This window comes from Symphalangus syndactylus, chromosome 19 (genome assembly GCF_028878055.3).
Source record: "Symphalangus syndactylus isolate Jambi chromosome 19, NHGRI_mSymSyn1-v2.1_pri, whole genome shotgun sequence".
Taxonomy (NCBI): domain Eukaryota; kingdom Metazoa; phylum Chordata; class Mammalia; order Primates; family Hylobatidae; genus Symphalangus; species Symphalangus syndactylus.
The window spans coordinates 68,527,173-68,670,935 of record NC_072434.2 but is presented as its reverse complement, the minus strand read 5'-3'; the positions used below and the strand labels follow the sequence as shown (position 1 = coordinate 68,670,935).

The 143,763-nt window shown below is 46.8% G+C and overlaps 1 protein-coding gene and 1 pseudogene across 1 annotated transcript; both read left to right on the top strand.

The window, feature by feature from the left end:
• Positions 1-23,008: 23,008 nt before the first annotated feature.
• CAPN8 (calpain 8) lies at positions 23,009-94,647 on the top strand. The gene is made up of 21 exons (XM_055234076.2): positions 23,009-23,300; positions 32,225-32,294; positions 56,701-56,819; positions 57,336-57,469; positions 58,316-58,484; positions 59,587-59,670; positions 62,549-62,634; positions 65,174-65,248; positions 65,996-66,156; positions 69,284-69,459; positions 73,179-73,190; positions 76,065-76,276; positions 78,163-78,199; positions 82,377-82,445; positions 85,259-85,316; positions 86,891-86,955; positions 90,936-91,004; positions 91,386-91,464; positions 92,053-92,169; positions 93,074-93,132; positions 94,374-94,647. The coding sequence occupies exons 1-21, from the start codon at positions 23,064-23,066 to the stop codon at positions 94,395-94,397; spliced, it is 2,112 nt and encodes a 703-aa protein (XP_055090051.1). The 5' UTR covers positions 23,009-23,063; the 3' UTR covers positions 94,398-94,647.
• Positions 33,805-42,614, top strand: LOC129458796 (small nuclear ribonucleoprotein E-like; annotated as a pseudogene).
• Positions 94,648-143,763: the final 49,116 nt, after the last annotated feature.

Below are 143,763 nucleotides of genomic sequence, written 5' to 3'. Positions count from 1 at the left end.
GCCTGTAATCCCAGCTACTCAGGAGGCTGAGGTGGGAGGATCACTTGAGCCTGGGATGTTGAGGCTGCAGTGAGACATGATCATGCCACTGCACTCCAGCCTGGGTGACAGAGAAAGACCCTGTCTCAAAAAAAAAAAAAAAAAGGAAATTGCTTTAACATTAGAGAATCAGAGAATCAGTCACTGATTGATTGATATATATTAACAGAATGATGCATAAAGATACAGATATAGAAAGGTTGAAAATAAAATGATGGAAAAAGATATACTATGTAAACATTGATGAGAAGGAAGCTGGCATAACTATATTAATATCAGACATAATATTTTAAGGCAAAAATCATTACTGGAGATAGAATGGGGTTGTTTGTGATGATAGAGGCTCAAATCATGAGGAATGTTAAAAAGGAAGAAGGATGACTCAAGGGAAGAGCAGCAAAGACTGTGGAGGAAATTGTGTGTGGCCAGGAAGCTCCAGGCTCCTCACATTTCTCCCACCAGCCAACAGATAGATATTCCATAGTTTAATTTCTTTAGCTTAGTGCTTTATTGTATAGTTAAAATTAAAAAAAAAGAAAGCAAGAAAGGAAGGAGCTATCAAGTTATGAAAGGACATTGAAGAAACTTAAATGCATAGTACTAAGTGAAGAAGTTGTATTAGTCCATTTTCATGCTTCTGAAAAAGACATGTCTGAGACTGGGTAATTTATAAAGAAAAAGAGGTTTAATGGACTCACAGTTTCACATGGCTGGGGAGGCCTCACAATCATTGCGGAAGGTGGAAGGCATGTCTTACATGGCGGCAGACAAGAGAGACCTTGTGTGGGGAAACTCCCGTTTTTAAAACCATTAGATCTTGTGAGACTGATTCACTATCGCGAGAACAGCACTGCAAAGACCCGTGAAAATCATTATTAGAGATAGAATGGGGTTGTTTGTGATGATAGGGGCTCAAATCATTTTTCCCCATGATTCAATTACCTCCCACTGGGTCCCTCCCACAACGTGGGAATTGTGGGAGCTACAATTCAAGTAGAGATTTGGGTGGAGACACAGCCAAACCATATCACTAGTCCATCTGAAAAGGCTACATAACATATAATTCCAAATATACGACATTCTGGAAAAGGCAGAGCAAAGGAGACAGTAAAAAAAAAAAAAAAAAAGATTTCTGGGTGTTCGGTGAGGGGTAGATGAACAGGCAGAGCACAGAGGATTTTTAGGGCAGTGAAACTACTCTGTCTGATACTATAATGGTGGATACATATTATCATATATTTGTCAAAACCCATAAAATATACCATACTAAGAGGGAACCCTGATGTAAACTACAGTGATAATGACATGTCAACATAGGTTCACTGATTTTAACAAATGTACCTCACTAGTGTGAGACGTTAATAATTGGGAACGTGTGTGTGTGTGAACATCTTACTTCTCAGTTTTTTGTAAAGCTAAAACTGCTCTGAAAAATAAAACTATTAATAAAAAAAATTAGTAGGAGTCTGCATACAGAGATTCTTTTTGTACAAGGAAAAAAACCAACTCAAATTAAGCTGAAAACAGAAGTAAATGCATGATAGGTCTTGGTCCTGCTGCTTGATGACTTAAATCTAAGGTTATGGCAAAACATCTGAAGCTCATTGCCAGGCTGTGATGGTGCAGGACCCTAAACAGAATGCTCACAATGGAGGGGCTCATGACATTAAGCCACAGAGGCACTATGAGAAGCTTGCCACAGGTGACAGTGGCAGAGCTGTGAAACTTGCCTGTGGATCTATAGTTTGGAAGTGGCCCACAAGATGAACTCCATGGGAAAGAGTTGGGCAGATAGATCCATGGCAGGGCTGCTGAGTCCTGTGCATAGGACACCCAACGCAAAAACCTCATCCATTTTGTGCTGTCGCCTCTTTTCTTCCTCCAAAAATCCATATGATGTATATTTCTCTTACCTTTTTCCCCTACAATAAACCTAATCCTATAGATGCAAGAAGGCCTATGTATACAGAAGCAATCCCTGCAGTCAGCAATGGAGCCTCTCTTCTATTAAGTGAGAGAAAAACTGAGTCACAAAATAGTCTAGGAGTAGAATGATGGTTGCTAGAGGATACAAGGAGTGGGAAATGTGGAGTTGGTGTTCAATGGAGATAAAGCTGCAGTCTTGGAAGATGAAAAGATGAAAGCTGCGGTTTTGGAGATGGATGGTGTGATGGTTGCATAATAATGCGAATGTACTTAGTGCCACTGAACTGTACACTTAAATGCTAAAGCTAGTACATTTTATGTTATATATATATTTTAAAAACTCCAAAGTAGATGCATGCTAAAGATTCTGGAATGTCATTGTAAAACCAAAGTAGAATAGGCATGCCTCAGGAATAACCTAAACAGAGACTCAGATAACATTGGGATCCCCTTTTCAAGGTGGGAGGAAAAGTGCCCAAGCTTTATTTTTCACAGCTTCAACCATCAGATCCAAGTCCAAAAATCTAGGGAAAAAAACTCATTGACCCGTGTTGGGTCAGGTACAGTCTGCCATATCAATCAACTATGCACAAAAGGTGCCCATGCCACCAGGACTGTGGGGTGTGTGGTGGCCAGATTTGGTAAATACTCCATGTGCATTTGAAAAGAACATGGACTTCGCTGCTGTTTGGTGCAGTATTCTACATATGCTAAGGAGGCTAAGTTTGTTAATTGTGTTATTCAAATCTTCTATATCCTTATTGGTATTTTTGTCTGCTTGTTCTATCCATTACTAAGAGTATTGTATTAAAATCTCATACTAAGATTGCATATTTTCCTTTTTGTCTTGCCAATTTTTATTGTACATATTTCATGGCTATGTTGTTATAAGTATACAGTTTTACTACATCTTCCCAATGAATTGATCTTTCATGATTATGAAATGTTTTTATCTGTAATAATGCTTTTTGCCTCAGGGTGTTCTTTTTCTGATATTATATAGCTAGATCAGCTTTCTTTTGGTGTTTGCATGCATTTCTTTCTGTACTTTTATTTTTAAGCTTTCTATGTCTTTATAGTTAAGCTATATCACTTTGTTGCTTTTAACTAGGCTGAGAATTTTGTTTTTGTTTTTTTAATGTAGTCCTTTAGATTTAATGGAATTACTAATATATTTGTATCTAAACCTACTTTCTTCTTTTTACTTTTTGTTTGTCCCATCAAGTCTATGTTTTCCTTCCTCTCCTTTTTTTTTTTTTGCTTTCTTTTGGATTAACTATTTTTTATTATTTCGTTTCACTGTTAGACCGGTTTTTACTATCCTTTTGGTGATTATCGAAAATGTCAATAATGCAGAGGCTAAGAAACCCTGACTAACCTCTTGTTTTCTCTAAACTGGCAGTAAAATCTAGAGGTTTGATTGGATTCAGTTTATTTTTTGGGGGGTGGACAGAGGTCTTCACAGATGAACCTATATTGTACACCGTATTATATGAGAAGGCAATAATGTCCCATGCAAAGATGCACAGATTGATAAGCAGGCTTAGGTGTTTCAGTCAGATCCATCTATTATAAAGTTCTCCATTAGTCTTTCATCTAATTGTGTTAGCATCCATTGGTGATGGCTACCTAGACTCATTATTTCATTAAGGGTTGCAAGACGGTGACTCCTCTATCCCTTGTTCTCCTATTCGCCGCGGTTCTTTTTTTTTTTTTTTTTTTTTTTTTTTGAGACGGAGTCTCGCTCTTTCACCCAGGCTGGAGTGCAGTGGCGCAATCTCGGCTCACTGCAGGCTCCGCCCCCCAGGGTTCCGCCATTCTCCTGCCTCAGCCTCCCGCGTAGCTGGGACTACAGGCGCCCGCCACCTCGCCCGGCTAATTTTTTGTATTTTTAGTAGAGACGGGGTTTCACCATGTTAGCCAGGATGGTCTCAATCTCCTGACCTCGTGATCCGCCCGCCTCGGCCTCCCAAAGTGCTGGGATTACAGGCGTGAGCCACCGCGCCCGGCCTCGCCGCGGTTCTTAAGAAGAGCATTGCCTTACCAACTGCTTGCAGTCCACACAGGAAAGGTAGGATAAATGCATGATTGATGAAGCAGGGAAAGAGTGTTACTATGCAATATTACACCAAGCACTTGGTTTTAAATTAATCTGAGGCCTGTTGGAGGAAACAGACGTCTAGGGGGCAGCAGAGACCACCAGTTGCTGGAGCCATCATTGATACCTTTAACGTGCGTTACCTCTGACTGTTGTCGCTGCGCAGTTTAATTTCAGCTGGTTAGAATCCCAGCTGCTCTGAGAGGCCATATTCCCTTGCTGGCTGCAGTGAGGAGCTGGGGTTGTCTCTGGTGCCTCCTGGTCCTTGTTACCTGCTGCTGGAAGGTGAGGGAGTATCTCACCTGGGACTAGCAGAGGAACCCAGCAGTCCTGTGTTGGGGCTAAGGGGGAGATGTGGAGGGGAGAGTGGACTCTGTCTGTGACAAGAATGCAGATTCCACCAGTTCAACTCCCTGGGGGCATTCTACATAAAGTGATCGTTTGTCACTTTAAACAGCGTCAATATGGTATCTTGGATAAACGTGTGGGCTTTTAGCTAACACACTTGGGTTCCAATCCTACTCCTGCTACTGAGGAACTGTGGATGAAGCTCAGCTTTCTCACCTGTAGAATGTGGCTGGTGATAGTTGCTATTGCACGGCATTGTTGCAGAAGCAGGAGACAGTGTGTGTAAAGGGGTCGGCCGGGGACCTGATGAGCAGGCAAGTGTGTGCACCTGTGTGGTGTCGGAGCAGGGAGCCCCTCACTGTTCCCTGGTGAGGCTTGGCCCAGCTCCCAAGCTGATGGCTGTGTTCAATGCCCAGCAGCCTTTCGCATCCAGATAAGTGTAGCTAGACAGGGTACACGGAAGGGCTGGGCTCTGGGCTCCCATGCCCAGTGTTAAAGTGACTTCTCTGGGTCACTTAAGAATGTGGTAGAGCAGAGGCTGGAATCTAGATTTGCAGACTCTCAGTCTTGAGCTTGTATTGGCTGCATCTAAGTTACTGTTTTCTCTGGATACTTCTAGTGCTTCTCAAAATCCTTAGGTTGTCTTGGTTTAAGTTGTAGTCGCAAACATTTTCAGAGACTCACACATGAAATGAGCCCTCAGTATACATGTGTACTTTAATTCATACAATTATACTCATCACGGGCTTAACTATACTCTGTCTCTTACCAGTCCAAGAGTGTGAAATACAAAGTTTGAATATAACTTATATATTTAGCTAACTATTAATTCATCAAGCATGTATTGAACTCATATTATGTGCCAGGTACTAAGTCACAGAAAGAAATTTGAGATAGGCTGGGTGCAGTGGCTCATGCCTATAATCCTAGCACTTTGGGAGGCCGAGGAGGGTGGATGACCTGAGGTCAGGAGTTTGAGAACAGCCTTGCCCACATGGTGAAAACCCATTTCTACTAAAAATATGAAAATTAGCTGAGTGTGGTGGTGTGCACCTGTAATCCCTACCCGGGAGGCTGAGGTAGGAGAATGGCTCGCACCCGGGAGGTGGAGGTTGCAGTGAGCCAAGATTGTGCCATGCCACTGCACTCCAACCTGGGAAATGGAGCGAGACTGCATCTCAAAAAAAAAGAAAAGAAATTTGAGATAAAGGGAATAGAGACATAAGGATGAAAAATACAGTCCCTGCACGCAAGGAATTTCAACTTTAATCGGAGTAGTGGAGAAGATATGGAATGGAGAAGCCAACCATTGATTACAATTCAGTGAGATACACGGGCTAGCCTTTACCTTGAGAGACGTTCTGGAGGAGTGATATTTGAACTTAATCTAGAAAGGTGAGTCATGCCTAAGCAGGGAGAGACCAGAGTGACTGTCCTTGCAGCCAGAAAGAGCATAGAGGTGTGAAAAGGCATTGCGAGTTTGGGGGGCATTTCCAATGTTAGTGCTGCATGGAGGAGATATGGGCAGATAGGGTTGTGATGGTGACAGGGCTGGGACAGCCAGACGCTGAGGGTCACAGTGCTGTACCAAGGAGTTGGGCTATCATCTTTAAGGCAAGGTGAGGAGCATTGAAGTACCTTAAGTGACAGGATCAGACTGTGGAGATTGGAGGGATTTGAGAAATTTGGAAGGCTATTGCTGTGCTGCAGGCTAGAAGGAATAAAGAATTGTACTTAAGTCATGGCTTTGGGGATGGAGAGGAAAGAAATGACTCAAGGGATGGTTACGAGAAAGATTGGACAGGACATGTGTTTAAACAGTGACCATGGGAAGGATCTGCAGCAGTGTTTTGGAACGAACCTTGAGAAATTGCTACCATCTGCCCAAGTTCCCACCTGGCTATTACAGGTTCAGCTTGAGGCATTTCTCTAAAATTCCTTGTAAATTGAAAGTCTAACAAGAACCTGTTAACGTTTTATCTTCCTTTGCCTTCCCTTTGAAAACCCAGTGGAGAACTCAGTGTTCTCTTTGGACCAGTGACTGGGGAGCTGGGGACGGGAAATGAGGCTCTTTCCAAGTGCAGCCTAGACCCTAACTGCAAGGGAGAGTGACTGAGGGGCTGCAGATACCACCTTCCTAGCTGATTTCACCGCCAGGCCTGCTGTGGGAACAGGCTTGTTAGATTTGAGGCTCCTTGGGCAGGATTCTTAACTTGTAAATATCTCCCTCTCTACCTGTTGTGGGGATTTCTTTTTTTACTGTCCATGTTCAAAATTGGATTAATTGTAATCCTTGATTCATAATACTCTCATTATTATTAGTCAACACATGGCTTTCTTTACTTTTCTTTTCTTTTTTTTTTTGAGACAGAGTCTCACTCTGTCACCAGACTGGAGTGCAGTGGTGCGATCTCAGTTCACTGCAATCTCCGCCTCCCAGGTTCAAGCGATTCTCCTGCTTCAGCCTCCCGAGTAGCTGGGATTACAGGCACGTGCCACCACGTCTGGCTAATTTTGTATTTTTTTTTTTTTTTGAGACGGAGTCTCGCTCTGTCGCCCAGGCTGACGTGCAGTGGCGCAATCTCAGCTCACTGCAAGCTCTGCCTCCCGGGTTCACGCCATTCTCTTGCCTCAGCCTCCTGAGTAGCTGGGGCTACAGGCGCCCGCCACCACGCCCGGCTAATTTTTTGTATTTTTAGTAGAGACGGGGTTTCACCGTGGTCTCGATCTCCTGATCTCGTGATCCGCCCGCCTCGGCCTCCCAAAGTGCTGGGATTACAAGCGTGAGCCACCACGCCCGGCCCTTGTATTTTTAGTAGAGATGGGCTTTCACCATGTTAGCCAGGATGGTCTCGGTCTCTTGACCTCATGATCCGCCCACCTTGGCCTCCCAAAGTACGGGGATTACAGGTGTGAGCCACTGTGCCTGGCCAACACATGGCTTTCTTTAATTTCTTTAAGTTATTATTAGTAGTATGACAAACTGGGCACAATAGCTCATGCCTGTAGTTCCAGCTCTTTGGGAGGCCAAGGTGGGAGGATCGCTTGAGCCCAGGAGTTTGAGATCAGCTTGGGCAACGTAGGGAGAGCCCCATCTCTATAAAAAATACAAAAAATTAGCCAGGCATGGTGGTGTGTGCCTATGGTTCCAGCTATGTGGGAGGCTGAGATGGGAGGATCAGTTGAGCTCAAGAGGTCAAGGCTGCAGTGAGCCATGATCACACCACCACACTCCAGCCTAGGCAACACTGTGAGACTGTCTCATAAACAAAACAAAAAGTATGATGAATTCCTACGTATTCACCACCCCACCCGATAATTAAAAAATTACCTAAAACTTACATCTCTCTGTATGCTCCTCCCTCACTTCGTTTCCCACTCTTCAGGGTGAAAGAGACCACTATTCTGATCTTTGTGTATATATTTTCTTTTTTTCATGAGTTTTATTTCATATGTTTGTATGCATATGTTATATTTTCCACATTCAAAATTTCTCCACTAAACAGGGAAAAGAGAAAGACCCTTTACATGGAGAAGAGCTAATATGTACTCCTTGAAAATAGAGCCTGGCGGCTTCCTATATATAATTCTTATTAAAAATATTAAAAATTGGCTGAGTGAAGTGGTTCACGCCTATAATCCCAGCATTTTGGGAGGCTGAGGCGAGCAGATCGCTTGAGGTCAGGAGTTCATCAGCCTGACCGACACGGTGAACACTCCCAATCTCTACTAAAAGTACAAAAATTAGGCAGGCCTGGTGGCGGGTGCCTGTAATCCGACCTATTCGGGAGGCTGAGACAGGAGAATCACTTGAACTTGGGCAGTGGAGGATGCAGTGAGCCAGGATCACGCCACTACACTCCAGCCTGGGTGACAGAGTGAGACTCCATCTCAAAAAAAAGAAAAAAGAAAAAACAAAGTTAAAAATTCCTCTTTCAAAAAAAAAAAAAAAACTTTGAATAAAGTGAATAGTCCAAGAAAACATGTCATGTTGATGCTCCAGCATGTTACCAAGCACCCCAGGGGGCATATGTCCCCAGTTAGAGAGCCACTTCTGGCAAGGTGGCTCTGATAGGCTGAGAGAGGTACAGCCCTCTGGCCAAGGAAGTCAGGGGCTAGCTGCTGGGGGTGCAAGCACACCAGAGCTTGTGAGTTTGCAAACATACAGGGCTCCGAGGGGTGTGGGCATTGATGTTATGTGCCACAGCAACCAGTCCCCTATCTTGGTCAGTGTCATGGGACCTGTGTGATCTGGCTTAAGAAGGTACCAGGGCCAATTAGATTTTCTCTTTTGGCAATTCAGACAGAGAAACACAAAGGGATGACTTGCTAGTAAGTTGTGAGAGCTGTATTAGGCAAGTCATAAGACAGAGTTGGAGCTGGAGAGGCTGTGATAGGCCATGGGGAAGTCCAAGTTGTGCTGGAGCAAAAACAATGAGTAATCAGCTGGATGCGGTGGTTCACGCCTGTGATCCCAGCACTTTGGAAGCCAGGTGGGCAGATCACTTGAGGTCAGGAGTTCGAGACCAGCCTGACCAACATTGTGGAACCTTGTCTCTACCAAAAATACAAAAATTAGCTGGACGTGGTGGCGGGTGCCTATAATCCCAGCTACTTGGGAGGCTGAGGCAGGAGAATCAGATGAACCCTGGAGGTGGAGGTTGCAGTGAGCTGAGATCATGCAACTGCACTCCAGCCTGGGCGACAGAGTGAGACTTCAATTCAAAACAAACAAACAAAAAACAATGAGTAGTCCAACGAGGCCAGTGGACAGCAGGACTGAATTAGATGGGTGATCAGAGCCAAAGCTTGCTAATGGGGGTGCAGCAGCGTAAAGACCCACCGTTCTGGTGCTGAGCCTGCTGGAGCCATGTGCAGCTGACATTCAGCAGAATTCACCTGCTGATTTTGGGAGGCCTGGCACCATCAAGGCTCTGGTTCTTAGATTTCTTGCTCTCACATATTCATGACCTTACTTAATCCAACTTTCCATCTACCCCATGCCTGACCTGCGCCTGTACAGCTCAGTGTGACTGGAGTAAAGCACACAATCAAGGTATGGTAGTTAAAAAAATGCCCATAAATTATTTGGTATTCTTTACTTTAAGAGGTGGAGGTAAATTCCTCTTTTGAGAGTGGGCTGGACAGCAATTTGCTTCTAATGAGTAGAATAAACCTGAAGTGAGTAGACAACTTCAGAGGTGAGATTGTAAAAAGCAGTTCCCTCTCTGATTTTTGTATCATTTGTTCTGGAGGAAGTCAGCTGCCGTGTCATGATGACAATGAAACAGCCTAAGGAGAGACCTATGTAATGAAGAACCGGGGTCTCCTGCCCAAGGCCATGCGAGTGAGCCATCCTGATAGGAGATCCTTCCACCACAGCTGAGCCATCAGTTGACTATAGCTGCAGTCAGTATCTCATGAAAGTCTTAGAGGTCAGAACCACACAGCTAAATTCCCAAATTCCCTATGCACCGAAATTGTAAGATAATAAATATTCAATGTTCTAGACCATTGAATTTGGGAAAATTTGTCATCTGCAAAAAATAAATAATATAAGTGTTGATCTGTCTTACATTAAATTGGTAGTCCCTAACTCAACTGGCCCTTAATGCCACCTGGCAGCATCATGTCTCTTATCCAGTTTTCAAGATCACTTATTTTATTTTATTTTAAAAATCTTTTAAGACAGAGTTTCGCTCTTGTTGCCCAGGCTGGAGTGCAATGGCATGATCTTGGCTCACTGCAACCTCCACCTCTCATGTTCAAGTGATTCTCCTGCCTCAGCCTCCCAAGTAGCTGGGATTACAGGCGTGCACTGTCATGCCTGGCTAATTTTGTATTTTTAGTAGAGATGGGGTTTCACCATGTTGGTCAGGCTGGTCTCAAACTCTTGACCTCAGGTTATCCACCTGCCTTGGCCTCTCAAAGTCCTGGGATTACAGGCGTGAGCCACCGTGCCCAGCCAGATCACTTACTTTATACTTCCTCTCTCTCTCTCAAATCTCCAACACATCTGCCCCATTCTCACTCTCAGCTAATGACCTTCACTCCTATTTCCATGAGAAAGGTCAAAGTGCTGAAAACAGAACTTCCCAAGGTCCAACTGTGACATCTATCCTCACACTGTATGTGCCATCTCTCTGTGACAAGGGATGAACTATCTGTGTCCTAAGGCCAATCTCTCCTCTTGGGCTCTAGATTTGATTTCCTCTTGGCCACTCAAAAACATCCCTCCTGAAATTCATCCCCCTCTCTATTTCTAGGTGGAAACAGCATTGACCTGAGTCCAATTAGCTACTTACAGGTCAACTAAGAAGAGGACTGAGAGTTAACCATTGGATTGAGCAACATCAAGACCACCTGGATATTGGCCAATGGTTTTACCCTGAACATCTGCCTAGAGGGATGGTAAGAGAGAAAGGTGGGACAGAAATGAAGAGACAGTGAGAATACACACCACTTTCATGAAATTTTGTTGTGAAAATAAAGGAAGAGGCCTGGCGTGGTGGCTCACACCTGTAATCCCAGCACAATAGGAGGCTAAGGCGGGTGGATCACCTGAGGTCAGGAGTTTGAGACCAGCCTGGCCAACATGGCAAAACCCCGTTTCTACTAAAATACAAAAATTAGCCAGTCATGGTGGTGTGGGCCTGTAATCCCAGCTACTCAGGAGGCTGAGGCAGGAGAATGGCTGGAACCTGGGGGGCAGAGGCTGCAGTGAGCCGAGATCGTGCCACTGCACTCCAGCCTGGGTGACAGAGCAAGACTCCGTCTCAAGAAAAAAAAAAAAAAGAAAAGAAGAAACAGGACAAGGGCATGGAGTCAAGAGAGATTAAACACTTTCTTTTTTTTAAGGCAGAAGAAACTATAGCAAACTTGTATGGGAAAGAAAACGATCCAGTAGAGACGGAGAAAACTGATGATGCAGGTGTATCTGTGGCCGCTTGGCAGCAGGAACTGAGGTCAGGGAAGCATGTGATATATTGATCTGCCCAGCAAGAACAACTTCAAAGTACACTCGTAAGTCCCCATATTGCATGTGGAGCTCTGTGAAAGGTTGCATGATGAACTTGAGATAGACACAGTTCCTACCTTCATGGCCTTGTTTTCTAAGACTAGGTCAGAGGACTCTGCACCTTTATGCCCTCTCTTTTCTATTGTATTTATTTATTTATTTGAGACAGGGTCTCACTCGGTCACCTAGGCTGGAACGCAGTGCCTATTTATGGGCATGATCATAGCTCACTACAGTCTTGACCTCCTGGGCTCAAGCAGTCCTTCCAAGTCAGCTTCGCAAGTAGCTGGGACTACAGGCGTGTACCACTACACCCAGTGAATTTCTTATGTTTTGTAGAGACAGCAGTTTTGCCACGTTGCCATGGCTGGTCTTGAACTCCTGGGCTGAAGCTATCGTCCCACCTTGGCCTCCCAAAGTGCTGGGATTATAGGCATGAGCCACTGTGCCCAGCCTGTCCCTTTTCTAGCCAGTAGTTTTCTTTTGGAGGAAATCAAAATATCTCCCTATTTACGCTGAATATGAGTCCTGAACTGTTTCAGCTTCTGGGTTAGGGGAGGTTAGGGTCTCTGTCAAATGCCAGCATTCAGAGGCATATAAGAAGCACTCACTGTTTTCCTCCATTCACAACACATTTTTCTGACACCAGATGTGTGGGTTTTTCCCCCACACTGAACAATTTTCCACCACCAGCTGGGTGTCCTACAATTTAACTTGATTCTGACACTAATTGCCTGGAGTTAGAACAAGTTAATGGCTCAGTCCTACAAGACCATCCCCACTTCAGAGTCCAATCATAAGTGGTGGGTCACCAGGTCACCCACAACTTCTGTCTGACTTGGTTACAAATTGGAGGTTCCCACGACCTCCTCCTCATGTTCACTAATTTGCTAGAATAGTTCACAGAAAGCAGAAAGAAAAGTTACTAAGTTACAGGTTTATCATAAAATGATGCAACTTAGGAACAGCCAGATGGGAGAGATGCATAGGGCAATGACATGGCTTGGCTGTGTCCCCACTCAAACCTCATCTTGAATTGTGGCTCCCACAATTCCCACATGTTGTGGGAAGTAATTGAATCATAAGGGTGGGTCTTTCCCATGCTATCCTCTTAATAGTGAGTAAGTCTCATGAGATCTGATGGTTTTATAACGAGGAGTTCCCCTGCACATGTCCTATTCTTGCCTGCCACCATGTAAGATGTTCTTTGCTCTTCTGCCACGATTGTGAGGCCTCCCCAGCCACGTAGAACTGTGAGTCCATTTAACCTCTTTCCTTTATAAATTATGCAGTCTCAGATATGCCTTTATTAGCAGCATGAGAACAGATGAATACAGGCAAGGTATGGGGAAAGGGGTGCAGAGCTTCCATGCCCTCTCTGGGCACACCACCCTCCCAGCACCTCCATGAGTTCAGCAACCTGGAAGCTCTCTGAATTCTGTAGCTCAGGGATTTTTTTTTTTTTTAGCTGTGACCTTGCCTTTCTCTCTCTCTTTCTTTCTCTCTCTCTCTCTCTCTCTGTGTGTGTGTGTAGATTTCTTTTTTTATTATTATTTTTTAAACTTTTATTTTAGGTTCAGGGGTACATGTGCAAGTGCTGTGGTTTGGAGTTGTGTCTCCACCCAAATCTCACGTTGAACTGGAATTGCCAGTGTTGGAGGAGGGGCCTGGTGGGAGGTGACTGGATCATACGAAGAGTTTAATGGTTTAGCACCATCCCTCTAGTGCTGTTTTAAAAGTGTGTGGCACCCCCCCTTCCTCTTCCTCCCACTATGTAAGATGTGCTTGCTTCCCCTTTGCCTTCTGCAGTGATTATAAGTTTCCTGAGGCCTTGACAGAAGCAGAAGCCTATACAGCCTGCAGAAATGTGAGCCAATGAAACATCCTTTCTTTAAACATTACCCAGTTCCAGGTACTTCTTTATAGCAGTGTGAGAATGGACTAATAAAAAAAATTGGTACCAGATAAATGGGGCATTGCTATAAAGATACTTGAAAACGTGGAAGTGACTTTGAAACTGGGTAATAGGCAGAGGTTGGAAAAGTTTGGAGGGCTCAGAAGAAGACAGGAAAATGAGGGAAACTTTGGAGCTTCCTACAAACTTGTTGAATTGTTGTTACCAAAATGCTGATAGTGATATGGACAATGAAGTCCAGGTTGAGGAAGTCTCAGATGGAGACCTCTCAGATGGAACTTATTGGAAACTGGGGTAAGATTACTCTTGCTATGTGTTAGCAAAGAGGCTGGCAGCATTATGCCCCTGCTCTAGACATCTGTGGAACTTGAACTTGAGAGAGATGACTTAGGGTATCTGGTGGGAGAAATTTCTAAGCAGCAAAACATTCAAGATGTGACTTGGCTGCTTGTAAAAACCTACAGTCATATGCATAAGGAAATAAATGATCTAAAACTAGAACTTTTATTTAAGAGGGAAGCAAAGCATGAAAGTTTGGAGAATTTGCAGCCTGGCCATGTGGTAGAGAAAAAAACCATTTTCATTAGAGGAATTCAAACCAGCTGCAGAAATTTGCATAAGTAAAGAGGAACTGAATGTTAATAGCTGAGACAATGGGGAAAATGCCTGGAAGGCATTTCAGCAAGCTTCATGGCAGCCTCTCCCTCCACAGGCCCAGAGGCCTAGGATAGAAGAATGGTTTTGTGGTCTGGACCCAGAGCCCCACTGCCCTGCACAACCTCGGGACAGTGCTCCCTGTGTCCTGGCAGCTCAAGCTCCAGATATGCCTCAGGCAGCTGCTCCAGAGGGTGCAAGCTGCAAGTGTTGGTGGCCTCCACATGGCATTAAGCCTGTGGGTGTGCAGAGGACAAGAGTTAAGACTTGGGAGCCTCTGCCTAGATTTCAGAAGATGTATGGAAATGGCTGAATGTCTAGGCAGAAGTCTGCTGCAGGAGTGGAGGCCTCATGGAAAACCTCTACTAGGGTAGTGCAGAGGGGAAATGTGGGGTTGAAACTCCCATGCAGAGTTTCCAGTGGGGCACTGCCTAGTGGAGCTGTGAGACGAGGACCGCCATCCTCCAGACCCCAGAATGGTAGATCCACAAACAGATTGCACTGTGCACCTGGAAAAGCCACAGGCACTCAACGCCCTTGAGAACAGCCATGGGAGCTAAGCCCTGCAGAGCCACAGGGACAGAGCTGCCCAAGGCCTTGGGAGCCCAGCCCTTGCATCAGTGTGGCCTGGATGTGAGACACAGAGTCAAAGGAGATTATTTCAGAGCTTTAAGATTTAATGACTGCCCTGCTGGGTTTTGGACCTAAATGGGGCCTATAGCTCCTTTGTTTTGGCCAATTTCCCCCTTCTGGAAAGGGAGTAATTATCCAATGCCTATATCCCTATTGTATTTTGGAAGTAACTAACTTGTTTTTGATTTTACAGGCTCATGGGTGGAAGGGACTTGTCTTGTCTCAGATGAGACTTTGGACTGGACTTTTGAGTTAATGCTGAAATGAGTTAAAACTTGGGGGACTGTTGAGATGGGATAATTGTATTTTGCAATGTGAGAAGGACACGAAATTTGGGATGGGCCGAGGACAGAATATGGTTTGGATTTGTGTCTTCATCCAAATCTCATGTCAATTTGTAATCCCCAGTGTTGGAGAACGGGCCTGATGGGAAGTGATCAGATCATGGGGGTGGTTTAATGGTTTAGCACCATCCCCCTAGTGCTATCTTAAAAGTGTGTAGCACCTCCCCTCCGCTTCCTCCTGCTTCCACCATGTAACATGTGCTTGCTTCACCTTTGTCTTCCACCATGATTGTAAGTTTTCTGAGGCCTCCTTAGAAGCAGAAGCCTGTATAGCCTGCAGAACCATAAGCCAATTAAACAACTTTTCTTTATAAATTACTCAGTTTTAGGTATTTCTTTATAGCAGTGTGAGAATGGACTAATACAGCAAGTCTGTTATATAGCTAAGCTCCTGTCATGGGGATTTGTTGTACAGATTATTTCATCACCCAAGTACTAAGCCTAGAACCAAGTAGTTATTTTTTTTTGTTCCTCTCCCTCCTCCCACCCTCTACCTGCAAGTAGCTCCAGTGTCTGTTGCTCCCTTCTTTGTGTTCATGAGTTCTCATCCCTTAGCTCCCACTTACAAGTGAGAACATGTGGTATTTGGTATTCTTGCCTTAGTTTGCTAAGGACAATAGCCTCTAGCTCCATCCATGTTTCAGTAAAAGACATAATCTTGTTCTTTTTTATGGCTGCATAGTATTTCAGGGTGTATATGCACCACGTTTTCTTTATCCAATCTGTCATTGATGGGCATTTTGGTTGATTCCATGTCTTTGCTATTGTGAATAGTGCTGCAAGAAACACTTGCATGCATGTATCTTTATTGCAGAATGATTTATATTCCTCTGGGTATATACCCAGTCACGGGATTGCTGGATCAAATGATAGCTCTGTTGTTAGCTCTTTGTAGCTCAGGGATTTTTATGGAGGCTTTATCTCATAGGCATGATGGATTATTAACCTACTCACCAGCTCCTCTCCCCTGCCTAGAGGATGGGGAGTAGGGCTGAAAGTTCCAAATCCTTCCTTCCTTCCTTCCTTCCTTCCTTCCTTCCTTCCTTCCTTCCTTCCTTCCTTCCTTCTTTCCTTCTTTCTTTCTTTCTCTTTCTTTCTTTCTTTCTTTCTTTCTTTCTTTCTTTCTTTCTCTCTTTCTTTCTCTCTTTCTCTCTTTCTTCTTTCTTTCTTTCTTCTTTCTTTCTTTCTTTCTTTCTTTCTTTCTTTCTTTCTTTCTTTCTTTCTCTTTCTTGTTTCTGAGACAGGGTCTCTCTCTGTTGCCTAGGCTGGAGTACAGTGGCATGAACATGGCCCACTACAGCCTCAATCTCCTGGGCCCAAGTGATCCTTTTGCCTTGGTTTCCTGAGTAGCTGGGACTACAGGTGTGTACCACTATGTCCAGCTAGTTTATTATTTTTTATTTTTAGTACAGATGTCATCTCACTATTTTGCCTGGGCTGGCCCTGAACTCCTGGGCTGAAGCGATCCTTTTGCCTTGGTCTCTCAAAGTCCTGGGATTACAGTTGTGAGGCACCTTGCCTGGCTTTTTCCAAGCTTCTAATCATGGCTTGGTCTTTCTGGTGACTAGACCTCATTCAGGAGCCCACAAGAGTCACCTTATTAGAACAAAAGACTCTTCTATTCCCAGGAAATTCCAGGGATTTAGGAGCTCTGTGTCAGGAACTGGAGTCAAAGACCAAATATTACAACAAAAGATGCTCCTAGCACATTTATCACCCAGGAAATTACAAAGATTTTAGAAGCTTTGTGCCAGGAACTGAGGACAAAGACCAAAATACATATTTCTTATTATATCACAAGATCACAAGAGGTATCCTGGCTATGTCTTCCCTTCCTCCACACTCATCCCCAGCCTCTGGGACTCACAGAGGAGGGAAACTCCTCATCTACCCAGCCCCAGTGCCACTACCTGAATTAAGCCATCATCGATTCTTGCCTGTTTCACAGCAACTGCACCCTAACTATAGAGAAGAAGTCCCTACTCATTTAGGATGGCATTCAAGGCCCCCAGTGTCTTTTCCTCTTGTTGTTTGCCTCTTGCCTAACTCCAGGAGTGAGTGATCTAGATCTCATTCTAGATAATTAATATTCTCTTGGCACTGTGTGCAGAGCTGTTCCTTCTTGCCATTTTCTTGCTGTTCCCCTTGCCTCCAATGCCCTTTTTACACTGCCTTCTTTCAAAATCCTCATCATCCTTCGAGCACCTTATCCTACAGATCTAACTGGAAGGCCACCTCCTCCATGAAGCCTTCCTTATCACTCATCATCCTCAGAATCAACCACTTTTTCTTTGAGCATTGCCTGGTCTTTCCATTGCATGGAAGTTCTTTGTGGGCAGGCATGGTGTCTATTTGTCTTTTGGTTTTTTCTTTTCTTTTTTATTTTTCTCGAGACAAGGTCTTGCTCTGTCACCTAGGCTGGAGTGCAGTGGCGCAATCTCAGCTCTCTGAAACCTCCACCTCCTGGGTTCAAGCGATTCTCCTGCCTCAGCCTCTTGAGTAGCTGGTATTACAGGTGCCTGCCACCAAGCCTGGCTCATTTTTTGAATTTTTTTATAGAGATGGGGTTTCACCACGTTGCTCAGGCTGGTCTGGAACTCCTGGGCTCAAGTCATCTGCCTGCCTTGTCCTCCCAAAGTGCTGGGATTACAGGCCTGAGCAAATGCATCTGGCCTCTATTTGTCCTTTTATCCTCCTACCAGCATCGACCCCTGCCCAGTGGAGTGTTGGCACAGAGATGGCTTGCAGATGGAGGGCTGAGTGAATCATTGGATTTCTTCCTTTTAGGCATCACGTCTCACAGCCTACTGCCCAGATCGGGTCTCCCTGTTGGTGTGTGTGGGTAGCGTGCCTTAAAAAGAGCATGGGAATTAAAATCAGAAGACTTGGGCTCAAGTTTGCTACTTGAATGACCTTGGGGTAGCCTGACAATATGATCTTTCTTACAGACTTGTCGTGAATCTCTAGGCAGCCATGGCAGGAAAGTGCTATGTAGACCTTACATTCTATTCAAATGTGAATTTTTGCAGCATTACTTAGTCATACCAGGTCAACAGGATCTGTAGCCCTCTAGGGGGCAGTCTCAGCTGGCCTCCCAACTGGCCTTGACTGAGCCCTTTCCTGCCAGGATGAAGGCCTGAGGTGTGACCCCTAAGATGCCATGAGCGATCCTGCAGACCTGGAAAGAGAATGAGCCCACACATCTCAACTCATCCAGCCTTCTGGTTAGGTAGGGTTTGCTCTTACAGCTCTAGAACTGTTTGCATGTGCTGGGCACTTGATATCCTGGGCAGATGGGAAGCCAGTCTCTTCCTTAGAGACCACCTACCAATGCTTGTATCATAGCCAGCCTTCCCCTCTGTAATACCTTTTTTTTCTCCTTTTCAATGTTAAAATTGAGATATAACTCACATAACATAAACATCGCCAAAGTGTACATTTAAAGTGTGATATTTATTTATTTATTTGAGACAGGTCTCACTTGCTCGTCCAGATGAGATTACAGTGGTACAGTCATCGCTCACGGCAGCCTCAACCTCCTGGGCTCAAGCGATGCTCCCAGCTCAGCTTGACAAAGTGCTGGGATTGCAGGTGTAAGCCACTGTGCCTGGCCTAAAGTGTGATTTTTAGTTGTGCAACCATCACCACCATCTCATTCCGTAATAGTTTCATCACCCCAAAAATGAAACCTTGTAACTATTAGAGTCAGCCCCACTTCCCAATCCCTGGCAGCCATGACTCTGCTTTCTTTCCCTGTGGCTTTGCAATTCTAGGCATTTCATAAAACTGGAATCATACAATGTATGGCCTTTTGTCATTAGCTTCTTTTACTTTGCATGTCTCTAAGGTCCATCTATGTTGTAGCATGTAACAGTATTTCGCTCCTTTTATGGACTCCTTTTATGGCTGAATAATATTCCATCATATGCATATACCACATTTTGTTTATCCATTTGTCCATTGATGGGTGTTTAGGTTGTTTCCACTTTTTGGCTATTATGAATAATGCTCCTATGGGCATTTATATACACGTTTTTGTGTAGACATATGTTTTCAATTCTCTTTCAATTCTTAAAGTGGGATGTTACCCAGAGTTACTGTGTAATTCTATGCTTAGCATTTTGAGGAACTGCTGGACTGCTTTCCAAAACAGCTGCACCATTTTACATTCCCACCAGCCATGTATGAGAACTCTGTAATCCTCTTGACACTGGATTCAACCCCTGCTTGCCTTAGCATTCTGAAACTGTCAGGCCCAGGAGAGAGAATTCGGCGGTTAGCTTGTGCCCATCTTTTCCCTGAAGTTATAGTTACGCAAGACAACAAGCTTTGCAAACTTTAATCATCTGAAAAGAACACTTGGACCCCTGGGTGCAACCAGGGTGATTTATCTTCCTTTCTAAGGGGATAATACAGCCTTGATCCTTTTGACTGAGAGGAGCCCTGTATAGATACAGCTCAGCATCCCCACTTGGCTGGTGTGCACAGAGAAGAGGCAGCATTCACCTGAGCTGTTTGCTGAGAAGAGTTCTTATTAAGGAGGTGCTGCCAGGCGTGTGTCAGGTGTGTCTGCACACCCTCATCAGCCTCTTAGTGGATCCTCAGGCTGCCTGGCAAGGAGCTGGCACTGGTTCCTGTGGTGCCTGGGGTGTGAGGCTGGAGAGACATCTGTCCAGGTGGACAGAGACAGTGGGTGCAGGCTGCTTCCTCCTGGGTACCTGGCTGGAGAACACGTAGACGTTTGCTGTCTGCTCATGAGGCTCTGGGGGAGCAGAGACTTCTCAACTCCACTTGTTCTTTTCGTGCCTGGATACACGAAGGCTCTATTTTCAGTGGCTCAGACCTGCCAGCCTCGATGAGGAAGGGCTTGTTTGCACAGCATCTGGATGTGGGAGCGAGGTAATTCAGGCAGGTGGGGTAGGAAGGAGATTGCTAACCTCGAAAGAGTTCCCTTGTGCAGAAGGAAAATTACCAGCTGTGCTTACTCTGCTATTGGATGGAGGAAGGGCTTGTTCATTTTAGTCAGTCTAAGAGGAATGTTTCTGGGAGGTGTAGGGGAGAAAGAGGCAAGAAAAACAATCCCATAAGATCCTTGATAATGAACTAATGACCCTGCCGGAAGGTGTCAGGTCCATTATACTTGGTGCACGTTTATCCACAGCACATCTCCTACCTGTAGCTGTATATTCATGCAACAAATATTTATTGAGTCCCTACTATGTTCCAGGAGCTTTCTAGGGTTCAGGAATACAACAATGAATAAAACAAACAGGGCTAATTGTCCTCGTGGAGATCAGAGCCTTGGGGTGGAGAGGCATTAATTAAATGATTGCAGGAATTGGTGCGGGGCAGGGTCTTGCAGGTTGCTATGAGAGCGTATAAGAGGGGAAAATGGCTTAGTATGATTGTGGAGTTGTCCAGAAAACCTTTCCTGGGGCACCCAGGTCTACTGGATGAACAGGGCTGGGGTGGGGAGAAGAACATTTCAGGTGGAGGGCACAGCAGGTGTCAAGCCCTGAAGCGGGACAGAACACGACATTCCAGGAATGGAAAGAAAGCCAGGAGGGGAGGATGGAGCAGGAGGAAAGGTAGGCAGGGCCAGCTGCTCAAGGTCTAATGGGCTGTGCAAAACCCCCCTTACTCTTCTCCCAGGAGTGGTGGGCAGCCATTGGGGGTTTTAAGCTTGGCAGTGACACGGCCAAGATTTGCAGTGACCATTCTGTGTTGACTGAATGGAGTTGTGGTTCTGTTTTTAGGGGTGGTTGGGGCCACCCAAGTGAGACAGGGTCAACTGTGTGGGCTGGTGAAAATGTAACTGTGAACACTAGATGAGCTTAATAGTGGGAAGATGTGGAATCAAGGGGAAAGTGATGGTGAGGGAAGGAAGACGGGGTCCCCAAGAGGGCATGGACCACAGTTTTTCTGAGGCTAGCTTTAGCCTCTGAAGGCCATTTTGGCCTTGAATTTCTTTTTCTTTATTTCTTTGTTTTTTTTTTCAGACAGGGTTTCATCACTCTGTCACCCAGGCTGGAGTGAGTGACTCACTGCAGCCTTGACCTGACCTCCTGGGCTCAAGCAATCCTCCTACCTCAGCCTCTTGAGTAGCTGGGACTACAGGCATGCACCACCATGCCCAGCTAATTTTTTCATTTTTTTTTTTTTTTTTTTAGAGACTGGGTCTTGTTATGTTGCCCAGGCTGGTCTTGAACTCCTGGGCTCAGGCGATCCTCCTGCCTCAGCCTCCCAAAGTGCTGAGATTACAGATCTGAACCACCATGCTTGGCCTGGCCTTGAGTTTCTGATGAAACCTGGGAAACCGTATGTTTTTCTGAACACCTGGGAACAACCCTTCTTTCTACTTGCTCAGACCTACCCACCTAGCTAAGTGCTTAACACATGGACTATCACTGGCTTAGGTCAGAGTTGGAGGCCTCAGAGGTCGGCTGGTCCAGAGCTTCTCAGAGGGCATTCCTGGATCCTTGTATTAGCATCATCTCTGGGGTACTGGTTTAAAAACTGCAGATTCCTGGGTCTTACTTCAGATCTCCTGAATTAGAACTCTTTTTTGGGAGGGAAGGGGGTGGAGGATTTGTGGTAGCACCTATTAGGGAATCAGCATTTTGAGCGAGTGCTCCGGGGGATTCTTCTTCACACTGTATTTGTTTCCTGTGTCTTCTGTAACAAATGACCACAAATGTGGTGGCTTAGAACAACATACATGTATTCTCTCACTGTTCTGGAGGCCAGAAGTCCCAAGGCTGTGAAGTCGAGGTGTCGGCAGGCCCACACCCCTCCAGCGGCTCTAGGGGAGAATCCATTCTTGCCCCTTCCAGCTCCTGTGGCTGCTGGTGTTCCCTGGAGTGGGGCAGGATCTCGCTAACCTCTGCCTTCCTCATCTCATCACCTCTCCTTTTTGTCTATTGTCAAATCTTCCTCTGCCTCCCTCTTATGAGGACACTTGTGTATTTAGGGTCAGGATAATCTTCCCATCTCGAGATCCTTAACTTAGTCATAGCAGCAAAAACACTTTTCCCAGATAAGGGACTATTTACAGGTTCTCAAGATGAGGACCTGGTATCCTTGGGGGACCATTTTCTAGTGTGCCACAAACACTGAAATTCAAAAAGCACTGGTGTGGTTGACATCCTTTGGGTAGACCAGATGTAGGAAACTGGAGCCAAGAGAGAAGTGACTAATCCAATGTCAGCTTGTAACTCAGTTCTGGGATTAGAATCAAGGCTCCTGATTCCAAGGCCTTTCTGGGAATCCTGGCTTCAAGGAATAGTGATACCTGACATTCACTGAATGTTACTTCCATACTGTTCTAAGCAGATGACATGTACTATCTCATCACTCTTCCGAACAACCCTTTGAGGTAGGCTCTCCTATGACCTTCCAGTTTACAGATAAAAAAACTTAGGAGAAAAGAGGTTAAATAACTTGCCCAACCTGACAGAGCAAATTACTGGGGGAGCTGGGATAGAAACAGAGGCAGTCAGAGGCCAAAGCCTTCACTCACAGGTGGAACCTCCTCCAGTCAGGCTTATTCCAAATCTGGCCTGTGAATCACCACTTTCTGATATTTTTTGCCTTCCTAAGAAATACACACCCAAACTTTTGTGGCAGGAAAGGAGGCCCCTGTAACTACTTGCCTTCTTCCTGCTCAGAGCATGCCTCCAATTCTTTGATGAATATTTGCTTCAAGCTGCACAATAAGCCTTCTCATCTCAGTCAATGGGCTTGATGCAAGGCAAGCAGGTCTGGCAAAGAGGTGTGTGGAGGGAATGCTGAGGTGGGGTCAAGATCCTAATGGATTTCTTAGGCTAATGGCCTGGGATGGGCCCTGGAAGGTTCCCAGACCCCAAATTATTTGCAAAAGGCAGAAGAAGAAGGTGGGGCAGATTGGCCTGGACCTTGGGTACATATTTGTCCCTGGCCATGACTCACTTCCTTCTGGAACAGGGCCTCAGGTGAAATGTTTGTCTGCTCCACCTCCCTTAGTGCCTTATAGCTCCCCTCCCAGTGGAGCAGGTGTCTGAGAGTACAGTGCAGCCCTGCCCTTCTGTCCACCTTACAGAGCCCACGGCCATGGCAGCCCAGGCAGCTCGTGTATCTAGGCAGCGGGCAGCCACTCAAGGTCTTGGCTCCAACCAAAATGCTTTGAAGTACTTGGGCCAGGATTTCAAGACCCTGAGGCAACAGTGCTTGGACTCAGGGGTCCTATTTAAGGACCCCGAGTTCCCAGCATGTCCATCAGCTTTGGGTTACAAGGATCTTGGACCAGGCTCTCCACAAACTCAAGGCATCATCTGGAAGCGGCCCACGGTAAGGAAGCCTCAGTTATCAGTTAACCTTTGCTTAGTTTTTCTCCTTTCTTTGAAATCCTTAGAGACTTTACCTCCTTAACCACATAGCCCGTTCTTCCCCAAACTGTGTCTTCACCTGTCCTCGTGGTCTGTGGAAATGCGGTAATCGTAGACTGGATGTGCTGATTTGTGGCTGTCAACGGAGGAAGTAAAATTCAGAGCATGAGGCAGTGGAACCTGAGTAATGTGGAAGGTGCAATTGAAGGACTCCTATTTGGAGTTTTCAAGTGCGTGTTGAGTAAATAAATGTGTGTCAGAATTTAACCTCTCCATCCCTAATCATCAGTGAAAAATTATCACACAGCTGCTTTTGGGCAGGCTCATGCTCACATACCACAAGGGTACATTAGAGAATGCAGACTCATCCTCTAAGATCTTACAGGTTATTGAATAGACTCCTGAATCAGTAAAGATTCTGATCCTATCTCTATGAGGAACATGCATTGAATGCTGAGAAAATTAGCCTGTTCCTAAATGCTTCATTATTATTTTTTCCTCTCAAGAGGCCTTTCAGGGATTTGCAAAGAGATTGGGGTACCCAGAAATGTGGTGCATTGTAAGTTCATTTGTTGCATTTACTCATTTATTTTTAAATTGTGGTATGATACACATAACATAAAATTTACCATCTTAACCACTTCTAAGTGCACAGTTCAGTGGCATTAAGTACATTCCCATTGCTATGCAACCATCACCACCCTCCATCACCAGAATTTTTTTTATCTTGCAAAACAGAAACTAAATACACATTTAAAAACTCCCTGTTCATTCTTCCCCCAATTTCTTTTCTTTTTTCTTTTTCTTTTCTTTTCTTTTTTTTTTTTTTGAGATGGAGTCTCTCTCTGTTGCCCAGGCTGGAGTGCCGTGGTGCGATCTCGGCTCCCTGCAACCTCTGCCTTCCGAGTTCAAGCAATTCTCCTGTCTCAGCCTCCCTAGTAGCTGGGATTACAGGCACCCACCATCAAACCTGGCTAATTTTTTGTATTTTTAGTAGAGATGGGGTGTTGCCATATTGGCCAAGATGGTCTGGAACTCCTGACCTCAAGTGATCTGCCCACTTCGGCCTCCCAAAGTGCTGGGATTACAGGTGTGAGCCACTGCGCCTGGCCCTTCCCCCCAATTTCTGACAACCACTGTTCTACTTTCTGTCTCTTTGAATTTGACTATGCTGGGTACCTCATATAAGTGGAATTAAACAGTATTTGTCCTTTTGTGACTGGCATAACTCACTTAGCATAATATCCTGAAGATTCATCCGTGTTGTGGCATACGTCAGAATTTCCTTCCTTTTGAAGGTTGAATAGTATTCTGTGGTGTGTATAGACCACATTTTGTTTATTCATTCATCCATTGTTGGTCTTGGGTTGCTTCCACCTTTTGGTTATCGTGAATCATGCTGCTACAAACGTGGGTATACAAACTTCTCTTTGAGACCCTGCTTCCAGTTCTTTTTGTTATATACCTAAAAGATATGACCCATGACTGGATCATGTTGTTCAAGTCTTTGAGGAACTGCTGTACTGTTTTATATAGTGGTTGCACCGTTTTGCATTCCCACCAGCAGTGCACAGGGTTCCTATTTCTCCACATCCTTGCCAGTGTTTGTTATTTTCTTTCTTTCTTTTTTTTTTTTTTTGAGATGGAGTTTCACTCTTATCACCCAGGCTGGAGTACAATGGCGTGATCTTGGCTCACTGCAACCTCTGCCCCTCGGGTTCAAGTGATTCTCCTGCCTCAGACTCCCAAGTAGCTGGGATTACAGGCACTCGTAACAATGCCCAACAAATTTTTATATTTTTAGTAGAGACAGGGTTTTGCCATGTTGGCCAGGCTGGTCTTGAACTCCTGACCTCAGGTGATCTGCCCTCCTTGGCCTCCCAAAGTGCTAGGATTACAGGTGTGAGCCACTGCACCCAGCCATTTTCTGTTTTTTGATAGTAGCCATTCTAATGGGTGAGGTGACATCTCATTGTGGTTTTGATTTGCGTTTCCCCAAAGATCAGTGATGCTGAGCATCTTTTCATGTGCTTATTGACCATTTGTAGATCATCTTTGGAGAAATATTTATCCAAGTTCTTTGCCTTTTTTTATTTTTATTTTTATTATTTTTTTAAAGACTGGGTCTCACTCTGTTGCCTAGGCTGGACTGCAGTGGCGTGATCTTGGCTCACTGCAACCTCTGTCTCCCAGATTCAAGTGAATCTCGTGTCCCAGCCTCCCAAGTAGCTGTGACCACAGGCTCCTGCCACCACGTCCGGCTAAGTTTTTGTATTTTTAGTAGAGATTGGGTTTTGCCATGTTGGCCAGGCTGGTCTCAAACTCCTGGTCTCAAGTGATCCACCTGCCTTGGCCTCCCAAAATGTTGGGATTACAGGTGTGAGCTACTGCGCCCAGCCCCTTTGCCCATTTTTAATTATGTCGTTTGCTTTTTTATTTCATTGCTGCTTTTGAGGGTGATTTTGTACTTCTTCAGTGTTGGGGGCTTTAAGTCCGCTGCCTAAATGTGACTCATATGATCCTGGTTCCCACATAGACGTTAATTTCTACCGGCCTTTGGGGGAAAGCAGATGAGATGGGCTGAACATATATGTACGCGTGTTTTTGTCCTCTCAATAATAAAATAAAGCTCGATACTTAGATGTTTTCTGAAATCATGCCATTTGACATCCTGCCCCTGCTGGGTGTTTCTGCCTATTCATAAGCAATTGAGCAAAGATTTGCTTGGGCTCTTGTCCCAAGGGTTTCAGGACAAGTTTGCCCAGAGGAAGGGCTCAAGGTCAAGCATGGGTTCTCAGGATGAACTTTTGGTTATTCACAATCCTGAGACAATTTAGGGTTGGGCAAGAACAATCCTACTGCAAACAGCATGGTTGGCTATGCGAGATCGGGGTGGGGATGTTCTTAGCCGGTAGATTTTTGCCTCCTTATTTTCTGGCTTCCCCTCTGTGCTTGGTCAATGCCCAGCCCAGGTCCTGTGGTTTGAGGGATGCCCAGCATGAGTGCGCCCTGGTGCAGCGCAGTCAATGATATTCTTCCCTGAAGTGTCCACTTTTTGGCAATTAAGTGGTTTATTGATTTTAAGGAGAAATACAGCAAGACAGCAATGAGGTGATGTCAGCTGCATAGTAAGGACCCAATTTAAGAGAAATGCCAAGGGGATGAATTGTTGGGAGGTTAGGATAAGGATGAGGGTGACAGGCCTCAGCTTAGAGCTTCCATTCTTTCTTCAGCTGCTACATCTGGAGTGAATCTGGAGTTTTCAGTTTAGCCATGATTTATTGCTTGCTGGTTGTGTTCAGGTGCTGGAGAGGAGTCTTTGTGGAGATTTGGCTCATCAGGGAGGGACATACTGACAAGTGGACAGCTGGCAGGCCGCAGAGTGGTTGAGAGCATGAGCTCGTGCGTCAGGTAGATCAGGTTTCTGGTCCCCTCTGGCCATTTGCTGGCTGGGGAACCATGGAGAAGTTACTAACCACTCCAAGACTCAGTTTTCTCATCCATAAAATGGGGATAATAATATTACCCACTTCATTGTTTTTTGGGAGGCTTGGGTTATTGGGAGGCTTGAATGAGGAAATCTAGCTATTATTACAAGACAGAATGTCCAGAGGGTGAAATAAATAGAAATATGAACACAATGTATGGGAGTTCAGGGGAAAAAGCAGTTAAATTTGACAGTGAAATTGGGGCAGGTTAATTACCGGAGACATTTGAGTTGGGATTGTTGGTGGAAGAGAATCGGGAGAGAGACTGAAGAGAAGGCGCAGGTGTGGGCAGAGGTACTGGGTTGTGGCAGTGCATTGGGAGCATGTGTATTCAGAGGAAGGTGGGAGTCCATTGTGATGGGAGGAGAGTGATAATCACTCACTGTGGGAAACTGACAGACAAAGCTGGAAACATCCAGTGGGACCAGATCACAGAGGGACGGAGGTGCTGGGTCAACCAATGTGGCTATACTTGAAGATGATGATGATGAAGATGGCAGCATCTCTGGGGCTTCTAAAAACCAGAGCTCCTAAAGTGCAAACCAAAGCTATCAGACATGGTTAACGCTGTAGGAGAGCAGTGTGGCCAAGCAGCCATCATCACTGAGACAGTGTGGGTTTCAGTCACTTTCTGCCTTGGATTCTTGACTGATACCTGTATTTCCTTAGGCCTGGTCATCAGAGCTGATCCTAGGTTACAGTAATTGGTATTTATGGAGTGTTTTGAGATCCTCGCTTGAGTAATAGAAAACAGTGTTACTAAAAAGACACGATTGTTATTAGGAAAGATAAAGAAAGGGTTTTAAGTGTGGGCAGATGGGAGGCTGCCTCTTCACAGAATTCTGCCTCTTTAAAACCTCTCTGACTGCCAATTACTTTGTATCTCTGATCTGTGCTTCAACAGGAACTTAGTGATGGAGAGAAGACTTGGGGTAAGTTCTTTGGGCATCGTAGTGAGATGGAATCTCCTTGCAAAGCTGGGGACTTTCTTTTTGAGACAGAATTTCACTCTGTCACCCAGGCTGTAGTGCGGTGGCGCTATCTTGGCTCACTGCAACCTCTGCCTCCTGGTTTCAAACAATTCTTATGCCTCAGCCTCCTAGGTAGCTGGGATTACAGGTGCACACCACCATGCCTGGCTAGTTTTTGCATTTTTATTTGTAAAGATGGGATTTCACCATGTTGGCCGGGCTGGTCTCAAACTCCTGACCTCAAGTGATCAGCCCACCTTGGCCTCCCTAAGTGCTGGGATTACAGACGTGAGCCACCATGCCCAGCCCAAAGCTGGGGACTTTCTGTGGTCCCTGAAAGATTCATGCAACATATTAGTCATGGCATTTCTTGGTGTGTGTATGTGTTTTTCTGGGGTGGGGGCATTTTTGAATTATACTGAGTACCACGTAGTAAAATAGACATTCCATCTACCTACAAACTACTTAGCACCATTCTGTATATTTCACTTTCAATTATCTGTAGCCTTTGCCAATGACTCTGTCTTCCAACCCAAACTCAACATTTTAGCAGAACTTGGGAGGCCTATTAGATACGAATCTAATGAAATTCTATCTCATGAGCAATGTGACACAGGTAATAGAAGATACAGCTCAGGGAGTTATTTTGGAAGCATCAGCATATTCTGCAGTTAATAGTTGAAGCCATGGGGTTGAATGATGTCACTGAGAGAGAATACTTAGGGGTGTTACTGATATGAAATGGGATAATCTCAGAGGGTTGAGGACCAAGGGCCAGGGGTTCCTTGATACTTAGGGGTAAGCACAGTAGAGGAATGCATGAAGGAGACTGAGGAGAAATGCTCAAAAAGGCGAGGAGAAAATCAAGCATGAGTAAGGGCATGGAAGTCAAGGGAGCAGAGCTTTCCGAGAGGGAATACCAATGGTACCAAATGCAAAGAGAAGTTAGTTATTATTGGTGACATGGGTGAGAGGAGTTTTATGAAGCTATGGATGTAGAAGTCAGATTTCAGTAGATTGATGGATGAATGGAGGATGAAGAACAGGAATCTATTTATCTATTTATTTATTTTTTGAGACAGAGTCTCACTCTGTTGCCCAGGCTAAAGTGCAGTGGCGCAATCTCGGCTCACTGCAACCTCTGCCTCCTGGGTTCAAGTGATTCTCTTGCTTCAGCCTCCTGAGTAGCTGGGACTACAGGCGCCCACAACCACGCCTGGCTAATTTTTGTATTTTTAGTAGAGACAGGGTTTTGCCCTGTTGGCCAGGCTGGTCTCGAACTCCTGACCTCAGGTGATTCACCCGCTTTGGCCTCTCAAAGTGCTGGGATTACAGGTGTGAGCCACCATGCCCAGCCAAGAACCTATTTTAAGAGAGTTTTTAAGAAAAGAGATTCTTCCAAACCCCTATTGAGTGTGCTGTCTTTTCTTTCCTCTTAACGATACAACCTTTTCCTTCTTTTTTTTTTAAACATTTAAATTAAATTTTTTTTTCTCTTTCTTTTTACTTATTACTCTTTCAGATCTCTCTGCCTTTTATTTGCCAAGAAATGACTGCCTGGAGACTGGGAGCTCTTGAGGACGGGGGGTGAACATTTGCAGCTGCACACTTTTAGAACACCCAGATTGGCTGGTGCCACTTTTCTCTTTAAGTTGCCGCCAGAGATTGCAAAGGCTGAAAGCCAATGAATAAACAAAAAACTAAAGGTCCATCACTAGAGAACATTTATTTACAAATAGATAAATAGCAACAAAATAAACGAGCTAAATAACTTGTGGTACTTTTAATGAAGTTATAAAGCTCTCTATGTCCTAAGACATATGTACAAGACATATGTGATAAAAATGTGTGTATGTGGCTGGCTGCGGTGGCTCACGGCTATAATTCCAGCACTTTGGGAGGCCGAGGCGGGTGGATCACGAGGTCAGGAGATGGAGACCATCCTGGTTAACATGGTGAAACCCCGTCTCTACTAAAACTACAAAAAATTAGCCGGGCATGGTGGCGGGTGCCTGTGGTCCCAGCTACTCGGGAGGCTGAGGCAGGAGAATGGCGTGAACCCGGGAGGCAGAGCTTGCAGTGAGCCGAGATCGCGCCACTGCACTCTGGCCTGGGCGAAAGAGTGAGACTCCATCTCAAAAAAAATAAAAATAAAAAAATAAAAATAAAAAAGTGTGTATGTATATAAATGTGCTTTTATATCAGAAGACAGTTTCTGGAGGGACACTTAAGAAATGTTACCAGTGTGGACTCTGAGGCGGAAGGGATTTTGTGTTTTACACCATTATTTACTGTTGGTTTTTTCTCATGTTCATGTATTAGTTTTTCAATGAAAAACAGGTAAATAAATTTTTGTTGTTGTTGTTGTTTTTGAGACGGAGTTTAGCTCTTGTTGCCCAAGCTGGAGTGCAATGGCGTGATCTTGGCTTACTGCAACCTCCGCCTCCTGGGTTCTCCTGCCTCAGCCTCCCGAGTAGCTGGGATTACCGGGGCACACCACCATGCCTGGCTAATTTTTGTATTTTTAGTAGAGAGGGGGTTTCACCATGTTAGCTAGGATGGTTTCGAACTCCTGACCTCAGGTGATCCGCCCACCTTGGCCTCCCAAAGTGCTGGGATTACAGGCATCAGCCACTGCCCCCAGCATAATTATTTTTAATACTTGAAAAAAAAAAAGTCAGCCCAGAGGAGCTGTTTCTGCCGTTTCAGCAGAAGCCAGCACCTTATAGAGGCTATGGGGCTGCCACCTGGAAGGCTCCACCTCACACAACAGAATCCCAGAATCCCCATTGTCAGCTTCATCCAGACCCCATGCGTCTGCCCTCAGCCCACCCTCCTGCTTCCTGGTCCTTTCTGATCTGCCCTTTCTTCACCTCTATGAAATAAGAACGAAATGATTCTCTCTCTCTGGCCAGACAGTCTTTGATGTACTGCAGCCCAGGACGCCTCCAGTTAAATGTAGGCTGACTTCTGTTTTGTCCCTTGAGGTCCTGCCCTTTTTCCCTAGCAGTTTGCCTGGTGAACAGGTAGACCCATCTCTTCTTTAGGATCCAGTACATAGACTGCTCCTGCATCCTACCTTTCCAGTGGACAGGCATCACCTCCCACCCACTAAGTCTTGCAACCATCATCCCTATTGGGCCCTTCTCATTTTTCTCTCTGTGTTTTTTCTCCCTTTGTGGATATAGCCTACATTCTATTATTAGGCCCTAGCTTTTTTTTCCTCTGACTTTTTCATAATGTCAATCTTGGTTTGCTATATACACCAAAAGCACCTTGAGGCCAAGAACTACGTGGTTTATTTCTTTTCTTTCTTCATTTCACCATGTTTCCCTGTTTCCCCTGCCTGCCATTGTTCAAAGGGTACTGGATACAGAAGGGGCACTCAAAAAATCCTTGCTGGGTAAACAAAGAAAGGATGACTAAAGCGTGTGTCATTGTGCCCCAACAGAGTGCCAGGGCCGTGAGATTGCTTGTAGGCAGATGCCAGTTGAGATAGGTGAGTGGAGGAAGTACAGGTCAGATATGTGAATGTATCAGAGATGAGTTCTCGCCTCAGGATACATGGTACATCTGACACCTCAGTGTGTCCATCAGCACATGGCATGGTCATTATCATTTAGTCAAGACTTTAACGAGTGCCCACAGGGTGCACAGCATTTTGCTAAATATTCTTCTAATCTTCTCTTTATGTAAATAGGGGTGTTGTCTGAATGGGTGAGACCATTTTTCATCACATATTATCTCAGCCTTTGCCTTTCTCCTACCTCCCTGCTCCTCACCACCTTTTCACACCCACACACCCACACCACACATATAGTATTAAAACACTAGTCCTGTCCGGGTGCTGTGGCTCATGCCTGTAATCCCAGCACTTTGGGAGGCCGAGGCAGATGGATCACTTGAGGTCAGGAGTTCGAGACCAGCCTGGCCAACATGGTGAAACTCCATCTCTACTAAAAATACAAAAAAAAAAAAAAAAAAAATTAGCTGGCGTGGTGGCACGCACCTGTAATCCCTGCTATGTGGTAGGCTGAGGCAGGAAAATCACTTGAATCCAGGAGGCGGAGGTTGCAGTGAGCTGAGATCATGCCACTGCTCTCCAGGCTGGGCAACAAAGAGAGACGCTGTCTCAAAAAAATAAAATAAAATAAAATAAATAAAAAATAAATAAAAAATGAAAAAGCTAGTCCTGGCAGGGGCTCTGGATTCCAGCTCTCGCTCTGTTCACCCCCGGCTGTGTGACTGTGGGCAGGGCTCATCCCCTCTCTGGGATTCAGAGTCCTCAACAATAAAACCATGTGATGGGCAGTAGACAATCCTGGGTTTCTTCCAGCTCTGCAACCTGGAACTCTGATGTTCCTTTCCCCAGGCTGCCACGTCACTGAGCACCTTGTGACTTGTGTTTTGTTCCAAATTACTTTCAGGAGTTGTGTCCCAGCCCTCAGTTTATCGTTGGTGGAGCCACGTGCACAGACATTTGTCAGGGTGGTCTAGGTGAGTAACTGGGGAGAGTCTTATTTGTTTTGGGAGAGGGCGGGTGTGTATGTGTCATGAGTAAACATCAGATGAAGCTGTGAGACTTCACCAAGTGAATTAGGTACCTGATGTGTCCGTCTGGGTTTGTGTTTTTGAGACTGCATTCTTCACTGTGAGTCCAAATGCTGGAACTTCACTGTAGGTCCAAATGCTGGAACTACCTCTTGGCTCCCCCTAATGAGAGATTTTGTCAGTTCATTTAACCACTTTAATGCTAGAGCAAGGAGCCAGGATTACAGGTGTAGAGTAGATATCCGTGCTATACTGTGTTTTTGTTGTAGTTACCTTTAACTAGACATAATTTGTCCTTTGGAATGGCCTTATCTAAGTAATTATGGGCTGTCATAATAAGTGCTTTTATAATTAGTAAGAAAATAGGAATCTTATTTTTCTAGCCAGGCATTCTTTCATAGGCCTGGGATCCTGTAATCAAAACCTTCATTTCTGAACTTAACATATTCCTTTTAAATTAGGGGCTGTTGAGTTTAAGAAATAATTTCATTTAGTTTTGTAAGTTCTAGCCTCCATTGTCAGAAACTGAGGCGCTCCTTGGTAGCAGATGAGCTTTATCGATCTCATAAGCCCTCCTGATACCAAGGCCTCACAGATGGGAGTTTCTGCGTTGAATTGGACAACCCTTACATTTTATGGACAACATGGCTCTGAATTGAATTTGAGGGGCTTCCAAACCACCATCAAGTGACAGCTGCAAAATACAGAACTGGAAATGAAGGCGAAAAAGAAACAAATCCGGCTTACTGAAAATCAGCAAAACAAACAGAAACCTCAGCATCACATGGACCCCATCACCCACCCCCCCACCTTTTTTTTCAGGAGGTTTTCTCTTTGTCTCATTCTTTCTTATTGCAACCAAGAAAGCCCTTTCCCTTCAGCCTGCTGGAAATGTTCATGATTTTGAAAATCACAAGGCATTTTATTTTAAATGCTTCCAATGTTCTCTCCTTTAATGAATATAGCAAATGTACCTTAGAAAGAGCTCACAGAGCGTGACGATCAAGCAGCGGGAAGGATTCGGGGTGCCGCACACAAGCGCGTGCCCCATTCCCTGAAAACCACAGCCTCCATTTCCCGAGCTTCCGTGTGAGAGCTCACAGAGGGGTAGTGTTCTGACCTTTTCTTGTTCTGGGTAAGTGTGGTGCCTTTTTACTTCCAGCTCCATGTTTAACCTAATTATGCATGCGTCTCAGGGACACACGACTTCGAAGGCGCCTCAAACAGCTCCTTGTTGGAGATGTTTTAACTTTGGGAAAGGTATTTAATAAGTACCTTTTCCTTGATGGGCTTGAATGGAGTTTTCTTTGAATAGTTTTAAGCAAGGAGAAGTGAGGGTTTCCAGAAATCGGCCTGAGCGTTACCATGGTGAGTGCGTGCTGCCAGTGGAGACGGAGGCTGGAAGCACAGGAAATGAACCAAACCAGCTCTCCGAATCCAGCTCACATCAGAACAAATGCGGAAGCCTCTGTGGTGGCTGCTCCGGGGAGCCCAGCCGCTGCGGTGGTGGTTTTTAATGAACACGGCGGAAAGGGGCTGGGGAGTCCAACCTCCTGAAAGGAGCCAGGTGCAGACTGAGCCTCTGCCAGTAGAAGAGGTGATTCACAGCGCCAAGGCTATAACCCAGAGCGTCAGGGTGGGGAGCTAGGGGCTGAGTTGCAACAGCTTCTGTGGCCTGAGGGATCTGAGTCAGGGCTGGTCCTGAACAGTGGGTGAATTGTGAGAGATTAAGAGGAGAGATTCCCCACTTGACATACCGTGTGTGTTCCCAAAGAACAAGGGAGCAGCACGCGGCACTTGTTGAGCTGGGGCCTGATATGGATTAACATTTGTTAAATGTTCTGTTGGCTTTTCAGGGTACAACACAGCACAGTGTGATCTGCTGTAAGGGTTTCTAAAAAAAGATGTTTATATATATATATATGTATTTGAGACAGGGCCTGGCTCTGTCTCCCAGGCTGGAGTGCAGTGGCCCGATCTCGGCTCACTGCAACCTCCTTCTCCTGGGCTCAAGTGATCCTCCCTGCTCAACCTCCTGAGCAGCTGGGACAACAGGCGTGCACCACCACACCCAGCTAATTTTTTTGTATTTTTTGTAGAGACAGGGTTTTGCCATGTTTTCCAGGCTGGGATTTTTTAAAACAGTTGATTTGTATAATGAAAATGATGTCTTTTTCATAGAGTTCTGTGTTATTATTTCATCATTATTTTGAATACACACAATATAAAAATTAAAGCAACTGAAAGGCACCCAGTGAAGTCTGTTTCCCACTGTCTCCAGTTGACTCCACTGACTCCATTGCTCACTGCCTTGCAGCCATGCAAAAAATTCCCTCCGTGTTTCTTTATGCAAATTCAAGCAAATCTAAGTATATATTCTAAATATCCCTTCTTGTATTGAAGGCAGCACACTATCAACACTGTTTGGCACCTTGCCATTATTTGGTGTTATTTCACTTAATAAAGTATTTGGGAGATCTTTCCATAACAGTCTATAAAGAACTTCGTTCTCTGTGACCCATTCCAAGTGTTGCACTCTGTCGTGTGTATGCACTGTGGTGGATTGATCCTGCCTCCAAAGGATGGATCTCCTTGTTTGCACTTCATATTGGGTGTGTGAGGCTATTTGCCAGCAGGTCCAAAGTCTGGCTGCTTCTGTCAGGGTGGGCTGTGCGTTGTCCCTTCCTCCCTACTGTCCTTGCTAAGCCAGATTTTCATCCTAAATGTATGAGTCTCTTGGCTAACATCAGAGCCTACGCTTACATAGAGCCCAGGAGCTGGCTTTCCTTGAAGACATATTTTAGGAAAACAAAGATTGACGAAGCTGAATGCCAAGGATCCAATTGTTTCAAGTAATTTTTCCTGTAGAATATGACTTTTCTTTGGGCAGCTCAGTCCCTGAAGGAGGACAGTATGATTTTACCTCCATTTAAGTAATTAAATGAGTAAATCCCTTGTTGAGACAGCCCTCAAACGAAAGCCCTCCCACGACGCTCAGGCCTCCTGGCACACTGAGAAGGAGAGTCCTTCTTCAGAGTTGCTGTTCCTGGCAATCCCAGCCTTTCCTTGCTCTGTCTTCTCAGTGGAGCCCGTTCTCACCAGGTCTAGCAAGGGCCACCCACACTCAGTGTCCTACTGGAGTGGAAGGCAGTCTCAGGGTCGCCCCATGTGGTGATGGAATAAGCTATAATGTGCGGTCCCCTGTGGGTCATGTCTGTGGGTGCTTTTTCCAGTGGACGCTCAAGGGTGCACATCACTCAGGAAACTGCAGGGACCCAGCCAGTCCCTCCACTGCTCGTTCCAGTACAGTCTCTCTCCCTTGCATTTTGGCCTATGCACATCTCAGAGCATCTCGTGGTCTCTGTGGCCACTGAAATAGACTTTGTCCAGTGAATACAGTACCCATTTCTGGCTTTGTGCACCCCCTTATAGTAAGTCATACCCATATATCAACCAGAACTCCTTTGGTAACTGGCTTTCAAAGTCCAACCCAACTATTAATAGCTTAAGGAAAAGGAGAATTTATTGGCTCATCCAACTAGATCATGGAAGGGGAACGGCATTGTTGGCCTCAGAGCCTGGTTCCAGGGATCTAAATGTTCCTGGCACACTCTCTGCCCATCTCTCTTCTCTGTTGGTATCTACAGGTTGGCTTCATTCTCTTCCATGGCAGACAGGATCCATCTGGCAGGAAACAGGACCACTAATGATTCCAGACTTTCCCTCAGTATAATTGTAAACCAGCTTTGGTTTTACAGATCTCAGAAAAGGACTGTGATGTTATGGTTTGGGTCTTCTCTCACTCCTTGAGCCAGTTACTGCAGCCAGAGCAGTGGGCCCAGCCTGGGTCAGGGGCCCACTCTTGCTGTTGGGAGCCTCTTGTGACTGGGAACCTCCTCTAAAACCACAGGGAGAACTATCCAAAGGAAGGGGGCATGGCCATGGCTCTGGGCAGAAAGAATAAGGCAGGTACACCCCAACATGTAAATGGAGGGGGAACCCAGGTCTGGTCCAGCCTGCACTCTCCCTCTCCAAGTCTACCTCTGCCCTCTGAGCCCTATGGCCCTGGCATCTTTCCCCGTCTTCTAAATCCATCACTCTGCAATGCTCCTGGAAATGCCTTTGCCAAGGGCTCCTCCTCTCTCTCTCGATCTACCACTAGCAGTGCCTAATTCAGCATGCACAGGTAGTCTTCTTGGTGCATCTCTGGCCTCTCCACCTCAGTTTTTACAGCTGTAAAGTGGGGATATAATCAAAGACAGCTGGTCATGTGGTTGTGATGGGTAGAGAGTTGACACTTGGTTCCTTGTCCTCTAGGAAGAGGGGGCTACCATGGGTGGAGGGGGATGTTAATAACTCTGGGAGTCTTGACTGTGTGCTCCATGAGACTGTCTTACACATCGATATATCCACGGTGCCTGGTGCCTAGCAGGGCTCCATAAATGTTTGTTGCACTTTTGATCTGTTGGTGTAAACCCCTGCCTGTCATCGTTATTAAATCATTTGAAAACACAGATAGCCTAAATCCAAGGCTTTTTGTATTTTTCATTTTCCTTTGCCAGTATCACTTTTGTCCATTAGGATGGATCAGGCATTTAGAGTAAAAATTCCATCCTGAGGTTGCCTATGTGTCTCTATTTTCAAAAGATTTCAGAGTTTCATGCAAACCAGCTTGTCTGCATGTCTGTTGCCAGCTTGCTGACACTGCTGGGTGGGTACATTAAGGGGGTTGGAGGTGCTAACTGATCCTTGACAGTGGAAGGATGTCCTGGGAACAGGTCATGAAGGAGACTGTCCCCAGCCCCTGCTGGTGGCTGTGAATAAAGGAACACAGTGCTCACTGCATCTTGGGGACCCCAGCAGGACTCTCAGAGTTAGCCGGTCTCTCACAGGCTCAGCAGTAACTGCTAACTCTACCTGCCATGCAAGTTCCATCCAGTTCTTACCTGAGTGCATCCACAGGCAGGGAAACACTAAGGCGTGGTATCATTTGTGCCTACGGTTGTGAAAATGCAACAGGACTTGAATCCTCTCTATGTGTTAATAGGCCCAGAGGCCACATGAGCAATGCTACTGTATAAAAGTAGAAGACCTTGGTCTCTAAAAAATGAAATTTGATGCTTGCTGCCTTCAGGAATGGGGAGCAAGAGACTTTCTTCTTTCCTAAAAGAGGACCAGAGACTTCCAGAATGTAGAAAGAAATTAGAGTGCTTTTTGAATAACACATGCTACTAGGTTTATCCAAACTTTGAATCTAGTGGGTGGCTTATTTTCCACTGGGAGCAGGATTCATGAGTGAGATGAGCTTTGCCTTAAGGGTTTGGTAAGTGCTGGGGTTTCTTTCTCTGTCTCCTGCCTTCCCCATCTATTTTTCACTCTGTCTTATACTCCGTGTGTTTGTGCCTGTGTGTGCTTTTGTCTTCTAACCCCCTTTTCTCTATTGACCTGATTTTTCTCTTCACCTCTATGAAATGGATGTCTTTTTCATTTTTGTTGCATTTATTGAGTTTTATATTCTGTATTTCTGTTTTGTAAAGAGAATGACTGGACCTTTTCTTATGTCTCTAAAGGCAAACAAGGAACCAACAGCAACAACCTAAATCCAGTTGCCTTCTCTTCTGCAACCTGCACATTGATTTTCCTCTGTGAGTCCACGCTCCCCCATGGAGTGTGGCCTGGACTGGAACAGGGGCCTGGCATGCACACCGCTAGTCAGTAACTGGGAGTAGTGTCAGCATCTTTAAGATCACTTTCCTGGACACCTTTTGATCTGTAGCATCCTTCGAGGACTGTGGCAAAGTAAATCAATTCACTAGGACTGAGCAGGTACTTTTAATGAGCAATCAGGGAAGCCTCAGGGAACGTAAAGGGCCAAATCCGCTCATTGATTCTGGAGAGCACAGGGTCAGGCCTCCAGGAGGTGGGAAAAACTGCAGGTGACAGCTCCATGCGGCCCAGAGGGCTTAACTGTGATTCGGGGAAGTTCACTTTGCTACCCGTGGTGGCTCCTCTACTCTGCGGCACATCGTTTCCCTCAATTTTGGGTCTTGGTGCTCATCGCCCTCTAGTTTTGTTCCACTAACACCACTCTCCTTTCTACTCTGAACAAAGGGTCCCCAGGGCAACCCCTTCCACTTTAATGAGAGTTTGAGGCCATGGATTACAGGAGGATTTGCATATTGCGCATTATTTCAGGAGCACGAAAGAATTCTGCTTTGCGTGGAGAGTTCCACGAATCCTCACTAACTTAGCTCCTTTCCGTATGACTGCAGGAGATGAAGTACAGTCATGGAAATCAGGGGTGATTTTCATATCACATGACAGTTGCTACAAATATCCAAAACCCCACGTCTGCTCACTGCCATTTCATAATTATGTTGTCTATCAGGCCCCTCTCCAAATCTTTTGTTCAAGACATTAGTAGAAAAGCACAGCATTATTATAATTTTTAAAAAACATTTTGATAACTTTCAGTATAACAGTTTTTTTATGGCGCTATTTTTCGTCTGAAGCATTTGCCAAAGGGGTCTTTCCTGTAAACCAAGAAGTGACCTCAGCAGGTCTCTATCAATTCGAGGTTTTATTTTGTTAGGGTTGAGGACACATCTGGGAAAAAGAAACACAAGTAGCAGTGGAATCTGTGACCTGTTCTTTTTCCAAAGAGGGTTTTGGGAACTTCAATATTTAAAGAGGAAAGAGCAAGCAGGAGGGAAGAAAAAAAAGGAGAGGGTAGGCAATAAGACAAGTGGTTACATTCTTGTGAGGCTCTGATTAGTGCTCAGTGAATCTACATTTTACATGTGAAAAGAAGTGGGTAGAGGACAAATCATTTATGCATTTTTCTTGTGCTTAGTAAATCTGCATTTTACATAGGATAAAGCAAGCCTGTGAAATTACAACTATCTGTTTGGGAACAAAAGAAAGGTAGTTTTTGGGCGACTCAATTCCCAAGCTTAACTTTTCCTTTAGCATAATGAGTTTGGGGTCCCAATATTCTACTTTTCTTTCACAATGCACAGGAAAGGTTAAGAATCCTGCCTTACAGGAATGCTGGGCTCCTTCTGCCAGGGGAGACTTCTTTTTGCCAGAAGAGAATTTTGTCAGTGTTCTCCAGTTTCACCTACTCAGAGCTGACCTGACTATTCCTCACTTTGTAAGAAAAGTGCAAAATTGCCGGTGAGCCTGAGTCCCCAGGAAGACACCCCCTGAACCTTATGAGAGGTGGCAGGTGGTCCTAGGCCAGGGGGTGCTCTCTGAGCTCCAGCTTGGCTGAGCTGCCTGAGGTTTGGGTCTGAAGATCAAGTCCTAGAGTGTTGCTGATTCCTACTCAGAGGGTTGCTTGTTAAAATGAATCCGTTCTGCATTCTACGGGATGATTATTTTAACACCTTTCACAGACCCCAGTGTTAGGACTTGACTTCACACCTATCAGCTCCGCTCTCTGCCTGTGGCTTCAGTTTTGCAGACATCATCCCAGGGCCTAAGCACAATTTCTCTATCACAGACTGGCCGTGAGTCTTGGGCTTCTTCAGCTCTCTCTGCTTACTAGGGGTACCCTGCTGTCCCGCCTCAGCCATTAGTTCCAGCACATGTGGATGGTTCTTAAAGAGCATAACTAAAAGAGATCTGAAGACAATGCAGTTGATCAAGCATCAGTAATGCAATGTCCCAGTCCCCAAGGCTCAAGGGAGCCTATGTGTGCTCTCTCGGGGATGTGGTTGAAGAGAAAAAGGTGGAGGCAGGCTGGCGCAGAAGCAGGAAGGGTGAGGTTACAGGCTGTGTTAAGGCCTCCATCACATTCAGGGCAGCTCTGGGCATTTACTGGAAGCCCTGGCAGCAGCATCTGGGACTGGCTGGGAGATGTACACCCTCAGTTCTTCAGTAGGCTGGCTCCCGCCATCCAAGGAATACAGCAGGATGCTCCCAGAAAAGGCTGGTCCTTCTGGAAGCAAATCCACACCACCTGCTCACGGGAGAAAGGACAGGTGATGCCCTTCTTCTAAGAGGCCATGAACCTGAGGAATGGAAACAAGTCCCATCTAACAAGTCCCTTGCAGGCACTGTTTTCTCTCTAGTGCTTTCTCTCGGCCCTGTGGTTGCTGTGTCACCTCCCTCTTGTTGTCTCAGCTATTCTTGCTGACTTCCGGCTGGGCAATCCCTCACCAGCTGGCAGAAGTGGATTGGATCTTCCCTGTACAGAGAGTGGTCTGTTTTCCCCACAGTGCTCCCTGTATCCCCATAGTCACCTCGTAAAGTTACAGGTGGCATTTCTTGCTGGCTTAGGGAATGGAATGAGGCCACTCCATACCTTGTCCCAAACCTGCTCCTTGAAAGTGGAGCAGTTTGGTTTACTCTCTCCCTTTACTTTGCACTTCAGTTTACCCTCTCCCTTCTGCTCCAGGAGGCCTCTTTGTGCCTCCCTCAGGGGTCCTGTAGGGTAGCTGAGCAGCCCTGGGATGTGTTCCCAGGCTTCATGACCCAGTACCTGGTTACTTTGGTCTGCATTCTTGCTCAACCTTGGTCCCTGATGCACTGCCACCTGGAACCCCCAGCCTTGTGCCCTATAGTGGGAGACAGATCTGGGGATCCTTCCCCAGTTGCATCTGGAGCCCCTTCTGTACACGTATTCAGGACTCAAAAACTGTATTTCTCCATCATTTAACAGGGCAGTGCCTGGAGTGTTCCCCCCACCCCCTTCAGACTTGGCTTAGGCTAGTATTTCCTCAAATCCCATTCGCTCTGACTTGTTTTGTGTGTCTGCTTGGAAGCAGTGTCTCCTTTCTCTGCTGGATCCTGGGTATCTGGAGTTGGAGGGCATGATGATTAATATTGAGTGTCAACTTGATTGGATTGAAGGATACAAAATATTGTTCCTGGGTGTGTCTGTGAGGATGTTGCCAAAGGAGATTAACATTTGAGTCAGTGGGCTGGGAGAGGCAGACCCACCCTCAATCTGGGTGGGCACAATATAATCAGCTGCCAGCGTGGCCAGGATAAAAGCAGGCTGAGGAATATGGAAGGACTAGACTTGCCAAGTCTTCCGGCCTTCATCTTTCTCCTGCGCTGGATGCTTCCTGCCCTTGAACATCAGGCTCCAAGTTCTTCAGCTTTTGGACTCTTGGACTTACACCAGTGGTTTGCCAGGGGCTCTCAGACCTTCAGCCACAGACTGAAGGCTGCACTGTTGGCTTCCCTGCTTTTGGGGTTTTGGGACTCAGACTGGCTTCCTTGCTCCTCAGCTTGTAGATGGCTTATTGTGGAATTTCACCTTGTGACCGTGTGAGTCAATACTCCTTAATAAACTCCCTTTCATATATACATCTATCCTATTAGTCCTGTCCCTCTAGAGAACCCTGACCGATACAGAGGGATCTAGGGAAGGATTAACTCTGGGGGCCACAACTCTGATGCCTACAGAGGCTGCATAAATGAGTAAAGTAGGCCAGGAGGAGGTAATGAGAGAGTAGTGGGGACTGTGGCAAACCAGAGAGCCTGCCCTGTGTGAGGAGGAGGCCATCACCTAGCTCGAGCTGGATGCTGCCATGCAGGAGCCGGGAGACCTTCCCAGACTGCCTTGTGTTTCCTACCGCTCCCCTAGAAACTCTCATTCCCCTCACCCTGCTGTGGTTTCTTTACAGGATTTACCACCACCTGTCACATGCGTTTATTTATTGTTTGTCTTTCTCACTAGCATGCATACTCCATAACATCAAGGATTTTATTTTTCCCCACTGTTTTATCCTTAGGGCCTGGAATACTTGGCACAAAGTGAGTGCTCAGTAAATATTGGTAGAATGAGTAGAGAGAGAAATTTTGGCCAGATTTTGCAGTTTTTGTAAGAAATCAGAATCTAGGAAATTCCATCACGGTGTACTGTGGTCAGGGCCAGAAAGTGCAGAAGGCTATGACGGAGCCCATCAACCTCATCTTCAGATTCTTACAAAATAGATCTCAGATTCAGGTATGGCTCTATAAGCAGGGAATATGTGGATAGAAGGCTGTATCATTGGTTTTGATGAGTATATGAACCTTGTATTAGTTGATGAGAAGAGATTTATTCTAAAACAAAGTTAAAACAACTGGGTTGGATCATGCTAAAAGGAGATAATATTACTCGGCTACATAGTGTCTCCAACTAGAAATGATCAATGAAGTGAGAAATTGTTGAGAAGGATATAGTTTGTTTTTAGGTGTCCTTTGTCCAATATGAATATTTATTCATATTGTTTTGATTACCCTTATATTATTACAAGATGACAATAAGTACTGTGGGATTGTTTGTATGAAAAAAATTTTTTTAAAAAGGAAATCAGAAGTCTAGATTTTCTAGAAATCTAGAAATCACTACTCTGGCCAGTACTGTATGCGCTGGACAGACTAGATCTGCAAGCAGGTTACGACGGGTTTATTGCCTTTAGTCTACGTCAAGCCCCCACCGGGCCTGAATTATGGTGTGGACCCCGGGGACTTTCTGCATTCCAGTCGGCTTTCACTTGTGATGTGCTTTGAGCTACTGCTAGCTGTCCTCACTTTGGTGTTTGGAGAAACTCTGTGCTTCTGTAGATGCGCTCCAGGCTTCTGTGCAGTCAGTGGCTTCTGATTGAAAGGCTTTCTCTGCAGTTGTCCTGCCCACCAGCCTGGCCAGGGTCCCCTCTACTACTCTCTTTAAGAGTTTTGCTTCCTTTCTATCTCCTTTCACGTATTTTTGCTCTTGGGCATTGTACTCAGGATATTTTCCTGGCCTCAAAGTATCTTGTTTTCTGCTCACAACATCCCACTGGGTTCCTTGGCATTTTAACATTTGAGTTCAGTTCACCTCATCTCAGTATATTTGAGCCTGGAAGACCACCCTCATCTTGCTAGGAGATGCCATTATCCTCTGTTTAATATTCGATGCACTTTAAAGATCTATGTATATTTGGAAACCTCAGGATACCTAGCCCAGAGTTGGAACTACTGGGCCATTTAGGATCATTTTCGGAGGGGACACTTGACAGTGTGCCAGGGCTGTCCCTAGCAATAACGGTGATGTGCCATTTTTGTATCTCATCCCGTGTTTTTCAGCCGTGCCTGGGCTAACAATTGCATCTCAGTGCTCATCTTTTCATTTCTTTCCCTGTTACACCTGGCTTCTAGCATTTTTGTCTTATTTTTGAAACCAAAGAGCATTATAATTAAACTCAGTAAGCAAGCCGCTTTCCCTTGAAACACACTCTGAGATGTGTTTACATAAGCCTCAAATATATTTACTCAGTGGGTTTTTTCCCCCTCTGGTGAATCAATTCCACTTTCATAATTTACTAAGAAAAATGTTTCCCTCTAGGTAGCATTAAAGGTCTGATTTAAAGCTGGAGGTGAGGCAGAAAGTCCTGAAGCTGTTTCATGCCATTGAGTCTTATTCCTTCTGCAATCACAGAAACAAGATGGATGAGAATTGGCCTGGTGGGCTTCATAAGCAACTAGGAGCAACTCTGAAATAATATGACCAAGTTTCTTCAGCTGTGAAGAGTTTGCTTACTTTTTTTTCTTTTTCTTTTTCCTTTTCCTCTCCACTGAAAACTTAGAAGGTAAGGCAAAAATGGCTTCCGATTCAAAGATGACCTGCCAGCCTTTCCTGTTCTTTCCTCTGTTTTGAAGTACATTAACTCTCTGGAGTGCTCTGTAGCTCCTGGAAGCCGAAGACCCCCCTGGCCCAGAATTGTCCTTGGCCAAATGTAGTGATGTGTGATAGCTGCCCCTCCCTGAGGAGCTGCCCACACGCTGCTATCAGGTCTGAGAGGCCCCTTCTGGGTCGTCATGGGAACCAGGAGTGGAGATGCCGGGAAACCTACGGGGGGCAGCAGAAGTGGATTAGTGTGCCTTATGATATGCAGCATGACTCCAAAGAGTTATTTTGAGGCTATAAAAATTATAGTTGCCATAAATGAGTCACGTTACCATTGTTCAGAAAAACACCAGTGCTTGGGGCTAATCTTTGAAACTCTTTGTTTCAGAAAAATACCAGACTTGGGACTAATCTTTGAAACTCTTAATGACTTTCTTCCTTGGGCGACCCCAATACCCCACCGTCTGCTGAGAACACAGCACCTGGGGCCTTTTGAGTTTTCTGGGTATCTGTCATGCCCAGGATTGATGTTCTCTATAATCTTGCTTCTAGAACACTGCTCGCTTGCTATTATCCACTCTAAAAGGAGGACGATGTTCTAGTAAGGCGTGCCAGGTTCTTAATTTACAAGTACAGTAGGAGGTGGGCTCACGGTGATGAATGGTGGTGGACTGAAGTACCGTTGGTTGTGGATGCTTACAGGAGTGAGGGAACATGTGGCTTACCTAACATACTCATTTGTCAGAGTCAGGAAGAACTTTCACAGCCTATTTACTCATTTAAATATTTATCAAGTGCCTTCTTCATGCCAGGAAACAGCAGAGAACAAATAGGCACCCTTTCCTCTCCTGGGAAAGAAGGCGGGGAAGAGGGTTCCAGGCTGCAGGAAGGAGATGAATAAAGGTCCTTCGGCTAGGAAGTGCATAGCACTGGGGCGGGGGACTTGCAAAGTAGTGGTAGGACTGGTGCAAACATGGAGCAGTTAGTGCAAAGGCTGAGAGTGGAGAGGGAGGCAGTGGCCAGATCACGCAGGGCTCTGGCACTGTGTGAAGAATTCTGGACTTTATTCCTAAGGGCAATGGAGAATCATGTAAGATTTTAAAGCAGGGCTGTTTATAGCCAGATTCGCTGCAGTGTGGAGAGTGCAGACACCAGGAAGAGACAATTGCAAGACAGGAAACCCTCATTATTTGCAGATAACTGATATTGGAAAGGGACCACTGAAAGTAAAATGGAGGTCCACATTCCTTAGTAAACATTTTTTTTTTAAAAAAAGGCTTTATTAGTGTTTTACTTTGAAAGATAATACAAAAAATTATGAAAAAGTTTTCATGTGACTTTGTATTTCGTGATATTTATGTAATAATTGCAGTTTTGCGCTAGCTCTTAGAACAAGGAATCACTCAGTTGTTGACTTTTTGAGGGGAGAACTCATGCTGAAAAGAAGACAAGACAGCAGGATGCAACACTTTTTGCTTCCCGCTTGAGTTTTGAGGAAGAATCATGAAAACTTTCAAAGAGTTCATTAGTTTCTCCAAAGCCCTCCTTCAATACTTTGACACTCAAACCATTACCTTTTCAAGGACCAATCCTGCCCTGAACCTCAGCAGTTTTCCTTCCTCAGCTGCAACTGCTTTAACTCTGCCAACTTCTTGGTCAGTGGCACCGAAGCAGATCTCCAGTATCACTTTCATCAACTTCATGAAATCCAGCAAATTGAGCTAAATGTTCAGTGTCACTTTGCAACCACCTTGCATTGTATCTGCATGTGAGGTTGGCATGGTTGGTAGTTTTAGTGTTTCTAGTGTTCGGTGGGGAGGGATGGTTGGGTGAAAACTTATGAATATTTTCACATCATGACAATTTTGCTTCTTTTTGCAACCTCCTAATTACTGCTCCTGAATGATGACTATCTGGAGAAAGAGGGTCCTTTATAGTCTTACTGGGAGTGGAGGCGATGGCAGTAATGTTAGGGAGGAGGATGGGATTTGAGACCTATTTAGGAATAAAATCAAAAGCACTTGGGAAGCAATTGGATATGAATGGAGTGAGGAAAAGGAATCAGAACGGCTCCTGGGCTTCAGCAACTGACAAACTAGTGGTTCTGATGCCTGAGATGGGAAACCTGGACAGGAAGGCAGGTGGTGGGAGATAGCAGTCCTGCGTCCTATACCAAACATAGGGGTGGATAGGGAAGGACACAAGCAACTTCCTGGTATCATTTCAGTTTTTGTTTTCCTATAGGCAGTAGACGCTCAATAAACATTTGTTGATTCACTTGTTTGGGTTCCCTGGTGTTTGGGTTAATTGTATGTTGGGAGATAACAGTGAATAATAAGGAGGTTTATTGAGGGTTTTCTATGTGGCAGGCACTAAGCTAGGCACCTTGTGTATCTTATCTCATTTTTATCTTTATAAGGACTCTAAGAAGTCAGGCTGTTTTATGTTATTGCAATGTAAGGAGATGCTATTTTATGAGGTAGGTCAGAGGGTGAACCAAATGCTAGCAAGGGGTGGGAGAGAGGGTGGTTGGTGGCAATTGGAAAGTGAGGATGAAAAGGGGCTGATGAGAAGCTATGTGTAGGTTGACAGGAGGAGGGACTGTTCCTGAAGTTTCTTGCTTCCCTTGTACAGAGATCTAGGGCATTTATTTCAAATGATGTGAATGTATTTACTTCAGCTTCCACGTGGCACTGCAAGATTTGGGAAGGCAGAAAACTCATCGTCTTGCTAGAACTAGTCCTGGCTCTGACACTGTCTGGCCTTGGGGGTCACTTGAGCTCAGGGCCTCAGCTTTACTTGTCTGGCAGATGGGCATTAAATAGCCACTTTGTCTTGTGCAAAGCACAGGCAGATTCAAATACAGGAAGTGTTAAAGGAAAAACTTTAGACAAAATAAATGTGACAAAGTTTATTTGAGCAAAGAAGGATTCATGATTTGGGCAGCCCTTGAAACCAGAAGAGGTTCAGAGAGCTCTGCTACGGCAGTGTGGGCTTTTAGAGGCTGAATATGGAAGTAAGACAAATACAACACATTTGATTGATTACAGTGGAAAGACTGGTTTTAGAGGTTAGTTGGTGGTTTCTGATCATTAAAGTCTCTAGTTTCATTTTACTGTTTGCATCGGGCTTTGGCTTGCTTAGGTAAAACCTTAAAGTGGTGTAGCTGCCCCAGCCTAATGGCTTCCCAATTAAAATGATTCTAACAGAAGGCACTCTCCTTGTGCAGTACACTGATGAGGGTGTGGCTTATGTGATTTCAACTCTTGGAGGGTGAAGGGTTGAGCCTATAGTACATTTTTTTCTCATCTGCATTTTCTAGGAACTTACCCTGTCCAAAAGCCATCTTATTAATCTACTTTATTTTATATATTTTTTTATTTTTTGAGACGGAATCTTGCTCTGTGACCCAGGCTGGAGTCCAGGGGCACTATCTCGGCTCACTGCAACCTCTGCCTCTCAGGTTCAAGCAATTCTGTTGCCTCAGCCTCCCAAGTAGCTGAGACTACAGGTGCAGGCCACCACGTCCAGCTAATTTTTGTATTTTTAGTAGAGACAGGGTTTTACCATGTTGGCCAGGCTGGTCTCAAACTCCTGACCTCAGGTGATCCACCTGCCTTGGCCACCCAAAGTGTTGGGATTACAGGCGTGAGCCACCTCACCTGGCCAGATTAACCTACTTTAATTCTACATTAGCAGGATTTATTGTGGGCAACTTCCAGATGTGCAAAATCCACTAGGCTGAAGTACATTTGCAGGTTCAAAGAAGGTGCAGGGAACGAGTGCTTTAAATCTGACTCAGAGCAGTCAGGCAGTAACGGGGTGAATGGATTAGGACAGAGCAGGGCCCCAGCATAGGGACTCATGTTTCTAATTGTGCATGTGAGCTTCTGCCCGAGATTATTCCCTTTGGTTCTATGTTGTTTGTTTGAGGGAGAGTAGGGACCACAGAGCCTGGGGTGTCAGCAGAAGCCCCTGCCTACGATTCCCAGAGGCACTGAAGGTCCTGTTTTGCCCTGAATATGGAAAGGCCAGGGAATTGTTCCTTATGAGCAAAGAAGCAGTTGCTTATTGGGAGAGATTATTCTCAGTCGGGGAGAGAGAAGCTGGCTTATCCATGGGGGAACATTAATGAAGATACTCCAGAGGCACTCTAAAAATATCAAAGCTGCTGCTACATATATACTCATGTGTATCTTTGATATCTTTTATATCCTGATGTCCTCTCTAGCCAACTGGAGACCACACACACACACACACACAAACACACACACACACACACACACACCACACCACACAGTCTTCCCTCGGTATCTGTGGGGTACTGGTTCCAGGATCCCCGTGAATACCAAAAGCCACAGATGCTCAAGTCCCTGATATGAATGATGTAGTATTTGCATATAGCCCATGCATATCCTCCCATATACTTTAAATCACCTCTGGATTACTTATAATACTTAATACAGTGTAAATGTTATGTAAATAGTTGTTATATGGTATCATTTAGGGAATCATGATAAGAAAAAAGTCTGTACATGTTCAGTACAGACAAAGCCATCCATTTTTTTCAAATATTTTCAACCTGCAGTTGGTTGAACCCATGCATATGGTACCCATGGATATAGAAGGCCAACTGGAGATATATACAGATATCCCTAAACATTTCGCTTGTTACAAGTAAGTCCTTTTTGCTCAGTATCAGATGATCTTGCACAATAAACTGTGAGATCCAAACTCATTTTACAGATTAGAAAACTGAGAATCCTAAGAGTCAAGTGATTGCTGCCGGTCACTCAGCAGGCAAGTAAGGGTCCGGGGCTTTGAACACAGGCTTTCCGAGTCCAAAACCTGTGCTATTTCTACTCTTCTAAGTTTGTAGCTTTCTCAAGGGCAGAGACGGTGTTCTTTAGGTCTCTCTTGTCCCAGTGTCCTGCAGATGGCCCCGCACACGGTTATGCTTGCTAAGCGCTAGTGAGTGATGATGGCATACAGGAGCTACCCCTTAAGCTGGAAGGGAGAGGAACACCAGGAGGGTTGGAGGCTGGTGCAAGATGGGGGAGATTTACTAAGTGATTCTAAGGGACGGGAACTTAAACAGAGGATCCTGCTCAGGATGCCCAGGAGTAGGAACATGGCTGACTCATTCACTCCCCAGCCCCATGTGCCACCTGGCCAGCCTGCCCAGGTGCTGCTGCTGGATGGTGATGGGAATCAGGGGAGCAGGTGACAGGAGCAAACAGGAGTACTGAGGATGCTAAGAGGTCATGGCAGAGCTGGAGCCAAGCGTTACCAGGGCTGGCAGGCATCTGTGCTCCAGGGCTAGGCTGGGGGAAAGGGTGGAGGTGGAGTGTGGCTACAGATAGTGCTAGGGCTGCAGGGTGAATACCAAATCCACACTGGGCACTGGAGACCCAGTCAAGCTGGTGTCTGCCAGGTTCAGAAAAGTCTAGGTTTACCTCTGGTCACAGTGGGTTGGCATCTGTATCATTTGGAGGGAATGAAGAATGGTATAATTATATGGCTTGCGGGAGGTCAAAAAGTCAGTCTCTCAAATCCAGGTAGACCTGCGTCTAATCATTATATACGTGGAGCCTTCAGAGAGGTGAGTGTCAGAAGGTGGGGCAGATGAGGCTGTACTTGAGGCATGGGGAACAAGCTTGAGAAGCAAGTCAGAGCCTTCCTTTGAATGCCAAAATTTGCTTTTAGCCAGAGAAGGCAGAAGTGAGAGAAAAAGGGGGGAAGCTGAAAGTGGGTCCCAGAAAGCTTTACTAGTGACAGGTTACTTAAGGTCTGAATTTTCAAATAACTTTGATACAATTACACTGAGGTGAATTCAGTCAGTAAGCATTTTATGCTGGGGTCTGTGAGAACCACCAGGCCCACTGTCCTGCCTCCAGGCAGCTTCCAAGTCTAGCCAGAGAGATGAGAATTGTCAACAAAGCAAATAGAGTCAAAAGTCAATGTGTGGGTCGACTCTGGGCACACTGCCTATGAATTAGCCCTGCTCCACAAGGAGTGGTTAAAAAAAAAGTCAGTGTGTGTATGTGTGTGTTTGTGTGTGTGTGTGTTTTAAGGTAGTCAAAATGGCATGAATCAAACGCCAAGGGCTTCAAAAGGCGTGTTCACCAAATGGGGGAAGGGAGGCTCTGTGACTGCTTCGTGGTAATGTACAGAGCTGAAATAGCTCCCTGTGTATAAAAACATTTAGAGCCGCCTTCTGCGGAAGAGTAGGCTAAGGATGCCTCAGCTGTGATAAAATATTGAAGACGGATTTTTAAAAAACAAGCACATATTAGCAGGGTCAAAATCTTTGCATTACACTCAGATGTGCAATCAGCACAGCATTCATTATTTTGCTCAACCATTCTTAGCTTGCTGAGGAGCCCCAGTTTCCATGGACCACGAGTGGGAGGGAAACATAAACTAGCCAATTAAAGGTATTATGCCTCTGCCTGTTTCAAGTTCTTACCTCTCTTGGATAAATATTGCTTTCAATTACTCTATTTGAGTGGTACTATAGACTGAATGTTTGTGTCTGTCCCCCCTCCCGCCACTCATATGTTGCAATCCTAACATCCAATATGATGGTATTAGGAGGTAGGGCCTTTGGGAGGTGATTAGGTCATGAGGACAAAGCCCTCATCAATGGGATTAGTGCCTTTATGAAAGAGGCCCTAGAGAGCTCCCTCGCCCCTTCTGCCATTTGAGGACAAAACTGGAAGACAGCCATTTATGAACAAGGAAGTGGGCTCTTGCCACATATCAACTCTGCTGGTGCTTTGATCTTGGACTTCCCAGCCTCCAGAGTTGTGTTGTTGTTTCTAAGGCATCAAGTGTATGGTATTTTGTTATAGCAGCACATATGGACTAAAACAGGTGGTTTCTTACTTTGTAAAGTCTGGTTCCTCCCCCACCATCCTAGGATGGCACCTGGATATAAGGAAGGCCAAACAATGTCCTCCCACCAATGAGAGAAGCCTGCTAGTCCTTACGTACCCTAGTGCTGACTTCTGAGTCCTTGCTGGCCTCCTGGAGATGTGACTGGCATGTTGTATGGTCTCTTCTAATTTCCTCAGGGTCCAGTGGACCTTCCCTGGCTGACTCAGCCCCACCTGAGTGCTCCTTACTGCTGCAGACATGACGCATCACAGCCTCCTTCCAGTGCCTGACCCAGAGGTCCACCCCACAGCCTCTGCAATAGGATTGAGCTGACTTTTTCCTCCCTGCCCTCAGCTCAATCTTACATAATACCCAAGGGAGACTTGGGGGCACTTCCATTGTCTCTCATCTTCTGTGGAAGTTTTCTATGATGCCATCTTTACTCTGTTCCTGGATTCCTGAATGGGCAGCGGGGCATACGCATTCCCTGCTTTAGCTTCTGCTTCATACTACCTGAGGCTTTACTCTTGTTTCCACTTCAGCCATTGTTCAACCTCAAGGTAATGTAGGGGCTACAGTAGGGTTTCCAATGTCTGACCTTTCTTCTTTCCTTCCTCTTTCTTTCTACCTGCAGTCCAGAAGTATATCCATTTCTTCCCTTGGTGTTTGGGAAATTCCATTAAGCTATAGCTCGAGTTCTTGCTACCTACAATTTATAATAACATTAGACATCCAGACCTTTAAGCTTTGATTTTAATGTGTAAAGGGAATTTTTGAATTAAGGGATTCTTTTCTAACAATGTCTGATTCAGGATTATTATCTCCTGGTGGATTTTATTTTTTTATTTTTTTCTTTTTGAGGCAGTGTCTTGCTCTGCCGCCCAGGCTGGAGTGCAGTGGTGTGATCTTGGCTCACTGCAACCTCTGCCTCCTGGGCTCAAGTGATTCTCTTGCCTCAGCCTCCTGAGTAGCTGGTACTACAGGCGCCTGCCACCATGCCTGGCTAATTTTTGCATTTTTGGTAGAGACGGGGTTTCACCATGTTGACCAGGCTGGTCTTGAACTCCTGACCTCAAGTGATCCGCCTGCCTCGGCCTCTCAAATACCTTTTTTTTTTTTTTAAGAGAGCATTTGTTATAGTCTCCTTTTCAGGACCAGACACAGGCATTCCCATCCAGGTCTTCCAGTCTCCCTAGAATAGATTCAACCCAGTGCATGGGACAATGTGTGTATTTGAAAGGCTATTCCCAACTTCATTTTGGAATTCCTTTTGTGAAATTCTTTTTTCAGAGCCAATTTATGGGGCATACCAAATCACTCTGTAGTCATGCTTCTAATATCAGTTAGAAAAACCTTTGGCTACAAGAAGCATAAATAGGGGGCAAGTTCTTCTTTTATAATAAGAAAACTAGAGGTAGATAGCCCCGGGCTAGTGTAACTTTAGTAATGCCCTTGGAGAGCTAGATACACACTGTGCTCTGCTCTGCACTCTCCTTTGCTGACCTTCATCTTGCACCTGCTGCCTTGGGATTGCAAGCTGGTTCTGCACCTCCAAGCGCAGTGTGGACTTTCCAGATGGGAAGAAGGAGGAAGGGCAATGGGCAAAAAAGACTCTGCCAGCCAAGCCTGCCCCACTTCATCAGGACATGGAAACCTTCCCTAAATTCCCATGGAGTGCACCTCTGCTTAAAGCACATGAGTGAGCACTAACTCCTGAGCAGCCCTTGCTGGAAGGTGGCCGGATGGAGGGACTTGTCTATCAAGGTATTTCCCAGTGTTTTTGTCTGCCTTATTCACTACCTAACTAGTATGTCAAAGCCTCCTGACTGCTTTTGAAAATTAAAAAATTGAAAATTAGTCAGGTGTGGTAGCTCGTGCTTGTAATCCCAGCACTTAGAGAGGCCAAGGTGGGAGGACTGCTTGAGGCCAAGAGTTCAGGAACAGCATGGGCAACATAGTGAGACCCCATCTCTGTATTTTAAAAAAATAGCTAGGCATGGTGGCACATGACTGTAGTCCCAGCAATTTGGGGGGCCGAGGTGGGAGGACTGCTGGAGCCCAGGAGGTCAAGGCTGCAGTGAGCCATGGTTGCACTACTGCACTCATCTGGGCAACAGAGCGAGACCTTGTCTCAAAACCAAACCAAACCAAACAAAACAAAACAAACAAAACAAAACCTATGCTCCAAGATCAAAGCTGTTTTTCTGCTGGCAGGTCCCCAAACAAGTTTCTGAAATGTGAATAACAGAGTAAATGTCCATCTTCCAGAGGACTCTGAAGGGAAGCACATTTGGATATATTCCTTTGAAAACGCATTCTCGTCATGACGACCCATTCACACTTCATGCAGTAGCTGGCAAGGATCCAAAAGCCTACAAACCCACGGCATCCCTTCGAGCCTCTGTGCTTGCTTGCAAGAGCCGGGTAGACCCTGTGAAATGTCAGGAGTGAGGTAGATGAAGAGAAAATTAAACTCTCCTCCAGCTGGGCCGCCTTGTTTGATGTCAGCAATGGAGGGACATTTTGTTGCTGTGACTTGAATTGTAATATCTAGGAAGTGCTCTGGGTGGGCTGTCGGAAGAAGCTTAGACTGGGAGCCAGAACCTTCACATCAGAAGGGAACCAGGACCACGCCCAGTAATGAGGGCTATGTGGCTGCTCCGATCTCTTTGAGAAGCCACTTGCTTTAGAGGTGTCGCAGAGCAGTCGCCCCCTTCACTCCCCAGAGGACTGGGCTTCTGTGCTTGCCTTACCTTGTTTATCTCCCTCTGCCTGATGCTGGTGAAAGTGAAATCTGTCAGGTTTGATGCAGATTCTTGTTGAATGCCACTTCCCCACAGACTTGGGAGGTTGAGGTGCAAATATATGTAAGATGCTGTTGGAGATTTGCAGAACAAAATATGATTCATTGATTCATGTGGTCATCTGCTTATTTGTTTTTATTCATCAAACATCCATTGAACTGCTTCTATGTGTCAGCCACCTGCTGGGGATGCTGAGATGAGTGAATCCACATTGCTGCTTTGCAAGAAGAGGTCAGAGAGGGATGGGGGAGAGAGAAAAACAGATGTAATCAAGTGGCCTTAGAACTTGCTGGGGAGGTGTGAGGAGGAAGGGCTTGGCGCTGGTAAGACAGGCCAGGGGTAGGGGTAAGGAAAGCTCTGCCAAGGAGTTGATGCATGATTGGAGTTTTGAGGCCAGTCTGGGTGCGAATCGTGATCTGAGGCAGCTTGTGGTAACTCTGCAAGAGAAGCGTAAATAAGGTCTTTAGGACACATACCAAAAAAGAGGTGACTTCTGGCTGGAGGGTAGGAGGTATCAGAGAAAGCTTCATGGAGAAGGGGTAAGATTCAGCAAGAAGTTTGCAAGCAGAGGGAACAAACAAGGAAGATCACATCAGTGAAAAAGACCAGGGTATGTTTTGTACATATCCAAGTTTGATTGGGAGATTAGATTCATAGCGGGGAGTGTAATAGGAAAAAGACTGGAGAAGTAGGTTGGAGTCATTTTGTGAACGGTGTTGATGCCCTGTTAGGTTGTATTTCATTGGTGAGCCATGGAGGACAGTCGCAAGATTTCGAGCAGGGGAGTGACATGATCACAGGTGTTCAGAGAAGAAAAATGGGCTGAGAGGAGCTGGCGGGAGGAGGACACTGTGTTATTTTGCTCAATCTTTGGAAGTTGCCTTTTAATGAGATACTGCCCTGGTTGAGGCTTCTTTGGTGAGAAGCAACATAACTCATGCCAGCCCATCCACATCAACTCTGTTTCCCTCGACTACCAGGTCTAGTCTCACCTAGGAGCCCTGTTACCGTTAGGAAGATAGTGTTTGTCTGTGAAGGAGAGCCTGGTGAGAGAGTGAGGCAGGAAGCACGTTGCCTCCTGGATCAGAAAAGCTCTTCAGAAAGTAATATGGCCAGGCATGGTGGCTTACACCTGTAATCCCAGCACTTTGGGAGGCTAAGATGGGAGGATCACTTGAGTCTAGGAATTCAAGACCAGTGTGGGCAACATAGTAGGATCCTGTCTCTATGAAAAAATTAAAAAAAAATTAACCAGGCATGATGGCATGCACCTGTAGTTCCAGTGACTCAGGAGGCTGAGGTGGGAGAATTGCTTGAGACTAGGAGGTTGGGGCTGCAGCGAGCCATGATGGTGCTACTGTACTCCAGCCTGGGCAACAGAGCAAGACCCTGTCTCTTGAAAGAAAAAGAAACAAATGAGTATGTGTATGTGTGAGACAGAGAGAGAGAGAGAGCAAGCGAGTGAGAGAGACACAGCAAAAGTGAGCGAGTGAGAGAGAGAGAGAGACAGACAGAGAGGGAGAGAGAGAGAGAGAGAGGAATTAATTAATTTGGGTTCAGATCATGAACGACTTTGTTGGGAAAGATCCAGGCAGACAGAGGCCAGGGCTTTCTAGGATGACCTGGTGATGGAGCAATTCTGAGTGATGATGGAGATGATGGCTCCTCAGATGTGGGTTCCTGGCTTACTGCTTGCTCAGGCAACAGGTTTTCTGAGAAAACCATAACGTGTTCACACCTAGAATATGTATATAGCTCTGGCCACAGTGTTAAAAGAAAACTTAGAGTGAGACAGATGGTCTCTAAAAGGTTGAAGGGCCTTCCATCTGAACACACATTGAAAAGATTCAGATCGTTTATATGGAAAAGATAAAGGCTAAGATGCACAGGCAGGATTTTGGAGCTGTTTGAATGGAATGAATAGGAGAAACAGGGACTTGTTCACCAAATCTTAGACTCCTAGAGCTAGGGATCTACAGTGAAGGTGGAAAGAAGCAGTACTGGGCCAGAAAGATGCAATAGCCTTTCACATGATGAAAAGCACCCTTGAGGACACTGAGACCTCAGCAGCTGGTGTGGAATAAGAAAATAAGTAGAGGTGAGCAAAGTTACATCACTTCCAGGATGATAGATTCGCCATAGGATGCTAAGGTAGGCAGTGGTGCCTGGGGCCCGTGCTGCTGCTTTTGAAGTTGACACTGCAAGGGACAACGATGCCTCCCAGGGAAGCGCCACTCAGTGGCATCAGTGTGGTGGGTCCCAACTTGCACAGAAAGGGGTTTTCTGTTTTCTTCTGCATTTCCTTGAGTCTCCAATGTGACCAACACCAAAACCCAGGATTTGTAACCTCTCTTACTTTTATTTCTTCTGCCTCAAATTATGATGATTTAATGCTAGCAGTATCTCAAGGGAGCTTTAGCAATGAGGCATCAAGGCTCTCCTGGTGAACTCTGAAACAAGAAAAGGCAATACTGTAAACAGACCACGCAGAGCCAGCTCTCCATTATCCAAGGTCAGGAGGGGCAAGGAACATACACACACACACACACACACACAGACACACACACCCTCTTACATGTACACATCATAGATTGGATTAACAGCTTCAATGTTTCCCTCAAGCAACTTAATCAGAGCTGCTAATAGGGGACCAAAGGCACCAATTTTCTTTTCTTTTCTTTTCTTTTTTTCTTTTCTTTTCCCTCTCCTCTCCTCTCCCCTCCCCTCCCCTCCCCTCTTTTCTTTTCTTTTCCACTCCACTCCACTCCACTCCACTCCACTCCACTGGCTGAGTGTGTAGGAGTGGGGAAATGATCAGCATGTGGGGGAGGGGGCAGCCACAGGGAGGAGCAGAGGATCCACTCCGGAGTAAAGAAATCCCAAGGAGGGAGGGGAAGCTGATGGCTGGGGGTGCATTTCCAGCACTGGAGGAGGAGAGTCTGTCTACCTGACTTAGAAGGGAATGTGGCGATAGGGACTCTGGGTTGAATGGGACAGGGTCAGAGAAAGCAGGGCCCCTGCAGGCTGGGCCTGACCAATCTGTGTCCCCCGTGACACTGCGCAGGTGACTGCTGGCTTCTGGCTGCCATTGCCTCCCTGACCCTGAATGAAGAGCTGCTTTACCGGGTGGTCCCCAGGGACCAGGACTTCCAGGAGAACTATGCGGGAATCTTTCACTTTCAGGTACTGTGCTCTGCTCCGGCCCTTTGTCGCTTCTTTCCGTACTCTTAGGGCTCACCGCAGATCCACTGCGTCAGAAATTCTGGGTTTGGGGCACAGTGACCTATGTCTTAACAATCCCTCTAGGTGACTGTGATGCACACTTCAGTCTGAGAACCTCTGCTTTAATGCATCCATCCAGATATCCAAACATCCGTCCTCTTCCCAGCTCCCACAGGCCACGTGGCCTTGCAGAAAGCACTGTGGACTGAGGGTCAGGTGTGGGTCTGAATCACTTCCTGCTGCCACTGGGTGGCGCTGGGCAAGTTCTCTGATGCACAAACGCAGACCCTGGACTAGATGTTCCCGGGTTCATCTGGCATCTCCTGTGTGCACAGATAAGGCAGACACATGTCCTGCTCCTACGGAGCCAAGACTCGAGCACTGATGGCACAGAGTCCCCACGTGAGGTCCCCTGGAGGGACTCCCTTTACACATCTGCTTATTCATGTGAGCTGCCGCTGTGTCCTCCCTCCCCAGTTCTGGCAGTACGGAGAGTGGGTGGAGGTGGTCATTGATGACAGGCTGCCGACCAAGAACGGACAGCTGCTCTTCCTACACTCGGAACAAGGCAATGAATTCTGGAGTGCCCTGCTGGAGAAAGCCTATGCCAAGTAAGTGGGAAAAGCCAGGAGCTGGGAGATGCCAGAGCCTCCCTGAAAGCTGTCCCTCCCATGTCTGCCACCCCACCCCAAACTCAGGGCGTCACGGCCAAGTCTTTCCCAGCATCCAGACCCCCATGAGCTGGAGAGAGAGCATTTTTCAGTAACTAAGAGAAACAGAAGTCTGGGCGGGGAGTTTAGCATCTCAGCTCTGCCTCGGGTGAATGTGTATGTGGTGGGGCCAGCTTCCCTGCCCCTCTGGGCCTGAGCTTTTCCTCTTTCAAATCCCAAGGTAGGTTCCTGGGGCAACGTAAATGTTTAAAAGAATGATGAAGAATACTAAAACAAATGCACTAGATACCAAACTCAACAAAGTGTCTGCTCTTTCCTCAGGAGTTCTTCTCACCAGCGTTTGATGTTCAGAACCTTCTTTGGGGTTCTTTTAATTACTTTTGTTTACTGATACCCTTTTCTGCAACCCCAGTTCCTTTCCAGTCCTATTTCCCAGCAAGCCTCAGCAGATGCGTCTCAGCCTTGAGGGAAAGTTCTCCTCCTTCCCATCTGTGCCTCCAGCCCCAGAAACCCAAGCAGCTGGGGCCAGCTCTGGAGGGGTTGCCCTTGGCTTTGTAAAGGAGGTGGTGGCTGGAGAGAGGTTGGCTGAGGTCAGTTCCTAGTGAAGTGCTGACCTGGGCACACAAAACAGTGGCCTAAGCAGCTTCCTGGCCCATAGGCAAAACTGGCAAACAGCCCTTCTTTATCTTCCAGGCCACAGTATGTCCTAGCACTGTCCCGGTCCCCAATCCCCGGGTCTCCTTGCTGGGGGTGCTAATGGAGCATGTGTTCTTTCTTTTCCAATAGGCTCAATGGTTGTTATGAGGCTCTCGCTGGAGGTTCCACGGTGGAGGGGTTTGAGGATTTCACAGGTGGCATCTCTGAGTTTTATGACCTGAAGAAACCACCAGCCAATCTATATCAGATCATCCGGAAGGCCCTCCGTGCGGGGTCTCTGCTAGGCTGCTCCATTGATGTGAGGCATATGGCTTCTCTACTGCCCCACCTCCCCCCACTGCTACCCCTTGTGTGGTAGGGAAGGGATGAGACAGTGAGAGAGAGGCCTAGGAAGGCTTTGGGTCAGAGCAGAGTCTGAGGCTTAGTGGGCAAGTCTGGTAACACGCAGGCCTGCACATGAGGGGCTGGTGAAGACCTAATTAGTGGGTAGGAACCGGGGTTAGTTGCATTGCAGGAGCCCCAGTTTCCCTCTCGTTGTTAGAGCCCCTTCAGTACTGCTGGAATGGCCCTAAGAACATAGCCTAGGATCCCTGGATCCTAGGCCCCCCATTTGCTACCTGCTTTTTGCTAAATAATCTTGAGGTTTTGGAAAACAAATGTGATGACTGATGATACCTGATGGATCTTGAGCTCCCTGAAGGAAAGAGAAGTTCTGAAACCAGAGGTTGTGGCTGGACGGGAGGCTGAGCTGTGTGGATTTCCAAGGTGGCTGTGGAAACCAGAGGCTGGAGGCCCCCAGCCCTGAGGTCCTGTCACCACCTCGGGCTCCTGTGACCAGCTGCCCTCTGGCTGCCCTGTCTTCCTCTCTTGTCCTTACCTGGTGATTTTAGAAATGTGATTGACAAAGTGAGAAGATCCTCCCTTTTTCCTCTCTCTGCAAACCCCAGCAGGAGATGTGGTTTTTGGTGAAGGGGTGGTGCGGGGCATGAGAGAGGGGGTGCTGAGGAAATAGGAAGGGTAATGAGGAGTCCACTCAGGGAGAACCTTGGAGGACTGGGACCTGTCCAGAGCCATCAGCATGGAGAATTAGCCTTCTTCAGGCAGCTGGGGGTCACTCTCAGAGAATAAATGACTTCCCAGTTTCTTGGTGGCATTTTGAAGGCTGGTAAATTGTCTTCCAGGCTTGGCAGGCGCCTGCACTGGCCTGGAACTGCAGGCCTAATTAAAGAGGAAGTCTGGATGGAGATGACTTTATTTACCTGAGATTCATTGCCACGCTGCACCCCAGTCCCACACTGAAGCCCCCAGTGGCTGTGTAGTGTGTCCTTGGAAAGCATTCTAAGGCTGGCCCCTGAGAGGTCAGGGTCAGCCACTCTGAGTGGACTTTCTCCTCTACCCAGGTCTCCAGTGCAGCCGAAGCCGAAGCCATCACCAGCCAGAAGCTGGTTAAGAGTCATGCGTACTCTGTCACTGGAGTTGAAGAGGTAAAATTGTGTGTGTGGGGGGAAGGTAACATGTGATAATATTTCCATGAATCCAAGCTGTCCCGACAGGAGGAAAGAGGTGATTACTACTAGAAGGTTCGGAATTGGCTTTTGAGCTTCACTGCCATGTTGGGGTGCACTCGCCTGCACAGAACACCTGACACCACAGATGAGCACTAGCTCTTGCTCTTTAGAACAGCTCTTCTGGCCAGGTGCAGTGGCTCACACCTGTAATCCCAGCACTTTGGGAGGCCGAAGCGGGAAGATTACTTGAGGCCAGGAGTTCAGGACCATTCCTGGGCAACATAGTAAGACCTCATCGCTACAAAAAAATTAAATTTTTTTTTTTCTAAAACAACAACAATAAAAGAAGGATTCTTCTGACTCTTACTCACTTGAAGATGGACAATGTAACCTCTCTGAGCTTTTGCTCAATAGGTTCTAACTAAATGCAAGCGCTCTTCTTAGATGCGGCCAGGAAAGCTGTAGAGATTGTCAGTTGGATTCTACAGACCTTCCAAAAAATATGGTTGTGTGGGCAAAACAGTGGGAACTCACAAAATCCCAAAAAGGGAAAAGGGGCAGTAGTCCTAGCTTTTAGGGTGGGGTAGAGTCATGGAAAGGCATGCAAGTACTCCTCAGTCTCAACCTGAGGAAAAAACTTGGGCTATACTATTCATTATTTTTATTTCCTACATTGTGTCTTCTTTCTAGAAGGATTTAAGGTGGCTTACAATGATTTTATTTATTTATTTATGTATTTATTTAGAGACAAGGTCTTGCTCCATTGCCCAGGCGGGACTGCAGTTGCATGATCTTGGCTCACTGTAGCCTCGACCTCCTGGGCTCAAGTGACCCTCCTGCTTCAGCCTCCCAAGTAGCTGGCACTACAGGCAAGTGCCATCACGCCTGGCTAATTATTAATTTTTAAAAATTTTCATAGAGACAGAGTGTCTCTATATTGCCCAGGCTGGTCTTGAATTCCTGGGTTCAAGCCATGCTCCTGCCTCGGCCTCTCGAAGTGCTGAAATTACAGGTGTGAGCCACCATGCCCAGCTGGTGGTTTACCATTAAAAGAACAGACATGATAAAACCACACAACTACAGTAAAACACATCAATCCAGGCTGAAGACAGTGCTATAATTGAGAAATTAATTTTGCTTTGGGCTTCCCAATGGCCAAGGCAGAAAGGGAAATGCAATGAATGTCCCACCTCTTGTTATTTATTTAAGTGAAATAGGCCAGGCGTGTTAGGGTGTGCCTGTAGTTCCAACTACTCGGGAGGCTGAGGTGGGAGGATCACTTGAGCCCGGGCGGGCGGTTGAGCCTGCAGTGATCACACCACTTCACTCCTGCCTGGGTGGCAGAGAGAGGCCCTGTCTCAAAAATAAATAAATAAATAGAATTAAATGAAATAGATGTTCTCTACATGTGTTTGTGTTTCATAAATATGCTTTTCTTTTTTCTTTTCTTTTTTTTTTTTTTTAGAAGGAGTATTGCTCTATCGCCAGGCTGGAGTGCAGTGGCACGATCTCGGCTCACTGCAACCTCCGACTCCTTGGTTCAAGTGATTCTCCTGCCTCAGCCTCCCGAGTAGCTGGGATTACAGGCATGTGCCACCACGCCCGGCTAATTATTTTTTTTGAATTTTTAGTAGAGATGGGGTTTCACCATGTTGGCTAGGATGGTCTCGATCTCCTGACCTCATGATCTGCCCAACTCGGCCTCCCAAAATGCTGGGATCACAGGCGTGAGCCACCGCGCCTGGCCCAAATATGCTCTTTAATGAAGTTAATCTCATAAATGGGAATTGAACATATACATGCAAACACTGGGCTAAGCGAGTTGGGGGATACACAGGAAATGAAGACAACGAGGACCTAACAGCCTATGCAGTTGGCATGTACATATGTGAATGCCAGTGTGTGTGCAGGGTCCCAAGGTGTTTATGCTTGAGTGTTCAATAAATAGGGGAAAGCAGGCCGGGCGCGGTGGCTCACGCTTGTAATCCCAGCACTTTGGGAAGCTGAGGCGGGCGGATCACGAGGTCAGGAGATCGAGACCACGGTGAAACCCCGTCTCTACTAAAAATACGAAAAATTATCCGGGTGTGGTGGCGGGCACCTGTAGTCCCAGCTACTCGGAGAGGCTGAGGCAGGAGAATGGCGTGAACCCGGGAGGCGGAGCTTGCAGTGAGCCGAGATCGCACCACTGCACTTCAGCCTGGGTGACAGAGCGAGACTCCGTCTCAAAAAAAAAAAAAAAAAAAAAAAAATATATATATATATATATATATGGGCTTTGGAGACAGCCTGCCTGGGTTCCCGGCCTGCGTTCACCAGTTACTAACTAGATAATCTTGGATAACGTAACTTCTTTAAGTCTCAGATTTTTGAGCTATGAAATGAAGATAATTCTTTATCTTCTCAGGATTGTCGTGAGTGTTAAATGAGGCAATAAAGCATCTAAAATGCTTAGCACAACACCTCGTCTATAGTACCTGCTCAATAAATGTTAACTGCTGTGCTTTGGTGTTTGTTTGGAGGGTGTTTATTATCATTAGGTCTCATGTATTAAGAGCTCAGTCAATCTTCGTCAACTATAAAATCTAAATCTGAGTTAAAGCAGACATAAGCTTGTTTTTGGGCTAGACTCACTCTTCATTTATTCAAACAAATTATGAAAAATACTTCATTTATTCAAACAAATTATGAAAATACTTGGCCCAAGCCTGAAAAGATGCATTAAAGGAAAATAAAAGTGTGGTCCTTTAGGGACATCTGAAAAATTTCATGCAGATCCTCTCAGGTGCAGACGTGCCTGCAAGGCAACAGGAGCATAGTAATTCAGTCACTTTTCTGTGTGTGGAATTTGCAGGTCGATTTCCAGGGCCATCCAGAGAAGCTGATCAGACTCAGGAATCCATGGGGTGAAGTGGAGTGGTCGGGAGCCTGGAGCGATGAGTAGGTTTCTTTCCCCCACTTCTCCAATCATCTCTCCCTCTGCGGAAGGGTGTCGTGTAAAACACACAATAACGAGATCGATGTCACAGTGAGTTCAGCAGCACATCCTGTCTGCAGATCACACAGTGTGTTCAGAAAAGAGTATTAAATGGATCCAGGCTGGGAAAAGCAAAATAAAAACCACTGGGCCGTAGTCTTCGATTCTGGCTTTCTGCTTTGGCATTTGAAAGTTTGGCGGCTCTGTGGAATTTTGCTTTGCGCTGAAAGGTTTTTGTGTTTTTTACCTGACACGCCGTGCTGGTCCAAAGGTCAAATCGATCACTCACAGTCTGTTTCTTTCCACTCCACAAACACTGGACACTCTGACAAAGGCCAAACCCCTCAGCATCAAGAAGAAACAAGGATGCTGAGAAAATGAAATTTGACCCTAGGAGCCCTGGGCCCCGGCAGCAGTGATGAACGAGGCAGCGGCACTCGCTCCTGCCCTGGGCACGTTTGATCACTGACTGGAGAGACTCCTCTTGGGCAGGCCTCTCTGCTGATGAGGGAAAGTCGGTCAGAGGTGGTGATGTCCCAGGACAGCTGTGCCCTGGAATCCATGTCCCCATGATGCAGGAGGGTGGAAAGCATGGGGTAGTTTCTGTCCAGTGAGCACAGCTGGCCTGGGGGAGGCAGGTTAGTGTGGGGGAGGAATTAGAATTAGCCAGTCTCAGCTGGGTACAGTGGCTCACGCCTGCAATCCTAACACTTTGGGAGGCCTAGGCGGGTGGATCACTTGAGTTCAGGAGTTCGAGACCAGCCTGACCAACATGGTGAAACCCCGTCTCTACTAAAAGTACAAAAATTAGCTGGAAATCGCTTGAACCCAGGAGGTGGAGGTTGCAGTGAGCCGAGATTGGGCCATTGCATTCCAGCTTGGGCAACAGAGCGAGACTCCATTAAACAACAAAAAAAATAATTAGTCAGTCTCATGGACAAAGAACCACCAGAAATGAAAATGGTCACAATAATGCTCCCTTCCAATACATCCTTAATCCTCAAGTGCTGTCGGTACTCTGTGATGCCACCAGGGCTTTCGAAGGGGACATCGCCACATTTAATCACAGCATCATGACTGCTCATGACTGTGCAGAGCGGCAGTAACTCCCTTCAGGGTTGTGTCACGAAGAAACACGTGTCTCTGGGCCACGCATGAGCCTCCTGTAGGAAGGATTTTTCATTCTACTGCCTAAGATTGAGCAAAACCCAAAACCTCAGTTCTGCCAACTTCCCTAAAAGGATGACAGGGCCCCGTGAAATTGAAACCCTGAATTTGGGCCATTCTTACCAAAAGCCACTACCGAGCTGTCCAAACGGCTTGTTTGACTTTCTCACCTTTCCCTGAGCACGCGCTCCCTGGCAGGTGGGAGGTGGTGACTGTCAAGTCCTAGAGGCCCTACCAGCTGGAGATGCAACCTGGGATAGTTATATATATCAGCTGTTGGAGAAGGAGGGTGCCGAATCTCTAAGGCAACATCCCTAAGCTCAGCCCAGGGATTAGTGAGATTTTACTTAAAAAAAAAAAAAAATTGGAGCAGTAGGTCAGATCTAGAATTTTCCAACTCCTGCCCTAATCTTTGTTTGTAACAAGCACATTCTGAGATTTGGTTTTAATCAAATTAATGTTTCAATGAATTGAAGAGGCCCTGGGAACTGTTGTGCTGACCCCCGGGGTCTTAAAGCCTAGCTTGGAGGGAGAGGCTGGGCTGGAGTGTGCCCCAGCTCTTATGCTGGGGAGAGAAGGTGCTTAGGTTTTGCTGAAGGTATTCAGGCAGGGATTTTTTTTTTTTTTTTTTTTTTTTTAAAGATGGATCTTGATACTGCTCTGTTACTTAGATGTCACACACATATTTCAGGAAAACCTAACTTTGTAAAGGTCAGGAAGCTGGAGATGGCATTCAAACAAAGCGCATAGATATTGCCCTTGAAAGGCCACCAGCAGGAGGTCTCACAGGGTGACGTTACTTCTGGGAAATTGCCATAAAACTGGCCTGGATGATCATTCTCGCAGGTATGAGGAACTGAACCATGTCCATGTCCCCAGAGCTGGTTAGACTCTGTCAGCATATTCACCCCAGACTGCTGGATAAGCCAGAGTGAAAAGTGACTAATGGGTACTGGAGTGCCTGCCTTTCTAGTGACAAGAAATCATCCACATCCTCTCCTGGGCCTTCCCATTCCTGCGAACAGGGGCCTGGGAGTCTTAATTAGAAATGTCAAATTTGCCCTACAGAGTAAAAATTAGAGCATAATGTTTGAGCCATAATGTTCCTGTCGCATGTCCAAGGCCACCCTGCTAGTGCCCTTGGAGTCCGTGTCCTGGGTCTGTGTCCCTTCCCCAGACAGTGTGCTCGCCCCACACTGTCCATTCTGCCTTTCTGCCTGCAGTGCTTTTGGTATTTTGTTTCTGGCTCTTAGGGGGAAGCTTAGCTGCAGTAAACCGCTTGCCCTGTGTGTAGAACCTCTCAGGAGCGAGCACCTCTGCTTGTTTTCCCCTCAGTGCACCAGAGTGGAATCACATAGACCCCCAGCGGAAGGAAGAACTGGACAAGAAAGTTGAGGATGGAGAATTCTGGTGAGAGAGTTTTCTGCTGAAGCGCTGTCCCACTGGTGATGGGTCCATTTTCAGTTCTGATGTGAACTCGAGGTGTCTGGGCCTTCTAGGAAGGTGACATGGTTCCTGACCATGGTGAATTCATTCTTCTCCTCCTTTTGTCCTGGTATAATTCCACCTCTATACCAGCATGTCTAAAGCACTGAAACCATGATATCTGGGCCCTCAACCTGGCCTAGCTATCAGCCTGTCTTTCTCAGTTCTATTATCTTTCCAATGAACTGAGAGCACTGCTTCTATCTCTTTAAGCTAAGATTTACCTACCATCAATATGGGAGAACTTCCTTTGCTAGTGAGCTAAGGAAGATAATAAGGATACTCCTTGAATATGGTACGGCTTAGCTGGACATCACTCAGAATTAAACAAAAAGAAACCTCTTGTGAGCTCAGACTTAACCCAATCTAGAGGCAAAGGCTTTGCTGAGATGACCTCCTGTGGTCTTTTGCAGTTTACAGTTCAGATCCTTTGCTTGGTTGTTAAGATATGTGGCGGGCGGGGGGGGGGGCCCTATAAGAGCCAAGAAGCTAGCGCTAGTGAAGAATGTGGACTGTTGTCTCTGCGTGTTTGTATCAGTGTGCTGTAGCAAAGATCAAGCTAGCCCACGGCCTCTAGGGCCTGTGCCACGGCTCCTTCCCGTGCCCGGTATGTGTGCCTTTAATCACAACCCAGCCCTCTTCACTGAGAGCCCTCTGGTGCCTCTGCCCCAGGATGTCACTTTCGGATTTCATGAGGCAGTTCTCTCGGTTGGAGATCTGCAACCTGTCCCCGGACTCTCTGAGTAGCGAGGAGCTGCACAAATGGAACCTGGTCCTGTTCAACGGCCGCTGGACCCGGGGCTCCACAGCTGGGGGCTGCCAGAACTACCCAGGTAAGGTGAAGGGCTGCCTCGGCCCAACCTCCTCCAGCTTATCCTCCCTGAGCTGGGTCACTTTATGTAATTTTTTGTTGTTATTTTGTGTGCTTTTTTGAGGCAGGGCCTTGCTTTGTTGCCCAGGTTGGAGTGTAGTGGCACGATCTCTGCTCATCACAACCTCCGCCTCCTGGGCTCAAGTGATCCTCTCACCTCAGCCTTCTTAGTAGCTGGGACCACAGGCATGCACCACCATGCCTGGCTAATTTTAAAAAAATTTTTTTGTAGAGACAGGGTCTCACCATGTTGCCCAGCTGGTCTCGAACTCCTAGGCTCAAGTGATCCACCCACCTCGGCCTCCCAAAGTTCTGGGATTACAGTTGTGAGCCACCGTGCCCAGCCCTATATGTTAATCTTTGGATAAGGCCTTTGGACTTTGACTTCTGGGCACCCTCTGGAGGCCCTGCTTCTCCCTAGGGCTTGGAGGCCAGGGTTGTGAGGGTGGGCAGTGGCTCTGCAGCCACTCAGCTGCAGCCTGAACCGTGTGTTCAAACCATCCCTGCTTCACCCACCCGCCCTGCCCCCAAAGGACGTGCTTTCCACACTAACCCTGCTCTTGGCACCTTATGCTAAGGCCTCCTGTTCTTCCCTTGGGCTTTTGCCCCTTCCTCCCCACTCCCCTCCCGCAACCCAGCTGGCTAACAGTCATCTCGCTGACCTCTGGGACAGAGTGGCTGATGGTGCGCTAGGAGAACACGGGTACAACATCTGCTATTTCAATAGACTGCATCCATTACAGCTGCTGTTTCACTGTGTGTTTGTGCCTGAGTTGGAGGTGGAGGGGCAAAGACAGTGTGGGCCGTGATGGCCACACACAGGGCATGCATGTCATGGCGACTCAGTCCCTGGTGGAGATAGTATGGTGCCAAGCATGGCCTCCGCACTAACCCTGGGTCCTCACCTGGTGAAAGGTGGGAAGCCTTCCTGGCTCACAGAAGATCACTAATGTGTCCCTGTGTAGGCTCCTCCTAGGTTGAATCAGCTGAGGCAGCACCTGATGAAGAAACTCAGGAAAACAGCCCCACATCTCTAAGGAGAAATGAAGAAAAGCAAATCCTGCTCTCTCTACTTTTCACCTCCTGCTCCCCACGCTCCCTGCCTGGTTTGCTGTTGATCTGTTGATTGACTTAGACTGTAAGCGCATGGGGCAGGGCCAGTCACTTTCTTCTCATGACAGAGCTCACTGCAGGGCTGTGTTCAGTGCTAGGGAAGCAGCATTAGAATAAAACCCCACCTGGGTGCAGTGCTGGGTCTTGACAAGTTCTCTCTTCTTTCATCGCCCATCCAACCCAAAGCTCCCAGTTCAGGCAGCTATGACCAGAGTGCTGAACAGAGAGGAAGGAAAGGGGTCCATATCCTGCCATTGTTGCTTGATTTAGACCCTGGGAAGGGCATTTCCCTCTTCTGAGCTTCAGTTTCCTAGTCCTCCAGATGGGGTTCGACCTTCCAACCTTACTGGGTCACTGCGAGCCTTGGAACACAGAGTGTGTAGGGAAGCATTTTGTAAACTGTGTAGCATTATATAAATGGGAGTATTATTTTTATGGCCCATTCTCTTCCTCCAGTACTGTTAAGGAGTAAACAAAAAATGTATGGATTGCAGTAATGTTGCATTTGGGAGAAATTAAAATATGCTCACCATTAGCAAGCTCTTAGAAAACGTGGAGGAAATTTGCATGGATCATTTTGGGAACTCAGAACTGTAGGGGGTGCCCAAGGTATCTGCATGCACCAAGTCACAATCCCATCCATGCTGCCAACTAGCTGTCAGGAAGACATGGATAGTTACTGCCCTTTGGTAGTGATGGAAGTATAGGCGATTACAGATTTTTTTTTCTGTCTCCTATGGGATCCACAGTTATCTGGCTTTAAAATCCATAAACTTGAGCCCTAAAACAAACAAACAAACAAAAAACGCAATAAAAAACCAAAACAAAGCAAACAAAAAACCCCCAAAAACTGGAAGTGGGGATTCTGGGAAGGTGGAATTGAATAAGTAATCCTACTGTAAAGAAAAGTGATAATCAATGGCTCTTGGTCACCTGTGAATGCCTTGTTATTTTCCAAGTTAGACTCTTCTTTAAAGGATGTAAGGAAAAATCCCATGCCCTTCCACTTCTTTTTTCCTCCAGGGCACATCATTTTTGAAATTGTTGAGGCCCTAGAGTGGAGACACCTGTCGGGCATGTCTTCTGCAATTATGCTCTGCCACTGGACTCTGTCATAGACTTGCTGCATATCCTTGGATGATCCTTTTAACCTCTCTATGCCTTGGCTTGTGTACTTACTATTCTGAGAGATTTTTAAAAAGCCATCTTTGAAATGAAGGAGTCTTTTTCAATATCCATACGTGGTGTGGCAGGACTGCTTCTTAATTGCCAATTGTGATTCCTCATGCATTATTAAATAACCTTCTCTTGAAGAAAGTGTGTCTCGTCAGTGGGCTGCAACACTGAAGCCATCCTGTGAGGCCCCTGGGGTGATGGACAGCAGATTAGTTCTCAGGGGTGCCGCAGGCTGTGCTCTGCAGCTGGGGCCCTCTCAGAGGGAGAATAGGTGTCAATCAGATGGCAAGAGCAGTTGTCTTAATAGTGTCAGGGAGAGACCTTTTTGGTAGCTAATCTCTTCAGGGACTTTCTCCTCTACTGTCCCGGGGACATGCTTTTTACCCGGAGATCTCCCTTCCTCCAGAAGGTGGGTTTGCCTTCACAGGTCAAGTGCTGAGAACAAGGTGATGTTAAGTCTTTCCCTAGGAAGACTTGGAGGCAGTGCTGCCCAGTGTAGCTCTCAGATCGTGGGATCCTGAATATTCCCAATCAAGCACTTCTGGGCTCCTGGTTGATCAAATGGACAAGCACATATTTCCAAATGCGATGCGATATGTCTGTGTGTGTGGATGTGTAGGAAGGTAGGAGGAAATGCCTGACCACCTTGTAAAGAACACTTTCTGAGGCCTGCTTACTAGGCACAGTTTGGACAGAGCTGTGCATTCATTAGGATGATCAAGTTTCTTCCCTTTTACTTTATTCTTCTTCATCTCCTCACCCGCTATGTGGGGAACCACCATCACCTGGGTGACTTCCAGCCACTTACTGGACCAATCCCCAGTTCAAAATCCATTTGGATGAAGTGGATGAGGACCAGGAGGAGAGCATCGGTGAACCCTGCTGTACAGTGCTGCTGGGTCTGATGCAGAAAAATCGCAGGCGACAGAAGCGGATAGGACAGGGCATGCTTAGCATCGGTTATGCCGTCTACCAGGTACTGCTCTGCTGGGTTTGTCCTTCATTATACACTTGATGTTTTGGGGCTGAATATCTTGGCCAGTCATTGTAGCACATCTTTCCTATTGCTGGAGTATTCCTAATCGAGAAGTGTCCTTGCTCCTCTATATACCTCTCCCAGTGGCCTTACTGAGGCCTGAATTCCACAATTAGAGATTCATTCCTATGGCTTAAGTCTCTGCTGTTAACATTGAGATGTGTGATACGTTAACCTTTGCCTGTCATTGAGGGCTCAGTGTACATGTGTTCATTAGACTCTTTTCCAAGTACGGGCTTCCCCAGGGACAAGAGCCAAGAACATGGGGGCATAAGGCACTTGAGGTGGCACAAGGAGGGTGAGGGGCGTCACTGAGTCAGGGAAGGAGGCTGGATATGGGAGCCAAAGACAACTATTCCCTGGGAGGCCTTGAGACACTTGGAGCACACAGGGCATGAGCTGGGGTGATGGAAACCACGTGCCCATTTTCAGTTCTGGTGTCTCTGAACTCTGGAATACGGCTGGCTCTGGGCTCACGCTGCAGTCCCTGACTAATATGCCAGTTTTCCTGGCAGCCACGCCTCTACAGACTTAACAGCCTCACAGATATGTTAAAGCAAGATCTTTGCGTCTTGATAAGTCTAGCCAGAAACAAATTGGAATCACTTTTTTATACAAGCAAAGACTCCTTATAGCAAATTCCAGCGGGGCTGATGGTGGTCATTTTTAAACCAATTTTGTTAAAAGAATTTCTTGGGAAAAATACAATTCTAATCAGGAAGACTAAGAGCTGTCTGGAGGCCCAATATCTCAGTATAAATTAATGTATGAAAAAATATTGTAATAAGAAACCAGGAGGGAAATAGTGCAATTGTCGAGATCCTATCTGCACGACACACTTTATTTCTCATATTCTGGAATTTAGGGCTTTAGAGTTTAGGGTGTATATGTGTATGTGTGCACACGCACGAGCATGCGAGTATATTTTACGTTGAAGAATGGGAGTCGGAAAATAATTGCTAATTGATGGCAGGAGAAAGGAATTGCAAATAAATAAGCTCCAATTCTACTCCAGCTTGGCTTTTTCATTTCCACCTAGAATGTAAGTAGCACAAAGCCAGACTCTGTCTGAAGAGATAAAAACCTGATTAGGCACTTAGTGTATGCGCATCAATTCAACAAACTGTAATAAGCATCTATTATGTGCCGGGTGCTGTGCTGAAAGCTGAGGACATGGAGGAATATCACATAGTTACTGCCCTCAAGGTGCTCACAGTCTGAAGTGGAAAGTGAGATGCACACTCCACTGGCAACAGAGCAGGTCAGATCTGCTGTGATGGGGACCAGACACAATGGGCTGGGTTCACCTCAGCTTCATGGAGGAGGAGATTTTGATGAGAACCTTGAAAGGTGAGCTGGATTTCAAGGGAGAATATTCCAGCCAGAAGGACATTTCCTGGCAGCTTGAAAGTTAAGTGATGGTTTTGGAGAGTTGACAGTAGATGGGCATGGCTGCAGGGTGGGCTACTCAGTTCTTCATCCATCAGGCCTACCTTTTTTTTTTTTTTTTTTTTTTGAGATGGAGTCTCACTATGTTGCCCAGGCTGGAGTGCAGTGTTGTGAACTCGGCTCACTGCAACCTCCGTCTCCCAGGTTCAAGCAATTCTCCTGCCTCAGCCTCTTGAGTAGCTGGGATTATAGGTGCACGCTACCACATCTGGCTAATTTTTGTATTTTTAGTAGAGATGGGGTTTCACCCATGTTGGCCAGGCTGGTCTCAAATTCCTGACCTCAGGTGATCCACCCGCTTTGGCCTCCCAAAGTGCTAGGATTACAGGTGTGAGCCACTGCACTCAGCCAGTCCTACCTTATATAACCAGACCAGCAAAGCATTCTTTCAAAGGGACTGAAATAGCTTTGTGTGGCATGACATTTGCACTCATAAATAATATATGAAGCATATCAGTTTTTTAGTCATCAAATTACAGTTGCTTATAAAATATTCCAGTGTATGTGATCTGTGGTCCTATATCTGGCCACAGGCGTATAATTTAGAGCATGACATCCATAAGTGAAAACAGTTTAAAAGTCAGGTTAAAAGGGTATCAGGAGTAGCTGGGGTTAAGGGAGTAGCTGGGGTTGCAGGGAGTGGGTGCCATATTCTTATTCCTGTATCTCCCTCCTCTTGCTTTAACTGGAGTTTGGATTGAGGATGAAAACCTGCTGCTAACTGAGAAGCAGCCAGGTGCCTCCAAAGGCTAAAGAGCCCTCCTTTTCTGGCCTCCTTTTTCTCCCGTTTATCTTCCTGCAGTGATGCCAGGCTAGCCTGTCATTTGCAGTCAGGATCCTGCATTTCAAAGATGACTCTTTCTTTCCATCCACCCATGGGCAGTGGCTAAGGCCTGCTCCCTTACCTCACTGCTCTGGATTTGTGCCACCAAGAGGCCCCAGTTGCCTGGCTCAGTTTTTGCTGGGTGATTCTTGGCAGGGTGGATCTGGAGCGTATTGATGGCAGCAGAGGTGGTCAAGTTGTTTGTGGAAAGATGGCCCACGTGGTTGGGAAAGCCCCGCCAAGGGTGTGTAAAGGCTATTAGGCCAGGAGCTGAGAGGAAGATACTTGTGAGGCCTCTGCATGGGTGATTTTGGTTTTACACTCAAAATTAGAGGAATGACTGTGACCCTGGACTCTTCTACTTCTGCTGCCAATGACCCATGGGGGCTCCAGAAGTGAGCATGCCAGCTGATACACATTTTCCTTAACATCGTTGTTTCTCAGAGTTATAGGCAGTTGACCATAGACCTAAGCGACAAATAATGGCCAGTCTTCTGGTCAAAAGGGCCTATGTGTCAGGGACAAAGAATGGAAAGGGACAAATTATGGGGCTTGAATCTTCTTCTCTAGCCTGGCATAGGAACCCCAGGCATGGGGAAGTTTCTACTCTGGATCTGAGAGCTACTCTCTTGTGGGAGTCAACACTTGCAGTTGCATATAATAGAGCCTAACTCGAGCTAGGCTAGTGAAAAGAGTGTACCAGCTCATGAAAACAAAGCAAGGGAAGGAGATGGAGGCTTGGGACAAGGGACTTGGATACTACCAGGATTCTTTCTCTCCACATCTCCTCTCTAGTGCTGATGACATTGTGCTAGTCTAGATTTCTTCATTCCCGAATATCACTAGCGTTAAGAAGGGAGCCCCTTCTGTTAGTTCCAGTACAGAAATCCCAGAGAAGTAAGTCTCTGATGGGCTCAGCTTGGGTCACGTGCCTATTCTTGAACCATTTCACCATAGCCAAGGGCAGAATAAACTATGGCTCAGGTTGAGTGAGATTCCCCCACTCTGGTCAAGCTCTTGATCTTGGACACCAGGTCCATAGGTCTGAAGAAGAGATTAGTTCTCATTGAAACCCCAAGGCTATTACTCCTGAAGAATTTGAGATCTTGGTAGATTCTACAACTAGAAAAGTAAGAAAGTAGAACCTAGAAATCTGGTGGGCCCCGACCAGGTTTCTAGGATTCTGTTCACAGATGGCCTCGAAATTCATCAATAATGTTCCAGTTTCAGAAATGCTGACTGGCTTCTCACTTTAGCACAAATGTCTTCCTCAGTGGCCCCGGGACTGCACAGTCTGTTTGCAAGACGTAGGGAGGGAGGGAAGAAAAGGAGCAGAAGGAGGACCTTGGAGCTCTCAGGTGACCTGCTCTTTTCTTTTGCCCCACAGGTTCCCAAGGAGGTATGTGAGTGCTGACAGAGATTCCTTCCTTTGGTGAGAAATAGCTTGGCTGTCTTCAGGATGGGCAGCCAGCAGCATCTGTTTCCTGTGTAGAAGCTGGTTGTTCCACAGCTCTCACATGATCCAGTCATGGATCAAACCACATGAGTAGGCTGGTAGCTCTGAGAGTGGGTGAGGACCATTGCAAGTCCCATCTGTCAGGCCCTCATGGAAGGAACAGTGGTGACCTTTTCCCCCATACCCTTGGTGGTCTGAACAAGGTGATTCCAACGGGCAGCGAAGGTTGAGAACCAGTGTTCTATATGGGCTTCCTCCAGCTGGAGTCAGTTGCACTAATTACGTAGAGGTGTATCCACCCTGCTGCAGCTTTACCCCAGTTCTTCTGGGTTTTCAAGCTTGGCTAGCCATGAAGCATGTGCCAACAAGGCTCAATTCATCAGCTCTAGTGTATGCCTTGGTCCAAGGCTGCAGATTACTGGTCCACCTGCCCTTGGCTCACAAAGTGCGTGTCATTGATTACAGAGGGAACAGACAAGGAATTGAATGGTTTAGAGCAAATACCTCTTACTGATGCAGGGCAGGTGAGCCCTCAAATTGGGGCTTAGCCTGGAAGGGTTCTTGGCTTCACCCAGGAAAAAATTCAAGGACCAGCCAGTGGTGTTAGCAACTTTTATGAAGTGGCAGGGTAGAGCAGCAGCCAGGTCCTTGCAGAGCAGGGCTACCTCATAGTCAGTGAGCCCAGAGTAGCAGTTGACAGGCAGTTCCACACTCATATTTATACCAACTTTTAATTATATGCAAATTAAGGGGCAGATTATGCAGAAATTTCTAGAAAAAGAGTGTTAACATCTGGGTTGTCAGGTTGTTGCCATGGAAAGGGGCAGTAACTTCTGGATGTTGCCAAGGCAACAGTAAACTGATAGGGCACACTGGTGGGTATGTCTTATGGAGAGGTGCTTTCACCTCTTCCCTGTTTCAGCTAGTGCTCCATTTGGTCCAGCGTCCTGCTGGGAGTTGAGTCCTACCTCCTACCTCATTACTACTAGAAAATAAGTAAAACCAAAGCTGATTTAAGTCTGGGTGATGGTGATTCCCATCAGAAATGCCCCATTTATATGAGAGAGGTGACGTGCACACACAATGGAGCTTTCTCCAGCAGCACCTCACAGTGCCCTCCATGTGTCACTCTGGATCCTGTGCTCTGCGAGTGCCGGGGGGCCTTCAGGACAACAGTTGTCAAACTTAGAATGTGCTTCTGAATCCCCTAGAGGGCTTGTTGAAGCACAGATTATTGGGCCCTGCTCCTGGAGTTTCTGATGCTTTCAGTCTAGGGTGGGGCCTGAGAATTTGCATTCTAACCAGTTACCCTGGGCTGCTCCTGCTGATCCCGATCCCACATTGAGAACCACCCTTAGTTAAACCTGCCCAACCTCCATCCTGTCACTTTGAGCTGAGCTATGTCAAGGGCAGATGTGGGGGACAGGGACCTTGTGGCATCTGCTTATGTGGGGTCCCTAGTAGGACAGAGTCTTACCTAGATCTTGCCTCAGTGTCCTCTAATTCCCGCTTTGGCCACCCAAATAGGACTTCTCTAACCTGCTCCACCCCTGGATTCTTGCTGGAACTCAGTTTGCCCCCTTCCCAACCCAAGCCAAATTAGAGTATCTTCCCTACTTCAACTCTCCTGAGTGCTTTCTCCTGCCAGTGCCCGTCTCCTCCCTTTGCTACCATCAGGTATGGCAAAAATGACCTTTAACTCATGACATGTAGGCCTTGGTCACATCCTCGCTGGCCACACCGCCAGCATTCTCCTGCCCAGAATGTAAGCATTTTTAGGGAGAATCTCAAGGACTGTGGGCACTCTAGTGGCTGGGTCAGTGGGAACTGTCTGGGGGCTCTATGTGGAGTCCTGACTAGGGTAGTGGAGGCAGGTGGCCTGCTTCCTTCTTTGCTTAGCAGATCTGTAATCCAAAGAGGGTCTGATGACCAAGAGTGAACACTGTCCACTCTGGCGTGGACATTTCAGCCCTGGGTCACACAGAAGTTACAGCCCTTGCAGTGTATCAGCACCTGGCCTCTGTCACAGGCATCTTGATGAAGACTGATCATAAAGACACAGTGCTACGGAGAGGCTTAATTACAGCAATAATAACGTCGGCACCTGTGTTTTGGAAGCACTCTGCAGTCCCTAATTAGCCTGTGTCATGCACCAACAGCCTCCCACCTCCCTGCAACAAATAAGTGGGTCCTGGAGAGCATCATAGCCTGTTGAGGAGAATCGAGGCCCTGGGGAGGCTGGGGGGACCCCAGACTAGGCCGAGCTGTGGCCGCCCCCTCTGCCTGTCTCTTTTAGAGCTGCCTCCCTGGGCTCCCAGACTGACCATCCTAGTCTCTTTGCAGAGCAGTTTTCACAGATAGTCAAAGGTGAACAAGTTTTTATGGCAGCTTTTGCTCGAGGACTAGGATTTAAGCTCTTTTCTCCAGCCTTGGGCCTGTACTGGGAAGGTCAATGCCACACTCCCAGAGACAGCTGCAGAATAAAAGAGCCTATTGGATTAGAGAGGAAAAATATCCAGAGAAGCTGAGCGCACACTAGAGACCCTGCTGCCCAACCTTCGTTTAACTGGGGAGGCTCAGAGGTCAAGGTCACACAGTCAAGATCAATGCCTCAAACCCGGCCTGGCACCCAGAAGGCACTCAAAATACACTTGATGATTGACATACAGTGAGTTCACAACAGAATCCGTGGCCTCCTGATTCTTGGTGCAGTGGTAAAAATCAATAATTCCTAAATCAGCACAATCAAGCTGAACTCTCGGGCTCTCATCTTCCAGGATTTAACAAGAAATTGACTCTGCTTATTGTTTTGTGCAGCTGGAGAGTCACACGGATGCACACTTGGGCCGGGATTTCTTCCTGGCCTACCAGCCCTCAGCCCGCACCAGCACCTACGTCAACCTGCGGGAGGTCTCTGGCCGGGCCCGGCTGCCCCCTGGGGAGTACCTGGTGGTGCCATCCACGTTTGAGCCCTTCAAAGACGGCGAGTTCTGCTTGAGAGTGTTCTCAGAGAAGAAGGCCCAGGCCCTGTGCGTCTCCTTCCCTCCGTGGTGGGGAACAGTTGTCTGTGGGCCCACGAAGGGAAATGGCCCCATGCAGGTTCAGGACCCACCCAAGCTCCCAGTACATGTTCCCACAAGAAGCCTCTAAGAAACTACAAGGCCAAAGGACCCTTCACTGGGTGTCCCCCTCCTACCACTCTACCTTGCTCTATAGGTCACAGAGAGAAAGGGAAACAGGAGACCAGCAGTGGCCTGGACTGGGGCTCCCACCTATGCAGGAGGAGCATGTGAGGCCCCGAGAGCGGGACCTGGACCAGAGTACCCCTCCTCCCCTCACACACACACCCATATACACACCACATATACACACATACACACCACATGCCACACACATACACACCATGTATCACACACATACACCACACACATACATACCACACACACATGCCACACACATATACACCACATGCCACACACATACACACCATGTATCACACGCATACACCACACACATACATACCACACACATACATGCCACACACATACACACCACATGCCACACAAACATGCACCACATACCCCACACATACATCACACAGACACCACACACCACACACACATACACAACACACACATGCACTACATACATACATACCACATGCCACATATACACACCACACACATATACACAACACACATGCTCTCCACACACATGCATATATACCACACACATGCTCCACTCACACACATCATGTATATACCACACACATACACATCACATGTACCACCTACACACATATACATGCCACATACCACACACATACTCCACTCACACATAACACATATACACCACACATACCATGCACACACACCACACACACACCACACACACACCACACATACACACCACACACACACCACACATACACAACACACATGGCAGGTATACACCACATGTACACACAATGTACATAAAACATACCATGATACACATACGCCATGTACACACACATACACACACTATGCACTAGTCATACACTACACACTATATACCACATACATCTCCCACGCATATACTATACACATGCTACTTACACTAACATACACCACATACACACCATGCACACATATACACCACACCACACACATGAACATCATGTATCGCATATCACACATATCACATACTACACACAGTATACACACTACACATACACACCACACATATATATCACATACACATTTATACCACACACACAGCACACATACTACAAGCACATGCACACCACATATTACATACCACACACACCAAACACACCACACACTGAATGTACACACTGCACACATCACACATCATACAGTACACACACAGTACACCACTCACACACACCATGTACATACTGCACACACTCCACACAATCACACAGCACACACTCATACCACATACACACTATATACATACCATTTGCACACACCACATACATGTGACACACACACACACCACAGAACACACAACATCTATGCACGCCTGCAAGGGCTGTGGGCTTGCTGGCTCAGCCCCCAGAGGACATTTCAACAGGGATCACCCTTCTCGGGAATTCTTTCCCTACCTTACCCCAGTTACCACTCTTGTCCCTGGGAGTGATCCATCAGAGTGAACATTCTAGAATCCTTGAAGGGCCAATGGCACTGGGAAGCTCTTGTCTCTGATGAAAAATCAGGGCGGGGTGGAGGTTGAGGAGGCGAGGGAGAGGAATCCTGGTTAAAGATTCTGTTTATGCAGTTTTTAGTAGCAAATGAAGTCTGGGGTGCGAGGCCAGTCTCTCAGGAGGGTCGAAATCTTCCTAAAACAACCCAGCCATTAGCTGTACTTTTTACTTACTCATGTTTGGTTTATTTCTTTCTTTGCATTTCAGAGAAATTGGGGATGTGGTAGCTGGAAACCCATATGAGGTATGCAATCTTTTTGAATGCCAAACTCTGACACTGTTGCATAGCAGTCATTCCAGGTTTCTTATTGAATCATCAGAATCTTTATGTATTAAGGATGGTAACTTCTTATTAGTTAGGGCCACAACATTTTCTAGTCCCTGTCTCTTCCTGATGAAGATGAGACAGAAGTAGCCCTGGAACCCAGGTTTTGTAATATATCCCTATCCCCTGGGAGAGGTCTTAGCCATCGTCTTCCACGTTTGATAAGCAGGACCCACAGATAGAGCACCCACTGTGCCTAAGCTGTTCTGTGCGGGATAGAGAAGTCCTTGGGAGAATAGATCCAGTGTCCTGCTCTTGGATTGACCTCCAGTCTTTTGGAGGACAAGTGATGAAAGTATATGTGAAAGATAAAGAAAGGAACACACCAGAAAACCCATCTAAACTTGGGTATGTGTAGTCTGAGGGGTGCTGGGGGAGTGCCTAGTCTGGGAAGGCCCCATAGAGGAGGTGAGTTCTGAGCCAACTTTGGAGGAAGAAATATGTAAGGTTTAAAGTGTGGGTTCACCACCTCACTCCCTTTATCCCTCACTGTGTCCTCAAGGTACTGTCCTTGTCCTCAGATGGTAGGTGTGGCAGATGATGGGTATGTTGGGTGCTGCTGATCCCTGAGAGCCATGCTGTGTCTGTGGCCAGTGGGCACTGGCCTGGGGTGGGGTAGGACCACCTTCATGGGGGCACAGGCCCAGCTTCCACCCCTCCGTCCAACACTGACATGTCTCTGGCTGCAGATGCCACACGGAGCACTCTCAGCTGCTGGGCTTGGCGTCTTCGGCTGAATGGGGGTGGGGGCAGACATATTCTGTGATTTGACATGTCTTGAATTTACAAGCTCATGTTTCTGCCGATGCATGAGATGGTGCCAAATAAGGATCCATCTTGCCCTGGGGGTCTGTGTTGTGAGTTTATCAGATAGAAAATGCTGCCCCATGTCTGTTTTTTCTTATTCCAGTTAGTTTCTGAACTGGTGTGACTGCTTCCCTGTGCACTGTAGTTCAGCCAGTGGTCAATAGCGCCCCCTGCCTCTAGTTGGTGGCAATACCTGGCGTCAGAGGCGTTTTCTGCGCTTGTGACTCTGGGTGATCTGAGCTGGGCAGAATTTTCCCTCCTACTCCTCGCCTCAGTTGCCGATGCCAGTTCAGCCTTCTCACTGCCCCCAGGAGGACTTATTGCTCACGGTGGCATCTCTTACTGTGGGTCCCAGGCATGTTAGAAAGGCTGCGGTTTACCAGTGTAGAGTATGGAGCTGAGCCTGAATTCAGGTGCCAAGAATTATCTTCTCTCCTTTTTTGGGTGGGAAAGGGAGGGTTCTGCTAAATCAACTTATACTGATTCTAAGCCCCTCTTGCACCAGATTGGCAGGAGTTCAATCCTAGTCACTACTGGGGCCTCCCATCTCCACATCCCATGGTACTGGGGTTTTCTAAAGCCCCCAAGCAACAGGAAGTCTCTTCTGGTCATGGGTCCACATTGGTTACCCCTGTGGTCAGCTCACAGGTTTCTTTATGACTGACAGCTCTTGGGCTTCTGTGCTCAGCATGGGGCCTAGAATCTTTGGTGAACTGGGAGTCCTCAGGCCAATGGTCCAGCCTCTCCTTCTGAGGTACCAGGACACGGCTATGGAGCCATTCGAGGGTTCCCATATCCCCAAGATCCTGTGAACTTTCAACATCTTCTTGGTCTCAGAGAAACCCTGCTTTTTCTCTTTAGGGCACCACTGTGCTGTGACTGACACACACACACACACACACACCCCAGAATACACAGATAATGTCCTCAGGGGACTCAGGGCTTTACAGGAGACAGGAAGGGCTATTGCCTTCAGGAACTTCTGTTTCATTCCCTGCAGAAATCTTCAAGTCACGGATAGTTGGACATTCAAAGAGCATAATCACCTGCTCTGAATGAGGGAAGGAAAAATTACAGGGTGAACAAACGCACTCTTGGAATTTAGCCGCGTTCACTTTAAGCAGGGTTGTAAAGACATTCCTAACATGTGATATAATGAATAACAAGAAAATAATTCCTGGCTTTTGCCATGCTGCCATACCATTTGCAAAGCCTTTTCATATAGAATGTATCAGGGAAATAGAAAATTCCACTATAATAAGTTCCTTGAGAACAAAAACTCTGCCTTGTTCACCATTGCATTCAGACGCAGGTTCTGAACAGTTCCCAGCATGCGCCAGGTGTTCAGTAAATCTTTTTTTGAATGAACAAATGTGAAGTACCACAGTTGCAACCACGTACACACATTTTCCTCATTCCCAGTGTCCAAAAATTCCCTTGTGTCCAATGATATCCCCTAGTGATGGGGCGCCTGCTATGTGCCTGTGCGTATCCATATCCATATGCTGTTTTGTTGTTAGTTTTTATATGCAATTTTATGTTTTTCCCCTAGAATAATAGAATATTACTCCATGTCTGGAATTTATGGACATCCAAGATTTTGGTATACTGTATTACATGAATGATATAATGTTGGTTTTTTTCCTATAAAACCACTTTAAAATCATATATATGTGTGATGAGATATGATGTGTTTATCATTTTTTCTTCTAAAAATCTAGATGTATTTTTGGATTAGCACATCTTCTATGTAAACAGCATGGTAGGCCTTAATATCCTCATTCTGCAGGTGAGGAAACAGCCCCAGAGAGGCTGAGAGTAGTCAGATGCAGGGAGCATCTTCTCTGATGATCATTCCAGAGGGTGGTGGAGAAGCGCATGGGCTGGAGTTTAATCCTGGCTTCACTGTGTACTAGCTGTGTGATCTTGGCCTGTTACATAACATTTAAAATGAAGTAACATTTAAAATTCCAGTTTGTCCATTGGTGAAGTGAGGACAGTAATGAGACGAACCGCACAGGACAGTGGTGAATATTAAATGAAATAATCCGTGCAAAGTACCTGACAGGTAGTAAGTACTCAGCAAAGACAAGTATTATTACTACAGTGGTTATCCTTATGAGTACAGCGTCATTCAAGCTATATTGGGCCTTTTGTACTCATCTTAGTGATAGCTTTGGAAGAAATTGACCCGGCTTTCTAGAAGTTTCGTGTCATCTGGGAAGCTGTCACTTTTCCATTCTGTCTTGTGGTGACAGCTGGGCATTATTCTATTTTGGGCAGAGCCCATTGTCACATCAGAAAGTCTCTGGACAGAAGCGTTCATATAATTGTTTGTAATTTCCAAAGGACTTTGACCCACATTAGCTCTCATTTGATTCCTAAAATGGCCCCATGAAAATGGTCTGGTTAAATCAATATCAGAGTGGAGGCCATGGATGTTCAGAGCCCTGAGATAGTGTCCAATAAGGGGCCAATCTGCTATTTGAACTCCAGTCTCCTGGGTTCTAGTTCTACTCTTTCTACTAGGCTGTATTCTCAACACTTTTGAAATCATGTTGCTCTTTGTGAATCTGATGAAAGTGAAGAAAGTGTTTTTTTCTGATACGAGGTCTCACTCTATCACCCAGGCTGGAGTACAGTGGCACAATCTTGGCTCACTGCGGCCTCAGCCCCCCAGGTAGTTGGGACTACAGGTGTGCATCACTACACCCAGCTAATTTTTGAATTTTTGTAGAAATGGGGTTTCACCGTGTTGCCCAGGCTAGTCTCGAACTCCCGGGATCACATGACCTGCCCGCCTCAGCCTCCCAAAGTATTAGGATTTCAGGTGTGAGCCACCGCACCCAGCCAAAAATGCATTTAAGTATGACCCCATGTTTTCACGCAATTTCTGGAGTTCATACTCCCTGGAAAATTATCAATGATTCCCTTAGGACTCCACAGATTCACACCAAGATTTTCTGCTGTTGGTGTCATTTTCTGAAAGTGGTTCAGGTTGTAATCAGAAATTCAGGGTTGGTGGGGCTCACTTCCCCAAATCACTTAGAGAGAAAAGTGCTAGGCCCCAGCGCTGCCTCCGTGCTCATCCCTGCTGGACTGTAAGCTCCCCGGAGTCAGGACCTTGGCTGTCTCTTGGTTTACCACCATGTGCCCCCACTTAGCCCAAAGCCTGGCACACAGTAGGTGCATCATAGACACTAATGGATGAAGGAATGAATTTTAAATCTTCGTCTTTCATTCTCCTTGACGATTCCCATTTTAACTTTGCAAATGTCCTTCTTTTTAGCCACATCCCAGTGAAGTGGATCAGGAAGATGGCCAGTTCAAGAGCCTGTTTGAGAAGCTGGCAGGGAAGGTGAGTGGAGGGCAAACATGGCTTCCCAGGCGGGCAGGAGAATATTCAGGAATGCTCAGGTCACTTCAATCTTTACTCCCTGAGGTCTCCAGGCGTAAAAAGGGTGAGACTCAGGTCTCAGGGGCCCGCAGCTTCTGTGCCTGTCACCATCCTGTCTTAAGATCGAGGACCTTCCCTGCATCGCTTGGGAATTGGTCCTGAGGCTGCTTATCTTGCTGCGTTGTCTGACTCTTGAGAAAATAGAAAAGCCAGATCTCCAGGTCCTGCCAAAAGCATTTCTGTTTGCAAATTGGCCCTGTCAGATTGGGGCCTCTGAGTAAAAAGCTGGGACGGCAAAACCTCTCCAAATTGATACCCTTCAGAGTGGGGACTGCCCAGCCGAAGTGGAAGGCAGCTCAGCTAACCTGGCTTGGGATTAGTGTGCAGGACTAGCCCTGTTCGCTGTCACTGTCCTGCAGCCCTGCCTGCCCTCTGGGAGACCAGCAGCCTGAGGAATCCAAGCTTTGCCTGACATGAATGCAATTTGGGCACTTGGAGCAGAGAAAGAAGCGCCTCCTGATCCTTCTCCACTGCCCTGGCTTCCATTCACTTTGGTAGCAGCCCGGTGGGGGCCATAAGTCAAAGCATAACTGGGACTCGAAATGTCAAAACCGGCCCCATAAATACAGTGAATGTGTCACTCTTTGGAAGATAATAAAGTGTGTGAAAAGGGCCCTGAAGAGGAAAAAAACAATGGTCTCTCCGCCAACCCCGGGAAGCTCAGGGCGACTTTCTAGACTTAAGGATAAAATAGAAGAAAAGACATCAGAATCCCTCCCAGGAAATAAAACCTGGGAACAGTTCCTTTATTGAATAAAACTCTTGCAAAGATGAGCCAATTTATGTTTTAGATGGATTTACAGATCAGTATTTTTGCTAACAAAACCTTGTTTCCTTAGCTGCCAAGTGACCATATTTTACTAAGAACATCAAGAATGATGAAAGGAAAAGCTCATATTTGCATAGTTCTTCATGCACCTAATCTTACTTTTCTCTTTGGCTGCATGGGGCAGTATTGGTCACTCTCCTTGCTCTGCTTGTAAAGTGACCTTCACAGAGAGGTTAAGGAGCTGGCTGAGGGTACAAGGCCTCATGAGAGATGGAGTCAAGGTCCAAATGTAGACTCTTGACATCCCATTTCTTTCCTGGCAGGCTAATGGGGGTGGTCTTCTAGCCCCAGAGGCTTTTTAAAGGGGCCTCAAGTCTTTTTTTTTTTTTTTTTTTTGAGATGGACTTTTGCTCTGTGACCCAGGCTGGAGTGCAGTGGCACGATCTTGGCTCACCGCAACCTCTGCTTCCCGGGTTCAAGTGATTCTCGTGCCTCAGCCTCCTGAATAGCTGGGACTGCAGATGCCAGCCACCATGCCTGGATAATTTTTGCATTTTTAGTAGAGACAGGGTTTCACCATGTTGGCTAGGCTGGTCTCGAACTCTTGACCTCAGGTGATCCACCCGCCTCGGCCTCCCAAAGTGCTGGGATTACAGGCATGAGCCACCGTGCCCGGCCCAGGTCCTCAGGTCTTATTATTGGGACTGACCACTCTGTGCTGGGGTGAGGCCAGTTGTCCTCAGAGGAGACACTGCTTTGTGCAGCTCTTGCCTCTCTCATTTCCAGTAGAATTGCCAGGGCCTGGCTAGTGGAGGATGGGAAGATAGAAAGTGACTTGGCTAAAGTCACATAGTGAATAAGGGGCTGAGTTCAGACTGGGACCCAGACATCAGCCCAGCACCCGTTCTCTGCATTTCATCGGTCATTCTGCCTGAGATCTGTTCTCCATCTGAGAGTTAAGGGATGACTCTTCCCTCTGGCTCAGTGTTTATCCCAGATGCACACAGAATATCCTATTCTCTCAGTCTCTGCCCCAACTTTGAGATGGGCTCCTGTGTGAAATACCAACTCTTGCAGGTGTGGTGGGGAAAGCTGGCACTTTGGGGTGAACCAACCTTATCCAGGCATGGTGGCAGTCCAGCTCTGCCTCTTGGTAGCTACAAACCACAAGCAATTACATCACATGAAAATGACAAATGATGTTGTATGTATACAGTGTTCAGCAGTTTACAAAATCACGACTTCCTTAACTTGAAAATGGCTGTGGAATTGTTCTGAGGATTTAAGGATCTTCCACACTGGTTCTGGCACATCTGGTTCAATCCTATCACTGCTGTTCCTGTTACTTTATCCCTGTTCAAGCAAGCCCTGTGAAAGGCAGCAGGACCCTGGTGTGGCAGCCTTCTGCCACGGTGTGTACCACACTCATGGCACTAACACACCTCTGGCCAGGCTACTGGGATCCCCAAAAGAAGAGGAGAATTTGAGTTTTTAAAGATGCCACCTGCTTTTAAAATCACAGGGCCAGACGGGCACGGTGGCTCATGCCTGTAATCCCAGCACTCTGGGAGGCCGAGGTGGGCTGATCACGATGTCAGGAGTTCAAGATCATCCTGGCCAAGATGGTGAAACCCCGTCTCTACTAAAAATACAAAATTAGCCAGGCATGGTGGCGCGCGTCTGTAGTCCCAGCTACTTAGGAGGCTGAGGCAGGAGAATCGCTTGAGCCTGGGAGATGGAGGTTGCAGTGAGCAGAGATTGCGCCACTACACTCCAGCTCGAGTGACAGAGTAAGACTGTCTCAAAAAAAAACAAAAAACAAAAAAAAAACCTCACAGGGCCAGTGGGCCTGGTGTCTGACTGTGAGGAAGCACTGCATTAATTCACTGTCTTGAAACAACTTGTCAGGGCCTGACATGATTTGCATTTGGGTTCCTCTTTCTAGGATTCTGAGATTACTGCCAATGCACTCAAGATGCTTTTGAATGAGGCGTTTTCCAAGCGTAAGTTCCTTCTTGGAGTCTTTCAGAAAGTCTGTAGGAGATGCTGGGGCAGGGTGAGGGATGGGCAGGCAGGCACTGGGCTGGGAGCACCACAGGTGGGAGAAAGGGCATTGGTGTCTGACCCCAGGAGTCCTGATTCAGTCCAGCAAGACAAGAGGGGAAGAAGAAGAGGCAGGTGACGGGAAGGTGAGGGGGGAGATGAGGGTGGAGGTGAAGGCGGGGCTGGTGCTGGCAACCAGCCAGCGCCTGCAGGAACAAAGCTCCATAGTGTCAAAAGAAATTGCAGGCTGAGTCCCAGGAGAAAAAGAGCTGGGCTGGGATTGACTTCAGTGAAATTTTTTCACCAAATTAATAACTTGGATACTGTAGCACATCTTGAGGGAAGGAGGAAGGAAGGGATGATTCTGACTCTCCTAGACTGTCCTCAGTTCCCCATCTTCAGATTTTTGCAAGCCTCAGAGCTGTCAGAGGGTCAAACTGCACTCAGGAGGAAAGATTTGCATCTCCCCTCTGAGCCCCAGCTCATAGGAGGCCACAGGGAGCTGGTTTCTCTCCAGGTCCTGGGATGGGCCAGGTTAAGTCTTCAGTGAGTGACGGGCTCTCATTCACTCACTGCAGCAGGACTGGGCTTGAGAATGCAGGAAGCAGGGGCTTGGCCCAGGAGCCAAGTCATACCCTTCCCAGGGACGAACCCAGGGCTGAGCAGATGGATCTCCAGTGCTCAGAGCACCGGCCCATCTCCTCTCCACACCACTCTTGCTCCTGCAGTTGTTGAAGAGTGGAGAGAAAGAGAGGGGGTTGCAGGGTCTTTGGCACCTGTCTTGGCTCTTAGGTATATGGAAGGTGAGGGTGGAGGCCAGGGATGGAGCTCCAGTGACATGCCTGCAATTTAGTAAGGAAGGATAGCTGCTGTCATTGAGTGGCTGTGTGTTGTGATTAAAAGTTCAGGCTGTGGAGCTGGCTGGCCTGCATTTAACTCCTAGCTTTGCCCCCTACTGGTTGTGACCTTGAGCAAATCGTACAACCTCTCTGGGACACAGTTTCCCGATCTATAAAATGGGTATAATGATAGCATCTACCACATGGAGTTATTTTGAAGAGTAGATGTGCAGTACTTATAACAATACCTAGCCATATAAAGTTAGCTGTTTTATTAAGAACTTATCATATATCAAGCCTGGGCTAAAACTTCACTTTCATTATCTCAATTAATACCCAACCAGTCTTTGGGGCAAGTATGGTCATTGTTACTATCATGATTATTCCCATTTGATGGAGGAGGAAATTAAAGCTCAAAGATATTAATTTGCTGAAGTCTGTGGCTTGTGGGGAGCCAAGCCAAGGTTCAGATGCTGTACTTGGATGCTGGTGCTTGTCTGTCCTATCTCCCAGGGCACCAGGAGGCTCAGGCGTATCTGCCCACAAGCCTGCCATGACGCTCTCCCCTTTTGGCAGAGACCAAGTTCAGCTCCACACTCTTGGATGGTATCCTTGGAGGTCTTCTACTGTGGAAGTTCTTTCCTTCACCTTCAAATGATCCAATTCCCACTCCCCTTTTCTATTTAAATCTTTAGGCACAGACATAAAATTCGATGGATTCAACATCAACACTTGCAGGGAAATGATCAGTCTGTTGGATGTATCCTTTAAATGTTGCATTATTTTTTTTTTACTTTCGTCCTGTTTTTAAAGACTCCTCCACCTTTTCCAGTTAGAAGGAAGGGAAGGGTAAAAAATGAGAAGGGGAATGAGCAGGCATAGAGCATATGTCAGGGATTGTACTTGAAGCCTCAAAGGAAAAATGTATCATATCATGGATGTGCCTCAAAAAGCTTGAGATCATCTCCGTTTCACAGGTGAAGAAAACGAGGTGTGCAGTATTTAGGTGACTTATTTAAAATAATGTAATGTGGAGGTAGCAAGCATGGGGCATTTGTGCACCTCCTCCCTCCACACGCTCTTCATCTCTTCGTCTTCCTCCTCCCCTTCATTTCTACCCATCCCCACCCCCATCCTCTATCGCTCCCTGCTTCCCAAGCTCTCCCCATCACTATCTGATCTTTGCTTCAGAATCTTAACATGGCTTGTGGACAGCCACTACTGATAGTTTAGAATTATCACACAAGATAAAACCTATTTGTTCTCCCTGATCTAGTTTAACCCTCACTTGATATTGAAGTATGGTATGTTAGGCTGTTCTGGCTGCTATAACAGGAGACCATAAACTGGGTGGCTTATAAACAACAGAAGTTTATTTCTTACTGTTCTGGAGGTTGAGAAGGCCAAGATCAAGGTGCTGGTAGATTTTGTGGTGGATGAGGGCCAGTTTCCTAGTTCATAGATGGCATCTTCTTGCTATAACTTCACATGGTAGATGGGGTGAGGGAGTTTCCTGGCACTAATTTCATTTCTGAGGGTTCCACCCTCATGACCTAATTACCTCCCAAAGGCCCATCTCCTAATACCCTCGCATGAGGATTGGGTTTCAGCATATGACTTTTGGAGGACAAAAACACTCAGTCTATAGCAAATGGGCAGTAGTTTTTGGGAGGAATGGAGAAGGTTAGGGCATTCTAGGTGGAAGGAACCTTCTAGGTGTGAAGGCACAGAAGGTGAGTGGTGTAACGTCACTTCCTTAGAGCTTTGCCTACAGCAGGTCCAGGTTGCCATTTATCACAGTGCTGCTGATGAAGGTGATTTCTTTAAAAATTGGAGGCTTGGAAGGTTCTTCTCAGTTCCTTGGGGCCTCATCCGTGATGAGCTCTGTCTGTTCATCCATGATGATCTTTACTGTGGGCTCTTTCATTAACTGCGGGACGGGAGGAAGGATTTTCCTTTGCGTGGTTGTCATGCAGAGTGGTCCTGGATGACAGAGCATGTGTGCCCACCTCTGCGTGGCTGATCCTCCATGGAGGGCTGGTGCTATCTTTTGGCCTCTGAGCTTCAGTCGGCCACTCGCTGCATGAGGCTGGGGCTCTTTAGCCCTCGTGTCTTTTCTTCATGCTTGACAATTTAATTTGTGGACTGCGAGGAACTGTTAAGTATTGATTCACTTTACTGCCAATAGTTCCTTGGTTTCTGAATCATTCTCATCATACCTCGCCTGTTGACTTCAGTTTAGATTTGAGAGTTGCCTTGTAATTGACCCACTCGTTATTCCCAATGGTATTTGTGTCTCTCACGGTTCCAAGAGGAGTGTGACTCTCTGCCACTCTTCAGGAGTTTCTGTTCCACAGTTTAGGTGGTGTGGGGCGGTGGTTCTGAATCAGCGGAAATACCCATGGAATCCTTAAAAAAATAACAGCTCTATTGAGATATCATTTACATACCATACAGCGTACTCATTTAAAGTATATCAGTCAATGGCTTTTGTGTATTCAGAGTTGCGCAACCATCATCGCATAATTTAGAACATTGTCATCACCCTAAAAAGAAACCCTGTACTCCTATTACCAGTCACTCTCCATTTCTCCCAACCCCCACCCCCATCCCTAGGCAAGCACTAATCTTCTTTCTGTCTCTATAAACTTGCCTATTGTGGACATTTCATATAATGAAATTATACAATATGTGGTCCTTTGTAATTGACTTTTTTTTACTGAACATGATGTTTCAATTACCATAGCATGTATCAGTACTTCATCACCCATGGGGTGTTAAAATTACAGTTTAAAAATACAGTCTTTCACATATCCTACAAAGTAATAGAAAAAATTTTAAAAATTGGCTGGGTGCAGTGGCTGACGCCTGTCATCTCAGCACTTTGGGTGGCATTGGCAGGCAGATCACTTAAGGCCAGGAGTTCGAGACCAGCCTGGAACATAGGGAAACCCTGTCTCTACTAAAAATACAAAAATTAGCTGGGCATGGTGGCACACGTCTGTAATCCCAGCTACTTGGGAGGTTGAGGCATGAGAATCGCTTGAGCCTGCCTGGGAGATGGAGTTTGCAGTGAGCGGAGATTGCGCCACTACACTGCAGCCTGGGTGAGAGAGTGAGACTCTGTCTCAAACAACAACAACAACAACACAAACAAACAAACAAAAACCCCTTATTCCTGGACATCCTTGTTCCATAGATGTGGTCTCTGCAAGCAATTTTATCTGGAATTGAAGACCACTGGTGTTCTGGGACAAAGGCGTTGAAACAGACAGGGGTCCAAATTCTGGCTTTACCACTTATTGAGGTGTATAAATTTGAGGAAGTTACTAAATGCTCTGAACTTCGGTTTCTCCTGGAAAATGGGATAATGATATCTAGCTTGTGTGGCTATTGTTAGGATGAAATGAGATACAAGTATGTAGAGTACCTAGACCTGAGTGTTAGCTTCCTTTGCACACTACTCCTCTGAGATGTGTTGGTTGAATTGTTAGTAAGGATTTGAAGGTTGTGATGCATTGAATACTCAGTGTGGATTATAGATCCAAGAACACAGACTTTCTTAAAGGATGAGGCTTACAAGACTTTTTGTTTGGCTAGCTAAAGGAGGTGAGAGTGATAGTCTGTTTTAGAATTCTAGTTATTTATTCAGAGGTGGGGTCTTGTTATGGTGCTCAGGCTGGAGTGCAGTGGCTATTCACAGGCACAATCTGAGCTCACTGCAGCCTCAAACTCCTGGGCTCAAGCAATCCCCCTGCCTCAGCCTCTCGAGTAGCTGGGGCTGTTTCAAAACTTTAACATTGGTGCTGTAACGTACATACTGTTTACTGATTAGTTGTGATTGGTGAGAAAATTGTAGAGTCTCTAAGAGACTTAACTTTAGGAGCATAAGTGCAGTTCATAACTAAATCCCTATTGACTAGCACAGTGTTAAAAAAAATAATTGTGGCACTTTGGGAGGCTGAGGCAGGGAGATCATTTGAGGTCAGGAGTTCAAGACCAGCCTGGCCAACATGGTGAAACCATCTCTACTAAAAAAAAAAAAAAAAAAAAAAATTAGTGGATTGTGGTGGTGGGCGCCTGTAATCTCTGCTACTCGGGAGGCTGAGGCAGAGAATCACTTGAACCCTGGAGGTGGTGGTTGCAGTGAGCTGAGATCACACGACTGTACTCCAGCCTGGGCAACAGAGCGAGACTCCATCTCAAAAAAAAAAAAAAAGTTGTGGAGTGAATGTAAATTGGACACAGAAAATCCCTCATGATATCTTCCTGTTTGGTTGTATAGTGGCCTAAGAGCAGATCCTGTGGCTTAGACTCCCAGTCCCATGGTTCCTGGCTCCTGATGTCTTTTCCCCTAACATTTTGACACTCCAACAAACTCTAATTAGCTGAATGATCAATCACAGAAATGTAAATGTAGAAGCGAATTTACAGATCATACAGCTCCACCCTGTAAATAAACCAGATGATTAGGATATTCACGATATTGCATATTGGCCAGCTCACGACTTGCCCTTTGTTCCTAGCTCTGTGCTTGGCCTCAGAGGAGGGTCTTGGTGCACGTTTGACTTTTTAATCTTTATTTGAACCTGTTACACACTGTCACCCCCACTGCTCTGCTTGCCACAGACATGGAAGGTTCACTAAGGCCTTAAGGCACTCATGCAAGCTCACAAGAGAAAGAAATCTGTAAGGCATGTAGAATTTGGACTCAATCACGTTGGCCTTTAACGTGCCTAGTGCAATGGAACGGGTACTTTGGGGCCGATAGAATTCAAGACACTCTGGCTGAAGATTCAGAAGTATCTGGTAACTCTTCTCTTCCTTCTGGGCATCCTCTCCTCTGTTCTAATCCTCCCTTACACTCACTCCTGGTCCATTGTAGTCTGACCACATCCTTAATCACGGTCAAAACTCTTGAGACCTGGGCACATTGGTCACAAAGGAACAAGAAGGCAATGAGAGACTCTCATGCCAACCACTGCCCTGAAAGCCCTGCTGTTCAGACAGCAAAGGGGCCAGCACTGGCCAAGCTCTTAGGCTTGCTCTGAAACCTTCTTGGGAGGAGCCAATAGGATCTCTTTTTGAAAGTGTCCTTGGCCTTTTGAGGAAGCAGTGCGGTGGAGGGAGATGGTTCTGGCAGGGGAAGTGAATGGTTGTTTTCTACTTGGGATTTCTTTCCTGCTTTAGGAGATCTATCGGGAAACTGATTATAACCACTCGGGCACCATCGATGCCCACGAGATGAGGACAGCCCTCAGGAAGGCAGGTGAGGACACATCCTGTAGACAGGGTCTTGGTTTCCAGGTGTGCACATTGTAAATATTTATTCTCATGATGATGATTGCTAATGATCATCATTTGTAGCTTTCTTATATGGGATATTAAAGCAACAACAGAGCTTTGTTGAGTACCTTCCCTGTCCAGGAAGGGGAGAATATTGCTGGATTCCATATAGCATAATATTTTAGAATTTTTCCAAGATCTCTGCCTGTTACTGGGAAGGTGACAGCAATTACAGAGGATGGGGCTATGAAGGAGACAGACAGGAACTGGCCAGACAGGCAGCCCTCTCACCTTCTCTGCTTTTGCTTGCTGATGTGACCCATGGCTGAGTTGGTGCTGGTACTAGTGCTGGACCTGGAATTAGGCTGATCTTGATGAGGAGTAGCTACAAGGAGAGGGATGGATGGCAGGACACCTTCTGGGATCCCCTGGAGAAGGCAGAGTCAGGCCTGGTTTGCAGATTGATACAGAACCACAGAGAGGCCCCTGCGATGTCAGCTCCTTCAGTGTTTATGGGAGACAGTGCTGAGTCCTCCACTCTACCTGTGACCCAGGGCCCCTCTGCCCTCAGGTTTCACCCTCAACAGCCAGGTGCAGCAGACCATTGCCCTGCGGTATACGTGCAGCAAGCTCGGCATCAACTTTGACAGCTTCGTGGCTTGTATGATCCGCCTGGAGACCCTCTTCAGTGAGTCACTCTGTCCTCCAGCCCCATCCTATTAATCCCAAGGTGCAAGGCGGGGGGCAGGGGCAGGGGCAGGGTCAAGGGGCAGAACCAGACATTGCCTTTAGGAGGCCAGGGGCCCAGAAAATGATAGACAGGGCTTCTGGAATGCTGGCATCTTGGGGGCGAGGGGCAGCTGGACCCAAAGGGGCTGAGGAAGTCTAGGCTGGCCAGATCCAGGGCGGAGGATGCCTTTTTTGTAGATTTAACAAAGCTGCCATCCAGACTATCGCCCATCTACAGTGTGCAGTCGCTAGGCCAAGATGAATGAGTCCCAGTAACTGTTCTTAGATGGTGTTTAGTGTCTATTTATATTTGTTTTTCAATAGGGATCATATTGAGAACATGTGCCACCTTCCAGTGAAAGGATGGGGGGTGCCCTCTGGAAGGCAATAGGCGTTTTCCTGCCATCTTGGGTCTTGAGATTAGATACCTTATTAGGAAGGGATTTTTCCTTCCACTGAGGTTTGGTAGGTGTTACTTTCTAGTGGGTCAAGGTCAGTTAGCCAGAGACAAAGCTAAGGGACTGGATTACCCACAAGCAAGACAACCACAATCTGTTTGACCTTGATAAAGTAATTGCACATTTCTGATATAAAGCTTCTGAGGATGGAGATACCAAAGGGACCATCTCTGCTGGCAACGGGGTTTGTCTGTTTCGGCAGGGGGGCATCTGATCCCCCAAAAGCTCATCATGTGCTCTGGATCTAGCTTTTCGAGGCCCCTGGGCCTAGATGGGGGCTGGAGGGGTGGGGGTGGTAGGGGAAAGGGGAGTTCCGCAGGTGGGGATGGAGTAGACAGAGGTAGCTCTCTGTTCCAAAGTCCAGGAACAGCCTTATCTAATTTCACTCCTTCTCTGGTGTTTTAGAACTATTCAGCCTTCTGGACAAAGACAAGGATGGCATGGTGCAACTCTCTCTGGCTGAGGTGAATGTCCTGAGGTTTGATGAATTGCTGGCTGATGGTACTCTGAAATTCTTGGACCGTGTAGCTGCTGAGTGATGCTTATTCCTGTTGGCTGTCTTAGTTCCATGTGAATACCATGCATGTTCTGTGGCAGGCACTGGGGGTAGGAAGGCAACTGTTATACAGTTTTTCAAACATTTTTGTTTATTATTATTATCATCGTAAAGATAAAGCTACAGCTACATTTCAGATAATTTCAGAGATACAAGCCCTTGTTAATTTGGATGGAGTTGTGGGTGGTGGGCACAATATAAAGTGTCTGGCTTCTAGGACCAGCTGTCTTAGATGGACCTATGGAAGGATGTAGGAAACAAAAATGAAATTGCAATGGGTAGAATGAAGATGCAAAACGAATGAGTGTTTTTACAGTGTACAAGTCACATAATGTTTTTGCAGAAAAAATCAGAATACTTCCCCTGTGGACACTGCACCCCTGTATGACAGAGGCCTTTACTGGCCAGAGGAGACAGCAGGAAGTGTGGAGATGTCTCCAAGGGTCCAGGCAGGGGAAGGCATTGGCCTTTGACTTGCTTCTGAGGTGGTGGAACTAGAGCGCCAGGTTATTGCTGGCTGTACCCCATTGTCTGTGCTCATCCACTTTCTTTTCTTCTCTAAAGTGGGGATGCCATTGACCTCTTTCCTGTAGCCCAGGAAAGGCCTTCCTAGAAACAGACCTGTAGATTCTCACAGATACCTGGACAATAGTATGGAACCTAAAATGGAGTGTGGTTGTGTGGGTGCATAAAATATACATATATATGCACACACAAGTATACACGTATAGGAATATATATACACATATAGAAACAAATACATATATAGAAAAAGATATATACACATATATAGGAATCTATAGGGATATATATATACACACACACATATATTGTGTATATATATGTGTGTATATAATAGTATACTCTATTGTGTATATATGTATGTGTGTGTGTATGAATATACATGCACATACCTATTTTTGGAGCTCCCTTTGGGTCTAGAGCTTTTTCTGAGTCACATTTCTGTAGTGCCCTGGTTCAGGAGTTAGTGATGTAGTGAAAGCTTTCCTCGCTTCCCATGTTTGAGCAAGGCACTTACTGGAGAAGAGATAAAAAGATCGCACCCATGTGAGGCAGGAGAGCATTGATGGTGAAAGCACTCCAGCCCCTGAGAAGCCAAGAACTCAATCTTGTCCCTTTCCTTTGCAGTGGCTGTGCTGCGTGTTGGTCTGACCCAGGGTTTCGGACATCAGTGACACTCCCTGCCCCACTGCTTGCCTCTTGTCACCCCTTCTCCACAATTTTATGAACATTTATGCTCCAGTGGCATTCACTGGTTGTTCATACCTTTCTTGCCCTGGGTCTCTTTCAGCAGCACTGAGCTATGAGCTATGTATGCTGACCTGGTGGGCCCGGTGGAGGGAAAGCAATCAATTAAAGTTGTGAGCCAGAATGGTTTCCGCCTTTCTCTCATGATATGCTATCTGGGCTGTATCCTGGGCTTTTTATGCTTTAGGAAAGAAGATGTTCTCGGGGAAATGGCACAACGCAAAACTGCTGAAAGATACAAAATGTAGGTTAATTTCTCAGAGGAGAAGTCCTCTGTGGACCAAGATGCCTCCGGAGGCCACCTTCAGGAAAGAAGTCCAGGAAGGGGGCAGGGATGGGATGCTGGGAGAACAGGGCTTTCTTCCTTATTTGCAGACACGGAAGGCTGATAGGCTGTACTGATGAGAATTCTCACCTGGCAAATAGCTAGAGGGGAAAGGCAGATCAGGTTAGCTTTGCTCACAGCTGAATGCTGGCATCTCTGTTGTTGGCAAGAAAATAGATGGCACAGCCATGGTGTCCTAAGGGAGTAATGGGGACAGGGCTGGTTGTTCTAAGCAGATTCTATGTCTGCATAGCTGGTTGTTCTATGCAGACATGAAATATCAAGGAGAACACACATACACACACACACACACACACACCCCTTGGCCCTGGATCAGTCTGATTGATTGTGGATTAATTTTCCCTTTCCGGAAGTAGATCTAGATGAATGTTCCTTGTAGGAATATGACTCCTAAGTATGGCAAGCACCAGTTGGCTCCAGTGCTGCCTTTGAGTCTCCCAAGACCCAGTCGGGAGGAAGGGGCAGGCCCTTAACTGAAGAGAGGAGGTAAAAGCTCTGGGCCCTTACTGCTCAGGGAGGGACTCTGCCATCACACCACTGTAGGGAGGGCTCTGTTAATCTGATGGGAGAGAAAGAGGTATAGTTGTTTTAGCAGCCTGTGGGTCCCAGAAGAAAAGGGGTCCTTCCTCATCCAGTCAGGGATAAGAAGGAGAAGCTTCGTTAGCAGGACTCAGCAGGTGTGTACCCGGCCACGCTCCGGCTGCCTGCAGAGGCCATGCAGCCTGCTCCTGTGCCCAGCTGGTGTGATACTGATGCCCATAGAAATGCCGACCAGGTACAAGTCTTCACCGTATTCACTGTAGAGGACCAAAACCAATTCTCCCTAAATAGAAAGTGCTATGTTATAATCAACTTGCAACGGGTAGTTTCATTTTGAAGACCTGCAGGGTTCAACTACTTGAGGGAATAGTCTGGTAATAAATAAAATACTATCTCATTACAAAACATCCTTTGCTTTCAGGATCCTGGGTCCAAGGTAAAGACTGTGCTGGGGACTCCTTACCAATACAGCCCAAGAAGCAGGTTAAAGATCCTAGCACTACACTTTCCCTCTCAAACACCTGAGAATGTGCCCTTTGCTTCCTTCTCCCCCAAGATGAAGGCAGTGGGAGATGATGCTTTTAGTCATGACCTCATCCTTCCCCCTAGATGTGGCTGCATCTCAGGAGAGCTCAGTGTCTCCTGGAATCCACTGCTCCCACAGCGCTCTGCATGTCCCCTCTGGGAGCCAGCACCACGCCTTATTGCATTAATATGTTGACTTGCTTGTCTTCCCCGCTCCAGTTGGATAGTCTGTGGACGCAGAGATGGAGTTTTCCTTGTTCCCTCAAAGCCTAGAACAATGCCTGGTGCAAAGTAGATGCTTAATGAATGTGAACTCTGTCTTTCCCTTTACAGAAGAGGAGGCTCTGTAGACTGTAGAGCAGGCGCCTCTGTGTGTTTTCCCAGCAGAGAGGATGTGTTTGCACTGGTTCCTCACAGATGACACAGCAGCCCCTGGCAGCAGAAGCCCCAGTGGGGACTGCCGTTGAGGTGCAGATTCATCAAAGCTGGGTCTCTGTTGGCAGGGAGGTGCTGGGGGTTGAAAGGCTGTGGAGCTCTGGGAGGAGATGTGGCCCCTGTAGGGTCTTCTGCTGAGCCGGTTCCTCCCCAATCTTCTCCCCACCCTGACAACACCAGGAGCAGAGAAAGCCATGGCTGCCTCCCATGTCATGGGGTCTTTGATTTGTGCAGAGAACCCCAGGGAGCTCTGATTCCCCCAGTGGGAGTAGGGGTGGGGTGAAGTCAGCCTGGAGTCATGGGGGTCTTCCTCTTCCTCTGTTGCACTCCCACCCTCCCTAGCCTTCAGAGTCAATTCATGTCACCTCTTAAAGGCACAGCTGGTTTCCTTATTAGTAAATAGGAAGAAACACAAGACACCATGCAAGTCCCAGACTCATCTGAGACCTTCTGGAACACGGAAGCTGACATTTCGGTGAGAGGTGTTTGGGGTGTCCTAAATATTCTAGGTAATTCCACCACAACAAGACCATCTTCAGTGAGCTCCCGTTTCCTGCCGAGAGTCATGGATTAGTTTTCTCCTCACATCCACCTGCCCAGGCAGGGCTTTTTGTAATTATGCACAATCACAGAAGCAGCTTGGAGCAGGGCTGGGAGAGCCAGGCAGACAGCCCATCCGCAGGCAACAGGAGGCTCTTCCTGGCCAAGGTCCTGACAACAGCCGTGTCTCAGCAGCCTGGCTCTGCGGGGTAACGCACAAGTGCCCATCACAACTGGCAGACAGGCTCCCTGCCCGCCTGGGTGGTCTCTGTCTGGCTCATTGACTGGCTTTTCTCTCATACCAGCTGTTATTCTGAGTTGGAGGAGGCTCAGCCTGCCAGCTTCTTCAATGTCCAGCATCTCTGCATCCTTGGATGTTCTAATTCCCTCTGAGCCCCAACCCTGTCATTGCTTCTAGCTCTGGCTCTGGGATGTGGCAGTTCCACCACACCCTAGCCTACCTCTTCTCTGCTCTCCTCTCAGTCTCCCAACCATGTCTTCCATCCATATGTTAACCCTTTCCTTCAATTTATGTATGAGGTTGGCTGACCTTGGGAGTTGACATCATTGATGGTAAATAACCAAGAGGCCCACTGACCTCTCCACTTCAGAAAAGATAGCATCAGAAAGAATCCACTTAGAGGTGGACCCCTCTGCCACCTTTTCACTTTCTCTTTCTCTTTTTTTTTTTTTTGAGACAGGCTCTCGCTTTGTCACCCAGGCTGTAGTGCAGTGGCGTGATCCCAGCTCATTGCAGTCTCTACCTCCTGGGATCAAGCGATTCTCCTGCCTCAGCCTCCTGAGTAGCTGGGACTGCAGGCACGCACCACCACACCCAGCTAATTTTTTGTATTTTTGGTAGAGATGGAGTTTCACCACGTTACCCAGGCTGGTCTTGAACTCTGGGATTCAAGCAATCCACCCACCTCAGCCTCCCAAAGAGCTGAGATTACAGGTATGAGCTACCATGCCTGGGTTAGGTTATAAGTGGTGTGACTATGGAGGCCATCTACGTGTTATAATAAGTGCTATGGCCTGAAGGTTTGTGCCCCCAGTCCTGACTTCATACTTTAAATTCTAACCCCCACTGTGAGGATGTTTGGAGGTGGGGTCTTTGGGAGGTGATTAGGTCATGAGAGTGGAGTCCTTATGAATGGGATTAGTGCCCTTCTTGAAGGCACAGGAGAGCTTCCTAGTCCCTTCCACCCTTCCAGGACACAGTGAGAAGATGGCCCTCTATGAACCAGGAAGGGGGCCCTCACAGACACCAGATCTGCCAGTGCTTTGATCTTGGATTTCTCAGCCTTTGAAACAATGAGAAATAAATTTCTGTTGTTTATATGGCACCCAGTTTACAGTATTTTGTTGCAGCAGCCAGAACGGACTAAGACAACAAGGATGAAGTGAAGTGTCCTGGATATCCTCTGCCTGTAATCTGGTCTGATGTGCGGCACTCCATGTCCGAGCTTATCCATTTGGTTTTGGTCTTTGGAAAAGACAACGTTAGTCACTTACTAGTGGCAGTTGCATGGAGAAGGAGGGCTCACTAATGGGGGACAGGGTGATCATTTGGAGTTTGCAAGCTGTGAAGACAGATGTTGGCTCTTCACAATATTGGAAGGGTTCACTAGTTAAGTGTAGGACCTTATAGGGGATGGAAATAAGGCAGAGGCATGGTTCTGGCCACTGAGTTCCTTAAGGTCTGCTGAAGGCTGCCGATGCATCTCTCACTCCCTCGTTATGCTCTGGAGCAGAGCCAGGGGCTGGAGGAATGTGGGAAGATCCTTTCATTAACCACCATCTGTTGACATTTTTCTTTGTGAAAACATTTATATTCTATTTATATCTTTATATTTAACATGTTTATTTCTATATAAATTATTTTGTTTATTATGTACTTATCAAATTATGTACAAATTTATATATTTATTTATGTTTTTAGATATTATTTATTTGCGACAAGGTCTTGCTCTGTTGCCCAGAGCTGGAGTGCAGTGTTGTGAACTCAGCTCACTGCAGCTTAGACCTTCTGGGCTCAAGCGATCCTCCCATCTCAGCCTCCCAAGTAGCTGGGACTGACTACAGGCATGCGCCATCACACCCGACTATTTAAGAAATTGTTTGTAAAGACACGGTCTTGCTATGTTACCCAGGCTAGTTTCCAACTCTTGGCCTCAAGCGATCCTCCTTCCTTGGCTTCTCAAAGTGCTAGGATTACAGGTGTGAGCCCCTGTGTCTGGCCCAGATATTACTTATATTATATACATCTAATATAAGTTGAAGTAAAAGAAGAGTATATTGAAGCCGCATCATTATGAATTAGGACAGAGTGAGACTCCATCTCAAAAAAAAAAGATTTTAATATTTTATCATACCTATTTTGTCATTTTTTGCTGAAGTAAATCGCAGATACCATGACGTTTTACCCTCCATTATGGATGTCTAGGAAAGGATATTTGATGACACCACCACAGCACCATTCTCTAACCAAATAGAATTCACAAGAATTCTTTAATCACATCTAATAACCAATCTATATTCAAATTTCCTTGATTGGCTTCAAAATATACTCTTACAGTTAGTTTATTTGGATGAGGACTCAGAGAAGACCCCTAGCTTGCACCTTTTAATCTAGAGCAATCTTCCCCTTTCTTCATGCCGTTGAGTGATTAACAAATAATTGGACTTTTAAAAAAGGGCTCTGGCAATATGAATGTGCTTTACATGTTTCTCAGTCTAATTAAATCTCACGCGGAGTTCTCATTCTACCCAGCTTCCTTCCTCTCCCCAGGGCTACACAGAATGATTTACAGGGACAGCAAAATGGGAAAAGAGTGTCTAATTTTCACTCCACCGGGGTTGCTGTCGAAGCCTGCTTGTCCTTGGAGGTGACATCTCCTGCTCCAGCCCGGTGGGCTCCAACACTAACTGGGCTGGGAGCCACTGCCTGGGTGTGGGAACAAGTCTCTGCTGTGGGCATCTTCTTCCTGGCCTATAGGAATCCCCCCTTCCTCTGAATCTTTCCTCCCCCGACTACTCTTGACTCCCTCCCAGAGCTTCAGCTTTGAGAGAAGAAAAATCCCAAAGGCGTTCTCCTCGGGCTGCCTCTCTTGGTCACAGTTGTCCGCTGAGGCCAGAGAGCACCCAGCTTGACCACCCGCTGACCTGACCACAGAGGGAAGGAAGCTTGAGTCCTTAGTGAATTATCCTGCCCATTAAAGAAGCAGCTTGGCCGGGCGCGGTGGCTCACGCTTGTAATCCCAGCACTTTGGGAGGCCGAGGCGGGCGGATCACGAGGTCAGGAGATCGAGACCACGGTGAAACTCCGTCTCTACTAAAAATACAAAAAAATAGCTGGGCGTGGTGGCGGGCGCCTGTAGTCCCAGCTACTCGGAGAGGCTGAGGCAGGAGAATGGCGTGAACCCGGGAGGCGGAGCTTGCAGTGAGCCGAGATTGCGCCACTGCACTCCAGCCTGGGCGACAGAGCGAGACTCCATCTCAAAAAAAAAAAAAAAAGCAGCAGCTCACTGGTGGAGAGAGGAGAAGAAAAGAGAAAGTTTACACTCCCTGAAAGGGGTCCCCTGGGCTGAAATTTCATTTCATTCATTCATTCACTATTAAAACATTTGATCACTACTGCCGCCCCCTTCAAAAAGATGTCTACGGATTTCCTCGACTGTCATCTTACTTTCCCGTTGCCTCAGTTTCCTTACTGGTAAAATGAGATAGTAATAGATATATACCTTATAGGATTATTGTTAGAATCAGTGAGACACTGTACGAAGGCATGCAGAAAGTGCCCATTCCCCAGGAGACTCGCCATAAATCTCAGTGATTGTTATTGCTTCTCTAGGTATTGTTAGAAGCAGAGTTCAGGTCTCTCTAGCATCTGTTGAGCCTTGTCTGCTGAGCTTCCCTTTGGTCCTGATCAATTTTCAATATAAGATAGAGGATCCTGAGGTCCAGCGATATTCTCAGAGTTGTATTATCAAGTGTTCCTGTTGGCCAGTGGGGGCAGGGCTGTGCTAATCCTGGCCTGTCTGAGGCTCTGAGGATTCCAGGCTCAGGGGAAGGGCATTGCCAAAGAGAATCAGCTTCTCAGTTTCCATGGAAGGGAATAGCTCTGTTAGTAAAAACAGAGGAAAGCAGATGGAAACTCGCCGGGATTTTAGAAGGTTCTGCGGTTCTGTGTGTATTATAAGCCTTCAATTTAGGCGTGTTGAATTGAATTCAGTTCAACAAGGAAGAGAGGATTAGGAGATGAGAGGCATGATCTGGTGATGAAATTCAAGCCAAAAATCATCCCGCAGTCAAAATTATCCTGTGTATGCTCTGGAAGGGATTGCCAGGGAGTCTGTTCCAGAACTTCATGGATACTAATGAGTGGATTTGCACAGTGGATTTACCCAGCAGGCATGGGCTGTTCGTGTTTGGCTCTTCAGCTTCTCCTGGCTGCCTGAAATGGGAACCCCCACCATCCCAAGGGGAGCGGGCAGTCTCTCAGGGGATGGAGTCACTGTCTTTAATTCTGCTCAATAATTCAGTCAATAAACATTTCTTAAGCACCAACTACATGTCAAGCTCAGTGTTTGCACGGGGAGTTGCTGAGAAGAGATGCAAAGATGAACAAGTCCTTACCCCCAGTAAGCTTGCCAATGAATGGAGGAGACAGGCCCATATACAGGTAGTAGTAATTTGAAACAGCATAACGTAAGTGCTGTAGGAGATGTACAGAAAAATCAAGCCAGCCAAGAGGAGAGAGAGGTTAATGCTGACTCAGGAAATGAAGCAGGCTTCATGCAAGACGGGTAGAAATTTGACAGGTAGAATTTCACTCATTCATCCAGTAAATATTTATTAAGCATCAGCTATAGCCTAGGTACTGTGTGAGGCCCTGGTAAAGGAGAGGGAAAGGTATTCCAGACAAAGGGAAGAGCATGAGAGAAGGCAAGGGGATAGGATAAACTGGAGCCTGCGTGGGGAAGCCCACAGTCTTCTGGAGGAGATTGAGCTTCACCTTGTCTTTGAGGCCATCACTGCAGCCCCAAAAGGATAGCCCCGGCCAGGAAGCAGTTGTCTTCCTTGCTTAGTCCTGTCTTCTGTTCCGTGATCCTGTCTATGTTACCAATGTGGTAATTTTCCTTCCTATATCAGAGAGAAATAATTTCAGGCTACTCTCCAGATAGAGAAAAATCTCTGGACTCCCCAAGATTCAGGTTGCATGGTAACATCTACCCCATCGATTTCCTGGGATGGAAAGGCTCTGAGAGCTCTTTGGGCAGCAAGAGACACCTTCTACGGCTGCTGCCTAGCAGTGGGTCAGAGCACCTTGATGTGCAGCCAGCTTGTGGCCTTTGTAGCTATATCTTCACAGCTGAGGGTGAAGAAGGGAGTGCCAACCCTCAGAACCACAGAGGCCAGGTGGTGTCCTTTATGGCGGATGTCCCTGGGTGAGCCCAGAGATGTTCCCCTGGAGCTGGAAAGCAATCCAGATGCATGGCTGATGGAGCGCAGTTGGCTCCCACTTCCACCTGCATTCTTGAAACATTTACTACTAATTAATTTCTGAATTACACAACAATGCACTTCCTAATTACACAGGGGAAGCACCAGCAGCTATAACAGGGTCGTTATCTATTGCACAAGTGATTCTATTAGATGTTCTACCAGAAAGGAGAGGAGGGAGGAAGGGAGGGGAAAGGAAGAGAGGGAAGAAGAGAGACAGAGAGAGAGAGAGATGAACAGATTGACATTGAGAAGAAAAGCTTGGCTGATAATGCTTTCTAGTCTCAGGAGAGAGGTTGGCTGTCTTGGGACCTCAGCATCCCTTCCAAGAGATGTGCAGCCATCTCTGGGCTCAGAGAGAAAAGGCTTCCTCAAAAACTCTGACAACTGTGCAAATATCAACATAGAAATATAAATAATAACATGCAGACTTCATGAAAATATAATTAAAGCCCAACATTATGAGGAAAGAGACTCACTGGAGACTGGCCATATTTCTTTTTATCTGAAGGTTTGGTTTTGCATGGGGGTGATTAAAAGCAAAGACTCTAGTTTCTTTCTGTCTCTCTCTTTTTCCTTTCTTTTTTTTTTTGTTTTTACTGCCACGTGGATTTTGTTTTTTGTATTTATATCAGGTTGGACTGTTCATTAAAATGAGTGGCTTTCACATCCTATTGAAATATCTGGGTTGTCAAATGTTTATTAGGCTCATTGAATATTACTGAGCAGCTACTATGAGTGGGGCAAGGGTGAAGTATGCAAGACAGTAGGGCTACAGATATGAATAACATATGGCCTTGCCTTTGGATGTGTCACCAGTCTGAAGAGGGGGACAAGTGTAAAAACAAGCAGCTTCAAAATGAGATGACAGGAGCAATGGTGGGGACAGTTGTAGGGAGTGGTGAGGGTACAGAGAAGCACGAGCTTCATGTCAGGGTTCAGAAGAAGGTCTGTGGAACAGAGGAGAGTGTGAAACAGGAGTTGCCTCCAGTGGAAGCTGAGTTGGGAGGGCCAGGGAGCCCTTGCCCACCCTCTGCACCTGGGTTACAGGTATGAGGCCAGGCAGGAAGGCTGTAGGTGCAGGTGGTTATCCTGAGTGGTGTCTTGTATTTGCCATGTCCGTCCATTGGGAGACTAAAACTGCACCAGTTATTTGGACAGAAAGAATTTAATGCAACAAATTGTCAAGAAAGTATAAAGTTGTAACTAGTAACTGAATAGATAAAAAGAGTACCTCAGGCTGGGCGCAATGGCACATGCTTGTAATCCCAGCACTTTGGAAAGCCGAGGCAGGCAGATCACTTGAGGCCAGGAGCTTGAGACCAGCCTGGCCAACATGGTGAACCCCATCTCTACTAAAAATACAAAGATTAGTCAGATGTGGTGGCATGTGCCTCAGGAGGCTGAGGCAGGAGGATCGCTTAAACCCAGGAGATAGAGGTTGTAGTGAGCCAAGGTCGCACCACTACACTCCAGCCTGGGTGACAGAGCAAGACTCTGTCTCAAAAAAAAAAAAAAAAAAAGCACTTCAGGGTGTCACGGCATTAGCAACTGCAGAAAGAAGCCACTGTCTGTGAGGCTGAGTGAATAAAGGGATGAGGTTGGAATTATTAAAACTTTAAAACGAGACCCGGTTGAGCTGAAGCTCAGACCTCTGATGAGTCGGTGTCTTGGGGAGGACAAAGCTATGCTATGAGGAGAAGACTGATTCTACAAAAACAGGAGAAACTGCAAAGTGGATTCAACTGCTGCTCACGCCCTCTATTGGCAGACCCCCGCATGGAATGAGGGGCAAACTCATCACAGCTGACATAGAAGGTGGCATCATCCCATAGGCTGCAGTCAGTCATTCTACATAGATGTTTGAGCACCCACAAGGTGTCAGGCACTTTTCTAGTCCTTGGAACACACTGGTGAACAAAACAGACAAATATCCTTGTCTTTAGGGACTAACATCCTAGTTTAGGGAAACAGAAAATAATCAAATAAATGGGCAAATTATGTAGTATCGACAGCATCTTATCAGAAGAGAAATAAAGCAGAGGGTGGGGAGAAGATAAGGAAAGGAGGTGTGTGTGTATAGAAGGGGTAAGCATTCAATTGTAAATTGAAAGGTCTGAAAAGGCGTCTCTGAGGATATGGCCTTTGAGTAAAGACCTGAAAAACGTGGGGAAATGTGCTGGGTAGATATTCAGGAGAACAGGTAGGGGAAGGAAGCACAGGAACACAGATATGGAAAGTTTAGAAACAGCTGGGAGAGAGATGGAGGGAGAGAGCAGGAGCTGGGTTATGTCCGGCCTCTAGGCCATTGGAACAACCTTGGATTTTACTTTAGTGAGATGGGAATTTGCTGTGGTTTGAATGATGGTGTCTCCTCTAAAATTCATGTTGAAACTTACTCCCCATTGTGATAGTATTAAGAGATGGGGCCTTTTTGGAAAGTGATTAAGTGATGAGGGCTCTGCCTGCATGAATGGATTAGTGCCTATAAGATGACTGGAAGGAACTAGCTTAGGTGTCCTTTCTGCCCTTCTGCTATGTGAGGACACAGCAAGAGGGCCCTGACAAGACAACAAACCTGTCCAGGGCCTTGATTTTGGATTTCCCAGCCTCCAGAACTGTGAGAAGTAAATTTCCATTATTTATAAAATACCATCTTAGGTATTTTGTTATAGCAGAACAAACAGACTAAGACAAAAGTCACTGAGAGTTTGAACTAAAGAGTGACAAGGCCCTGCCTGCATTTTATCAGGATCTTTCTGGCTGTTGAATGGAGAAGTGATTTTTAGGAGCAGCAGTGAAACTGCCAGGAGGCTGTGGCCACACACAGGTAAGAGGGGACAGAGGTGTGGGCCAGTCTGGCTGCAGCAGAGGTCATGAGGAAGAGTTGCATTCTGGACACATTTTGCAAAGAGAGTTTATAAGCTCTGTGGTTCTGTTAAATATGCAGTAGGAACAGAAGGAGGAGTTGATAATGATGACAATGTTTTTGGCTGGAGCCAATGAAGGATGGAGGTGACATTAATGGGAGTTTTTATTTCTTTATAATATTTCAACCGTCTGTGAACCCCAAATATGTGATACAGGTCTAAGTCAATTTAGAAAGCTTATTTTGCCAAAGTTAAGGATGGATGCCCATGGCACTGCCTCAGGAGATCCTGACGACATGTGCCCAAGGTGGTCGGGGCACAGCTTGGTTTTACACATTTTAGGGAGACATGAGGCATCAATCAATACATGTCAGATGTTAGTTTGGTCCAGAAAGGCAGAACAACTTGAAGTGGGTAGGGAAGCTTCCAGGTCATAGGTAGATAAAAGATGAACAGTCACATTCTTTTGAGTTTCTGATTAGTCTTTCAAAGGAGGCAATCGGATATGCACTTACCTCAGTGAGCAGAGGGATGATTTTGAGTTCTGTCTGTCCTTTGTCCACAAGGAAATTCCTTGTGAGGTAGGTATATAGCTTTTTAATCTTAGGAGCTATCTTTTTAGGGAATAGAATGAGAGGCAGGTTTGCCCTTCCCAGCTTGACTTTTCCCTTTGGCTTAGTGATTTTGGGGTCCCAAGATTTATTGTCCTTTCACATATCTATGATTATAAAGTGATGAAAAAATATTTTGTTTTATTTCATTAAGAGAGGATTAATCTGAAGAGAGCAAAGTCATAATAATCTGAGGTATATAAATCTTCTTTTTGAATAACTCAGAAGAGTCTACAGTCATACCATCTTGAATGCATCTTTTTTTCTTTCTTTCTTTTTTTTTTTTTGAGACAGGATCTCACTCTGTCACCCAGGCTGGAGTGCAGAGGAACAATCTCTCTCTGAATTGGAAACTCCGCCTCCTAGTTTCAAGCAATTCTTGTGCCTCAGCCTCCCGAGTAGCTGGGATTACAGATGTATGACACCTCACCTGGCTAATTTTTTGCATTTTTTTTAAAGTAGCAATGGGCTTTCGCCATGTTGGCCAAGCTGGTCTCAAACTCCTGACCTCAAGTGATCCAACTGCCTCGGTCTCCCAAAGTGCTGAGATTACAGGCGTGAGCATCTGATCTTTTCTGAAAAATTCAGAATATTCGCATGTTGTTTTTCTCAGCACTTCTATGGCTCTCACAGTAATAGAAATTCTTATTTCCCACATAGGCCCTGGGAGTTGAAGCAACTTTGTATACTCTGGGGCTCCACTTTCTCATTGTCCCATCCCTCCTAGATTTCTTTTTTTTGACTCTGATTACCTATGGGTGGCTTCGTCATCTTTAGCTATCAAGGACTTGTCTGTGCTCTCTGTCATCAGCTCTGCATTCCCTTGGGTTTCCTTCTCAGTCTCCTTCTCAGGCTCCCTGATGCTGTTCACTTGAAAATCCCCACCTCTTCTTGAGCTCAAATATCTCTGACTTGGTCTTGAGTTTCCATCTGTCTTCTGGGGATTTCCACAAGGTTGTCTTCAGGATATCTGAGTTCTCCATGTCCCCAACTGAACTCACTCTTCTTCATTTATACTGCTTTTTTCTCTGCAGGTCCTTGATGCCACTTAATGTTACCACACAGCTATCTGGGCTACAAAACTCATTCTTTTTTTACTTCTTCCTCTTCCTCATCCTCATGGCTAATCCATCACTGATTCTTGTAAGTTCTCTTTTTACTCTGTTCTGGCTTCCTCTATCCTCCCCACGACTGGAATTCAGGCTGTTGCTCTGTCTCTCCTGACCTGCTCATGTGCAGAGGCCTCCTAACAAATCCTTCTCTTTTCAAACTCTTGCTTCTCTGTCTCCCATGATAGAAGTTACTCCCTACAGCTTCATTTCAAGGTGCATCATTTCTTGTCTTCTCAAAACCTTCAGTGGTGTCCCGTTGCCAACAGAATGAACATCAGACTCCTTAGGAGAGTGCTCAAGACCCCTCTTGAATGGGTCCCAAGCCATTTTTCCAGACTGTTCTCCAGCTTCATTGCTGTGTTTTAATTGCCCAGGATTAAAACTTGGTATTAACAAAAGTCATGAATGTGCTGCTATGGTTTGAATGTGTCCCCCCAAATTCACGTGTTGGAAACTTAATCCCCAATGCAACAGTGTTGGGAGGTGGCTCCTAATGGGAGGTGTTAATGGCAGAGCCCTCATAAATGGATTTGTTACTCAAAGAACTGGGGTCCGTTTGCCTGGCAAGTACCAAATGACTCTCCACGAGAACACAGGTTTTGATCAATAGGAATTTAATTATTTGTCACAGGTAGGAAGAGGATTCTCCAAAACAGTGCTCCTGAGGGAAAGTGACAGGAAGGTTTAATGGGGCAATGGACAGGGGAGAAGATGCATCATCGTATGTAGAGGAGGGTCTCACTGGCATAGGTGCAGTGAGTCATCATGCTGGCATTAGGCCATATGTTATGATAATGAAGCTATACATCCTACTGAGGTGTAGGCTTTAGTATGGTAATGAAGAAAGTTTACTCTGATTCATCTCTCAGTTGCTGGTCGCTGTCAGGAGCTGGTTTCAGCTGACTAGGAGACCACATTCCACACAGGGCTTGAAAACATCAGGCTATAAGATAGGAAGCTGTAAAGCAGGTGGGTTGCTCAAACTAGATGGATTTCTATGGTCCCTGAAGACCCTCCCTATCTGCTTACAGATTGTCATTATCTTGGGAGTGAGTTTGTTACAAAAATGAGGTAAGCCTCCTCTTGCCCTGGCACACTCTCTCACCATGTGATGTCTTCTGCCATATTATGACACAACATGGCAAGAAGGTTCTAACCAGACGTGGATGCTTGATCTTGGACTTCTCAGCCTCCAGAACCATAAGAAATAAATCTCTCTTCTTTACAAATTATCCAGTATTTTGTTATAGCAGCACAAAATGGACTAAGACATGTACCCACACCCTTCCTGGGGCTACTTCTTCAACCTGTGCCCTCCTTTCCTCCTTCTTCATCCTCTACAAATTATCTACCCACACTGCCAACATCCCCTTTGTAGCAGAGCAGAATATGCCATCCCAAAATATGCCTCTGGCACTAGGATTATTTTAAGATTCAGCAGCCACAGGAGAAGCCCTGAAAACAGAGTAAAAGTTATTCTTTTGTAAGAAACATTTATATCTATAAAGGAAATCTCCATTTGTAAGGGTGTCTCCCTCTCTGTTGCAGAAAGAAAAAAATGCTATTAAATCACTAGAGACTCTTATCAATGGAGAAGGTACCACCTTAAATCTGCATAACAAACTTCAGGCTTGTTTACCCTGCTTTTCCTGGTTACCTCCCTCCATCACTGCCCCCTCCATATCCTTCTTTCTTTGTGTCAGCTAAAGATGATATTTAAATCTGAATTCAAAGCCACTTCTTGGAGATTTCCTGTTTTCCCTGGTTATCTACCAGGTATACATGTTAATAAACTTCTGTTTGTTTTTCTCTTGTTAATCTGTCTTTTGTTACAGGGTTTTAAGGGTAGAGAAAAAATTATTTCCTCCTCTATACCTCCCACACCCACTACAGAAGGGAAAAGGAAGAGTTTCTTTACTTCTTTCCCACATGCTAAAACCCCAATTATGTCCTATTCAGTCTGAGCCTCCCAGTCTGGAAGAGAGAGAAGACCAGGGCCCTGGACCAGAAAGGAAGGGCCTGCAGGGCCACGGACTTGAGCCAGTGAAGACCCATCTGCCCATCCCAGGCAGAACTTCAGTCCCATCTGGAAAGATGGTTTTTCTATCCTGTCTCTTACCCTCTCTGGAGAAGGAGGCATTTCCCTGAAGTCTGCAATGGGCAGGCCTTTGCATGGAATTAATCAATAAGTTCCTTGTATTCAGCCAAGTATCTGCAAAGCCAAGCCACTGCAGACTGAAGGGTGTGTCTTCCAGGCTGGCTGTGACCTCAGTTTTTGTTTTCAAGAAGGAGAAGAGCCTCTACTGAGTTCTTGGGGTCCCCAGGTCCCCAGTCCAGCCTCTCTTTAGCACATCTCTGAGGCCAGCTTCTCTGGATCTCTTTTGCCAGCTGGGGCAGGGCGCAGCCCAGCCTTGTGTTCCTCTGTCATCTCTGCTCCTACTGGGGCCCCAAAGGAGAGAGCTGCCTCCTCCCAGACCCCCAGTCCTGGCTGTTCTTTCCCCAGCCAGGGCTGTGGCTGCTTCATTGGCTTTTTTCCCCATTTGCACTTCAGTGGGTATTTTTATTTCTCTCCCTCCCCCTGCCTCACTTCTTATCATGCCAGACCAAGCAGACCAGGATTAGGGCCTATGCACCCCAGGGACATGCTCCCAGGGACCACCCAGGATGTGTCCATACAGCCCCAGCACCTACTGTCCTTGAGATTGGCTGCTCCTGGCCTCTGGGTTTTCCAAGGAGAAACAGATTTGAGCCAATACGGGAGGCTTAGTGGCTATCCTGAGGCTCCTCCTGTCCAGCTAGGGAGAAAAGTGTGCTTCAGTAGGGCCTTGAGGCAGCTTCACACTGAAGATGGCAACAATTTGTAGAGCTGGGAGTTAGGAGATGTGGATTGTTGTCCAGGCTCTTTTGTTGACTGTTCAGTGATCTTAGGGAAGTCCCTTCACCTCTCTGGGCCTCAGTGCCCATGAAGGCTGCTCTTGGAGAACTTGTGTCATGGACCTGTGTTCTAGTTCTGGGTGGGCTTTGTGGAGAGCTTCCTCTGGTGGCTCCTGTAGCAGCTCCTGGGTCATGCTGGCCACCGAGGTGATTGGCTCCCTCCCTCATAAAGACCTGCCTGCCTGTACACTGAGGGAGGCTGCATCCCAACTCCTGTCCTCCCTTCCTTGAAGCCTGGGGCTCTGTTCTGCATTTCAAGAGTGTTGATTATTAAGTTTAAATTCAGTGCCCACATTCTTTTATTTTGTTTCACATACTGAGTCTTTGGAGACCAACATGCAAATTTATGGAAAGCAACATGCAAATAAGAGTGTAGGATATCTAGCATGCTGTAGAGAAAAAACTCTGAACTGTCAGGGAACTCAGGCTCCCTGCCAGGCTCTGTTCTCACTTGCTCAGGGAATTTTCCAGGTCTCAGTTTCCTCATCTGTAATGTGAGGGGAGTTGGGTTAGATGGTCATTCAGCATCCTTTCCAGCTCTCCAAAACTAATAATCTGTGTTTGGGAAAATTACTAGTGTCTATGAAGGAAGCACCTTCTGAAATGGGATTCAAGACTATGACCTCTTTCAACAGGGATGTCTTGGGCAAAAGTGGGAAGCCCGTAAAGCTAGGAGCCTAATGAGATAGGGATTTGGCAGAACTTGTTTCTCAAGGCTCAGGTCACAAAGACTCCAGCTGATAAAACAGAATGCAGTGAAGAAGCCAGCTGAGACCAGCCAGAATCAAGATGGTGATGAAAGCGACCTCTGGTTCTCCTCACTGCTCATTATATGCTAATTATAATGTATTAGCATGCTGAAGGAAACTCCCACCAGCACCAAGACCGTTTACAAATGCCATGGCAACGTCTGGAAGTTATCATACATGGTCTAAAAGGGGGAGGACTCTGGGAACTTTCCACCCCTTTCCTGGAAAACTCATGAATAGTTCACCACATAGTTAGCACATAATCAAGAAGTAACCATAAACATTGCCAGCCAACAGTCCGTGTGCTGCTACTCTGAGTGCACTGCCTATGGGTTAACCCCACTCCACAGGGAGCAGCCACCGTACACTGCTGCTTCTCCAGTCAACCTGCTTTCTTCTACCGCCAGCTTGCTCTTGAATGCTTTCCTGAGAGAAGCCAAGAGCCCTCCTGGGCCAAGCCCAAAAACGAGGCTCACCTGCCCTGCATCATCAAGGTCTCTTCCAATCAAAAACTTGTGTGTTTTTACCTCTGTCTGGCTTTGTCTCCATCCTACTATTTTTATTATGCATAATTAGCCACAATAGTAGCTAACAATTATTGAGTTTTCCTAAGTGCCAGAATGTCTACTAAATGTTTTATGCATTGTCTCATTTAATCCACAAAGTTTAACAGCTAGGAGCAGGGTTGTAAAGGTGACCATCTAGCTTCAGAGTCTATCTCTGCCATTCACTGGCTGTGTGGCCGTGGGCCAACTGGCTATTTTTGACCTTCCTGTCCCTAAGTTTTCTCATATGAAAATGGAAATAATTATTGTACCTACCTCATAGAGTTATGGTTAAGATTAAGCGAATTGGTCTATGTGTTCAGAACAGTGTCCAGAATATGGTAAATATGTCTTTAAAATGTAGCTACTGGTCAGGCATGGTGGATCATTCCTGTAATCCCAGCACTTTGGGAGGCTAAAATGAGCAGGTCGCTGGGCTCAACTCAAGTGTGAGCCCAGGAGTTAAGACAAGTCTGGGCAACATAGTGAGACCCTATCTCTGTTTTTTTTTTTTTTTTTTTTTAATTAGCTCTCAACACTGCAAACAATAGTCCTCACAATAATCCTATGAGGTAGATACCATCATTCCCACTGACTGCTGAGGAAGTTGAGGCTTAGCGAGGTTAAAGTGAGGTGCCCAAGATGCGTGCCTCCCCTTATCCCCTTCCCTCAGACCTCCGGCTCTTCTTTGAGACTCTGAAATAGAGAAGAAAGCAATTGATAGCTCATTCACGTGATTTTCCCATGGAACCTAAGAAGGAGGCAAAGGACAAAGCCAACTAGTGACAAGGCTGTTCATAGGCTGCTACAACCTTCAAGGGTAATGCCTAGAGTTGAGGGGTGCCAGACTCGGGAGATGTCACAAATGGGCCCACGGCCATGCTGCCCAACTGCAGACTGGAGCCTCCTGGATGCACTTGGGCTCCCCGGCACATGTGTCAGGGAGGAAGAGCTTGTCTATATACCCAGTGCACACACAACCACTTCAGTTTATCTACAGGACTAATGAATTCTGTCAATGTGATAATCAGTAGGAATGGAGGAGTCAACCAGAGCTAATTCGAAAGAGTGCAAGGTAATTAATTTGAAATGACTTATTTAGTAAAATGGTAATGATGAAGCTAATGTTATTGCCCCAGATGACAAGTCTATTCGTTGTATGCTGCCTTTGGGGTGGAGCAGGGAGCAGGGCCGTCACACAGAAGTGTGGGTGTCTGGAAGGACCTCCCCCTTATCTCTCCCTCCCTTGGCCCTGCCTTAACTGAAGGTTGATTGGTTTCTGCTCTGACTAGGACAGAGCAGCCACAGCAGCCCATTTCCCTCACTGCCACTGCCATTGCCATTGCCACTATCCACAGTCCCAGGAGAGACAAGCCCATTGCATTGTCCAGGTGATGCCATGGTGGCTGGAGAAGAGCCATGGCAGCTGATGGATACCTCTCATTCAGGAGGAAGTTCTGGTCCTAGAAGAACACTGGACATGTGCCCCTGGGACAGAGCTCAGGAGAGCCTAAATATTAATACAAGACTTCGAAGGTGCCTTCAGAGACTGGGTGCTGTGGTGCATGCCTGGAATCCTAGCACTTTAGGAGGCTGAGGAGGGAGGATTGCTTGAGGCCAGGAGCTCAAGACCAGCCTGGACAACATAGCAAGATCCGCCTCTACCAAAACAAACAAACAAACAAAACCCAAAAAACAGTGCCTTCTGTCTGGGTAGACCTAGATTTAAGTCTCATCTGCCACCTCTCAGCTGTGCGACCCTGGGCAAACCCCTCAGCCTCTGGCCTACTTCTTCACCTGTAAAGCAGAAATGGTAATACCTGCCTTCTGGCACCGCTCAGGCTCCCCTTCCCTTCTTGGCTGCAAGGGGATATCAGAGACAAAGTTATAGGCACACACAGCGAAGAATTTATGTAGCACATTTTGCTCTTTAATTTTGGTTTATGTGCCCTGTTATTTCTCTTTCTTCTTTTGCTTCTGCTTTTAATTCATGCTAAGTTGGTCTTTTATGTAGTCTCATAAGGCTTCTTAACCCATTTCTGGAATAAAGTGGAGGATAAATAAATTACAAGTCGTTGTGAGGATTAAGTGACAATTGCCAAGTGTCTAGCACTTTATGGATGCTCCTTCCGGCTCTCCCCAACGGGATTCCATTGTTGGCTCCCTGCTCTAGATGGGAAGGGCCTGTGGATGGCTGCACAGCTGTGGGGGTACCCTGTGAGGCCGGGGTGCAGGGGAGACAATGAGCAAACAGTGGAAACGGAGTCTGAGGGGGCCAGGGCCTGAGCTGAATAGATGGTCACCACGTAGTCAGATGGAAAAGGCAGAACCCAGGAGTGATGTGAAGAGCGAAGTTTAACGGGAGCTGGTGATATGGAGAGTCAAAGTGGGTTGTGTGGGGAAGGGCGACAGACTGCGGCGGTTCCTGTGCTGATGTGCTGGCAACTGTGGCAGCTTTATCTGCGGTATGTGGAGTACTTAAAAGGGCGGGGGGCTCAAAGTAGGGGGGTCCACTGGGGCCCCATTTGGTAACTACTGGGCATGGATGATCTGGGAGGTTTCCGTGTGCCCAGAAAGGATGAGAAAAGGGTGTTCTGGGGGACCCAGGGCACTGACTAAGCCCAGATGGGCGACCTGTCTGCTATAGGCCAGGGAAGGACTCTCTGCACACAGAATCCCAGGAGAGCAGCCTAATTAAAGTTTAGCAAGTGCTTCTCAGTCTCACTGTTGGACGAACAAAAAAGTGTTAGAATAGGCCTCTCGAGAAAGCACAACAAGGATGGTTAGACTGTCACAGGCCTTTGATCCTGATGCCATTCAGCAACAAGGCTGGGGTGCTTAGGACTCTGACATACCTTGGCAGAGAAACCAATTTCTGGAAGTTTGCACTTTGACTCAAGAAGTAAAGGAGTATCTGAAATGACAGAAAAGTCTTTCTTTGTCTGAGCAGAAGTTCAGTTTCCTTAAGCCTGGAAAAAATGAAGTATTAGAGGCAGCAGAAATAGAGAAATTGTAGATAAAATTCCAGAAAAGTCAGGATACGACTGAGCATGGTGGCTCATGCCTGTAATGCCAGAACTTTGGGAGGCCAAGGTGGGTGGATCTCTTGAGCCCAGGAGTTCGAGACCAGCCTGGGCAACATGGTGAAACCCTGTCTCTACAAAAAAACAAAACAAAACAACAACAACAACAACAAAAAAAAAACCCCACAAAAATTAACTGGATGTGGTGGTATGTGCATGTAGTCCCAGCTACTCGGGAGGCTGAAATGGGAGGATTACTTGAGCCCAGGAGGCAGAGTTTGCAGTGAGCCGAGATAGCACCACTGCACTCCAGCCTGAGCAACAGAGCCAGACCCTGTCTCAAACAAAAATGAAAAAGAAAGAAGTCAGGATGTGTAGTGGCTAAAACTCAGGTTATGAGTCAGACAAATTTTGGATACCCATTTACTAGCCATGGGACCTTGGATGAGTGACTTAATCTCATCAACCCTCAGTTTCTTCATCTGTAAAATGGGGTAGTTAGTAGTGGCTCCTGCTGGCCTAAGTTACTGTGAGATTTCAATGAATTAATGCACATCCAGCACTGAGTTCAGGGACAAGCACTGGGCACACACTCCATAAGCATCAGTTCTTCTTGGTTTTAGTATTAAAAGCAAACATCACGTGCAAAAAATTTAGATTTTTTTTTTTTTTTTTTTGAGACGGAGTCTGGGTCTGTCACCAGGCTGGAGTGCAATGGCACAATCTCAGCTCACTGCAACCTCCGCCTCCTGGGTTCAAGTGATTCTCCTACCTCAGCCTCCCGAGTAGCTGGGACTACAGGCGTGTGCCACCACGCCCAGCTAATTTTTGCATTTTTAGTAGAGATGGGGTTTCACCATTTTGGCCAGGAAGGTCTCAGTCTCTTGGCCTCATGATCCGCCCACCTCAGCCTCCCAAAGTGTTGGGATTACAGGCGTGAGCCACTACGCTCAGCTAGAAATGCTTTTGTTCTTTAAAAATACATTTTCTTTCCCTTTTTGACATTAGAAGGCACTTAGTCCAGAAAAATATAACTTTCTTTGTCATGGTAATGTTGATGACTCTTCTACTCTCTGATTATTTTTCATTTTTCTCAGAACCTGATAAAAGCTAAGAGATGCTAGACTGCTGAAGAATTAAGAATTCAATTGCCTAGAGCTCCACTAGAAATGAAAATTTAAAACATCTTAAAGTGAATTCTATTACATTTAAAAAATATTGTGCGGAGGGGCTCGTTTACATCTAATTCACCAAATATAATCATTGTAAATGCAAACAAGCTAGACACAATCTATTCCTCAATTGCCTAACACCTATAGAAGATCTTAAAAATATGACTTGTTCTGGGCATGGTGCCTTGTGTCTGTAATCCTAGAGACTCGGGAGGCTGAGGCAGGAAGATGGCTTGAGGCTAGGAATTTGAGACCAGGTTGGGCAACATAGTAAGATCCCATCTCCATAAAAAATTTAAAATGTAGCTGGGTGTGGTGGCACATGTCTGTAGTCCCAGCTTCTTGGGAGGCTGGGGTAAGAGAATTGCTTGGTTCCAGGAGGCTGAGGCTGCAGTGAGCTATGATAGCACCACTACAGTCAGCCTAGTGACAGAGTGAGGCCCTATCTCCTAAAAGAAAAAGAAGTACAGCTTGCATGAGGAACAGGGGCTCATACTGGGGCCAATAGTGCTCAGTGAAGGGGAGCCTGGGCCTGAGCTCCGGTCTTCTGGGAGGTGGGGGTGCTTCACAGCAGGCTTTTGCACAAGTTCCTTCTTCCAGAGGTACACATGGAGGAAGGGGGCTTCGGGGTGTCAGGCTGGGTGTTGGCTTTGGGAAAGAAGGTGCCGGCCTCACACTTGTCCCCTTCCTTGGCCCAGTGGTGGAAACAGAGAGTTGCCCTTAGGAGGGACAGTGTGGCAAAGGCACAGGGAGTGTGACGTCAAGAAGTGGAGGGCCTTCTCTCTCCCAGAGATGGCTCAGTGAGGATGGAAAAGAACGGGGTGTCGTCTCGACCTCTTGAGTTGTCATGGCTTTGGGAGCACCTGGAAAGAGGGTGCTTCCAGCTTTCTCATGGGAGACACCGGACAGAGTGAGCCACATCCACAGGGAGAAGCTGCCTTCAAGTGACTCTTGGGCAGTGGTCATCCAAAGGCACAGTGTCTAGGGTAGCAGGATGGGAAATAACTGTTTGTGGGTCCCTGTGAGACATGGCCTGAGGATGGCCAGATTCATTTTTCTCACGACTGCTTAGAAGGTAGTTACCACCTGTCCATCTTTTTTCCAGCTTCCTTTTTTTTTTAATTTGGAAAAAATCCCCTACTGTAGTTTTAGTCAGGTTTAGTGAAGGAAGAATATTAGATACATGTGTTCAATCCACTACCTTTTTTTTTTTTTGAGATGGTGACTCACTCTGTCACTCAGGTTAGGGTGCAGTGGTGCAATCATGGTTCACTGCAACCTCAACCTCCCTGGGCTCAGTTGATCCTCCCACCTCAGCCTCCCAAGTAGCTGGAACTACTTGGGCATGCACCACCATGCCCAGCTAATTCTTTTGGTTTGTTTTTTGTAGAGATGGGGTTTCACCATGTTGCCCAGGCAGGGCTCGAATTCCATGCCAACATCTACTGTTTTTTGATTTTTTTTACGGCCATTCTTGCAGGAGTAAGGTGGTATTGCATGGTGGTTTTGATTTGCATTTCCCTGATCATTAGTGATGCTGAGCATTTTTTCATGTTCGTTGGCCATTTGTATATCTTCTTTTGAGAATTGTCTATTCATGTCCTTAGCCCACTTTTTGATGGGACTGTTGTTTTTTTCTTACTGATTTGTTTGAGTTCGTTGTAGATTCTGGATATTAGTCCTTTGTCAGATGTATAGATTATAAAGATTTTCTCCCACTCTGTGTGTTGTCTGTTTACTCTGCTGACTGTTCCTTTCGCCATGCAAAAGCTCTTTAGTTTAATTAGGTCTCAGCTATTTATCTTTGTTTTTATTGCATTTGTTTTTGGGTTCTTGGTCATGAAATCCTCGCCTAAGCCAAAGTCTGGAAGGGTTTTCCAATGTTATCTTCTAGAATTTTTATAGTTTCAGGTCTTAGGCTTAAGTCCTTAATCCATCTTGAGTTGATTTTTGTGTAAGGTGAGATATGAGGATCCAGTTTCAGTCTCCTACCTGTGGCTAGCCAATTATGCCAGCACCATTTGTTGAAAAGGTTGTCCTTTCCCCACTTTGCGTTTTCGTTTGCTTTGTCAAAGATCAGTTGGCTATAAGTATTTGGGTTTATTTCTGGATTCTCTATTCTGTTCCATTGGTCTACACACCTATTTTTATACCAGTACCATGCTGTTTTGGTGACTATGGCCTTATAAGATAGTTTGAAAACAGGTAGTGTGATACCTCCAGATGTGTTCTTTTTGCTTAGTCTTGCTTTGGCTAAGCAGGATCTTTTTTGGTTCTACGTGAATTTTAGAATTGTTTTTTCTAATTCTGTGAAGAACAATGGTGGTATTTTGATGGGGATTGCATTGAATTTGTAGATTGCTTTTGGCAGTATGGTCATTTTCACAATATTGATTCTACCCATCCATGAGCATGGGATATATTTCCATTTGTTTGTGTCATCTATGATTTCTTTCAGCAGTGTTTTGTAGTTTTCCTTGTAGAGGTCTTTTGACTCCTTGGTTAGGTATATTCCTAAGTATTTTATTATTTTATTTTATTTTCGCAGCTATTGTGAGGGATTGAATTCTTGATTTGATTCTCTGCTTGGTCACCATTGGTGTGTAGAAAAGCTACTGATTTGTGTACATTAATCTTGTATCCAGAAACTTTGCTGAATTCTTTTATCAGTTCTAGGAGCTTTCTGGAGGAGTCTTTAGGTCTCAAACTCCTGAGCTCCAGCGATCCACCTGCTTTGGCCTCCCAAAGTGCTGGGATTATAGGTGTGAGCCAAGGTGCTTGGCCTTGTTTGGCCTTTAAAAGCTGCCTTTGTGTTAAATAAATTGTCTAATGAATACAAACACCATGCTATTAGTGGAAGGATTACTCCCCTTTAGAAGCCTCTATAGATGTGGAGTGAGTACGAAAACTAGCAAACACAGATAAGATTGAAAAATAATAGTTTTGTTTTAGTCTCTCACACTCTTCAAAGAATCAAAGGCAGTAATCAGTGCGATCTATGTCACCATAGGTTCCCCACATCAGGGCTGTTGCAATATTTTAAGTGGATTTCATCGCTGGTGATTTAAAAAACACATAAATGGCCGGGTGTGGTGGCTCACGCCTGTAATCCCAGCACTTTGGGAGGCTGAGGCAGGCGGATCATGAGGTCAGGAGATCAAGACCATCCTGGCTAACACAATGAAACCCCATCTCTACTAAAAATACAAAAAATTAGCTGGGCATGGTGGCGGGTGCCTGTAGTCCCAGCTACTCGGGAGGCTGAGGCAGGAGAATGGTGTGAACCCAGGAGGCAGAGCTTGCAGTGAGCAGAGATCACGCCACTGCACTCCAGCCTAGGTGAATGAGCAAACCTCTGTCTCAAAAAAAAAAAAAAAAAAAATACACACACACACACACACACACACACACATAAACACATCTCCTGTGGTCTGCATGTGGCAATGGGGAGATCAAGAACAGGGACAGGTCTCTGCTGACATTTAATTCTCAGTACACTGCAGGTGCCTCCCTACTGGAGACCTGCTTTCCTGGCATAGATATGTGTGTCTCTGCCACCAGAGATAATTTTTTCTGCCATCGATAGCATTTTATATATGTGACAATCACTTACACGAGGAGTTATTTATGTGGCACTTTGCAAAGTGCTTTAAAAATACAATTGCTATTCAGTTATTCCTTACCAATCTCTTGTGAGGCAGATCATGTCTCCACATCAAGCTTTAGAGCATCCGGAGGCATAATGCTTCGTGCTTACGTCCCATCAGAAGTTGCAAGTAGGAATCTGGGTTGCCACCCCAGGGCTGCCCACAGGCTCTGGATGTCTCTATTTGTGCTGGAAGCTTTCTCTGCAGGAGTCATTTCCAATTCAAATGAGGGATTTGCAGAGAATGGAAGGGCCTAGAAGTCGGGTAGCTGGTGTTTGGTCAGGGCATAGTGCTTAGGACACCCCAAGGCCCTCCCCACCTGTGCCCGGAGTCCAGGAGAGCTGTGGGGCAGAACAGCTGGTCCCTATGGACAATGATTTTCCTGAAGACATTCTTCCAGAATGGTCCATGGGGCTATTGTTCTCATTTAGATAATCACTGACTACCCAGAACCCAGACAAGGATGGGTCCTGTCCAGCCCCTCCTGGGAGTAGGCATGAGGGAGGTGGGGAGGGTGTCCCTGGTCCATGAGGGCCAGCTTTGCTCCTGACACGTGGTTGAGCCTGGGAACAGGCCCAGGGGCCCCCATGAGGGAAGGCCAGGGTGGGATTGGAAGGAAGTGGCTGGAGGCATGAGCCCCAGCCTTTACAGCAGCAGCTGCCATCTTTCCCGTGGCTCTGGGACTTGGCCTCTCTATGGGGACAAAGAACAGATGGCTCTGAGCAAGCAGGAGAGGGAGGAGCTGTGCATCCTCAGAGGGCTCAGCCCCACACTGGCCAGGGCGGCCACACTCCCGTGTGGGGAATCCCGGGAGTGGGTCCCCTGCCTGCCTGGTCTCCCTGAGCCGACAGCCTCTAAGTTGGGTGGAGAGAGCGGATAGTGTCCACACAGTGAGGATGCCCAGCCAGCTGCTGTCCCCAGGAGCCCCAAGGCAGTGTGGGGAGGTGGCGGGGGAGGAAGCTGGTCAGAGACTTCCCGCTCCGGGATGCACCACCCCTGCACGCCTCATCTTGTCTGATGCTCACAGCAGCCCTGTGCAGCCAACGTTATTAACTCCATTTTACAGACGAAGAAACCAATATTCAAAGTGGTTATCAACTTGTCCAATATGATACAACTAATTAGGAGTGGAGAGTGGGCTCATTAGCTTCTCCAATGAGCCAAAGTACCTGTGTGTCTCCCTCTGGGGCTTCAGTTTCCTCAGGTATTAAATGAGTATCTTTTGTATTTCTTCCGGCTCCAGTGGCCTGTGGCTTCCTGGGAGGCACCCAGCATTCACCTCAGAATTATCTGTGGCAAAGCCCCTTTCTGATTTCCGCGCTTGATATGATCTCTAGTGAAGCCTTTACTTTTTCTCTGGTTTCCTGGAAGAGGCTGAGTGTACAGACAGAATGCTGGTAAGAGGCCACGGGGCCACTGAGATCAGTGAGTTTTTGTCACAACTGCAAGTTGAAGAAGCTGTGACATTTCAGTGAGTCCCCAGCTACATCTTGAGGAAAAGGGAGTATCCTGGCCCACAGGTCCCTGCTGGGGATGGGGCTCTCCAAACGTCTGGCAGAGTTTGTCTCTGAACTACTATTCTCTTCTCTCGAAAGCCATTTGGGTTTAGCTCCTCTAAAGGGCCCCGTGTGAAGCATCTGTTTTAACTCAAGAGTGTTCTCCTCAATTTCCTTGGGAACATGAACAAGACCCTTCTATTTCCAGATCCGAGGTCAAGAATAGCAAAGGATCTCATTTCTGCGGCGACAGCTTTGCTCCTGGCAGTGGCTCTTCTCCTGCGGGGGTCTTCAGGTTTCCACTGCCAGGAAAGTCAGTCTCCGGTGTGACTTGAGAACAAGATAACAACAAAACCTGGAAAAGGCTCCCTCACTCGTGGTGTGGGTTGGCCTGACCAGCCACCTCCTGGACAAGAGGTGGGCAAAGGGGGACTGGTTCTTGGTGCCTGTGTAGGAGGCTTCTATATCAAAGTTGGAAATACCCATTAGGAAATTGAGATTGTTCGAGTGAGCACTCTTGGATGTTTTATTTCTTAGCTTGTGTTTGCTGAGCACCTGCTGTGCCAGAGCCTTGGCCTATGGCTTTAGAAGAGAGCAGGGTCAGGGTGTTGTGGCAGATATGCTTGGTTTCTGAACCAGCAATGTTTCCCAACCTCTTTCTTCCCTTCTGGCTGAGAAATTCACTCTCAAGATAGAAGCAGCTGCAAACGCCATCTCACTTTCCAGGCTTTCTCAAAGCCGTGGAGTGCACGTCAAACCCAATGTTGACTAAGGAACCAGCAAGGGAAGCCTTCTAGAGAACTACTAGGGAGGATTTTCTCTCTGACAACAGGAGAAATGTAAAAGAGAGGCTGTCCTCCCTTCCTTCTGATGGGCTTGTGTGAGGGCCAGTAGTCAGTGGCCATCCAGCCACCTTGAGGGGACCAGATGACACTGAGGATGGCAGAGTGCAAAGGGAGGAGGCAGCAGGTGCCTGACAACTTCATCACACAGAATTAACCAAGCCTAGAACTTCCTGTTTCCAGACAGCTCGACCTGTGAGATAATAAATGTACTTATTGTTTAAGCCGTTTCAGTTGAAATATTCTGTACTCGCAGCCAAAAGCATCCTAGGTGATACATACAGGGAACAGAGTCTTCCCATGCAGGAGATTAACACCCAGGGGAGACAGGAAATGCACCCATCAGGCATCTGAAGAGCATTTACCAACCCACACTGTTCCCATAATCTACAGCTGGGTCTTATTTTAGAAAAGAGATGCATTCATAGAAACAGTGTGTGATACAAATTATAATTCTCCATTAATTTCATAAATGTTTCTGAGATGCGGTTTCTACAGTCTTAATTGATCTTTAAAGATAGCTCCTAACACTTTGGAGTTTCTTTCTTCTGGTTTGACAAGTGGTAAATATCTGGAAATCTCTACCATTAAAGTAAAATTGTTTTGTAAACAAGGTATCCTTTTTACCAAATGAGTATTCATTCTTTAATTTACCCTTCTGGTAATTTCAGATTTTGGAAATAACGGTCCTCAGGAAAGCCTCATCTGAATACCAGGCTCTGTGACCATGTCTATTATTCTCAAAGACCAGACAAGGGTAAAGCATGTAATTGTGTCTGCATCTTATTATTCCAAGTGTTTATTGTAGCCTTAACTGTGATTGGTGTAATGAGATGATAAAATGGTGCTTGTGGCTGAAACTCCTGGGTAATACATCATTCAAAGGAATAGGGAGATTTTTTTGCAGAATTTACCATGGAACGCTCCATGATCCCATCACATACATCTCAAACCCCTCATCCTTAGTGAGGATCTCAAAGGCTTTGGAGTTGAAAATCAGGAAGTGGATTTTCAGAGAGTCCTGGTGAGCCCCATGTGGGACTGGTTCACCTCCTCCGCCTCTCTCCTGTTCGGAAGACTGTTTCTGGACTCCCTTGTTTGCAGAGTGTTGGGTATGGTTTAACTCTGCCAACAAGTGCCTTGAAGCTAGATTAGGAAGCCGGAGTGGAGGCTGAGCCATTCTTCCTCTTCCAGTATGGTGGCAGGTGTATTAATTCTGGCCAACATGAGTTCTTCCAGTGCATTTTTTTTCCCAGCCACTCTTTTGCCTTAGGGCTGCTGGGCAGCTGTAAACATCAGCAGCAGTTTCTGCAATTTTTTGACTCCCAACTGCAAAGTTAGAGGGGACAGCCCCCCTGACTGCCCTCACTGTGGCACCAATCGCAAATTCAGGAGTTTCCAAAAATCCCTGAAATTATTTTCTAGAAGGCCTCGCAGAACTCATAGAAAGCTGTTAGACACTCAGTTATGATTTATTACAGGAAAAGGATACAGATTAAAATCGATCAACAGAAGAATCCAGAAACATTCCAAATGCAGAGCTTCTGTTCTCTTCTTCCCAAGGTCAGGATGCATTAGTCTTCTGGCATCCATGCGTGACAATATCCATATTGCCAACCTGAGAAGGTTCTACTGTTTCATCTTTTTAAATTGAAGTGACAAGCTGGGTGTGTGCCTGTAGTCCCAGCTACTAGGGAGGCTGATATGAGCCCAGGAGTTCGAGGCTGTAATGAGCCATGATTGTGCCACTGCACTCCAACCTGGGTGACAGAGATAGACTCTGTGTCTAAAAATTAAACAAAACAAGTGGGTTCTATTTTCCTATAGGATAAGGCATGGGAAATACATCCCTCTTCTCCTCAAGTCAAGATGGAAAAATTTGAAATAGATCATCCAGAAAGTTCAATATGGTTTCCCTGCAGTTTGGAGGAAACATTTGACCAGGGTCTGAGTCTCCTTGAAGCACAAGTTTTGCGCACCAGGAACGGCCTGTACTCCAGGGGTCCGCCAGGTCAAAGGATGTGGAACCTTGGGCTCTGTGTGAGAGAAGGTCAGTGTGGTTCCATCTTAGGTCTTGCCCAAGGGGGCCGCCTGGAGGGACAGACAGATCTCAGCTGCAGGGAGCTGGAGTAATTGCTGATGACTAAGAGGCTGGGGAAAGAGTGAAGAACCAACCCAATGGAGATGCTTTCATTTACATCAAGGGATCTGATGGCATGAGACCCCCAGCTTTAGGGTGTCTCCAGAAAAGCCATGAAAATGCATATGGGACAAAAAGTCTCTTTAGCTTCAGAGGGAGTCATAGCTTGTTGTTGTCGTTGCTTTTTGAGACAGGGCCTTGCTCTTTCTCCCAGGCTAGAGAGCAGTGGTGCAATCATGGCTCACCACAGCCTTGACCTCCTGGGCTCAAGCAATCCTCCTGCGTCAGCCACCTGAGTAGCTGGGGTACCAGTGCACGTCATCACACTTTGCTTTTTTATTTTTTGTAGAGATGGGATCTCACTATGTTGCCCAGGCTGGTCACGAACTTCTGAGCTCAAGCAATCCTCCTGCCTCAGCCTCCCAAAGTGCTGGGATTACAGGTGTGAGCCATGGCACCCAGTGAGTCACAGATCCTTTGGGTTGTAAGACACTTATCAGTCAGCTATTGCCATAGTAATTTTGCTTAACAAACTACTCAAAACTCAGCAACCTAAACCAATAAGCATTTATTTCTGACTCCTCTGTCTGCAGGTTGGCTGGGTTCAGCTGCTCCAGTTTAGCTGGGCTTGAGTGTAGACTGTGGTCCATGCGTCTCTCATCCTCTTTGTGGTGGTGGACTCCCAGGGCATTTTCTTTCCATGGTCAAAGGCAGGCACACAAGATGGCAAGCCCAACTACTTCCATTGGCCTAAGTAAGTAACACAGGCAAGCCAAGAGGCAAGATGTGGTGAGATGCACCCTGCTCACCCTAAAGCCACAGTCAAGCATGGATGGCTAATACTACAAGAGGGGAGTACAGATTTGGGGCCAGTCATTCGATTGACTTCAGTACCATTTAAAATTTTAAATCCAAACTTAAAGATAAGTCATCCTCTTTCTGTGATCTGGGTTCTCAGCCAAGCAGGAGGGAGTGGGCTGGGGCTGCCACTGGGGACTGATAGTCACTGGGGACACTGGGACACTAGACTTGGCACCAAGAGTTCCTGGCTTCACCCTGCTGAATGAGCCAGAAGAAAAGTGACGTGAGACACCTGAATGCTCTGGGCTGGGACTCTTGTCTGCAAAATGAGAGGGCCTCAGCCTATCCCACTGAAACTAGTGCTGGTAAGGTCCCACGGGCAGGCCGACCTCATGAGTTCATGACCTGTGCACAGAGGAAGCTCTGGGCTTGGTTTAATGCTCTGGTGTTGCTGTCTTGGGATTCTGAATAGTTTTTAGACAACAGGGTCCCACATTTTCACTTTGTACCAGTCTCCAAATTTTATGTAGTTGGACCTGCCCATGGGAGTGCAGGTTTCCTGAAGATTTACTCATGTAATCAGTAAATCCAGCCCTAGAGGGTCTGCTGCTCACTGTCACCTCATTCATTTTGCAATACTAATGAAGATTACAGCCACCATTTATCCAGTGTCCACTAGGGGCCAGGCACTGTGCTAATTAGGGCTTTACAAACAGTGTTCTAAACCTCTACATTAGTCCATTTTTGTGTCGCTATAAAGGAATACCTGAGGCTGAGTAATTTATAAAGAAAAGAAATTTAATTGGCTCATGGTTCTGCAGGCTGTACGGGGATCATGGTGCCAGCATCTGCTCAGCTTCTGGTGAGGCCTCAGAGAGCTTTTACTCATAGCAGAAGAGGAAGTGGGAGAAGGCACACCACATGGTGAGAGAGGGTGCAAGAAGTGGGGGCAACGTGCCACACACTTTTAAACAACCAGTGACATGGTTTGGCTGTATCCCCACCCAAATCTCATCTCGAACTGTAATCCGAATTGTTACCCCCATGTGTTGAGGGAGGGACCTGGTGGGAGGTGATTGGATCATGGGGGCAATTTCCCCCATGCTGTTCTTGTGATAGTGGGTGAGTTCTCACGAGATCTGATCATTTTAAAGTGTTTGGCATTCCCCCCGCTCTCCTGCCATCTTGTGAAGAAGATGCTTGCTTCTCCTTCCCCTTCTGCCATGATTGTAAGTTTCCCGAGGCCTCCCCAGCCATGTGGAACTGTGAGTCAATTAAACCTCTTTTCCTTATAAATTATCCAGTCTCAGGTAGTGTCTTTAAAGCAGTGTGAAAACAGACTAATACAAGCAGATCTCATGTGAACTCAGACCAAGAACTCACTCATTATCACGGGGACAGCACGGAGCCATTCATGAAGGATCTGCCCCCATGACCCAAAGGCCATGATACCTCCCTCCAGGCCCTATCTAACATTAGGGATTACATTTCAACATGAAATTTAGAGGGGGCAAATATTTAAACCATATCAACCTCACATCAACCTGCACGCTTTTCAGATAATGAGACAGCTTCACTGTTAACATGTAGCCTACCCAATAGCACACAGCCAGGATTTGAATCCAATTTTGTTTCCCTCCCAAGCCTTTCCAGTAGACAACTTTGCTGCTATATGTTAGGAACTGTGTGTACATCTGGGAATGAAGAGTACAGTCCCTGCCCTCAAAGGGTTAGCATCCTGCTAATAATATTAGCAAACACGTGCATGGCACTTCCTGTGTGTCAGACCCTGTTCTCAGCAATTTACATATATTAATTCACTTAATCCGTGCATTACCAACACATTGTAGTAGGTACTAATATTGGCTTAAGTAACTTGGCCACAGTCACGTGGCTGAAGGACAGCAGGGTCAGGCTTCAAGCCCAGGGTCTAGAGCCCCACAGCTTAAGCGCTTGCTGTACCACCTCTCCCCTGGGCTGCTATGGTTACTTTGGCCCAGTGAGTCTTCTGCCTGCTTTGGTGATGAGGATAAGAAAGTAAATGAACTATTGAGCTTTTCCCAGGAGTTCCTACACTGGATTCTGGGGACTCAGATTCTGGAGATCAACTGAGAACAGGACACAGCCCCTGCCCTCATGGAGCTCACCCTGCAGAGGGAGAGGCAGATGAAGAGAGTGTGAGAGCTATGAAGTGGCCCTCCTGGGGCTTTCAGCGAGTCCTGAGGGGTGGAAGTGAGCCTAAACTCAGCAGGGGAGAGGGAAGGCTGCCTGGGGAATCTGAAAGGGTGAGAAGGAATTAGCCAGGTAGGGGGCAGGGAAGGAGCAGTGTGGACAGGGATGAGTGTTTGCGGGATGCACTTTCTTCAGAATGGCTGGAGGGAAATGCCTGAGGGGCCCTGGCACCAGATGACTGGAGAGTTTATATCTTATCTGGAAGAAACTAGAGCCTTAGAAAGGTACCCTGGCAAGGTGGGGTCTGCTTTCTGGAATGCTCACCATGAGAGTGGAACAGAGACCGAATTGAAGGTGAGACAGGGAGCAGAGAGGCTGGGGCGGAGACCCAGATGTGACAGGTAGGGGGTGGCCCAGGGTGCGGGTACTACTGGGTTCATCCCATGACACGAGTTAGCAGGCTCTGTGCACTCAGCTGAGGGAAGCTGCCATGTGACTGAGATCCCGAGCCTTCTGCTCCAAACATGTTCGCTGCTCTTTCTTTCTTGTGTCTAAGTCCAAGGGGATTTATTTTCTCACCTCTCTTCTCAGCAGATGGTCTGAATATACTGCTCACTTTCAAGAGACAATTTCTGCATCCAACTGGATCCTGGGTCTGTTGGTGCTATTTGTTCCTCCCCAGGAAAACTAGACCCGAGGAAGAACATAGCTGGGTAGAGCTGGCTCCATGACCCACCTGTGACAGGGTACTCAGTTCGAGGGGTGTGCCACTTGGCCCCCACCTATCCCCACAAAACACCTAGCTCATACCAGGGCCGTGCTCGCAGAATGAAGTTCATTTTAATAGTGACCTAACAAAGGCAGCTGTGAGTGGAGATTATAAAACCATTGCCAACACGTTCCAGAGAGCAAGGCATATGGTTTTGGGGTCCTGACTACTGCCTCCCATCTTGGCACAAGTAACTGAGAGCTGATGGGCATGTCTTTACTGTTGCTTAGGGAGTTAGGGTCTACTTGGAATGAGAAACCAAACTTGGCTTAGGAGAGCCTGCAGATTAGAAGGCGCTGAGGAAGGGAATGAAAGCAGAGACCAGGTGACAGGAGGGAGGGGAGGGCTGGAGCAGAGGAGAGGGGTGGGGAACGTGACTGGAAGCCCCAGCCTGTAGCTCCATGCAGAGGTTTTGAGGCTGGACAGACATGTTCAGAGGAGGGATGGGGTCCTTTCTAAATAGTCCTAGAAACCCAGAAGGCCCTGGAGTTGAGCTCTTTGAGAAAGATTACACCCCATGATAAAATCCCCCATGCAGATCTGTGTTGCTGGCTGGGCCTAAGACGGAGCCAACTCCAGAGAGTTTCTGGGCTGGAGTTTCCAGTGGGCTGTGAGCTAACCCTCCTGGATGTGGCAGAAGCCCTCTCCTTCCCCAAATCTCTGGCCATCCCTAGCTCCCAGGCACCATCTCCAGACATCTCCATGCAGAGAAAGGGTGCCCTCCTTCACATGGCAGTAGGCTGGTCTCTTCTCTGCCTCCTGTGCCGGCACCCAAGGCCCCTGATGGCTCTGGGCTGTCTCTCCTTCCAGATGGCCTGCCTCTCAGCCTGGGAGCAGGAGACAGAGACAAAGGGGAAGGGGAGACAGACACAACTGAAATCATTTTCCCTCTATACATTTCTCCCTTTGGATAAAGATTGAGGCAAAATCAATGAAACGCAAAAGTCAGTATGGTTGGGTTGAGAAATTAAACAGAAAATCAGACTATGCAAGCATTACGTTTCTTGTAGGAATATTAATTCAAGTTAGTGGTGGTATTTGGGCCTGGTAGTGGGTCTGATAATTTGGAGCCCTGCAAGATTGCTTATTTATAGTGCAATCTCCATCATTTCCTATCTCAGGCATTTATAAAACAGTTTCTGAGTCTTCTTGCCCAGGTCACTATTGTAAATGAGAAGTTATTCCCAAAGGATCTTATCTAGTACAATAAATGGATAAAATTATTGAATTTATTAACATCTAAATTAAAAAGTCTGAAAAATTGAGTTCTAATTAATCAGTTTGCAAACAGCTACCCCCAAGGATAAGATAACAGACCCTTTAGCAACGGCTCATGATTTGAGACATATTATTTTTTTAAACAATAATAATATTTTCACAGCAGCTCATATCCGAGGAGTTCAAAGCCATTCCACAAACGTTAATTATTTGAAGACTTTCTGAAACCGAAGCAGATAATTACTATTTTCTTGGGCCCTGTAATGAGGAAATGGCACTGAGGGGGAAGGGTGAGTGCCTTTGCCCAAGGTTGTAGTCCAGCTTGTCAGAAAGAGAGAGGAGCAGGACGCAGGCAGTTTTCTGACCTTGGTCCTGCTCTGGTCTCAAGCCCGCTGGTTTTTTAGTTCCTGCTCTGAACTCCATGACCAGCCTCCTTCCAACCCATCCATCGCCATCCTCCATCTTCTTCCCAGCACAGCTCTGTCTTCACACCTGGGACCCTGTCTTGGGACTGTGCTGTCTCGGATGGCACCACCGCTGAGCCTGGAGCCTGCTTTGTGTTCCGCAGCCTCCCAGGGACTTTTCCCTGCCCCCCAGGTCCCCTGGTACTGCAGCAGGCGGGGATCCCAGGTGCCCAGTTCAGCTGGCCCCTGCATGGTCTCTTAGCTGCCAGGAAACCTGCCAAGAGTCCTGGGCTGGCTTGCAGCCTCTTCCCACAGGCCCAGAGCCTCCCAGCCTTTGACCATCTCTGGCTTATGTGAGAGATGGTCTTCAGAGAGGCTTCCCCTCTCTGCTCCAGCCTGGTTTATCATCTCTAGGGGCTGACATCCTGGTCTTCTGGGCTGCCTTCCTGGGGCCAGTTTCTTCCCTGCAAGGGCACAGGGGCAGGCCTGTCACCTCTCTTGACGTTTGCCAAGAGCTGGGGGTGCCTCCCTGACTGTCAGGGAGAGACGGGAGTGTAAGGCTGGGGATCTCACTGTCCTCCCTGCTTTGGAGCTGACTAGTGAAATCATCACGCAGGGCCCTCAGTCATTCATACACATGAGAGGTCAGCCAACGCTGAGAGGTCCACCTTGTACTTTCCCTGAAGCATGGCGGGAAAGCTGTGCTCCCTATAAATAATGGGTCACAGAGCACTTTCATACTGGATACATACCTCTGTTCACTGGCATCCAGGCCCTGGGAGGTAGGAAGAGGCAGGCAAGATTAATCCTATTTTATAGATAGAGAAGGGAAAATTTTTTTTGAGTAATATTGTGTTGGATAGTTTTATATATGCTGTCTTACTGAGTTCTTTCAACATTAGTTTTACTCTTCTTTTTTTTTTTTTTGAGACAGAGTCTCGCTCTGTCGACAGGCTGGAGGACAGTGGCACAGTCTCGGCTTACTGCTACCTCCACCTCCTGAGTTCAAGCGATTCTCGTGCCTCAGCCTCCCGAGTAGCTGAGATTACAGGCACGCACCACCACACCCAGCTAATTTTTTGTATTTTTATTAGTGACGAGGTTTCACCATGTTGGCCAGGATGGTCTCCACTTCCTAACCTCATGATCCACCCGCCTTGGCCTCTGAAAGTGCTGGGATTACAGGTGTGAGCCACTGCATCTGGCCCTTTTTTTTTTTTTTTTTTTTTAAATAAGAAAACTTAACCTCTGCTCAGAGGTTAAGAAATGTAGCCAACGTCACACAGCTAGTAAATGAAAAGCCAAGATTTGAGCCTAGACTGTCTTCCTCCAAACCTGGGCCCTCCCTGGTGCCTTCCATAGATGGGGTGTCCTGAGACCTTAGAAAGGGCAAATAGGTCTCTCATAGTATCAGGTCAATGAATCACGGAGAGTGGGCGCGGTGGCTCACACCTATAATCCCGGTGCTTTGGGAGGCTGAGGTGGGAAGATCACTTGAGGCCAGGAGTTTGAGACCAACCTGGGCAAAACAGCGAGACCCTGTCTCTACAAAAATTAAAAACAAACAAACAAAAAATAGCCTGGCATGATAGTGCATACCTGTAGTCCTAGCTACTTGGGAGGCCGAGGCAGGGTGGCGGGGGCAGGGGGTCCCTTGAGCCCAGGAGTTCGAGGCTGCGGTGAGCTGTTATCATGCCACAGCACTCCAGCCTGGGCGAAAGAGTGAGACCCTGTCTCTATTTAGAAAAAATAAATAAAAAATAGGATTGAGGACAAGAAGCCCAGGGCCTTGAGGGCCAACTCAGCCTTCTGTCCTCTACCCACTCCTGAGGGTGAGGTAGGAACCCATGTGAAGATGGCTGACGGTCGCCATGTAATCCAGCTAACGGTGGGTGGGGTGGTTCAGGAGCAACTTCAAGGGAGGCTCCTTTAATCCCTGTCTGGGTGGTGGTTCTGGCCCCTGGGGGAATTAGAGGCCCCTAGCCTCCTACCTGCGCAGGTGCAGAAGGACAGAACTTTCTGGGGCCTGCTCAGCCTTTATCACAAGTCATCAACTTCCTGCAGTGGGAGTAATCAGGCTCCTGCTCTGTGTGCTGTGAACTAATTAACTCTCCTCCCCTGGCGCCGTTCCCAGAGCCCTTCGTCATCTAAAGAGCTACAGCTCTGCATTGGGGGTTGTGCCTATGGTGGGAGGACATGACGCATGAGCAGTCAGAATGATTTCCTCCTCCAGATGAGTTGGAGAAGAGGCTGGGGCCCAGGCCCACTCAGGGCCACAGACCTCTGCTTCAGGGATCAGACTGTGCAAGGTGGGGATTAAAAGGACTTCCTATTTCTGCTGATCACACATGCTTTCTTTTTTTTTTTTTATTTTATTTTATTATTTTTTGAGACGGAGTCTCGCTCTGTCGCCCAGGCTGGAGTGCAGTGGCGCAATCTCGGCTCACTGCAAGCTCTGCCTCCCGGGTTCACGCCATTCTCCTGCCTCAGCCTCTCCGAGTAGCTGGGACTACAGGCGCCCGCCACCACGCCTGGCTAATTTTTTTGTATTTTTAGTAGAGACGGGGTTTCACTGTGGTCTCGATCTCCTGACCTCGTGATCCGCCCGCCTCGGCCTCCCAAAGTGCTGGGATTACAAGCATGAGCCACCGCGCCCAGCCCACACATGCTTTCTTAGTGCGCATTCATTCTCTCCTTCATTTGCTTACTTGCTGTGTGAACGTGATGCATTACTTGACTGTGTCTTAGTTTCCTCATCTTTAAAATGGGAACTCTGTTAGTATGACCTCAGAGGGTTGTTGTGGTGATTAAATGGGATGATGTGTTACACTGTTTAGACAGTGCCTGGCACATGGTCAGTGAAAGCTAGCAATCATGGATATTATTATTGTCAATACTGCTAACAACCTCTCAGAACTTCCATTTCCTCAGCTGTAAAATATGGACACCCCTATGCACAGGGCTGTTGAGGAAGTGAGATATAATGTAAGTAAAGCACCTAGAAGAGCATTTGGCCAAACCTGAGTAGATAGAATGGCTTTCATTATTTTCTTTCATTCAGGTGCATTCATTAACTGCTTGTTTAAAATCTTGGGGACACAGAAGTAAGACAAGGTCTCTGGAGACAGGGCAGTAACTGTATCTATCACCTGAAGCATGCTCTGTGAAGCAAAGGATGGTTTATGCTGCATCCACAGATACTTTTTAATTCTGCAGATGAATAGGGCCTTGTACCAGGCATAGACCAAGATGAAAATCCCTCTAATGTGGGGCGTGCCCTTTAATTTATAAGTCATTTTCTTATCTATTTTCACATTTGACTTTTACATTAACCCAAGTAGTATGTAGACATAATTACCTCCACTTTATCAATAAGGAAACCACGGCCTGGGACACAGAGTCATTTCCGTTTAGTCCTGAGTTGAGGGTGGCTATTACCAGCATCACTTTGTGGGGGGTTTTTTGGTTTGTTTTTGCTTTTTTGGGACAAAGTTTTGCTCTGTCACCCAGGCTGGAGTGCAGTGGCACAATCTCAGCTCACTGCAACCTCTGCCTCCAGGGCTCAAGCTATCCTCCCACCTTAGCCTCCTAAGTAGCTGGGGCTATAGGCGTGCACCACCACATGAGGCTAATGTTTGTGTTTTTTGTAAACATGGGTTTTTGTCATGTTGCCCAGGCTGGTCTCGAATTCCTGAGCTCAAGGAATCTGTCCACCTTGGCTTTCCAAAGTGCTGGGATTATAGGCGTGAGCCACCACACCCAGCCCATTTTGTTATCTATAAAAATATTCTGCACCCTACCCCACCCTCCAGCTGGGAGGCAGAACCACCACAAGTTGCCTGTGATGGGCAGGGGAAGGGAGAGAAAGGGCTCTGATTCATTCATTCATTCATTCATTCTCTCAACAACTAATTGTTGAGGACCAATATGTTGCAAGCTCTCTGAGGTCCCCTGGGCCAGCTGGTGTCTCTCAAGTGGTTCCAGGCATGAGAAATAAGGCTGGGGCTTAAATTTGCTGGTAGAAAGAACTAGGCAGGTAGAAGTTCGTGTTTGGGGGCTTTCAAATTTTCCATCTTCCTCCTGAGGGACCCGGGCCCCTTTATGCCCAATGAGTCACATATTCCTTCACCGAGAAAGGAACCACAGTAGACTTTTTTATAAAAATGAGTGGTATAATGACTTTCAGCCCAGGCACAGTGCTTAATTACACCTGTAATCCCAGCAGTTTCAGAGGTGGAGGCAGGAGGATCACTTGAGGCCAGGAGTTCAAGACTAGCCTGGGTGGCAAAGTGAGACTTTGTTTCTAAGGAAAAAAAAAAAAAAAGAACAAAATTAGCTGGGCATGGTGGCACATGCCTGTAGTCTCAGTTACTTGGGAGGCTGAATCAGGAGGATTGCTTGAGCCTGGGAGGTTAAGACTGCAGTGAGCCGTGATAGTGCCACTACACTATAGCCTGGGTGACAGAGCAAGATCCTGTCTCTAAAATATATATATATATTATGCACACACATACACACATAATGGCTTTCATTATTTTCTACCAAATATCAACAGAGGGAGGCGTGTGGGTTAAGATGGGGTGATAGAGGGCAGGCTGATAGGAAAAAAGGGCCATCTGTGGACACATGTGATGCTGAGAGAAGAGATCTCACTTGGTTCCAACTCTGGGCCTTCACTCCAGCCCCTTCCCCATTCCCCTGAAAGCCCTTCCTCCTTTTTGTCTATCTAAATGCTTTCCTTTCAACTTGACATCCTTCAATAAAATAAAGAAAGAAAGAAATGCCTTCCTTCCCCCCTTGGTTAACACTCACCTCTCTCCCTCATGTGACTTCTTAGACTTATCTTACCCACACTTGATTTTTCCTTTCTCTGAAATTTTATTTCAGTTGGACTCAGGGCTACCCCCTCTAAGTTGATTGCCTTTGAATGGGTTGCTGTCTACAGCTCATATTTCCCCAGGTTACAAGCTCCTTGTGGGCAGGGCCATGTCCTAAACCCTGTGGTATGTTCACAGCATTGAGCTGTGAAGAATCTCATCTTCATTCCCAGGAGCCTGCCCTAATGCAGGCCCTCATTGTCTCTTCCCTGGGCCAGGGCAGCGCTGGCTCCTGGGACATCACTTAGCAGAAAGCACACCTCCCTGCTTTTCAAATCCCACCTCCCTGCTTTTCAAATCCTCCCTCAGCTCCTCTCTCCTGCAGACTGACATTCAAGCACGTCTTCTGACTGCCACGCCTCTCACTGGCCACGGCCTCCATCGAGCAGCAGGGGCCCAAAAAAGCAGGCACATTGGCGCCTCTCTGTCCAGCACATTCCTGTTCTTCCATGAGTCTTTCTAGAAAAATACTACTAATCTTTTGAGGCTGAGCAAAAATGTCACATTCTCATTTCAGAATGCATGCCCCCAGGCAGAGTTAATTCCCTCCTTCACATTGATTCCATAGCACATTTTCTGGGTTTTTTTTTTTGTTTTTGTTTTTGTTTTTTTGAGATAGAGTCTCACTCTGTTGCCTAGGCTGGAGTACACTGGCATGATCTCGGCTCACTGCAACCTCCATCTCCCAGGTTCAAGCCATCCTCCTGTCTCAGCCCCCACTAGTAGCTGGGATTATAGGCACGCACCACCATGCCCAGCTAATTTTTGTATTTTTAGCAGAGACAGGGTGACGGGGTTTCGCCATGTTGGCCAGGTTGGTCTCGAACTCCTGATCTCTGGTGATCCACCCGCCTCGGCCTCCCAAAATGCTGGGATTACAGGCGTGAGCCACCACGTCTGGCCACGTTTTCTGTTTTTAAAGCAGCCCATTTCTAGGCTCATTGGAAGGGGTCATTGAGCTCCGTGTCCCGGCTCAGTGGGTCCTCTGGGAGCGTCAGTCCCATGACCCCCTAGTCCTTCCCTACTTTGGCACTGAACCCCACATAAGTCTCTTTATAGCTCTTGCCCCTCAGCCTGCCCTCACCATTTTACTATTTGTGTCAAGTCTTCACCTTACAGAGATGCTGCCAAGACAAATGAGATAATATGTAAAAGTGCCTTAAGCTCCAGAAGATGGACTGTGTTATTATGGCTGTAAAGCTCTCTGCTGGGGAGGTCAAACTTGATGACAGCGAATCGGGAAGGGTGAGATGAAGGAAGAGGAGGAGGGGAAAGAGGAGGAGGAGAAGGAGGAGTAGGAGGGAAAGAAGGAGGGAAAGGAAGAGGAGGAGAAGGAGGAGGAAGGGGAGGAAGAGAAGGAGGAGGAGGGGGAGGAGGAGAAGGGGGAGGAGGAAGGGGAGGAGGGGGAGGAGGAAGGGGAGGAGGAAGGGGAGGAGGGGGAGGAGGAAGGGGAGGAGGGAGAGGAGGAGGAGGGAGAGTCCCATGAGCAGAAGGGCTGAATTGACCAAACCAAGACTCTTCTCCCAAACTCATCAACCAGAGGAGTCTTCTTCTGGGGGTGAGAGGGTGTTGGGCAGAGTGGGGCCAGGGACCTGGCATGGGGCAAGATGCTCCCGGCCAACAGAAGGTCCATTGCCACCCGTTGGATGACTTGGCCAGCTAGCACTTGAAATCCCACCTGCGGAGGTACAGATGACAAATGTAAGCAGCTAGGCCTCTTTAATGGGGCTCCTGGAGGACAGAGCCTGTTCCAGGAAGCATGAGTGGGCGTGTTTACCTGAAGGCAGTGTTCCCTGGTTTCTCTGGAAACCACACGCCTTAGAAACAAAGGCTTTCGCACACAGCGTGATTCATGGCCAACGTTTGTTCCTCTCTGCCCCCTCCTGCAGTGGCTCCACTCATGGAGGGTGCCAAGGATATGCTCTTGGTTGCATGATAACTTGTTTTCCCCTCCAAGAGAGCTTTCGTTTTCTCCCAGTCAGACTTAGTCATTACTTATTTGGTGAATTCTTAAGTGGGAGACAGAGTGGACCGTCTAGGCCTTGGAGGAGGGGGCTCTTTCTTCCCTGCAGCTTGCACAGCTGGCAGCAGGACCCTGGCAAAATGAGAGGAGGGCGCAGAGTGCGTGTAAGAGGCCTTTGTGGATTTTTCTCCTGACATGAGCACCCACTTCCTGCCCCCAACTCCCTTCTAATGCTCTCGTTGAGAAGCTCCCAGCAATTTCTTCAATTCAGCCAGGGACCGCCTCCCCTGGGAAGCTTTCTCAGATAACCCTGATGCCCCCTGCCCATCATTCCCCCCGATCCCCAATTCCCATGGCACAGGATTGGTGTATCTGTCAGCCTTCCCCACAGGATCCAGGGAGGGCAGGAACTCTCACTCCTCTTTGTATCCCCGGGGCCTGAGGCAGACCTGGAAGTGCCTGTTTGTTGGCTGACTGTCAGAGAGCAGGCAGGCACAGGCTCAGCCTCGTTTGGAAACCTGGGAGAGGTGGCAGGGTCCCTAACCCCTCTGGGTGCCCAGGGCTGGTCCTGGCTCTCCACTGCTTCCCCCTTCCCTGCCAGCCTTTACAGACCGTTTGCCCTGCACCTCAGGCCCCTCTGAAAGGGTGGCAAGCCTGGCCCCAGTGGCTGCTTCAGATGCTACTCATGAGGGCCCCTTGAGCCATGCCCTTTTGGGCCACTCCAGTACAGTCACACATCACAGCCACCTTGTCTTTGGCAGATTGTGTTCTTTTTTGTTTTTTTTCCTCTCTTTAATCATGGTAAAATACACATAACACAAAATTGACCATCTTAACCATTTTTAAGTGTACGGTTCACTTACACTGATTATATTCACATTGCTGTCCAATCATGACTTCCCTTCATTTCCAGAACTTTTTCATTTTTACTAAAGTGAAACCCATTAAACACCAATTCCCTGTTTCCCCCTCCCTCCAGCCCCTGGCAACCACTGTGGTACTTTCTGTCACTATGAATTTGTGGCTACTTCTTTTAACGGTACAAAAGTACTTAAGCACAGTGTGAGCCTGGGCCAGGGTACAGACCACCCGTACTACCTGGAGGTTCCTTGGCACCAAGCCCTGTTCTGCTTAAGATGTGAGCTTGATTTTGACACTTCTCTTGTGGATGGCAGAGCCCAGAGTGGAACCCAGGTTCATTTCATTCTAAAGCCACGTCCAAAACTCCAAAGAGTCAATCTTGAGTAGGGGTTGTATTTGTTTGTGTTGCTATAAAGGAATACCTAAGACTGGGTAATTTTTAAAGAAAATAGTTTTATTTGGCTCACAGTTCTGCAGGCTGTGCAGGCATGGCTTCAGCATCTGCTTGGCTTCTGGTGAAGCCTCAGAAAGCTTTTACTCATGGTGACGACAAAGAGGGAGCAGGTGTGGCATATGGTGAGCGAGGGAGCAAGAGAGGGGAGGAGGCGCCAGGCTCTTTAAACAACTAGCTCTTGCCTGAACTAATAGAGCGAAAACTCACTCATTATTGAGAAGAGGGCACCAAGACATAGAACGGAGAGTCCAAGCACCTCCCATGAGGCTCCACCTCTATCATTTCAACATGAGGCCCAGGGAGAGCAAGTGGCTGGCCCTGGGACATACTTTCTGTAAGTGATAGAGGCAGGATCCTGACCCTGCCTGTCTCATCCCAGTTACCGGCTTACCCCAGTCTTACCAACACCAAAGGCATTTCAGGAACCTTGTCAGAAGAGAGCAGGGGGCTTGGGGCAAGCTGTGACTTTAGAAAGTTGTGAGCTTTGGAGTCCCTCAAATCATTCATACTTGATGGCTTATTCATGAGACCGGTTGTGTCCATGGACACACAGGTTTCACATTTTTCTTTCCTCCTTGCTGAGGGTTTACATTCATTCACTACAAATGAATGTTGAGAGTGAGCTCTCCCAGGGGTGGTGCAGTTAATACCGTTACAGCCTGAGGCCACAAGGGTCTCCATTCAGCCTTGCCTCTTGGAGGAATGATAACCATACTAGCTCACTTTTACTAAGCACCTTCCATATGCCAGGCACTGGTTGACTCGTGTAATCGCATCTAATCTTCACAAATGTCTTAGGTTGGGTTTTTTAGAAGCAGATTTGAGAAGAAGATTCTCATGCAAGTGGCCTGCTGAGTGAGTGAGTGAGTGAGTGAATGCTAACAGGAGAACTTGACACGAAAGTGAGGGAAAGCTGGAAAGAACCGGCGAGGAGGCCAGGCACAGAGGAGCCCCGTCTGGAGTCTCGCCTCAGCCCAACCCGACTGGGCAACCTGCAGCCTGGGTGATACCTCGGAGTTGCCCTGCCTTGAGGCAAGGGCTTTGGTTCCTCTTATCAGTCAGTGGGTGAGAGGGTGGGGTGGATGGGCAGGGTGTAAGGCTGGGGGTTTAGCTTCTCAGGAATCCCCAGGTGAGTTGGCTTAAGGGGGCAAAGGCAATTTTCCAGAGAAGGGTGCAGCTGAGGGCTGTTAGCAGCCCAGACTGAGAAAGGGTGTCTTGGTGGGCCTTCACTGGCATCTTCTAGAACATTCTCCTGAGATATGCTGTAATACTATCTCCACATTATAGAGGAAGACTGAGGCCCAGGGAGGGCAAGTACCTGGCCCTAGGACATACTTTCTGTAAATGGTAGAGGCGGGATCCTGACCCTCCCTGTCTCACTCCAGTCACCAGCTTACCCGAGTCTTAGCCCAGGCTCACCCCAGTCACCAGCTCCTACACTGCTAGAGACAGGAGGCTTCATTCCAGGAGTGGTGGCTGATTCTGGGAGTAATTCTGTCTTGCCTGGCTCTGGCTTTTTGCACTGCATGAGTAGCGGATAAACCCACAAATCCCCAGGGCCTAACACAATACGAGTTTCTTTTTTGTTCACATGAAAGTCCAATTAGTGTTAGGGGAGGAGGTGGTGTCCTAAAGTCATTCAGGGCCCCAGGCTGGTGGGGTCTGCCCTCCTCTCAGCACACCCCCATGGAAGCCCTGGGTATTAATATTCAGCTGGCAGGTGAGGCAAATGAGAGTGTGGAGGACTGTGCAGGAGGCTCTAAAGGCCAAACAAGGAAGTGAGGAACACCACTTCTACCTTCATTCCATAGTTCAGAACCCGGTCACTGCCTCCTCTGAGATGCAAAGGGGACTTGGAAATGTGGACCCCAGCCGGGGAGCCTCAACTCTGCAGAGTGGAGGGAGATCCTCAAACAGATGGTCCACAGCTCTCAACTTGGCTTCACGTTGGCCTCCCAACTTGGCCCCACTTCTGAAGCAGCATCATTGTCTGGGGTAATATCTGAGGTTTGTCTTCTCATGTCAAGAGACGTGGTCTCTTGCAAGAGAGAGGGGCGCCCGAATGGGACTTCTGGCTGGCGGTGGAGTGCACTGGATTTTATAGACAGGCTTGAGGAAGCGGTGTCTGATTTACGTGGGGCCCACAGATTGGTTGGACCAGGTGTGACTTTACATAGCATGAGGTGAAGGTGGCCACCCCACCCTGATCTTATTATGCAAATGGGCTTGCCACTTGGCTGGCGCCATGTTGTCTGCTCCTTATTGTACACATGGCTGGCAAAGAGAAGGGATGATGGAGCTAGCCTCAGGTAGCCCCTTTCCTACTGGCACAACTGCCGGCATTCATGGGTGCAAGCTTCTAACTTGCTTGTCTATGTCTGCAGCTCGATTTTACCGGCTGCTCTTTGTTAGAAAAGAAAATGATTTGGGGGCTGCTTTTCATTAAAAGAAAAACCTTACTGAGGACTTCCTTACCCTTACTACCTGCCTTAATAATTTCTTTGTAACTCCTTTATCACTTCCTTGGTCCTGGGTGGTCAGCTTGGGCTGACATCGTCATTCCTTATCTCTAGCCCCATCCCCAAGCAGCTGAGTGTTCTTTTACTAGCAGTTGCCTGGGGTATATCTTCAGGGCTGTTCTCAGGGTGGCACCTGGTCCCCGGAGCATTGTTTTTGTCCATTCCTGGGAGATGGGTGGGGTGTGGGTGAGGACGAGGCTGCTGGGGGCTGGGAAGCCTGGCTGACTTCAGCATCAGCACTTTTTCGAGGAAGCCAAGTCAGACCCAGACAGAATGAAGATTTGGGGAAGGATTCTAACATCCTAACACTAAACAGAGTCCGCATCTCAGTAATCCAGTGGAAGTCCTTGGACCTACTTAGTGCCTCTAAATGCATGTCCTAAGCCAGGCCCAGGTGATACAGAGGTTAGAGCCCCCACAGTGGAACTCATGGTCCAGTAGGAGAGACAGAAATGACCATCCACAGTGATATCACAGCACAAGCAGCCTCATCACAGGAGGAGACCCCTGGGGCAGTGGGAGCTCCTACCTGAGGCTGGAGGAGTCTGGGATGGCTTCCCAGAGGAGATGAGGCCAAGGCCCATATTGAGGGCTGACCAGGAGCTGTCCAGTGAGATTTTGAGAGTGGGGTGGGTAGTGGGTGGGTGCCTGTTGAGCACAGGGAATGGATAGGATCAAGAGTTGCACGGCTGGGTGATGGAGGAGAAAGAAGCAGGCCGCTCATGGGAGGCCTCAAAGGCTATTCTGGATGTAGGCTTTCTCCTGAGGGCTGTGGGGAATCACTGAAGGATTGCTCAGGAAGAAACCTACCCAAGTCTGTGTTCCGACTGTCAGGTGGAGGATGGTGAGGAAGGTGCTGCATTACTTTACGTGAGAAATAAGCACCTGAATTTAGGTAGTGGCTGTAGGGACAGAGTGCAGGGGGTGGACTGCAGAGATATTTAGGGTAGAATGGGTGAGGAGGGAGGAGTGGGGGTGACCCCCAGTTTTCTGGCTTGGGGGCTGGTAAATGGGGCCATTCACTGAAAGGGACCAAAGCCATAACTCCTGGGGCAGCAGGGAGGCACTCAGTGCAGCGGGGAAGACACTGGGATGCAGCACCAAGGCCTAGCCTCTAGTCCCTGGTTTCTCTTTAGAAGCCAAATGGCCTTAGGTGAGCCATTAAGCTTTCAGTGCCTCAGTTTACTCACCTGCAAAATGGCACCCATACCTGCTTTCCCCCAGGGAAATGTGAGGATCAAATAAAATATGTGAGTGAGAGTGTCTTGAAAACCACAAGGAGTTCATGAATATAGGGAGTTAATGCAAAGAGAAGTGGCCACAGGAGAGGCCACAGATCCGACAGCCAAGAAGTCTCTGGAGATCCCTGGCTTGGGGCACAATCTGAGATACACCTGAGCCAGCCCTGGTCTCAGAGCTCCCCAAAGAACCTTCCGGCATGCTGAGGCCTGAGCACAGAGGCCTCACTGGGATATGGATCACTGGAACCATCCTACTGTTGTTGCTGCTTGCAGGCACGTCCCACGTGGTACTTCTGGGTGGGAGGTGGGATGACCTTTTCTCTAATAGCCTCCATGGGCTTCGCAGGCCCCAGCGGCTTGTCAATTAGTGGGTTCTGAAGGCAGCGATGTTGCAGCCTCCGCAATGAGCTGCAGCCCTCTGGCTGCCCGGAGAAACTTGCAGGGCTCAGACAAGGGCTCTGGGACCACGACCCTCTGGATTCGGATTCCCGTGAGCACATTCCTCCTTTGCCTTTGAGAAGCGTCTGTTTGCAGAGGCCTGTAGCTCCCCCTCCTTTGCTCTACAAAAAATGTTAAGCAAACATTTAGGGAATAAGGGCTTTATAATGATGAGAGTAAACATTGAAGAATACCAGCTATTATAAGACATACGTGTTTAAAAAAATGAGAAAAGGAAAAATAAATGGAAAAATTCTGCTTTCCCTGAGCAGGCCAGTGTGTGGAAGAAGGGTAGAAGTTCAGCCTTGATCTCACCTTCTTATTTTGGGCCATAGCTCCAAGACTCAGGCTTGCAAGGCTCTTGAAGAGCTCCAGTGCCCAGGGTGTTTTCAGTTCAAATGAGGACGTTATCTGCCTGGAATCTTAGAAAAGTAGGATGGACAGAACACCAAGACCAGAGAAGACGAGCTCTGCCGAGCTCTAAATGGTGTGGAGCTTCAGGCTGCACACACCCTGAGAAAGAGACAAGGAGGGAAGGTCCAGGAGAAGGAGACAGGGCCACACCTGGGCAGCCTCCTGAGACTCCACCATGCAATCCAAAGTCTGGTAAGATGTGAAGGATTGGCCAGGCGCTCAGCACTTTGGGAGGCTGAGGCAGAAAGATCATTTGTGCCCAGGAGTTCGAGACCAACCTGAGCAACATGGCGAGATCTCATCTCTACAAAAAATACAAGAATTAGGCGTGATGGGTGCACGCCTGTAGTCCCACTTAGGAGGCTGAGGCAGGAGGATTGCTTGAGTTCAAGAGTTGGAGGCTTCAGGGAGCTATGATGGCACCACTGCACTCCAGTCTGGGTGGCAGCATGAGACCCTATCTGGAAATCGAGCGATGTGAAGCATCGCCCTCCAGGAAGAGATCTTTACTCCTCTCCTCCTCAATGCACACATACGCCCCTAACTCCCTGCACTCTGAGTGAAAGGAAGGGCCTGCTGAGAGCTCTATGTCTGGCAGGCCATTTAATCACCCCTTAGCTTTATGGAGGTACAATGGATATACAAAAAAACTACACATAATTAATGTGTACAATTTGGGGAGTGTATATGTACACACTTATGCTACCCATGCCACAATCAAGATAATAAACATAGCTATTACCTTCAGAAGTTTCCTTGGATTCCTTTTATTTCAGTGCGTGCTAAGAGCCCTTGTCATGAGATCCCCTTTTCTAATGCATTTTTAGGTGCAAAATACAGCAGTCCCTCCTTATCTGCCATATTGCTTTCTGTGGTTTCAGTTACCCATGGTCAACTGTAGTCTGAAAATATTACATGGAAAATTCCAGAGATAAACAGTTCATACATTTTAAATTGTGCACCCTTTCATCATCCTTCTGAGTAGCATGATGAAGTCTCTTATCACCTGCTGCATCCCACCTGGGACACGAATCATTGCTTTGTACGCTGTCTACACCATCCACCCTTTAGTCACTTAGTAGCTGTCTCGGTTATGAGATCGCCTGTCTTGGTATCACAGTGTTTGTGTTCAAGCAACCCTCATTTTACTTCATAAAGTCCCCAAAGTGCAAGAGTGGTGATGCTGGCATATTGTTATACTTGTTCTATTTTATTATTATTTTTGTTAATCTCTTACTGTGCCTAACTTACAAACTAAACTTTGTAATACATACAGATGTATAGGAGAAAACATAATATATAGATAGGGCTCAGTACTATTTGCAATTTCAGGAATCCACTGAGTGTCTCAGAACTTATTCCCCACAAATAAGGGGGGATACTGTACCTTATTGTTAACTATAGGTGCTAAGCTGTACAGCAGACCCCTGGAACTTACTCGTCTTGTAGAATTATAACTTCATACCCATTGAACAACAACTCCCGACAACCCCTCCTTCTGCTCAGTTTTTCTCCTAGAATCCTTGACCCACCTCTGTCTGGCTGTAGAAGGTAGGAGTTTGACAGCCAGGGGTGCATCCTCATCCTGACTGTTTCTGGTCGTCAGCCCAGTCACTTACTGTCTCAGAGCTTTAGTAACTTCCTTACCTGCAAGTGGTTTCACAAAGGACCTACTGCATAGGTTGTTGTGAGGAATAGATGAACTGGATCATGGACAGGCTTACAGGCTTGGCCTGGGGCATAAGACATGCTCAGTAAGTGCCAGCCACTCTTAGGCCCCTTCTCTCTCCCCACCCCAGGCTAGGCTAGGAGCCCCAGGCTGAGAGCCAGCGGTGGCCTCATCACTGAGGTACACTTTGTCAGAATATGGGCTTGCCAGGATGGCCCCAAAGCGAGCCTCCCTGGGCTACGAATTTGGTTTGGCCCCCTTCCAAACTGCTTTCCTAGCACCCCATAAGATTCAGAAATGTTAATGACTTCCAGGGGGTCTCTTTACCTCCCGCAGGAAGCCACTGTCACTTTGTAGAACGGCTTTAGAAAAGATGCATTTCATTAAATTTCAGTGCTGGGGCCGGGCGTGGTGGCTCACACCTGTAATCCCAGCACT

Bases quoted from the DNA above. Each gene is read 5' to 3' on its own strand.
- CAPN8 (XM_055234076.2), top strand. From the start codon at position 23,064: ATGGCAGCCCAGGCAGCTCGTGTATCTAGGCAGCGGGCAGCCACTCAA. The intron at 57,470-58,315 runs GTAAGTGGGAAA...CTTTTCCAATAG, and splicing joins CTGGAGAAAGCCTATGCCAA to GCTCAATGGTTGTTATGAGG. The intron at 92,170-93,073 runs GTGAGTCACTCT...CTGGTGTTTTAG, and splicing joins CCGCCTGGAGACCCTCTTCA to AACTATTCAGCCTTCTGGAC.